Here is a 144,179-nt window from a genome sequence, read left to right as displayed (position 1 = left end):
GATCATTGAATATTAAATGAGGTCTAGAAACAAAAACCAGTAAATAAATACTATGATTTTTAATATTTTATACATTGTGACTTGTCATTGGAACTCATACCACATATTCTTATTTAAAGTGATGAAAATAATTACTGTGGATTCATTAATGTTCGTTGGATATCAATTTTCGTGGATTTCGTGGGTACAGGAGAACCTCGAATTCTAATGTTCAACGAAATACAAATTTTGTAAAGAAATGAGTGTAGACTGTGCCAAAACCACGAAAATAAATATCCACGAATATGTAAGTTTTCCTCAAACCACGAAAATTGGTACCCACGAAAATAAATGAATCCACAGTATGACAAAATCAGAAAACCTGTGTTGATCCATTTTCATAACTAAATATTGCTTGACGCACGTAATTAAAAATGTATCCAAAAAGTGATAAATAACATGGTACAAATACACGGAAAATGTAAGAACAAAATCGACAAAACACCTTTGACACAAGAAAAAAGTAAGCTAGAGACAACAAAGAAAAGACTCAAATATTCAGAACATCAAAATTTAAAACAGTTCTAATACGACTTCAGAAATAATTATTGAAATAACATTGATAAAACTAGTACCTAAATAATCAAATATATATTGTTGAAATACTATAAAACGATTGTCTTTACTTACATTCCAGTCAGTTTCCAATTCAACTAATTTAAACAATTTAATATTGTAAACTCCAGTGAATGCAGCTTGATAAAATGCCATATATGTGTATAATTATATACCGTAACAATACCATTTTATGTGTAACATTTGCGTATAAAGAAGAAGGAAGTTATAGTCAATCTATTTTCATTGGACTGCTGAAAAACATTTTTTTCAAGACAAGGAAGAACATTATGTACAAGTTAACACGTAAAACAAAACCAACAAGATGAAAAAAGACATTTTTAGCAACAGATGGCAAATCCCACAACTGAAGAAAAACATTGTGTTTGTACTTTTCATCTATTGATAATTAATTATTGAAATGGATAAATCATTGCCAAAACGAGGGTTGCTACTCTCAAAGTAAGCCAAGCACATCAGAGATACAGATGTGACATACAGAGTTGGTAAACCATTGACTTTTCTGATGAAAAAATGTTTTAGATGTTCGTAATTAGATCTAGATTTTTCATATTATGATATAATAATCTGAAAATGATTTGTGTACGGACCAGTCTCTCAAATCCTTTTAATGAGGAGACTGAAGTGGAAAAGGATTGATACTGAACATTTCGAGGTGTAAACAGTTAACTCGAAAAATAAATTGGTTAAAACAACTGAAACAGAAGTAAGATTCAATTGAAAATTGGAAAGCTTCAAATGTGGCATATTTTGGGTAACAATTGTTGAAATATTGTTGTGACGTCATTCTATTGTTGTACCCGTTCTTTATTTTAGTGATTGGACTATCTTTTACCGGTAAAAACATTAATTACCTTAAGCTGTCCATTTTTTTAAGAAAATACTTCCCCTTTCTTAAAAATATTGGACGATGAAGGTATCATAACTGATTCTTACAGATAAATAAACTAATCAAAGATACCAGGATTAAAATTCTATATGTACGCCAGACGCGCGTTGCGTCTACAAAAGACTCATCAGTGAAGCTCGGATCAAAAAATGATTCAAATAAAGCACTAAAGGCTAAATAAAGTACGAAGTTGAAGAGCATTCCGGACAAAAATTCCTAAAAGTTTTGCCAAATACAGCCAAGGTAATATATTCCTGATGTAGAAAACAGGGATGGGCATGATTACTGACAAATGTAAAAAAAAACACAATTTAAATCGATTATTACATGAAGGTATTTTGTGCAAACGATTAATAATCGATTACTCAGATTTTTGTATGTAATCGATTGCAATCAATTACATTATCAAAATTAATTACAATACTTTTCGATTACTGTCCATGACATGCATTAAAATTAAACAAAAAGTATATAGTAAGTTAAACACAATTGTATTGCTCAACGTTTGATTAGTGGAAATTTAGAACTTTATAAAAGAAAACAGCAATTAAAACATTATTTCTAAATTATAAGTTTAAAGTTTTTATCTAGATGGAAATTCCTACTAAGGATCAGAATTATTAAAACAAATCTTGAAATTTTACTTTCTACATGAATTAGATGACATGGCATTCCATTAATCACTTGTATATATGTTTAAGTTTTTTTTCAATACTTTGCTTTCGTACTGAATTAAGTTAGCTTTTTTTTCATTACTTAAAGGCAGGTTTATATTAGTTTAGTTATTTATAATGTTGGAAGTTTTCTCTAAAGAAAATATAAAAATATAGACTTATTAATTAGTTCAACTAATTTTACAAATCAAAATTTATAATTATCATGACAGGCATGAATTAATCCCTTTGATGGATAACCACTGTTATTATAGGTTATAAAACTGCCAATGGAGTTCAATTTATAACCTGGGGCAAAATAATATAAATCTCCTTCTCAATTATACTAACAGTAAATATATTTATTAATAGTATCGGAAGCACATTACTTGTTTGTGTTTGTTTATGTTCAACACGTGTTGATGAGCACATGGTTGCATACCTTGTTTGTTATTGTATGATTTGATTGGCTATTGTATGTCGCAATGCAGGTATTCTACCCGTTTGTACGAGGGTAGGATCGTGATTCTCGTGCAGAATCTCATTGTAAATATAAGATATTTTTATATAACCAGCTATTCGACGTTCTGCCTTTACAGAGTAGCATACCTTCCGTTTCGTTATACACATAATGACCGAAAACCACTCAGACGACGAGGACACATTGCTTTTGCACGAGACACCCGTACATTCATGTGCCAAGTCTAGTTCTGTACCACAGATAAGTGATCAAACGTTTGAACTTTTTACATCTTATTTTGATAGTAAGATTTCTTCTCTGAAGAACGAGTTAGTCTCCGGGAACGCCTCCCTACCTTAGAAGCTCAAGAAAGAGGTGTCCGTTAAGCTTAAGGGGGAAGGGAATCAGATTCAATACTCCTTCAACTCAGATATAGTTTCCGAATTGCAGAAACTTCAGAAGCGTACATCCGCACAAAATTCCGTTAGCACCAATTTGATATCGAGCCTTATTCTTAAAATCAACAGGAGGAATAAATTGATTCGAATTGACGACAAGTCGCCAGCAGGCTGGTCCACAGTCAGAGAATACGAAAGTGATGACCTGGCATCAGATTTAGAAGATGAAAAACGTTTACGGTAAGCAGAAAGCAGGGCCCTCAAGACAATCAAATAAAAGAAAACCCGTGGAAAACCTTACTCCAAACCGTCCGCCACCGTTTCTAGACCTGCCAACTCTACTGATACTAGTAACAGTTACTATCAGCCTTACAACGCTACTCAGTTGCCCTTTCTGAGGTTCCGTCGCCGCGAGGCGACCCCATACGACACCTGTTACGAGTGTCACCAAACTGGCCACTTCAAGAGGAACTGCCCAAAAGCAACAAACAAACCAACCTTTGGAAACTTGTCAAAGTGAAAAGATACAAGATGAGTATATTTCTTTTGTTGACAATTTAATGCTATTTGGTCATATTAATGTTCTCTTTAAACATGTTAAATATTTTGATAATATAGATTTTTCAAAAATCGCCAAAGGAGTAAAATCAAGCTTATTTAAACATATAGAGTTTTGGAAACAAATTGGGGCCAACAAATTTGTGTAGGACACCATTGAAAAGGGTTCTATAATTCCATTTATGAAACAACCCCCTCCAATGAAATTTCGGAATAATAAATCTTCTTTAAAAATAGTTTGTTTTTAAATGAAACGATAACTGAGCTAATTAGCAATGGCTGTATTCTAGAAGTACCATTTCAACCATTCGTCGTTAATCCTCTCAGTGTTGCTACACAAAAGACTGGTAAAAAGCGTTTGATTTTAGATTTAAGTGAATTGAATTTCTACGTTTTGAAAAACAAGGTAAAATTTGAAGATTGGAAAATTGCAATGGAATTCTCCCAAAAAGATCATTTTCTAATTAAGTTTGATTTAAAATCTGGATATTTTCATTTGGACATCTGTAAAGAACAACAAACATATTTAGGTTTTTCCTGGAATAACAAAGTTTACTGCTTTTCTGTATTAGCTTTTGGTTTAAGTAGTGCCCCCTATATATTAACTAAATGTTTGAGACCAATGGTAAAGTATTGGCGAGAAAATGGTGTTAATATTGTTCTTTATCTGGACGATGGATTAGGCATGGATGAAGGTTATAAAAATTGTAAAGATACTTCTGAATTTTTAAAGTCATCACTTAAACTGGCTGGATTTATTGTCAATAAAGAAAAATCGATTTTTTGAACCGGTTCAGTGTTTAGAATGGTTAGGATTGATTTGGGATTATAAAGATTTTACTTTAAAGGTGCCAGAGCGCAGAATTAAAGACACTAAAAATTCTCTTGATATTATACTAAAATCATTTTCAAATTTGAACGCACGTATGCTGGCTCAATTTGCCGGAAGAATTATATCAATGTCACCAGTTATGGGTAATGTCACAAATTTAATGACGAGGCATATATATTTCGCGATAGAAAACCGAAAAACGTGGGATTCAAAACTATATTTAGTATATGAAAAATGTGTATTAGCTGAATTGAAATTTTGGCAGGAAAACTTGTTGGAGCTTAATGAGAAGCGTTTATTGAATGATTCTTTACCGAGAATTATGATATATTCAGATGCAAGTAATGTAGCTTTAGGTGCATATACTGTTGAATCAAATGACAAGATTTTCATTGTATGTTGAATGAAAATGAGAAAAAAAAATGAGTTCCACTTGGCGTGAACTCAGGGCTATTCAGTTATCGTTGAATTCGTTTGAACACGATCTGAAATGTAAAATAGTTAAATGGCATACAGACGACCAAAATTGTGTAAATATAATCAATAAAGGCAGTACAAAGTTGCATTTACAACATTTAGCTTATGATATTTTTAGAACATGTACAAGGTCGGGTATCACGTTGTGTCCTACTTGGATACCTCGGTGTGAAAATTTCAAAGCCGACTTCTTCATATCTAAAATGGTTGATATTGATGACAGGCAAACCTCGTTTCAGTTTTTTACTTTCATGAATGAAAGTTGGGGTCCTTACACAATCGATAGATTTGCTAATTTTCATAATACAAAACTGAAAAGGTTCAACTCAAAGTTTTGGAATCCAGGAAGCACTGCTATTGACGCTTTCGCTCAAAATTGGACAAGGGAAAATAATTGGTTGGTTCCTCCGATAAGTTTAGTGGCTAAAAGTATTAAACATCTCATTCTCTGTAGAGCTGAGGGAACATTGATCGTTCCAAAATGGCCTTCATCGGCATTTTGGTCTTTGATTTTTGATAGAAGATTGGAATTTCAACCTTACGTTATAGAAGTTTTTGATTTTTCATCAGGTCAGAATATATTTATTCAAGGACAGAATAAAAACTCCATTTTTGGTACCAAGCATTTTAAGTCTGATATACTGGCAATTAAGATGAAAGCGACTTAATGATGTTCGAGTTTATTTGTACATATTGTTAATTGTTGATATATCTAGAATACATGTAGTAAGATGTATGACACGGCTATGTATGTTGATATAGCAAGGTCTAGTGAATAGTACGATGTATATGAGATATTTAAAAAAAAAAAAAAAAAGTTTTATAATATTATTATTTGTTTATTTTATTTATACGTTTTGCAGATGTTTTTAGTACTGGTCGTTGGTCTAAGGATAGAATACCACAGAATGAAGTTTCTAGCAATCTCGCAAAATGTCTTCCAGATTATTGTTTAAATTCTACAGCTGATAATACTAGAAAGAAATAAAGGTATGCATTTAATAGCGTTTGTAAATGGTGTAATTTATTTAATATAAAGCCTTTACCGGCATCAGATTATAATGTCTCATTATATTTGATTCACTTACGAAAAAATTATAATTTTTCTGCAAAGATAGATGCCATTCAATGGACACACAAATTAGCTGGATATGTAAATCCTTGTGATTCTTTTCTTTGTACTTCCGTAAAAGAAGGTACACAAAGGTCAATCGGTCATCACATTGTAAACAAGAAGGAACCAATAACTCCTCATATTCTTAATCAACTGGTTTTGAAATACGGCAATACAAATAGTACTTTAAACCATAGAAGAATAGCATGTATGTGTCTCGTTAGCTATGCCGGATTTTTAAGATTTTCAGAACTAGTTAATTTAAAAAGGTCAGATGTTTCATTTCATTCATTATATATGTCTTTATTCATCGAAAAAAGCAAAACGGACCAACAAAGAGCAGGAACTCATGTTTTTATTACTAAAACATATTCGGTTACCTGTCCAGTCCAAATGTTAGAGACATACTTGAACCAAGCGAACATTAAACACGATTCTATAGAATTCATATTTAGATAAGTTTTATATCGTAAAAAGACTAACACGTACGTGCTAAGGGTTCATGCGCCTTTGTCTTATACAAGAGCAAGAGAAGTACTGTTAGAGGCTTAAGAATCTTTGGGATTAGACAAATCAAAATTTGGTTTGCTTAGTTTAAGAGCAGGTGGAGCAACAGCTGCGGCTGCTGCTGGTATTCAAGATAGAATATTTAAAAAAAACACGGTAGATGGTCTTCAGATACAGCAAAAGACGGATATGTGCGTGAAAATATTTCTGAAAAACTACTCGTTACTAAGAATTTTGGCTTATAATTTTCATACCAGTTTTTTCTTATCTACTTTGTCATTTCGAAAGTGTGCTACTTACAAGGATAGCTCATTCCTATTGTATACATGTGTTGAGTTTTATTGACTAAATAATTTATGTTCGGTTAAGCTTGGCGAATTAGAACATACATATATTTATTCATAGTATCGGAAGCACATGACTTGTTTGTGTTTGTTTATGTTCAACACGTGTTGATGAGCACATGGTTGCACACCTGGTTTGTTATTGTATGATTTGATTGGCTATTGTATGTCGCAATGCAGGTATTCTACCCGTTTGTACGAGGGTAGGATCGTGATTCTCGTGCAGAATCTCATTATAAATATAAGATATTATTATAACCAGTTATTCGACGTTCTGCCTTTACAGAGTAGCATACCTTCCGTTTCGTTATACACATCCCCCACCCACCCCACCCATTTTGATAGATTTAAGTTAGACAGTAATGATGTGACAAGATATATTCTAATAATAATGTATTTATTGTGTTTTGTAGATTGTTGTTGATTTTGATTTTTAGTGGGATGGAGTCCCGATACGGTGTTTTGTTATATTGAGAAAATTGTGTGATTTGCTAGGAGGAGCAATTTTGATGCAGATGGACGTTTAAATGACTATTGAAATATGAATATATATGAAATGGTTTTGTTGTTTGAAGGAGGAAAAATAAAGAATTAGTGTGCTACTCACAAGGAGAGCTCATTCCTATTGTATACATGTGTTGAGTTTTATTGACTAAATAATTTATGTTCGGTTTAACTTGGCGAATTAGAACATAATTGAAATAAAAATAAAGTATGTGTCTTATTATATAGTGATGAGAAGACTTTGATCATCTGATTAGTAAAGACAAGAAAGTTTGTTAAGTGGTTTTTTTTCATTCTCTAATAAAATTATAAACAGTAATAGTGCCAAAGAGGAATACATGTATCTTTTTCTGAAAAGAGTTTCAATGCATTTAGGCATAGGTTCATTGTTAAAAGGATTTTGTGTACCTTCTTACTTTTATACTATACATGTTTATCATAACATTTTAAAAAAGCAACTGTTTATCTTTTCTAAGCTTAACTCTTAGTGAAAATGCTGCTTTTAGGAAATTTAATACAAATAATCTTACTATTTTAGGAACTACAGAACTTAACTTAAGACACATTTCTTATTTTAAATATATTTTCTTAATTCAAATCTATTTTCTTATTTTAACATAAAAGGGGTTGACTTATTGACAAGTACATTAATCCATTTGTTTCAAAAGCGAGACATAAAAAAAATATGGTAGGGAATCTGGGTGATCATTTTGCAGTTTGGGACAATAGATAGAAATATAGAGGCAGCTGATAAACGCTTAAGTCATATCAGTCCTTCAAATGATGAATACATACATGTTTTCATTCAAAGTAGGTTGAATTTCGTCAAACTAGTTTTCTAAAGTAATCGAAATATAACCGAAAGTAATCGATGATTACATCATGATTTTTGCTGTAATCGATTAAATTACGATTACATGTACTCGAAAATGTCTTCGATTACAGATTACTGCAGAATACTGAAAAAAATGTAACCAATTACAATCGATTACGATTATAGATTACGACTACCTCATTCCTGGTAGAAAAGCCTTATTTTATTTTAAAATTCAGAGTTTTGTTTACAGTTAATTTATAATTATGAACATATCAATGATAACTCAAGTCAACACAGAAGTGCTGACTACTGATAGTCCAATCACTGAAAAACAATTTCGCCAACGGTTTTCATTATCAGAAAAGAAAAAATGCAATCAAACAACAAAGGACAATTGTAAAAAAAACATTTTATTCGTTTTCCAATACAGTAATTTTGTAACTCGTCAAAACAGTTTCTTGAGAAAAAAAATCACTTTTAAATTTATTTTAACACCATAAAACGATGTATTCCCGTCCGTCTTTGATTATAAAAATTTACCTCTGGTGTTGCTCTAATTATTCCTAACATCATTTTCATCTCCAATTAAAGGAAACAATAAAGTAATGCTTTTCTCTCTCTAAATAAAAGAAACTTTTTCAGAAATATTGTGATGAGATTTTTCAAGAGCTTTTAATCACATGTTGATTCTTAAAAAGACTAAATATGTACTCGAAATCTTTTGTTACTGTCCGGAACCTTTAGTTATATTACTCTTTACAAATTCTACCCTTTTTTATCGACAAAGTCTATTCTTGTAGGTTGATACTTCAGCATACTGTTGGTGTTCTACTTGGGAAGAACAACTGAGCGTCACTACGGACCGACTTGAATTACACAATATCGTGCTGAACTTATACACAACCTTTTAAAAAGACAAAAAGGAAAGCACCTTGTTCAGCACTTTGAATTTAATTTAAGATATACTAATAATGTCCTGTGGGTGTAGACATGAATCTCAGTTACATCGTCATGTTTTATAAATTTCCTGTTTCCAAACCTTTTGATTCCTAAAAAAACTAAGGATTTTCTGATCACAGGAATAGATTGCCTTATCTGTATTTGGCACAACCTTTTGGAATTTTGAGACCTCAGTGTTCTTCAAGTTTTCCTTTTTTGGCTTTTTAACTATTTTGATCTGAGCGTCACTGATGAGTCTTATGTACACGAAACGCGCGTCTGGCGTTTAACATTATAATCCTAGTACTTTTGATAACTACTGTCCCTTACATTTCAATGAATGTTTGCAGTTCATATAGATCAGGGCGAGTACATGAACTTAAGAATACTACTGGAATAAGAAGATATTCTTCATATCTTGATCTTTTCTTCGATATTGTCACTGATTGAAAATTTCAAAATCGAATCTATGACATAATTATACCTTATATAAGAATGTCGGATTTTAATTTGTTGTAAGCCAGTGTTTTTTTTTCGTATATTCTTACATTTTCCCCTTATTTTAAACGAATTTGCCTGTTTTTCACCACTGCCGGTGAACTTGCTTCAAATACCAAGATATTTGCCATTTTGGCTTGTCTTTTTATACCAGTGCAGTCGTATAATCTGCAATTGTACCGATTGTATCATATTCCCGATTATGCCATTTTGATAAAATGTGGATTAGCATGGTGAGTTTTGCGAAAAGAATACTTTAACTCAGTAGACTCGGTAAACGTTGAACCTTTCAACCACCCAGTCTCGCTTTTTTTGGTCTAAAATTCCCGTAAATCACTCGTGTTTTGTTTGTTACCTTGGTTTTATTCTTTATCATATTATTTAGATCATTTGAACATCAGTAAACCACAATGTTCTTGACGAAATCTTAAAATACCGGGATAGTCTTATCTTTCATTTTTTCGATTGTGTCCGATCCCGATTGGAACTTTTAAAACGTGCGTACGGCTCAAATATTAAATTTGAATTCTGGTATATATGATGAGTTTAATTGACCGAGTCTGGATTCATTTGCGTGTAGAACAGCAATTTATAAAGGGTCCCAAAATGACTAGTGTAAATCAATTCAAAATATAAACGACAAAAACACAAGTTGTTTGGAATGTCAAAGTACTGAATACTTTTTTGGTAGGTAATATCCCACTTGAATTCCCATTCGATTACAGTAACTGTATAATTTCCTTATGTACTTATTGCATCGGAAAACACGCTGTTTTAAACTACAAGGGAATACCAAATAAGTCAAGGTCATCTGGCTTGCACATAAAGTTTATCTATTCTTCATCAGACATACCTTAACATTGTATTCACCAAAGAATGTAAATAGGATTTAACACAAGGTTCCTGTTTCTTCTTCGTCATTATCCCACAGTAAATGTATAAGAAGTATGAGTTATATAAACAGAAAAGATACATCAATGTGTCTTCAAAACAGCGAGAAAATCCCGCACCCCGAGGCAGGCTGCACTTTCATGAAAATCAAGATTTAAATGTAATCCAATAATCTTGACCAAACAATTTCATAACCGTTGAATTCTTTAAAAAAAATCATTTTAGGATTCCTTTACTACCTGTTGGAATCAAATGTTTGCATTTAATAGCAGAGATTTACGAGATGAATTTATCCCCAACAGTCAGGCTAGCAATCGACTGAAAGATATATGGGCCTGGTATACTGGATAAATATACATTTTAAGAAAAACAAATAAGAAACTTACTTTAATTTATAGATTTCAAAATTGGCCCTATAGACAACTAAATACACGATTTTGGGAAGTCTACATTACTTTTCAATCTTCTTTGTACATCACATGCAGGGGTCGAATTTCAGCTTTTTTGTGTACTGGCCTGCCGGACCAGTGAACTGAAAACTCTACTGGTCCGGCTCCAAATGTACTGGTCCTGCAAAAATGACATTAATTTGACAAACACTAATATAAATGACAAATATTTAATTTTATTTTGATGCTTCCGTTTACATAAGTTAGACAGTAACAAAGGAATAGTCTTTATTCTGATTTTGATAAAGGCTTCGGTAATTTCAATGATTTTCCCTGCCTTGGATTCCTCGGGTGCCTTCTTGTCTTTTATTGCAGTAGATTTTTTGTGCTGTTCTGATTGCTCATGAGCAAGTACAGAATCCAATCTGAAATTTGCCGATCCAGTTACGAAAATACATTTCCTATCTAGGTCTGTCACTGCAAATTTTTCACATATTGTACAGTTCATTAAATTCCGATCTACTATATAATGCAACCATTCACGATCTTTTTCCCATGATTTTTGGTATTTGTGTTTCCTTTTGTCACTTTCGTATACTTTATTTCGATCTTCCTTTTGATTTTCATTTATCTTAAATTTTTTGTCCGGCGGTTTAACTCCTTCCAAAAATTTCCACATTTTATATTGTTGTGAAGGACGCTCGCTCGAGATATTAATTAACTTGATCAATTGTAATACCCCCCAGTACCGTGTAATTAATTTCACAGGTAAATTGTTTGGTAAACAAACGGAGATTGCGATGCAATCAGTGATTGTTATCGACAAATTTCTACTGGTCCGCCGAACCACCAGCTGACAAAATCTACTGGTCCGACGCAAATTTTACAAGTTCCAGACTAGCGCTAATTTCGACCCTTGATCACATGATATGCCAAGCGTTAAACTCCTATTCATCTTATGTAGACGAAGCGCGCGTCTGTCGTACTAAATTATAATCCTGATACATTTGATAATTATCATCATAAATCTTAAGGAATAACGATAACCTTTTTCATTACCACTAGGTCGAATCAGTTGAGGTAATTAACATTCGTTGATGGAAATAATCACTGTTTTTAAATTCAAATTTTATGTTTTTCAAAGAAAGAAATTACCAGATATTTGTTGCAAGATTTTTTAGAAATTTTTCTTTATATTTGAATATTTTTTTTAGATTTAGTTATATTTTTCACGATATAGGAAATAGCTTATGTTTTGAATTCTATAAAATTGCTCATTATGGTTTGCAATCATTGACAAGATGAAGTCGACAGTTATTTACCGATCTCCATATCCCACACATTGATGGACATGATACAAATCAAGGTGGTTAACAAAACCTGAAAGAATCGTATGTACTCCAAAATGAGAAAGACCTGGTGCGTTGACAGGTTAATCGTCTTCTGAATAAGATTCATCAAGCAAACTGCGAATCCATACTCAGTCAAACTTTCAAAATCGGTAAAATAACAGATCACACGACTGTTTTGGGATAAGAAGATCTTAGTCCGATTAAATATGCTGCTACTGATTTGCGATCCAGACACATTATATCGGTCGACTATTCGCGCTAGTGACCATAATATATGTAGTTTCGATTTAATCATATAAACCTTATTGTAGCATTTGCTTAGTAAGAAGTGCAACACAGATATTAAATTCGAGTACTGTTACATACACATACGTAGTGTATCAGTTGAGTTGTGTGAATGCCATGCGATGAGAACAATAACAACATTTATGCATAACATTTCCCACAGAAAAGAACCAAACGTTAGCGTGCAATAAATTACAAATATGCACTAGCGCAAAATATCTTCAAAATCATGACATCATCAACGACAAAATCTTAGTTTCAACCAATTTTCACTTTCAAATATTATATTGTAATACTGTATTGTATACAATAAAAGTGTTATTGTGTCAATATTAGGGAATATTGTCCCTCGTAGACCCTACATTATTATTGCACTCGCAAGATCATGCAATATAAAATTCTACTCGGAACAATATTCCCTAATATTCATGCAATAACACTATAATATGACAAATGAATAATTTTCCTAAAGCAGATTGCTATCTTATAATCAACGTGATATTAAATTACCTTTGCGTAACGAGATTTTCTGAAACCTGTAAAATTATCAAGTGCTGCATTGATTATATTTAACAGGAAGTATCGTATAATAAAAACCCTGAATGCAGTTTCATAAACACTCTTAATAATCTCATGGAAAAAGTAAGTTTTGTAACTATGCTGTTTTTTAAGCTATTGAACAAAATGCTAATATACACATATGGATTTCATTATTTGTTTTAATGTCACACTTTAATGAACGAATTATCCTTGAATAATTATAAAATGAATATTAGTTTGATATGTCCTTATCAAGTTGACATTATCGTAAATAGCTTTAACAGCTACGTATTGAATTATAAATATCATAATGTTATATGAGTGCAATAACTTGTTTCTAATCAATCTATTGCTGATCTTAATTTTTTTAATTGTAAAGTTCTGGGCTGATATGCATAATAATACTTAATTATACATTTGTTTGGAAAGGACGGAATTTTCTATATGTCCTTTGATTGATTAGTACTAAGATTAGATAACTTAACTCACGTGGTTTTATTAATCTTACCCCTAGTCATTGCCTACGAGTTTTGTCATATTGGTTACATAAATGCATTCCTAAATTCTTATGTAGTTCATATATCAATGTATTCAAAAAGAGATTAAAGATACCAAAGGGGGATTTAAAAGTTCTATAGAAACTGAAAATAACATTAAATCGATGTAAATACAAACACCCGCTGCAAATGTATGCACCTGTCTTAAGTCAGGAATCTTATGTACAGTAGTTGTCGTTTGTTTATGTAATTTATACGTGTTTTTTGTTTCTCGTTTTTTATATAGATTATATCGTTTGTTTTCTCGTTTTAATGGTTTTACACTATTAATTTTGGGGCCCTTGATAGCTTTTCGTTCGATGTGAGCCAAGGCTCCGTGTTGAAGGCCGTACATTGACCCATAATGGTTTACTTTTATAAATTGTTATTTGGATGGAGAGTTGTCTCATTGACATTTACACCACATCTTCCTATATATCTAAACACGTCCACAAAACATTTCAATAAAAACACAAAAGACTGATTAATACAAAAACCCACAAAAAGACCATATCTGATCCCATTCTCTCCGGTCTGTTAAGCATATCTTGTTTCACTGGTAACATCTGCTCCTGAATTTATCAATATTTGTATACACTGCAATACAATCGGGAGTCTATGTTAGCCATATAAACAAGATTTACCCCGCCATTTTTTATTTGAATATCCTGTATCAAGTCACGAAAATGTCAGTTGTTATCAAATAGTGCGCCAGAGCATGGGCTAAGCGAGAAGAAGTTGAGCTGGACACTTTATCAGAATGGGTTAAAACTATCAGGTCTCAGATAAAACGTCGCATTCACAAATTGAAAAACTGTGTGAACGATCGACCAAAGTCCGTTTTCAGAGACAAAGAGGTCATGAAATGTCTATCAACTCTTCATGATAAGTATGTTGTTGTTCCTGCGGACAAAGCTTCAAATAATATTGTCTTTGTATGTAAATCGTATTACTACGAATGTCTTGTAAAAGAATTGGGTAAAACGGAGCACTCAGGTAATCCCACATACAAATACATATCATTTGACAAGGATGAGATTTTAGCAAATCATAAGTCCTTCATGGCTTCAATAAACATTACATTGAACACCAAATCGGAGGACTTGCCTTGTTTGTATTGGATACCAAAGCTTCATAAAATTCCGTACAAACAACGGTATATTGCTGGCTCATCTTCATGTTCCACTAAAGAATTGTCTATTAGATTGACTAAAATTCTGTCCGCAGTGAAAGAGGGTCTTCAGAAATACTGTGAAACTGTTTACTCGCGTAGTGGTATTAACCATATGTGGATTCTTAAAAATTCTAAAGAACTTCTAGACAATTTCAAATCTCTGTCACTTTCTGAAATAAGTTCCATCAAAACTTTTGATTTTTCAACCCTGTATACCACCATTCCCCATGTAAAATTGGAAAATCGCCTGAAAGAAATTATCCACAATGCCTATCAACATAAAAATGGTAGCATACGCTATAAATTTATTACTTTGAGATTTCATAAAGCATATTTCGTTAATAGTGACAAACAAAAAGGTAAATCATGCTACACAGAAGAACAAGTAGTCAGTATGCTGGAGTTTCTTATCGACAACATATTTGTTGAGTTTGGAGGTAGACTTTTCCAACAAATTGTCGGCATTCCTATGGAAACAAACTGTGCGCCTCTTCTTGCCGACCTCTTCTTATTTTCATATGAATCGGAGTTCCTCCAGACACTTGTCAAAAACAAGAGGATCAAAGAAGCCAGATATTTTAATTTCACTTTCAGATATATTGATGATGTTCTTTCCTTAAACAGTCCGAACTATTCTGATTGGGTTCCATTAATATATCCCCCAGAACTCGAGATTGAAGAAACAACAGACACGGCTTCCTCCGCCTCACTTTTAGATTTATATCTCGAATTTGACTTACACAGTCATCTCAGTACCAGAATCTATGACAAACGAGACGATTTTAATTTCAATTATAAATTTCCCCCACCTTAGTAGCAATATACCAACTTCACCTGCATATGGGATATATATTTCCCAACTTAGTCGATATTCAAGAGCTTGCAGCTCCTACTCAGACTTTGTAAAACGTAATCAGTGTCTGAGTAGAAAGTTGATGAACCAGGGGTATGTCAAAGAACGTCTCGTCCTTTTTTCTAAAAAAAGTTTATCAGAAGGTACCAAGACCTTGTTGATAAATATTCCGTAACAACTTCTCAAATAATACACGATGGTCTTGATGTATAGATTCGGCGTACTGATGTTGTGTATCATCTTAACAACATGTTTTATTGTTCTTTTATTTGTTTTTGTTCTATTATTAAGATTACTTTTACTGTTGAATGGTTTTATGTGATATCCGTTTGACGTGGCTCGGTACTTATACATCTCGGCAATGTGTTTGTATTGGCTTTCATTTTTTTGGTGATTTGTTTTGTATATGTGACTCTTTGTATTTCTTTTGTGCTTATAACGTGACTCTGTACTTTAAAAGATCCCGTCAGTATGATATGTGTCTATGGAGTTATCAAAAGTACCAGGATTATAATTTTATACGCCAGACGCGCGTTTCGTCTACATAAGACTCATCAGTGACGCTCAGATCAAAATAGTTAAAAAGCCAAAACAAATACTAAGTTGAGGAGCATTGAGGACCCAAAATTCCAAAAAGTTGTGCCAAATACGGCTAAGGTATTCTAATCCTGGGGTAAGAAAATCCTTAGTTTTTCTATAATATGTCATTATGATATATTTTTTTATTATGAATTACTATATACGTTGAACCACAAACGTCAAAATCAATCAATGGCGTAGTGGAATTAACAATTTTTGGATTCTCATAAATTCTATGTATAACTTTTGGACTAGTTTGAATCTCGGTCTATTTCTGTAATTTATTCTTACATACTTTTGATTTTTTAACCCTGTATGCGTACATTGCCTATGTAAATTTTAAAATTGTTTGTATGCACATCGACGACAAATTTATGTGACGTATATAATTTGCTGACGTCAGACACTCAAATCAATCCATGTGTTCGTAGATAGTAGAAGTTTTTGTGTCCTGTTAAATTGTTCCTTTTAAAAGTTTTGGATTCTCATAAATTCTATGTATAACTTTTGGACTAGTTTGAATCTCGGTCTATTTCTGTAATTTATTCTTACATACTTTTGATTTTTTAACCCTATATGCGTACATTGCCTATGTAAATTTTTAAATTGTTTGTATGCACATTGAACGACAAATTTATGTGACGTATATAATTTTTCTAACGTCAGACACTCAAATCAATCCATGTGTTCGTAGATAGTAGATGTTTTTGTGTCCTGTTAAATTGTTCCCTTTAATTGTTATACGGTGATGACTGATGTACCCATATTTTGACTATTTTATTAATTGTGACTGTTTATTTAACGCATCATGTAAATGTAGCGGAATTTGATGAGACTGTGATTAAAGTGAGAGGGTTAGCGCTATAGAACCAGGTTTAATCCACCATTTTCTACATTTGAAAATGCCTGTACCAAGTCAGGAATATGACAGTTCTTGTTCATTCGTTTTTGATGCGTTTTGTTTTTTGATTTTGCCATGTGATTATGGACTTTCAAAATTGATTTTCCTCTGAGTTCAGTATTTTTGTGATTTTACTTTTTATATGTACGATGGCGAATGTCTTTGTTGCACTTCGGTGTTTCTGTTGTTCTGTTGTTTTCCTCTTATTGCTGATGTGTTTTTCTATGATTTAGTATGTACCCCGGATTGTTTTTCTCTCAATCGATTTTTGACTTTTGAACAGCGGTAATTTACTGTTGTCATTCCTTAAACTCACATATAATACGTTGATACATTAAATTAGGTGATAAGGGACCACACTATAGTGGATTGGTAATGGTATTTTATTTTGCCGGAAGACATCGAATTCGTTAATCATCTCATGTTCATAATCGAAACAATAAACTTGAGAAAATGGGACAATATTTTGAAACTGGGACACGGTTAAATAACGTGTTTAAAAAGGTCGTCTTGTAAAAATTATGATCTGAAGATATTTATACATTTTATGAGTCCAATTATTACTCGATTGACCTCTACTCGATGTTTACAAGATGTGCAAAGCTATAAATAAAATGAATAACAAAACACTCCCGGGACCGATACTATTAGAATCCGAGTATAAACATTTAAATAGGTTTAGTGTGTGAACTTTGATATGACAATGAAAGATATAATAGTATATTCTATTCGATGTTTTTAAAAGACGTCGGCTGGCATTTAAAACATTTAACTGTCAAGGAAATTATGAGATATCTTGTTTACCATTAAGACCATATAATCATTGTTAATACTATAAATAAAGCTGGGTATTTTTCCAAAATGGCGTCATTAAAGGAAGATACAAGTAAAATTGTAAGTATTACAGATACAAGCTTAATAATAAATGTATGCTATTTTTGTACACAAGTGAGTGCATTGTAAAATAAGAAAATGTTGATAAAAGAGAAACGTGTCGTCTTTGAGATTCCTGAATACCAGTAAGCAGTATTTATTCAAGCATGATTGAAAGTAACAACTACAATATACAAAAAGCAATAGGTGTGGGAGAAAGTTATATGGAGGGCAGGTTTTTAAACAACGAATGCACACGCGATAGTATATACTAGACGAGAAACTGAGTGATATAGATATAGGAAGATGTGGTGTGAGTGCCAATGAGACAACTCTCCATCCAAATAACAATTTAAAAATTATATTTAAAAGATATAGGTTTGTATATAACGATAACTTATATATAAGAAATGTATGTTTCCATTCTTAAGTTCTACTTGGTGTCTATAGTGAAGGATCATTGTGTATACGGACCTGGGTGCCAATAACTAGTCAATGTTCAAGAAAGTATATGTGGATTCTTGAAACTAGCGTATCTCAGACTGCAGAACTGCTTGTGTTATTAAAGCGATAAGCAAATACCAATAAAGTCAACAATTATTACGTTAAAAGAGAGGCGAAAAATGCCAAAATGGCACTAGGGTTATGATAAAAATGAAAGTATCATGTACATGTCTGTAAAAAAGATTTTACACTGGCAACTAGGAATTTGTATGAAGCCTTCAGGTGTTAAGAACATATGATCTTAAACGGGTCTGACAGTCAGCACAGTGATGTCGTTTTGTTATGAAATGTTTTTGCAACATAAAATCAATTTCATACTGGACAGCTGAAGTTCTTGAGTTTGGCAAGCACCTACGAAGACCTAACCACTTTCGTAAAAACTGTATACCTTACTATTGATTTGTGTCTATCGTGTTACTTGTATATGCAAATTCGTGCTCTCTTCGAGCTTTCTTCATGTCAATTCTTAACTTTCACATTATTACAACCACGTACATAGGCGACATAAGAATTATTCTGAATTAAACATTGTTTTTTTTATTTATTTATTTTTTTGTTGTTTTTTTGTTGTTGTTTTTTATCGAAACAATTTTACTTAAGCATTTAAAAAACCACACATCATGATAATATGTTTCGCTATGATAAATTTATCACTCTAAGATATATCTCTTATATTCGTTAGCTGCTGGAGACTAACACCAAAGTTGTTGGTGCTATATATTGAATTAAATATGCATGTATATGTCTTAAGTTAATTCATGTCTTTTAATTTTGCTTATGCGCTTTGTCTCTGAAATGTCAATATGCCATTTTGTTTGTCTTTGTAGAAATAGTTATTTGCTAGTAAAGTGATAAGATTATAATACAATGTTGACCCCACTTTTTTGACATTTTACTTATAATGTTCGTTTGTCTTTCACATACAAGATAATAGATGATGGATTTTTGAGTGACTGTCATGACAGTGAGATGTTTAGTTAGCTATCTACATGAGGAAAGGCATGTACCAAGTCTGGAATGCGACACTTGTTTTCCATTCGCTTCAAGTGTGAACTTTTGATTTTTGTTGTATGATAAAGGACTTCCCGTTTCAAATTTTCCTCTGATATTTTTCTTAATAATATGTTTACATTCATTGGAGAATTAATGCAAAATTATCATATTGCACGAAAGCACGTCGAATGCATCAAATCTTAGCCGTATTGGGCTAAATTTTTTGGAACTTTTGGTCCTCAGTGCTCTTCAACTCTGAACTTGTTTTGGCTTTCGAACTTTTTTTTTATCTGAACGTCACTGGTTAGTCTTGTGTGGACGAAATGCACGTCCGGTATATTGATATCAAAACCTATTACCCTTTGTTAGCTATTGTTAATGTGTCTTGCTGTCCTATATGCTCTCTCATATTTTGAATTGTAGTCCTGTCATGTAATGTTGTCATTTTAATGTTATATCTAACATTTCCATGAAAGTTGGACGTTTGCCATGTCACAAAACCAAGTTCAACCACCATTTTATTTTCTTAAAATGTCCTGTACCAAGTCGGGTATATTGTCATTTTTATATTATAGTTCGTTTCTGTGTGTGTTCCATTTTAATTTTGTGTTTCTGTTGTGTTGCTGTTTTCCTCTTATATTTGGTGCTTTTCTCTCAGTTTTAGTTTGTAACCCGATTTGCTTTTCTTTTCTAAATCGATTTATGAGTTTCGAACAGCGTTAAACTACTGTTGCCTTTATTTATGAATTGTTGCTTTCATTTTGTATCTCTATGAGGTTTATCATAGGAAATAACTCTAAGAACCAGAAAGTGTCCACAACAAACTTTTTACGGAAAAGTATTTCGCAAACAAAACGTGTGGTTTGTAAAAAATCGAAATTAACGAACTGCAACATCAAATTAGTATGTGTTGTTACAAAAATTTGCCCCGTTACCTATCTTAGAATTTCCGCCTTTGTTTAGACACTTAAAAACGTTTGGCGGTTAATGAAACTTAGAAATATACATTTGAGGTATATTCGTGAAAATGATAACTCAACAAGTCAATATTTGTTATTTCTATATCGTTTTATATCAGTAGGTAAACTTGTGAACTATTAGATATACATATCACGGCTGTTTTTTTCGTCAAATATGTTGACCTTGATAACTTTACCCCTGACATATAGTTTTTACTCGATGTTATAATGAACGAACCTACGTTTATAAGTTTGATCAAAGCATCATCCGGTGTGCTATTGAAACAAGGAAAACATTTGTTCATGTTGTTTCTATCGTGAAAAATACACAAATACAACCTGATAATCAGTGCATATTAGATTATACATTTTAAAAAGACGTGACATAAATTTAAAATTTGTATACATTCAAGAAACTTTAAATCAATTGTAATCACATATGCTGTTTGTATTTGTGCAACAAGACATTTTATCAACAAATGTTTGTTTACATAAATGGCTGCTTTAAAAGAAGTAAGTATTATTGTAATATGTCACATGAATAATGCAAATACTAGTTTTGTGTGTGTTTATTTATATAAGCGTGTTCAATTCAAAATGTTCATATAAGGAGATAATCTTTACAGAAACAAACTTGTTTTCTTGTAAATAACTGTATAATATTTATTGCTGCAATAAATATTCTCTTGATTTTGTGTTTGTCTGTCTTTGGTACCTATTGGTTACCGATAGATGGTGTGTAAAAAGTAAAATGATATGCACAGCAGGTAAACAAAAATCAAATAGTTTAATCAGGATATAAAAGGGTTTTAGGTTTTTACCCACTTTATTAAAAAATCCTTATAGATGAAAAAGCAGAAGCTACCCTTATAAACTACCTCACGACGAATTCATAACTTTCCAATACAAGATAAAATGCATCAGCACATTATAGCTAGATTAATAACATTCGCATATTTACCAACGAGGTATTCATACTTTCCAATTGCCTAAGTCATCATTGTACTCTCATATGGAAATTTCCAAAATCTGAAATTTCATTTGCATGTTGTTCAATCAATGCTTGTGTCTCATTACTCACTCTGCTAATGCCAATTTAGTATCTACCAATACTAAAAGGACCAATGCTCATAACCGGACACTCCATTAAGGAGTTTATTCTAAAACACCTGTTTATAGATGAACTGGTCTATAACAAGCAAAGCCGGTAAAGCCCCTCCAGACAATTGAAATAAATCAAGTAGTAACTTATTTGTGTACCATTTCGTTGTCGAAACTACAACGAAAGGTGTTGTGGTTAAGGTAATTCCATAGGAAAATCTATATATCGGCGAATTCGAGAATGGAATGTAAAAAGTTCATAAACAGTACATTAATGCATATTTTTGTAAAGGTATAAAGGTTTTAAAAGGAACCCATGTACACGTGTTTTATAGTGAAACTTAGCCAATCAACAATGCAACACATATTCATACGACTTTAATATAATTCAGCATATTTATTTTCTAGGTTGCATCTTGGAGTTGGTTGGTTAAACTCAAAGACAAGACTCAGCATTTAATTGATTTGAAAATAAGCTGTCCTATCTGTTTTCTTTTTGATGTATTATTCATCGTTTTGGTGGATAAATCTGATTTTTCATCAACGAACATTTTTATCAATTCTCATTGCGGCGACATTACTATTTCATTGAACAACAGTTTTAACCCGAAGACAAACTTCATTTTGTATGTGTACGGACTCAAGACAATCATTTCAAGTACAGGTCAATATGACTGGGTGGTATGTTATGGAAATGAAGAAATAGAGTGTAAGTCTGATTTCAACCTGGTATATTACTTTTCGTGTAAAGAACAAGTTACTAATACATCTTTTCAAAATTCTAATTACAGCTGATTGCATTGAGTGTGTTGCTAAAGGAACTTGCTTGCTAGGTGAACCATGAAGTCATTATTAGGGAATAAACAGTATTCACCTTTCGAAGTAGCCTAGTGCTACAGACAGATAGATTGGTTATCTGTTGGATTAGTCTACTCTTAAAGGATGGTAGTTTACATATCCAAATAATGACTTCACGGTTCAGCTAGCAAGTAAGCTAACCAAATATATTACCTTTGGCTACACACTCAACATCTAAACGTATGTATTGGTTATACTTAAATATATTCTTCTATTTATTTATATGTATTTTCAGTTAGCGCAAAAAAGAGATATTGCAATTTGGTATACAAAATTTAGTAAATGATATTTAATAATTGTGTCGTGCTTTACACAATTAAAATAAAGTCATCATAGATACCAGGACTAACTTTAGTATATACGCCAGACGCGCGTTCCGTCTACAAAAGACTCATCAGTGACGCTCGAATCCAAAAAAGTTTAAAAGGCCAAATAAAGTACGAAGTTGAAGAGCATTGAGGACCAAAATTCCTAAATATTTTGCAAAATATACCTAATGTAATCTATGCCTGAGGTAGAAAAGCCTTAGTATTTCAAAAAATTCAAAAATTTGTAAACAATAAACTACTTCCTCTTCGTAAAGTGCTTCCTTCTGAGTAAGACCAAGATGCTTACCTTTTTCAATACTTGATAATCTTATATACTTATTTATATGTAAAATCTGTTTGTCGATTTAACAGCAGTATACTTCTATTGCCTTTATTTAGACAAACACGTAAACAAACAAAATGATCTGCTTATTCTTCCGGAGAACCTGAGATCACTCCTAGTTTTTGGTGGGGTTCGTGTTTTTCATTCTTTTGTTTTCTATGTTGTGTAATTTGTACTATTGTTTGTCTGTTTGTCTTTTTTCATTTTTAGCCATGGCGTTGTCAGTTTGTTTTAGATTTATGAGTTTGACTTCCCTTTAGTATCTTTCGTCCCTCTTTTACAAACCTTATTCATTGATGTCTTTTATAGGTTCAGAAGAGACTCAAACAAATATGCCTTTGAAAGAAATCGAAGAAGACATGCACTTACCGTTGTCATCAGCAGTTACTCAGGTGATTTTATCAGTAGACATTTAAATCGTATTCTATTCTAAAAATGTCTATTAGAAATAGTAAGGACAAATACAGGGGTTTGAAATATATGTCATTTAAGAAGTGTTTACTTGATATCTTGTTGAAAGTTAAGGGTTTTTTGCTATAATGAGATTTAGTGTCTGTTCTTTTGGGGTTTTATCGTTTGAACTTTTATCGTAGGAGTTTCTTTGCACATTGCATGTTTAATATAGAAAACAAAAAGGGGAAGTATGAATGATTGGTTATTGTTACATTGTTTGCTTGATCAAATCCTAGCATTTTCTAGACGTAAACAATTAAACGATAACAAGAGGCGTTCATTTTCGATGGAAAAGATCTTACAAGTTCTTAAGAAGAATGTTATTATTTGTACGAATGAAACAAAAATAAATTTCATCATTAAGTGAACAACTTCCACATGATTGAAAATTGACAAATATCAGAATATAAAAACAGTAAAACAGAAGTAAACAGAAATGTAGGGAGTCAATGGAAAATGAGAATATAATTGTTCATACAATACCACAAGTAAATTACTAACGTCTGTGTATATTTGATTATTAGACAAGCATCATATGTTTTGTTTGATTGCAGGGTTCATTGCCATTAACTGTTCATCGCCTACCCCCATCGCTTTACAGATTCGATGTCAATGTTATGTTCACAGATGAAAAGTATTTTATCATCTTTGTCAAAGTAAAGAATCAGCTCCGCTGTTACAATGTCAGTGGTCGGTGTTTAAACAAGATGTTTCCCTTTGAGCTGCCATCTGCATCTTCTGTTCAATGTAAGGTTTTGTGTGCATGCCTACAGCAGCGGAAGAATGGAAGAATTTTTGTTACGACTACTGTATCGCATAGCCATGTGATAAGTTTTAAAACGTGTAAGTATTTCAATCTATATTATATTGAAAATACTGGCAAGCAAAGACAATCGCCAAAAAACGTAGACAAGACTAAATTCGAACAGGAAAAAAATAGAAATAGTATTATCACTGAATTTCAATTATTCTTTTTATTATAAAAACACAAAATACAAAAGTTCGGGCTTTTTGTCGGTAATGAAATCGTGAGTATTTGTTTAAAAAAAAAATCAAAAATAAGAAAAAAATAAATTAAGAATTAAAAAAGGTTTTAGGACAATTTTGTATTAAATATGGTCCCTTATTTTTTCAAATGAAATGGTTTGAAGAAAAAAGTTTCTGGTACAATTTGTTACAATGTAGTTGGACGTTTTGCAAACTATTATTTTTTTGCATACATACTACTAAATTTCAGCAAAACATTTTTTATTTTCAGTTTTGTCTCATGAGGATACATATCGATTATATAATCTAGCTATAACATTCGGAACAAGAAAAGTCTACCCGAACATGCGACCTATTCAGTATTTCTATAGGAATAAATCAGTGGAATATTTTCAAATTATACTAAATTCAAACTATCTAAATGGAGAAATGCGACCATATTTGAAAAGTAATGGTGGAGAACAGGGTTCCGTGGTGAATGGGCGGTTATCTGGTTTATTTTTTAGCACATACATTGATATAACGACAAACATGCCTAATCCCTGTTCTCACTATGGACCAATCAGATTGTATCTCAAATCTTTGATAATGTTCAATCCTCAGTGTAATTTGTATTTTGCCGATTTTTATTGTCATTATAAACGACATCATGTTACAATCATACTGGTACCCAAATTATCAACGCATAACAATTTTTGTCGACAGTATTTGACAGAATTAAACATTTTTCATAATCCTTATTTGTGTTTGAGAGTAGAATTGAACGGTACTTTCACTATAATGGCTAATATGGACGTCACCGTTGAAGTGTTTTATACTGAAACCATTAATGTAAGAAGAGCTTTAGAACTGCAGTATGGATTTATAGTAGAAACACCAACTATTGGGAAAGGGTTTGCTAAGCCTTCTGGTACTCCTAAAAACCCTGATTGTAACATCTGTAACTTAAAATAGTCAAAAAAAAATTGTTTTATTATCTTCTGGATGTCAATCGGTTTGCTTAAGGTTTTGGCATGTTACAAATTAAAATGGTGCACTCTTTTCATATTGGTAGCAAGACAAATGTTTGGTTGGCTTGCTTGCTTTGTTTTTATTAACGTTTGTGTTTGCTCAAGCATTTTAATTCAGATTGACATCTGCAAACAATGTAAGTAGGCGGAGTTAAACCTGTGCATAGGTAAATTTCATTCTTTGATAATGTCTAACCAAATTTAAATGTTATGTAGTATACAAGTTTAAATTCGCCTATTTATGGTTTTTTTTTCAGATGTGAATCTTTATTACAATGATTGAGAAAACATTGATACAAAAAAATCAAGCAAGCCAAACAACCTTTGTCAAGCTAGCAGTATGCAAATGAATTTCCTAATCTGATTATTTAAAAGTTTTTTTTACAAATCATCCATGCATACATAAAAATTCAGAATTAGCATTTAATAATAATCTTCGGCGATGCCTCGCTCAAAAATATGACTTATAGTTTGTTTAGCTAATTAAGTATGACATACATCATTGATGCTCTATTCTCAATAAATTGTTTTCTTATGAATAAACTTGTTGCATATTAAGTCTAAAATATGTACGGACGATAACGCATTCGTTTTATGAAATATATACTGCGTATTGGTTGAAATTACATATTATGTTACGTTTTATAAAGAAAATAAATAAATTCCTTAATGTACTCATGTGTTTGTACATTTCAGTACATTGATTTCTTTTTTATTATAAAGATTATAAAACAAAAAGAAAAAATAACAAAAATACTGAACGGAAAATCCTTTATTAACATAGTAAAATTAAATGATAAAACACACCAAACAGAAGGACAGCAACTGTCATAATCCTGACTTGGTACAGGCATTCTCTTCTGTAGAAAATGGTGGTTTGAACCTGGTTTATAGCGCTTAAAATCCTACATGGGGAGGTTCGCATCAACTAAGGTGAGAGTCTCTTTTTTGATAAAAATTCATCATAATATACTCATTTTGGTCTTTCCCCTACGTGAAGAAAGACCTTATTCCTAAGGTCTTTCCTCTGCACGAAGAAAGACCTTATTGTTTTTCTAATGCGCTTTTTTTCTCTTCTTTCTTCTAACATTTTTTTTACATGCCCGTCTCTTCTTTCTGTTTAAGTTATCCAGACCACATATAATATATGGACCATCGATAAACCTCATCATGCAGTATTTAAAGATGACCCTGTTAAGGATCTAATCAGCCTCTTAAGAAGTAATCTCTCTTTTTATGTTTTTTTTTTCAACACGTCACCCCCTTGTTGTTTTTAAAATTATCATGACATTATTTGGAAAATAGGTAGATTTCATCATGATGTACAGTATTACCATACGAAGCTGAAAAGGATTTCATCGTCCCCTATGAGAGTTATATCCTCTTGAAGCAATTTATTTCCTTTGCATTTTTCTCAAAAAGTATTAGATATTATAATCGATTTGAAAACGGCAACATATGCATGAACAGATGGCAATGTTAATGAGCATATACAATCATTTTTATTTACCTTTTTAAGAAGTTATTCTAGAAAAAATATACACAATTTTTGAAAACATGTATTTCGAAAACCGGAAATCGTAGAGACTTGGGACCTACACCAGTAAAATTAAGTTCACGTGATCTTCAATTTGCATCTAAGTTCAAAGGTCACCGAACGCAAAAAGTTACGCTGAAATTTCAAGCTTTCATATTAAGAAAACGATGAGTTTTTTGCATACATACTGCGTATGAAATGTTCCTCTCGACGAGCTCTACATTTAATACATGAAGCTAAAAAATGTCCGACCGACTGTTCAAAAGTTACATCAACATATTTCTTAAAACTATAGTAAAATGTGTATATCTTTTAAAAGGTAACAAATATCAACCCACTATAAACTGTTAAAATGATCAGTAACTCAAGACCCTCAATTTGAGGTCAATGTTGGGTCATTATGAAATTTAACCTTGACCTTGACCAAGTGATATTTGAAAGGTCAAGTGATCCTTAGTTGAGTGGTGGTAGTCCCATGTCTCTATCACTTACGGTTCTCAAGTTTTGTATTGCATCATATATTTGATGATTCATTGTGACCTCGATGAACTTTGGAATTGTCCCAAACATTTTCTACAATGTTATCCTTCAACTGCAGATCATTTATCATTTAACAGATTTGAGATATATATTATCGTTTAAAGATAATGCAGTTAAAAATGTTGTGGGCGGAGGCATGTATTTCAACAACAGCTTACCACCTGAAATTTTCAGAAATTGAAAAGTTTAACATGGTTGTTTCACAAAGAAAAAAAGGCCAACGTAAAACACTCATCTTGTCTTAAGGATTGGTAAATAAAACTTAGTTAATCAACTCTAATTCAAACAAAAATACAGGTAGCATGACGGATAACATTAGTACCGTAGGATTTGCTTGCCCTTTTCGAGCACCCAAGATCACCCCCATCCTTGTTTTGGTGGGATTCGTATTGCTCGGTTTTCAGTTTTCTATAATGTGTTTTGTGTACTGTTATTGTCTTTTCGTCTCTTTCCATTTTTGAATATCTCTTTTATATTTCGCCTATTCTTTGTGTACAAAACAACGAACTGTTTTACTGATTTCTTTTGTTTGTTTTGTAATTAAATTGCATACTTGATAATGCTTAAAAAAACATAATGTTCAGACCCGTGCACGATCATTTACATCATAATTAAGGAAACAGGAGTATACCACTGTTCAATAGTATTGAATTGATTATGCAAAAACAAATCGGGGTCACAAAATAAAGCCCAGGGAAACTTATAATCTATAGGAGAAAAACAACGGAACAACAGAAACACTGAACTGCAACAAACACAAACGCCGGAATACAGAGAGAGAAATTGATTATTTGATAACAACTTCAACGTTTCCGACTTGGTACAAGAAATTTTAAGAAAAATATGGTGGGTTGAACCTGGTTCTATAGGTAATCAATCCTTCCGCTTATATTGCAATTCAAATTTCCGTAATATAATAATTATGAACAATTGCTGAATGTTTACACATGGAAAAAATGTATTGCAACACCTAATTAAAATTCAAATTAAAAATACACTTTTTATTTTTTTGTGATATAATTTGGTAAAATCGAATAAGTTAAACATTATTTAAGTATCACCTGAGTTTAATCAATAAATATCGACTCGATAAGTTCTTATCTGCACATGCACCTACTGTACCCGTAAACATCAAAACAGATGTTTTTTTATCCTCATTGTTCGCAACAATTTAAATAACAAAGTTTTTAAAGTTATGTGATTGACACCTTGTAATGGGTCCTCAACAACTCTTAACTATAGCAAGATGGTAGATTATCAGCATGAGGAAGCAGGGATGTCGCTGTTACAACTACACGTATTGTTGGTCATCACTATTTCACTATGAGTCGTTTTGAGAATAAAAGTCAGGCAATAAACGATGTTAAAGACCTTCCGAGATAAAGAAGACCCCCAGTATACCCTTTGCTAGGGAAAATTAGGCATAATGAAGATTGGTCAGAAGGAAACCCATTGAATACAATGCAATCATAAAAAGAGTGGTGGGTATACAGGCGCCTTTTAACAAGAGCTGTTCAAGATCGACTCATCGCTACTGGTTATCGTGTGATAAGACCATATCGGAGACCTTTGTTAACGAACAGACACACCAGTTCAAACACATCATGAAATAAGCAATGCCCTTCATCAGAAATGGTTGCTGCTACCGTAGCAACAAATAAGTCGATTTATGGCAGGATTCAGAAGACGTTATGATGCAGTTATCCGTTTGAATGGAGGATGCGCACAAAGTACTAATTCTTTGTGGTATAACGATCACCCATGTTGTGAATAGTCATCTGAAGATTAATTTTGAAATGTCTGACATTGAAAATTTCGACTACAGTAATAGTTGTAAAATGCATTTTTTTGTACAAAAAACACTTCATTTTGTTATTAAAATTGTGGTTATATAAATTTATTTTTTTAAACATTTTTTGTCCGTTTCAAAGGCCAGTGTTATCATATATTATGTTTCAATAATATTATACAAATATTTTATTATATTTCATCCAAAAAAAGAGGTTGATTTTTCAAGTTTTAAAAAATCAAGGTGTTGCAATACTTTTTTCCATGTGTATATATTATTACAGTGATTTGAACATTTTCAAAAATTTAAGATTGCTATGGATATTGTAATTAACAGGGGTGTAACTATTTAGTTTGGCCAACACAACTGTGTTATCTGTTATCTGGTTTATAGCTAAACCTCACAAATGAAGGGCAGTCGTATATAGCTCCGTTAGATAGACAAAATGGATTGAGCAACCCAAGCAGGCATAATAAGTAACAACAAACATACAAACTTGGATGGAGAGTGTTCTCGTTGGCATTCTTATCACATATACTTATATATATAATTTTCACACTCAATATTTATCACTATGCACACAAATCAATAGGTGTATTTTTTGTGTAAGGAGCAAACCCTGTTAATTGATTTGTATAAGGTGAACAGGCACGAACCTATAACATTAATGGTACAAATTTTACTGCAATACATATAATTGAGATATGCACAAACCATGAACAGAGGATATGCTACTGTTGAGATATTGGCAGTTGACAAGAGGAAAGTTGATATCATCACGTTTGTTACAGATAATTGTTTCAAGTTGTCTAAAAAAAATGCAAGATACGAAGACGACCTCATCACAATATTTCTGTAACCAATTTCATCATATGTTGACATGAATTACCATATGATATGGTTACAATTATAAATCAACTGTTTACAAAACTTTGAATTTTTTAAATACTAAGGTTTTTCTTCCTCAGGAATAGTTTAGCTGTATTTGGCCAAACTTAACGGAATTTTTGGTCTCCAATGCTCTCAACTCCATACTTAATTCGATCTTTTTGATGTCACTGATGAGTCTTTTGAAGACGAAATTTGCGTCTGGTGCAAATACAAAATTGCAATCCTGGTATCTATGGAGAGTTTATTTACAGTTGAAGAAATGTACAAAGAGGTTGAGATTAAGTGTAGGCCAGCAACTTTACTTCCGAACTACCCAGCTATATATCGTTTTTGTTTAGAATTTGATAAAAAAAAAAAGGGGGGGATGGATTTGTAAATGCAAGTGATCATTCTCCCTTTATTATAAAGAAACTTGAAGTTGAAAAGCATCCAGTGATATACATTCCTTATGCAGGTTGTTACAGAAAGCTACTGAAATAAAAATATAAATGTAGAATGGGAAAAAGAAATCATCTATTTGTCATCTTTGACTTAGTATGTTTACACATTGAATCTGTCTCACATTTAACATCAGGTCAGTAAGAAATGAGAAAGCAACTTAAAAACTAGACAATTGGAATCCAATGTAAAAACTCTTTTCCTGCAACTTTACATACACATATCCTGGCAAACAAATTAAAGATGTCCAATTATAGATTTACAGTAATCTGATAGTCAATGTTTGAAAAATAATAAAGTTTTCACCATGGTCCATGCCTTCAACTTTGTGTTTGATACTTCAAAATTTCACATTTCCACTTCATACTCTCAACATAAAACACATTTGATGTGATCTAAAACTATGTATTTCATTGTATTTTCCATCTTCTTTTTTTTGGATTTGTAAACATAAAATATTGATGTCGGGTACAATATACACTTGAAGTTTAGAAAGATAAGTTAAGAGCCATTGAACCAGAATGGACAAGAATGAACCCGGAGAAACGGTCTTATTACATATTTGCTTGGGAAATCTTAATCTTAAATGCATTTAAGAATCTTCAACTGAAATATTAGAAAAGCATATTCTCTCTCTCTCCTACTAATATACTAATGAAGGAACTCACTAAAAAAACTCTACGGCCTATTAAAGACAATGTGAAATAACTTAGGACAAATAATACCAACATGTAAAGTTTATTAATGATTTTGGTCATTTTTGCACCTTGTATATCATGTCTTTCTGTATACAGTTTCTCTTTATCTTTATGTCTTGCAAATTCAGATTGGTAAAATGTGAATGTCCTATGACTAGGATTGACAGATTGTTGGTGGTTAAACATCCAGTGTCTATGACAAAGAACCCTGTTTCGTACTTGTCTTACACATTGTAACTAATAAAACAGGTGAGATCTCAAGTTTACCATACCCAGACACATTATTCACACTCAAGAGCTGACCAGTTTGTTCCCCGAAATATCTTTTGCTAAGAAGAGAAGCAGCAAAAAACATTTTTTCAAGTTTTACCACAGATTAGCAAGCAACCATGTGACCACAAAGGCAGTTATCACACTTCCATTGGACCACCACTGCTGATATGTCTAACAAGTGTCTACTTAAATATAAATCAATGTTTCTGCAGTAGAAAATCATCAACTAACAATTTTTTCTTTATATATAACTTTATTGCTTCCTATACAAGCATACAAAAAATAATCCATACAGATTTTTTTTTACCATTTCAAAAATACAATTCAAATGGAAATATGTTTTTAAAGTACGTTTTGCTTTTAACCATTATTATTGCTCTTAAATCTGCTTTTCATTATCACTTTACACATTTTATGATCCTTCTTTATCTAAATATGCTAATCTTTAATTTTGGAAATCAAGAGAAAATGTAGCAAGCACCATTCAATGATAACTATGTTAATGATAATGCCTGACTAGATGGATCTGATGAAAACATGTATGTTCATTCTCTAGCAAGAATGAATAGGTCCAACAAAAAATCACAACCAATTAAATTGTTTGTTTGTGGAATGAATGGATGGAAAATAATATGATTGTTAAATACTGCAATTTTTATAAGAAACAAAATAAGTTTGGGATAAAGATAGCAAATTATTTTTGTAAGAAAACATGTTCAACTTTTTACATATAACAAAGAAAGTGACATTTGACTATGTTCACATTACTTATACACATACTACAACTATGACAATGTAAATGATTCTGGATTAGGTACATGTGTCCTAAATGTCTTTTTCTGACAATTCAATGCTTTCACCAAGATCTTCCTCCTCGGATTCTACGATAGAACCATCTTCTTTATCCATGTCATCCTCTTTAGAGGTTTTAATATCATCACCACCTGAAAATATAACAACCTCACTTATTTCTGTATTTCTATAGGCATATTCTTATAAAGCAAATCAAAAGCTCCAAATTGATTTTTAACAAAGTAAAATTTGAAACAATTCTGTAAATGTTCATAAAATTACACAACAACAGCTCATCCATTTTTTTTGACAATTATAGTTAGAAAGAATTTTTTTTTATTCATTTGGTTAATTTCACAATATATTTTATGCCAGAATGGTGAGCAATTGTATGTTTTTTATAATGTTCGGCAACTAGTGAAATTGTGTTTACATATCTAGAGATACTATCATCCAATACAAGAAGCTTTAAAAGGAGGACTTAGTTTCAATCGATTATAAAAAGAACAACATCTTTTCTTCCAGATTTTCTTTACATTTATATTTTTCATGAAAAAATCTGTATGATCCTAGATGAAGGTCTTTACAAAAACTAAAGATGGTTGTAAATTCATTATATCTGTACAGTTAATCTGATATCTGAACTTCTTTGGATAAAAACGTCTCTGTATTTTTGATGTAAACATAAATAGTTGTATTGAATAAAATTACAATGAAACCTGTTCAACTTTTAGGCCATCTAAGGTAAAATTGCTTTTGAAAAATATTGCCAATGGCTGGTAAGAACAATAGGACTGTGTCTTTTGTCTCCAATGGAAAAGGCTATGTAAACATTTTATACCGTGAAGATTAAAATAAATTGTATTCTAGTGCTTATATTTCAAATAAGTTTGCATGTATGTGAAGAGACATTTTTTGTTTACATATAGTTGGAATACTTTAATCACTAGTCATTCTGAAGAAACAGGTTCCACTGTAAATAAATGATACCCAGTATAAATAGATAAAACTACAGGATTTATAGCATAACAGTTGATCACATTTACTTTTCAGACAAATTTTAGATTCTGACCATTGCTTGATTTACACAAGGTGCATCACAGAAAATACATTAGTGTTGTGAGACATAAAGCTAGTGTTAGTAGCATCAAATTTAAAATGGTGAATAGGTACACAAGTCATATATTGTAAACCAATATTACAGATGGATGGCTTTCAAAAAAGGTTATTTGCAAGAACAATTGAGAACAATTTTTATTTTTTTTATCCAACTAGAAGAGTCATTCAGCTTACTTATTATTTATTTTACTGATAACTCCTGCACTTACAAATATAATGACTTTCAAAATCAGTTATACAGCCTACTTCAATCAACTTGGAAATTCAAAGAAATTTATTAACATTTTAATATTTATTCCTTTCAGACAAATTTTTGTCATATTATGATTTAAACACAGGATGTCTCATTGGTTTTGTTAACTTTGAAGTCTACCTACCTACCCTTCAACATTCATTAATTCATTGTTGGTGTAGGGCGTTAATGTTGTCTTATTCTATTAAATAGATAAGTATGTTTCTATTTCGCCTTAAATGTGTTAATTCAAGGTATTTCAAAAGACCTTGAGCTAAACTGATTGACACAAAAACTGAAATTGTCTTTCTTTTTTTTAATCATTCATCTGAATTAGTTTCAACTCAATCAAAAAGAACTCAAGTTACAATCTGTAAGCTACTCCATTCCCAAAAGTTTCTACCTATAGTAAATGACTGAAAATTTTCTTCCTATAGTAACAATCATCTTAAACTTTGACCGATTAAATACAAAGTCATAATGCTTCTTTCCCTATTAGTTTAGTTCCAATCAAGGAAGGTCAATTTTCCACCCAGAAACCACTTATAAGAACCTGATTTGTAGGTGGCTTACCAGTCACTATATCGTCCATCTGCATGAGTAAGTTTTATTTTAATCAGGAAATGGAAATGAAAGTAACATTCAGGATACTAATTTTCTAACATACAGTGACCTTCAACTTTGACCCCTATATCAGTAGGATTCTTCCCTCTAATGGCTCTATTGTTCATAGTTACAAGATTCTTTCTAATCAGGCAAAGGAAACTCAAGTTTACAAAGTGACCCAGAAATCATTTTGAATCAACAGCGTTGCATTTATGAGGTACCATTGTTAAACTTAAAGTAGAGGCTTCAATGAGCCTGTGTCTCTCACCTGATTTTTTTTTAATAATTGATGCATGAAATAATGCAACTGTTATACTTTTGCTTTAGTTTCAGAGATATAAGTAAAAAAAACCTGCATTTTTCCCTATGTTCTTTTTTTAGCCAGGTCTGCCACGTTGGTTGGCAGGCAAGGTCATTGGACACATTTTTGAAACTTAATACCCTTATGCTTAATGTGGCCAAGTTTGGTTAAATTTGTCTTTAAAGGGCAATAACTCCTTATGGGGTGAATTGACCGCTTTTGTCATGTTGAATTATTTGTAGATCTTACTTTGCTGAACATTATTCCTGTGTACAGTTTATCTTTATCTATAATAACATTAACGATAACAACCAAAAAACTGCAAAATTTTCATAAAATTACTAATTCAGGGGCAGCAACCCATCCAATTGTCCGATTTGTCTGAAAATTTACGGGCAGATAGTTGTTGACCTGACAAATAATTTAACCATATTGAAGATTTGCCCCAAAAGCTTTGGTTTCAGAGATATAAGCGAAAAACAACCTTTTTAAATACATCAACTTTTAGCCATGGCAGCCATCTTGGTTGGTTGGCTGGGTCAATGGCCACATCTTTAAAACAAGATACCATAATGATGATTGTGGCCAAGTTTGGTTAATTTTGGCCAAATAGTTTCAGAGAAGTTTTTTGTAAAAGTTAACGATGACGACGAATGACGGAAGCCAAGTCATGAGAAAAGTTCACTTGGCCAGGTGAGCTTAAAAGTGTTCAATTACCCATAACTGATGTATAAAATTTCACATTATAGTTCAAACTGAAGATAAAGCAAGGTAAAGGGAATATGACAACTAATCTTCCAAGTTTGAAAAGTTTATGGCAATTGGTTTCTGGGTATTGATGAAGCCATATATATTTATTAACAAAACCAATTTGAGGCATAAATCATGAGGGGCACAGATGAATTATGTGAAATTAAAATTCAAACTTTGTTTAAAATAAATAGTCCTAATCTACATTTCAAATAAAAATGTTACAGTGCTTATCCAGTGACCTTTGTGGTATCACAATAGCAATGACTAAAACAGTTTACCAAATTGCAGTTACATTTCTACTCCAACTAACTGATCAACTGGTAAAATATTTTAGCAGATTGCTCAAGTGAAATGTTGTTAGTATGAAGTGAGTGCTGTCAAGTAAAAAGTAATACTTACCATCCAGATCCAGTTAGTTGATATCTTAGTCAATCATATCTAACACAAATAATATCTTACCTAAGTATGAGTAACTGAATAAAAAGGTCTAATTTTGACATGGACACTTTTATCATAAATAAATATCATCAATGAATAGTTCAAAACATTTTTTTGTAGGTGTATATTTTATAGCTTTGTTTTCTAAGAGAAAGTTATTGTGCAATTGTGATTCGAATAATATTTTCTATACAAATTACTGATCTGCTGGCATTAAAGGGAAATAATTTATATGATTGATAATCAGCAAAAGTTTTGTTCTGTCTGACAAATATCAAATTTCCCCATTTAATTTGTTTGTAACATTATTTCTGTGATTATTCAACTTTTATCCTCTGTTCTGAAAAGAACAATGAAATTTGTTTAATTATGAAAGATGATTTAAAATATTGAAAAAAGCTGTTAACACTATGATTTAATTTTTAGTGTACATTTGAACTCAATAAAATTATTTCCCTTTAATGCCAGCAGATAGAAAATGTTATTTGAATCACAATTGCACAATAACTTTCTCTTAGAAGGCAAAGCTATAAAATATACACCTACAAAACAATGTTTGGAACTATTCATTTATAATATTTATTTATGATAGAAGTTTCTATGTCAAAATTAGACCTTTTTATTCAGTTACTCATTCTATAGTAAGATATTATTTTTGTTAAAAATGATTGACAAAAGTATCAACTATAAACTGGATCTGGATGGTATTTTTTTAAAGTATTACTTTTTATTTTACAGCACTCACTTGTACTAACAACATTTCACTTGAGAAGTCTGCTAAAATATTTCACAAGTTGATGAGTTGGTCGGAGTAGAAATCTAACTGCAATTTGGTAAACTGTTTTAGTCATTGCTAATGTGATACCCCAAAGGTCACTGGATAAGCACTGTAATGCAACTTTAATATTTCAAATCACTGCAGGAGTTGCTAAAGGAAGAACAGTTAATTGGTGTACTTATTGCCTAATTTGAGTGGTATTAAATTGCAACAACAGGACTTTTAATACTCTAATAGGCTCAAATGTAAGGTGAGGACACAATTTTTCTGTAAATAAATAGTTCATGACATTTAAAAATGTTCCCAGATATGATGTGATCACTTTGTTCTTTGATTACATGAGGGTGGCACTTTAAGAGCAGTTGGTTTGAATTTTTATAGCAAAATGCCTTGAGTGTGTATGTATAGGTATCAGTAATGTGTTTGGTTTGCTTGCTTATTAGCTGAACTGTGGAGTTGGGTATACTACTCTTCTAGTAAACTAGTTCAATAGATACTCAATGTATCTGTCTATAGGACTTCATGGTTCAGCTTGAAAACAAGCTAACCAAATATTTTACCTTTGCCTACACACTCAAGGCATGTTGCTGTAACCTGTTATACAGCTTGATTTGATAAAACAAATTAAAATTTGGTCAGAACTTTGAATAAACTGCAATAGGTTGTATTAAATACTAGAAGAGAAAAATAAATTAATAAGATGTAAATAACCCATTCAGCTCTTCCAACCCTTTATAGCAAAATTCCATATTCAATTTCCAGTTGTTGTTGTCTCACTTTTTATATGTTTTAATTAATTTTATTTTATTTCATATTCTTCAATCAAAAAGAAAATATCATAAATATTTTAAAACAATCATAATTTTTTATTGCTGGTCTTAAAATAAACAAAAAAAAAACATTTTGAAATAATACAGTTTGAAAGATGAATCAGTACACTATAAACTATGATATACACCATAGTCAAAATTTGTTATATTATCAAGCTTGATTCATTTAAAACTTTGAAAAATTATGTTCGAAATTACTTCTTGAAAAGTTTCTAATTTGCTTAAATGACCGTCAAAAGTACCATTTTAAAAAATTGAACATTCTGATAGTTTCTACTTTTTGCGTAAAACATCATTACATAAAATGCTGTGTACTTGGTTTAAGAATGTTGGTGGATTACTGCATATATTTATCATACCAACCTACATATTGATTCTAACAACGTCCCAGGCAAAGGAGAGTTTTACGAAGTCAACAACACTAACACACAATATTCTCAAAGACAGTAGATAGTAAATGAAATAAATATGTTTTTATACATAACATTTTAAGACAAAGTATCAAAATTTAAGTGTAGAGGTGAATTAGTGTTTGTAGGTCTATCGTTAGATGTTTAGTAGGATTAGTCACAACACACGACACAACACATTGGTTGGATAAAGGCGAAGAACAAAGATGTGTCCTAAAAAAAAACTTTAATAATATCTTCCCTCATTTTGTGCAATAACATGTCTATAATGATATAAAGGCACCATATTGACATATTGTAATGAAATTGAAACAAATTTAAATTTATTTTTTTTACCTCGGAACATTTCATATCATTTTATATCTCATGACATTTTGTTTTTTCAGTTTAGATGAATTTAAATTTAGCTAATAAATAGCTTCAAGAATCATGAATATTCAAAGTTCTTCATAAAAATAAGGAGATGAGGTATGATTGCCAATATCATAACTATCCACCAAAGACCACAGTGACCTGTATTTGTTTAAATCTTTTTACTTTGGTCTTTGGCAAATAGTTTCACACCACATTTTCTTATTTTCATATAATCATTAATAATACAAAATGTTTTTATTTATTTAAATATAAATTTATAACAACTGAATTTTTTTAAAGTATTTTGAAATTATTTTTTTTTTTAAATTTCAATTCTTATGCCATTATCTTAGAAAGTGAAATGTGCACAGATTCTGTTTTTATAAGTTTGTAAAATATCCCTGAAATGTCTACCACAAAGATACACTTTAAAATAGAAGTTATATCCTGGAAAGAAAAAATCTACATAAACAAAATATTTACAATGATTGCAATATGCAACGGACTTTACAACATATGCAAATTCTGTGATGCACCAGTTTCAAGACAATGCAATGTTACCATGCTGACAGACAACAAATAAACAAGCAATAAACACAAACAAACAAAAGAAAAAACAACAATTGTTATGCTAAAAATGTTAATGCAAAAAGTAAAGAAAAAATCATTCCAAAAGAGATTTGGTTTTTAAAATGTGGCATAGTCTTCTACTGTGTAGAGAGGAGTACACCACTTTTTGTAAGTTTCCCTAATACTTTTTTGGTTTCAATCAAAATGTAGTTCTGGTGATAAGTGAAATGCAATGAGTGAATTTAACGTGGAGGGTTCCAATCATTTCCACCACCTAATAAACATAAACAAAAACATTTATAAATTTTAGCAGATTTAACAGCAATTTATGAATTTGGAGAGGCCTAATAAAACTCTGTTTTGAACGAATTTCGAAAAAATGAAAAAAATTGATTACAGTCTAATATCCAGATTTATTTTCAGCAAATTAAATAATTGCCAACAGGATCAATATGATAATCTGGGCCATATGGAAATGCATTAGAACCCTTCATTGGGCCAATGTGATGAATGATTTTCTCACCGTTACCGCCAGAGGTTTTACATAAGCGGTGGTTCATGTGTTGGCTGTAAGATCCGGAGTGAGAGAAGCGTTTGAGGCACCGTTTACACTGGAAGGGTTTCTCTCCAGTATGGAGGCGCTTGTGTTCCGTCATATGGTGCTTGTGTTTGAACGCCTTACCACAGATATCACAAGGGTACCGACGGGGACCTAAAAATTAAAATAACATATCACTGGGGTACAAATGGGAGCTTGGCAAAAGATTTGATATCACGAAGGGTTAAAATTTGAATTTTTAAACTTTCTTCAATTCTTTCTAATATCACAGGGCTACTAGCAATGACAGACATAAATGACATAAGAAGATACTAGGGATGTGGCACAAATATCAGGGGACAAAAGCCAAAGTTAAACAAACATTTCATGGTTTATTTCATTTTCTTCTTTATTTTCAATTTGCAAAGCTGAAATGGCATTAAATGGATGTTGGAATAATTTCTACAACTTGGAAGATGCAAAAGCTTGATACTTAGTAATGATATCTAATGTTGGCATAAATAATTTGATCTTTAAATCATGATGTAAATGTCAATCTTTACCTTTAAAAATGAAAGAACTGACTTTGAAGATTCATATTACATCCCCTATTCATGGCGAACTTGCATCATCTATGTGCATTTTAGTTTGTTAATTTTGGTGCAATAAATTTTAGTACTAAAATGTGTAACACCCAAAATAATGGTCATTAGTACTGTTAATCAGCAAATAGTTTCTTTTCATTTTTTTTCTCTTAAATCCTTGGAGTATTTGATCCATTATTTTCATAAATATTGCTTTGAGCGTAAAAACGTTAATGAAAGCATTGTCAGGTTTTAGCAAAATTTAAGCCAATATCAAATGGCAGGTGTTAGAACATAGATGTAAAAAATTTAAGACAGTTATCAGCAATAAATTACTAATCCAAATCTCATCTTTTTATTTCTTTGGCCCCCAAAATAAAATTAATGATGAGCGGGACTGGGATTTTTTATTTTTCTAAAAAAAAAATGGGATATACATAACTTATTATGCAGTTTAATAATTCACTCATAGGCACTAGTTCCCTTAATTTGACTTGGGGGTAGGAAAATTACCTAATGAATACTTCAAACAATTTGCTTCTTAACAAATGTGCAATTGTGCAAAAATACTTTAAAAAATAACAGAAAAAAATATAAAAACCAAATGAAAATTAAATCAGATAATTGAAGAAAATGCAATATAACAAAATAAACTCAAAAGATAAAGTGCAAAGTAAAAAAGAAGATTAGTCAAATATAACCAAAATGGAAAAAAATAAAATAAACTGAAATGTACAGAATAATATAGTGTTGTTGTCTGTTGCATTCAAAATATACAAACTGTAAAATTCACATTTCTTTATCAGCAAATCTGTTAGTAGTGTTAAAATGTTAATATCATGCATAAAATAACATAAAACCACCATAAAACACATCTAAGTCTTCAATTAAAGTATTATGATAAAATAGTATAAAGTATTCATTTGTTAAGCCAAATGCCTGTAATAATCTCATCTAAATTACTTAAATTTTCAAATTTTTATTCTTATGCAATACAATGTCACAAGGATTTCTTGCATTCCAAGACTTTTGTTTAATAAAACTATAGAACTCAATTATCAACTCAATTTTGGGAGTATTTATTTGAAAGATCTTCTTCATTTTCTCTCTTTATATTTTCATATTGATATTTGCCAAAATCAGTGACATAGGAACACAAAGTTTTTCCATCTTGACTCTCCAAAAATAAAAAGAATGTTTTTTGGAGTGAGATTTGTACAAGCTTTAAACAGGTTGTGTTTTTGCATCCTCCTATTAAATTATTTGGCTATGAAAAAAGTTTCAAAACAAAAATCCTCCATGCTTCTTTAAAATTATTATGACATATCAAATGATGACCTTAGATGTGTTTCCATAGCAAAAACAAAGCTGTTCCCTTGCAAATTATAAGAACTAAAACTAAACAAAATTAAAATAAAATGTGTGTATCCAACTGGATCAGTCTGGAAATTCTGGAAGTATTGTCATTACAAAAATATGATCTCAAACATGCTGTCATTCAAACTCCATTCTATAATCAATGTTCATGTCAATTCATTCATGAATTCCCCCTTCTAAGTAAACTACTGCTGTCAAAAATCCTTAGCATTTGTTCAACCATAAATAGGGAATGTGGCTTACTAGGAAATATTTATGAATTATTAAATAAAAGGAAAATTCACTGTGCTGTTAGATTTATATTTTCTTTATTGCTGATGCAAAATAACAAAATCATCATACCCCAAAAAAACATAAATTCTAAATATCTAGATAAAAATTCTAAATTTTTTTTTTATTATTTCTTTTTAACTTGCAAGGTACAGTTTGTCAAATTCAATGGCATGCAATATAAATATTCATCCACAAAATGACATTACTTTTCATGCCAAAAAATGTTAGTCACAGAATTCATTGTCATGCCTTTAATTATCCAACATGCGTTAAAACTATCTACTTCATTTAGCAATGGCCAAGTCCTAAATTAAGCTATTGACTAGCAAATGATGCCTTATACAACTAACTCTATCTTGGGGACAACAGTGTCTATAAACACTAAAATTTAATGTGGCTATCTATTGCAATTCAGAAAAACAATACAATATTACAATGGTTAATAGAAATTGTGCTTACTACCATCCTATTTGGAAGTCCGATAGTAATGAATTACAAACACACCTTAACATATTAATGTTATTGCAGTAGCAAATCTGTGTTTATAGATTACTTAATCACTGCTAGTATGTGTGTGGGTTTTTTTTCTTAATTCTAAAAGATTTTGTTTATATGTTTGTGCATTTCATTCAATAATGGAATTATATATAATTAAATTGATGTAAAATAATATTTGCAGTACCATTTATGATTTATCTACATCTATCTAGAACTCATATATAGTTAACCAATTATATAATAATCAAGTGGACCCTGAAATAAGAGCTCTGTTTTGATAGTGACATTTTTACTTGAATCAAGAACTAAGAAGTTTGTGTATGAAGAAAAAGAATATGATAAGTGACTGTTTTGATTATTTTGCTTTTCTAATGACTACAAGTGTTCAAATTTTATTTGTATCCATGTTCTATGCCTTCACCTAACCAGTTATACTTGTCCATTTTCCTTGCTCAGCAACATTTTCAATTTATATTTGAGTTGATGAATATTTTCATATTGAGCTTAATGAACATTTCTGTAAACCAGATTATTACCTTGAATCTGAAGCAATGTACAACAAACAATATGGAGACCAGATTATGAGAATTCTTTTGATATGGAGATAAGTTGAGTAAAAAGAATTAACAAAAGCATGAAAATGTGGACAAGTATAACTATAACCTACACAACCTATCCTGATAATGATCTCTACTTATAAAAAAGAAAATCCACATGCGCAAGCAAGCACAAACACAACATACTTTCTTTTCTGTCTTCCCTCTTTTTCTTTCTATGAGCTGGTTTTTTGCTCTTCTTTTGAGGAGAATTGTCCTCCTGTGATTCTTGGCTGTCTGACATCATACTCTTATCTGGAGACATGCCATCTGGTGATGACTTGGCCGAGTCATCAGGTGACATAGAATTAAAGGATTCATCACCACCACCTTCCATACCTGCAGCCATGCCATCTTGAGATAAATCCTGAAAACAATGGCATGCAATGTTTATATATCAATAGTCCACCAAAAAGTCCACTAGAAATCAAAAAGGTGACTATAGTTACACCTTTTTATACATTATTTGCTAGCAGTGAATTCTATGAATCACTAAAAAGATGGCCATCAATAATTTCTGTTAGGTCTTAATTTTACATTAATTATCCTAAAATATTTATTTTTTAACACTTAAAATATCACTAAATGGTTGTATTAAACTAGGAAAAATGTATGAGCTAGTACAATGTTTTACCTCTGTTTTTTGAGAATCTGGAGAATCAATACTACCCATTTCCATCATTTGTTGTTGGTTTGCCTGGGATTCCATTGAAGGATCCTGAAATAAGAAATTATCACAATATAACATCTGATAATTTCTTTTCCATGACAGTTACAAATACATGGATAATATATATCATATCTTTTTACCCTTACAACAGATTTGAAAACACAAAAAAATACAAGTCAGAAAAATGTTTACACCTGATCTTGATAGAGTTGAATTATAACTACTCATTCTTTAATTTATATTAGTCATATACACACATGGTATTGAGAATTATATTTCTACTATTTAAGTATAACAACCTGTGGCATCATAGGCTGTGGCTGTATAACAGTTTGTGGCTGTATCATGTTCTGTTGTGGCATTACATTCTGTGGCATCATATTCTGATTCGGCATCATTTGTTGTGGCTGTAACATGTTCTGTTGAGGCACCACATTCGGCATGGGCATTATTTGTGACTGTTGTGGTGGCACTGCATTTGGTGAATTCATCATTGGCTGATTTGGGACCATGTTCTGGTTGGAAACGGGTGGCTGTGGGGGCATTGCACCCTGGTTCATAACTTGTGGCAAAATTGGCATAACTTGTCCCTATTGCAATAATTAAAGAGTTGTTATTTTGTATGTATCATCTTCATACACATTGCTAAGTATGATAGTTGTCCTTTATGTAGCAAAGTTTAATTAATATTTGCAGGACTATTCTACATTTACAGTAGCCTTTTCTCTATATCAAGAAAAATATTATATATTAAACTTTCTTCACAATTTAGTAACACTATATGTTATTCTCATGTTATCTAATATATGTAAAACAAAATGTCACAGTGATTTCTTTTTTAATTTACCTTTATATTCATTAATAAAGAAATTTTTTATGTTCTCCTTAATGACACAAGGTCAGAATAAACAAAGATCATACATATATGTCTGACTACAATCTTTATGATAATATACAACCACATAGGTATTTCTATTACCTCTGAAACAATAGGTGGTGGTGGTACAGGATTATCTAACTGATGCTGTCTTTCTTCTTCCTCTCTTTTTAATCTCTCTTCTTCTTCTCGTTTTATTCTCTCCTCCTCTTCTTTCTTTCTTTTTTCTGCTAGCTCTGCTTGTTTTTTCTTCTCCTCTTCTTGCTGTTGTAAATACTGTATGTGTCTTTGTTTCAGTTCCTCTTTGGCTTTGACCATCATAGTGTTGAACATGTCATCACTTATCTGGGGTTTATTTTCACACAACTGTAAATAAAACATATTCCTCACTGTAAGTTTATATTTTTATCATAAATAACTGTGTATTATCATTATTACTTTAACTAATAGTGGAGTACCTCATTTTTTTGTATTAAGTCATTTCTAAATAAGCATAAAGCGGTATAACATGTGCTTTATTGCACTTTTTGGAGCTTAAATGGCAAAAGTAATTAATTTCTTCATTCAATTAATATTTATATTAATTCTTTCCTTACTGAAGAAGATATATCTTTTAGTGCAGATATGTCTTAAATGTCAAAATTCACATAGTTGAACAAAAATAAAAAAATTTCATATATATTCTTTACTCCCATTAACACCTTAGTTAAATACACATCTTTCTATGAGGGGAAGGCTGTTCCCTAACATTTAAAATGACTTGATCTTAAATCAAGGCTTTTTTACCAGCAATGCCATCAAATATGTTGCAAAGAAATGCAGTTCTAATGCATTGCCAAGCAAACCTATTGGTGAAATATTTGTACCAATTGTATAATCCAGATTATAACAAACCAAAGATAAACAAAGTGAAACTGCAAGCTACTGCTCACTGATGATACCCCCGCCGCAAGTGGATAATATTAATAGTGTAAAAATATGCAAGTGTTCAGTAAACAGGAAGTTGTTGAGTGATGAATCTGAAAACGCATCACACAGTATAGCTGACTTTTATAAATCCTGAAACCGAATTTCAGAAATCCTTGTATTGTAGTTCCTGAGAAAAATGTGACGAAAATTTTCAACTTGGTTATCATGTGTAAAATCATACAAGTGTTCCGTAAACAGGAAGTTGTCAAGTGATCAATCTGAAAACGCATCACAAGGTATAGCTGACTTAGATAAACCCTGAAATCAAATTTCAGAAATCCTTGTATTGTAGTTCCTGTGAAAAATGCGACGAAAAATATTCATTTGATGGACGGACTGACTGACGGAAGGACAGACAGAAGTAAAACAGTATACCCCCCTTTTTTAAAGCGGGGGTATAATTAACTGTGATTGTATAGCTTTCTTACTTCTAATCTTTCATTATCACATCATAAGCTTAGAAATATAAAAGTCTATAACCTCAAAACTTACTTTTTTCAATTCTTCTTGAAATTGTTCACTAGCCTCAGAAAATCTCTTTTTCTTTGCTTCATGCTTTTCTTCAATTGTTTGTAACTCGTTTTCTAATTTTTTCTGTAAAAAAAAGACAAAATAATATTAGGCTAAAGAACAAAGACCTTGTGCATTTGTGCAAGGGTCCCTTTAAATCATGATAAATTTGTAAGTCTTATTCATAATTTTTTCATGATAAAAAAAGCAGTCATAATATTGTGTAGGACAGATTTGATATAATATAGTAACTCCTTCCAGACCATTGTAGACTATGATTACTTGGATAACCTTTACATAAAGTATAACTCCAGTTTGTTAATAATTTTCAGTACTCCTAATAATTTCTTTCAGAATTATATGTGACAGAATGCCAATACAAAAGACACAGATTACATAAAAAATAGATCTATTGTTAACATAACAGCATACAAATTATGGTTACTGCTCAATAGTGATAACGACTAAGAATTCCAATAAAATGTTTATACCTGATGCATGGTTAATGATTGCACTTGACGTTTTAGTACTCCCATTCTGCCTGTTGTAACTACTGTCCGTATATCTGGAACCACTGTTTCACTAAATATGTCATTTATAAGTCTATGATTACGTAGATATCTTGCATGGGCTATATGTTTCACTGAAAATCCATCATCTGGATCTAAAAAAAGATTAATGATATTTATCATAATGTTCAAAAGATATTTCTATGGTGATAAACATATAAAAAGTAAAACACAACGTTTTCATGTCTGTGCCATGTCAATAGCTTCATTGGAGTTATACAAAATGGTTTATTTTGGTAATTGTGTTATTCAAAACTTGGTTCAGCTTGAGATCTATCTAGAGTGAATGTGTGACTATTGTGGTTTTCCTTCTTGCTTTGATGAGTTTCTATCAGATTGAAGTACCACCAAAACAGCTTATTCAGGAGCCTGTAATTTAGTCGTTGTCGTTTGTTTAAGTGTTACATATTTGTTTTTTGTTCATTTTTTTACAAATATAAGGCTGTTAGTTTTCTCGTTTGAATTGTTTTACATTGTCATTGTGGGGCAATTCATAGCTGACAATGCGGTATGGGTTTTGCTCATTGTTGAACGCTTGTACAGTCCCCTATAGCAGGGTTCGACACTTATGCTAGCCAGGGACTAGTCACTTTTGTGAACGGCAAGTAAATGTTCAAAGGCACGGTAGCCCTAGGGGCTAGTTAATTTTTTGGTCATTGAACATCAATATTTTGTACTTTCGGAAAAGTACAGTCCAAACGCCGGTCATATCTGACAACTTGGTCAAATATTGTCTATACTGGTTTCACGATCTCTTTATTTACATACAGATACAGATACTAAAGGGTAAAATTTCTACCGTAAACCAGTCGCTATATACAGTTAACTCGGCATAAGATTACTCGTTCCATAAAGTAAGAATGCATAATGTTGCAAGATAACCCATTTTGAAATAAATATTAATTAGACTGCATATACATTTTGGTTTTATTGTATTTTATTATTAATCACATCAGAGCTCCAGATAAATCATGTGCGTAGTTCACCCTTATCTATTGCATAGTCATTGTGTAAATAGTTAAAATTGAAAATGTCCTTTCGTTTTTAAAATAGAGCGTTGAAAGGTTCTCTGTTGAAATTTTCCATTATAATTGCAGTGCTATAAAAGATTTGAACAATTGACTGACAAGTTGTACAATGTTTGTAATTAATACCGCCTTATAGAAGTTTTCACCTTAATACCTTAACCTTAATCTTATTTGTTTCCCTGTCAGAAGTTGCATAAGGCCTCAAGTGAAAAGTTTCACATTTGATATTAATATACTCTCCTATCTACATTAGTCAATGACTAGATTTAAAATTTAAAGATCATTTGTTTTCAGCTCTATAAAATTAAACCAACCTTCATCCTCATCAGCTTGTTGTATACTTATTCTCCCTTGGGCCTCCATTTTAGCTGCCTGTGAAATAAAGAATATGATGCATGTGTAGAAAGTATTTAAGATTTTATATTTGATCATTTCCCTGAAAGATTATATCCAGGAAATTGAAACACCATAGAAATTTAATCTTACATAGAATATTACTTCATCATACTGAAAACCTTGATATTTAATCCCAATAAATTAAACACTGAGATATAACAACAAAATCTTAACCCTAGGATAACTGATGTTTATACAGTATCAATTATAGCAGCCATTCTACAAAACAAGTGTCTTAAATGAACAATTTGTTCTCTCTTCCATAAATAATTTACATTCAAATTCAATTTTAAAGCATGGAAAACTGATTATTTGATTAGATTGTGATTAAAGAGAGAGAGATCATGGGTATGTGTCAATGTGAGAGTAACCCAGCAACAATTCTCAATGCTTATAATTCCTTAAGTGAAGAAATATTAGCACATTTTCACTATACAGATTCTGATTAAAACATTATCAATATATCAGATAGAGAAAAATTTGAACTCACAGTTGTTTTATATTTGTCATTTCAGGGTCTTTTACCGCTATTTATGCAGTATGGGCTTTGCTCATTGTTGAAGGCCGTACTGTGGTCTATAGTTGTTAATTTATGAGTTATTTGGTGTTTGAGAAGAGTTGTGTCATTGGCAATGTTACCACATCTTCTTATGTATATTTACCTAATAAAATACAGTTAACTATACTTGTACACTTTCAGGGAAATGTAATTTACTTGTTGGCCCCTTGGTGTTCTTTGTTCTCTTTTTATATATTATCTAATAAAATACAGTTAACTATACTTGTACACTTTCAGGGAAATGTAATTTACTTGTTGGCCCCTTGGTGTTCTTTGTTCTCTTTTTATATATTATCTAATAAAATGCAGTTTAATATACTAGTACACTTTCAGGGAAATGTCTTAAACTTACTTGTTGGCCCCTAGGTGTTCTTTGTTCTCTTTGCTTCTGTTGTTCTTCTTCCATAGCAGCCTCAGCAGCAGCTGGAAATAGTAATATGTCATGATACATTGTATAAATTACAGCCACATTTTTCAAAACTATAATGGTAAACTCAACTTTTATTAAACATTAACTTTTAATACTTTATCTGGTAGTTATAAATTTAAAACCTTTGTACAATAGTTTTAATTTTTATTTATTCTAAATATTAATTGATTTTATATTTGTAAATGTTAAATTCCTATGGTTAATTATTTACTTTTAAATTCAGAAAACCTTGACAAGAAGAACACACAAAAAAGTTATTTTCAAAAAAGAAAGTGTTGAGTTATAATCAAAAGTATGTAGTTACCTTTTCCTTTAGCTGCAACCCATGCTTGGTATGCTGAGGAGTTATGATAAAGTTTCATAGCTTCATTGTACTGAGCCTGTAAATAAACTAACAAGTTTGAATTCCAATTTCAAAGCCAGATGTTAATATTAATGAAACAATAAAAATAAGTCAATTATATCTATATTTGAATATCCTCATTACAAAACATATGCTGAATTCAAATTTGATTGATAGTTGATAGTTGACTGTTGTTTTCTATAAGTGGCAAATATTTCATGCACATTTATGGTGATTTTAACCATATAAACTATTTCAACTCTTGATATCATGAAAATTGTATAGTTTTAACAATACAACATTGATGAAAAGTGAACAAATAGCTTATTTCTGCACAGTAGTAAAATATGATTTGTGTTTGTACAAAAAATGTTGTAGATTCAGAAGGAGAATGGCTCATATTTTGAGAGAACATATATGGTTCACTGCATCCTACATACACCAGAGAACTATTTAGTTCTTTATGGTATAAAGGGTTGCCCAGGGAAGGCATTTTTATTAATATTATGTTGGTGGTTGTATTCGAAATACCAAAATGCAAAGGGAGTGTTCTGCTTTATTTTTTGTTTGTGGGTAGTGGTGGTTAAAAGAAGTGGTGGACATAGTATTTTCTGGAATAGCAAAGAAAAGTACTTATATATCACTTTTTTTTACTCTGATCAGTAAATTAACATTTTGACAATACATAAAGAGAAATGTTAACTGGATTCTTACCTTTTCTGATTCATATTCATCCATAAATTCCTGTTTTTGAGATTCGTCTAAATCTCTCCACATCTGTCCAATGATTTTGCCTATCTCCCATAGCTTCAAATCTGGATTAGAATTCTTTACACTATCCCATATCTACAAAGAAAATTCAACATTTTATATGTGTGCTTCCTTCACTGAAAGTTAATTATTACTCCATACTAAAACCATGGGTATTTTACATGCAGCCAGGAACCAACAATGAATGCCTCAAATATATGCAATTGCTTCGTGCAGATATTTAAAATAGAAATAGCCCTTTAAAAATTTGATGCAGCAGTATTGACACAATGAAAATATCAATTTGTAAATGTAAATGATAACAAAATGATCCCTTTTTCAGACTTTTACTCACTGTAAGACATAATCTAAAATGCATACAATAAAAGTTCTTACAATAAATGCTTCATTTTTTTTTAAATGTTTCTACAGATCAAGACTTAATTCAATTTTTGCTAGTAAAAACTGTATATTTCCTTAACATAATTGTTTTTTTCAAACAGTTTATAAATAGATGTTTGCTACATACCTTCCTGCTATATCTCATGTAAGGCATTAGTGGCTTGTCTGGTGCCTTTGGTGCTTTTGGTGCTCGACTGTCTGACTGAAAAATAAAATGTGTGTTAAAAGTAATCTGAAAATTGAAATCAAATGATAACAAGTGAAACTGCGAGCTGCCGCAAGTGGATAATATTAATAGTGTAAAAATATGCAAGTGTTCGGTAAACAGGAAGTTGTTGAGTGATGAATCTGAAAACGCATCACACGGTATAGCTGACTTATATAAATCCTGAAACCGAATTTCAGAAATCCTTGTATTGTAGTTCCTGAGAAAAATGTGACGAAAATTTCAACTTGGCTATCATCTGTAAAATCATACAAGTGTTCGGTAAACAGGATGTTGTCGAGAAAATCTGAAAACGCATCACACAGTATAGCTGACTTATATAAATCCTGAATCCAAATTTCAGAAATCCTTGTATTGTAGTTCCTGAGAAAAATGTGACGAAAATTTTCAACTTGGCTATCATGTGTAAAATCATACAAGTGTTCGGTAAACAGGAAGTTGTCGAGAAAATCTGAAAACGCATCACACAGTATAGCTGACTTATATAAATCCTGAAACCAAATTTCAGAAATCCTTGTATTGTAGTTCCTGAGAAAAATGTGACGAAAATATTCAACTTGGCTATCATGTGTAAAATCATACAACACTGGGAAAGCCATTTGGTTAACTCGCCTGCTGCAAGTGTTCGGTAAACAGGAAGTTGTCAAGTGATGAATCTGAAAACGCATCACACAGTATGGCTGACATATATAAATGTTGATACCAAATTACAGAAAGGGTGGATGTGTAGTTCCTGAGAAAAATGTGACGAAAGTTTCATGGGAAGGACGGACTGACAGAGGTAAAACAGTATACCCCCCCTTTTTTAAAGCCGGGGTATAATAATTAGCTAATATCTATAACAATCCAGTAAATTTTTAGGGCAATAGGTCAATTACATTTGCAATCAAGTTAAATGTGAATAGTGAATGTATTTCAAATCAGAAATGACATTAGATAACATCTTCACAAAAACGACACATCTGCCTGAACATTGGAAAACAAAAACAAAACAAACAAGAATGTGTCCATAGTACATGGATGCCCCACTCACACTATCATTTTTTTCTGTTCAGTGGACTGTGAAATTGGGATAAAACTATAATTTGGCATTAAAATTAGAAAGATTATAAAATAGGGAACATGTGTACTAGGTTTAAGTTAATTGGACTTCAGCTACATCAAAATCTATCTTTACCAAAAACTTTAACCTGATGTGGGACAGATGAATGAATGGAGGAACAGACAAACAGACCAGAAAACATAATGTCCCTCTTCTATTGTAGGTGGGGCATAAAACCCTCATTAATATGTATACTTACTCCTCCACCTCTGACTTTGGTAGGATTAAAGTTTGGATTGCCATGAGGAGTTGTTATGAATGGACTTCCTGTATTCTGTAAATGAAAATAAACAAAATGTTAAATGATATACAAACAAAACATGTACGCGTGCAGTGAAAAACAACCTTTACTACAAAATCAATATTTATTTTCGACTATTGAAAATCTTAATTATCATTTTTATTAGATAAGAGAATGATTGTTTGCATAGCAAGTAACTCCAATGGCAATATCACATGTATATTCAAGACTAGCAAGATGAACCATGAGCTATATAAATCAATCATTTTAACCCCTATATCAAAGTTGTTGTGAAACTGCATCGAAGAGAAAAGCTTTGTCTCATCAAGTTTGATTCTCAACTTAAGATAGCTTGATAAGTCAGGAATATGACAGTTGTTATCCATTCGTTTGATGTGTTTGAGCTTTTGATTTTGCGATAAGATTAGGGACTTTCCTTTTTGAATTTTCCAAGGACTTCAGGATTTTTGTGATTTTACTTCTTGGAACATAAATATATTCCATAAACAGGGAGTTGAAATGAATCTGAAAATGTGTTACACAAGAACTTTGAATAATAGAAAATTTCATTTGTGTCAAACTAAAAGTACAAACTTACTGATCCAAATGATCTGCCTCTCTGAGCTGGAATATAAAATAAAACTTTTTGATATAAAATACAAATTCATCAAATAGTCAGCACAAATACAAGGACATTGCAAATTTACCCAAAAATTTAAATACTAATGTAGTTATACTACATGCATTAATTAGCTTTTACATTTTAAAACATTATCATGCTCAACGATATTACTGTAAATAACATCTCCTTTTCAATAAAACAAATCAATAGAAGTTTTGCAAAGCTTTTTTTTTCTGACTTCTAATTTACACTTCTAAACTATGGCAACATCAGTTTGATTCAAAATGTTGCAAACAATAAAATGATATAGAATTTTGACTTACGTGTAACTGGCCGCTCTTGTGTGTGTGTTCGTATAAGAGGTAATGCCATCTCTATTTATACAAGTTCTGTAAGAGATAATGTTTGAAAATTATCAAAATAGCATTGCATAAGGTCAAAATACATGTATATAAAAGATAGATGGAGGATGTAAACCGCTACCACGTGGAACCTCCAGATAAACCATTAATACTGAGCATATTGGTCAAGAATGACAATCAAAATATTCAACAGCAATACAATACAATAAACATTATAAAACAGAAATTGTCATGATTCATGATAGGCATCAGGCATATGGGTAATTGATTAAATTACTCTTTGTTATTTACACAAGTAGTTTCTGACTAAAAATCTTAATAACAGAGAAAAAAGCAGGGCTCTCCATAATTTGTCCATGCCCTGTACATGCATTTAGAAGGTGGTGAATCACTTTTGTTGGTATATATAATGGGGCCATAATTAGCTCACAGAAAACATTTGGCCACTGGGTTCATTCGAATTTGCACTAAAAAAAAATTCAAACTAGAGGCTCTAAAGAGCCTGTGTCGCTCACCTTGGTCTATGTGCATATTAGACAAAGGACACAAATGGATTCATGACAAAATTGTATTTAGGTGATGGTGATGTGTTCGAAGTTCTTTCTTTACTGAACGATTTTGCTTCTTACAATTATATCTATAATGAACTTTGCCAATTAGTAACTATATTTGGTAAAAATTTACATTTAGGTCATGTTGACGTATTTGTAGATCTTACTTTGCTGAACATTATTGTTGTTTACAGTTTATCGCTACCTACAGTACAGGTAGGGACTTATTTTTATGGAAGCCTTAATCCGTCTAGATGTCAGACTGGTCGGACAGTTGTCCCAGAGTAATAAACACCTGCTGTGCAATATCCAAGTGGAAGGTCGTAAATCAATCTGTACCAGCTTGATTAGAATTAAATTTTACCTGTACAGATATATTTGTATTTATGGAGAATAGATAAATGTAAAATATTGTTTTGTATTCAAAGAGAAAGAATTGAAATTAAAATTAAATATAAGAATTTAAATTAAAAATTGAATATTTAGAATTAAAATTAAAATTGAATATCATGAATGTGGGATTTTTTTTTTATAATTTGAAAATGAAATAAAGACGATTTTTAACAATATATTGTGTTGCCAATTATTATAATAGTTTTGTGCCAATAAACTATTTTGAATTTGCATTTGTATTTGTAAACCGAAAATATTTCATCTAATTCAAAATAATAAGCCTAATATCAACCAAGACTGTTTTCAATCGAAGTTGAAATCAAATTGTTGAGACATCAATCCCGTAAATTATACGAGTTTTCGTTGATGGTTATAGTATTTCCACCTTTTAAGGTCCTGTTCCTTTATATGTTATTATTAGAAACACAATTTTAAGTATAAGGCCAACATATCGTATTTATAAAATATGTATAGGCATTGTGAATAAAGTTATTTTCCTTTTGGAACAACTTTCCCCGTCGGAGCCTCTACATCAATTCACACCTGTCAATCATTTCTCGCAAGTAAAACATTTTGGTCAGACGGATCACTCGTGCTTTCTATTTTGACATATTTCCCGTTAATCTCTTTGAAAGTCAAACAATTGGTTTCTTTAATTTAAATACAATATTTATAACGCCGTGATCATATTTCGATTCCTATTTTTTATTTAACAAAAAATTGTTGACAATCAAAATATTGCCTTTCTATTTTCATGTCTCAGTCGACTGTTTTATGAAAATCGCCGGTGTTTTTATTATAAATATATTTTACGAATCGATACACGAAAATCAAAATTTAACCTTATATAGTTTATTGAATAAATGCACTTTTATACCCCAATGGGGTTGAAGGTTAATCGTACTATTCATGATCAGCTGTCTTTACTTTTTCGTCGTACTTCTAGTCATTCTATAGCTCGCGCAGTCCGTAAGAATTTTTAAATCGATGTTGTCCGAAGTTTAAAGGAGTTCTCCAAAGAAGAATATTTAAATGGGAATCCGGGAAATGACTGATAAAAATAAAATAAAAAATAGTTAAAGAAGACTAAATCTTGTTTTGATTTTACATGTATGTAAATCGATTAAATTTCTATTCTGGTCAATCGATCAAGAGCCTCAAAGCTAACGCACAATACTGTCAATCATTCCACATCAAATTTACTCATGAATGGATTTTCCCACGGTCGTTCAGTAAGGTCACCTGAGTTTACTGTTACGACATTTCCCGCCATATAAGAATCTCGTGCAGTGGTCAAAATCGATCTTTAACATCTTTTATTAGCATTCAATAATATTGTGAGTGGAGTCAAGTTAAAGTTCAACCAAGTGCACACGCTGTTGATCACTAATATGTGTATCATGCAATTATCTTTTCACGGCAAATTTTTCTTAACAAATTGCTTAAAAATATATAACATACAAGTTTCCTTTTTACATGGATTGTGCGTAAATTAATATTACGCAAATAATTTAAGTTCGAGATTTCGGGATTAACACTTCGGGATCTGGGAATTCTTTTTTTCGCGATGTCGGGATTTTGATTTATTTAAATTCGGGACCTTGGGACTTCGTGTTTTTAAGCCCAGGATTTCGAGATCCGGACCCTATTTACCCCCTACCCCCAAATGCAGATCAATTATATAAATTTAACATAATGAACAAACACGGAAATCTTAAAATAAACTTATGTCCGGGAAGAATCAATGTCTTCTTCTAGTGTTATTATTTGCGTTATATTTTATTGATACATCTCCAACTTTGAAGTTTCGGACAATAAATTGTTTACAGTAAAAAGTAAAAACTACAAAGAATCAGCAATCTACTAAATAATATACAAGTATTGCTCACTGTAATTATTTTTTATATCTCGGAACTGACCCAACACAGACTGAATTGAATATTAAATAGATATAGAAATATTTTGCATGTGGCTGCGTCAAACTAACCCCGGAGACAGCATTCTGCTAATGGAATTACGAGTAAAACAAAAATAACCGTAAACTTCCAGAAATAGAATACATGTAAAAATATTAATGTTTGAAATTTTATGCAAACAAATAAGAAACAAATACACAAAAAAAAACAAAAATAAACAACAAAGAACATAGAACAAATATAATTTTGAGGAACAAATTAGAAAATAAATAGCAGTTGAAATATAAAAACCATAATTAAAAAAATAGGCTATTTTTATTAAAACAAAGTTTTCTCCAGTACTTCACCTGTAAAAATATTTTATGTCAAAAACGATGTAATCAATAAAGTGACTGAGAGGTTAAATTACAGGTAACCTGATTCTGAAATCAGTGAACCGTAATTCTAGCAGCACGGATTAAGATGAAAGGACAAATATATTGCCAATCACACCTGGATTTGTTGATTGATGGCCATACTACCTACCATAAAAATGTCTGATTATTGATATCCGACTAGTCGGATTAAGACATCCATAAAAATAAGTCCCTACCCGTACTGTATAATAGTATTCAAGATAACCAAAAACGGCAAAATTTCTTTAAAAATTAAATTGGAGGGCAGCAACCCAACAACCAGTTGTCCAATTCATCTTAAAAATTCAGGGCAGATAGATATTGACTTGATTAACAATTTAACTTCATGTCAGATTTGCTCTAAATGCTTAGGTTTCATAGTTATAAGCCAAAAACTGCATTTTACCCCTATGTTCTATTTTTAGCCGTGGTGGCCATCTTGGTTGAATGGCCAGGTCATCGGACACATTTTTCAAAATAAATATCCCAAAGATGATTGTGGCCTAGTAGTTTCAGTGGAGATTTTGTAAAAGATTACTTAAGATTTATGAAAAATGGTTAAAAATTGACTATAAAGGGCAATAACTCCTAAAGGGGTCAACTGACCATTTAGGTCATGTTGACTTATTTGTAAATCTTACTTTGCTGAACATTTTTGCTGTTTACAGTTTATCTCTATCCATAATAATATTCAAGATAAAATCCAAAAACAGCAAAATTTCCTTAAAATTACCAATTCAGGGGCAGCAACCCAACAACGGGTTGTCCCATTCATCTTAAAATTTCAGGACAGAAAGATCTTGACCAGATAAACAATTTTACCACTTGTCAGATTTGCTCTAAATGCTTTGGTTTTTGAGTAATAACCAAAAAACTGCATTTAACCTCCATGTTCTATTTTTAGCCATAGCGGCCATCTTGGTTGGTTGGCCAGGTCAAAAATACACATTTTAAACTAGATACATCAATGAAGATTGTGGCCAAGTTTGAATTAATTTGGCACGGTTTTTTCAGAGGAGAAGATTTTTGTAAAAGATCATGGAGATTTACAAAAAATGGTTAAAAATTGACTATAAAGGGCAATAACTCCTAAAGGGGTCAACTGACCATTTTGGTCATGTTGACTTATTTGTAAATCTTACTTTGCTGAACATTATTGCTGTTTACAGTTTATATCTATCTGTAATAATATACAAGATAATAACCAAAAACAGTAAAATTTCCTTAAAATTACCAATTCAGGGGCAGCAACCCACCCATGGGTTGTCTGATTCATCTGAAAATTTCAGGGCAGATAGATCTTGACCTGATAAACAATTTTACCACAGTCAGATTTACTCTAAATGCTTTGGTTTTTGAGTTATAAGCCAAAAACTGCATTTTACCCCTATGTTCTATTTTTAGCCGTGGTGGCCATCTTGGTTGAATGGCCAGGTCATCGGACACATTTTTCAAAATAAATATCCCAAAGATGATTGTGGCCTAGTAGTTTCAGTGGAGATTTTGTAAAAGATTACTTAAGATTTATGAAAAATGGTTAAAAATTGACTATAAAGGGCAATAACTCCTAAAGGGGTCAACTGACCATTTAGGTCATGTTGACTTATTTGTAAATCTTACTTTGCTGAACATTTTTGCTGTTTACAGTTTATCTCTATCCATAATAATATTCAAGATAAAATCCAAAAACAGCAAAATTTCCTTAAAATTACCAATTCAGGGGCAGCAACCCAACAACAGGTTGTCCCATTCATCTTAAAATTTCAGGACAGAAAGATCTTGACCAGATAAACAATTTTACCACTTGTCAGATTTGCTCTAAATGCTTTGGTTTTTGAGTAATAACCAAAAAACTGCATTTAACCTCCATGTTCTATTTTTAGCCATAGCGGCCATCTTGGTTGGTTGGCCAGGTCAAAAATACACATTTTAAACTAGATACATCAATGAAGATTGTGGCCAAGTTTGAATTAATTTGGCTCGGTTTTTTCAGAGGAGAAGATTTTTGTAAAAGATCATGGAGATTTACAAAAAATGGTTAAAAATTGACTATAAAGGGCAATAACTCCTAAAGGGGTCAACTGACCATTTTGGTCATGTTGACTTATTTGTAAATCTTACTTTGCTGAACATTATTGCTGTTTACAGTTTATATCTATCTGTAATAATATACAAGATAATAACCAAAAACAGTAAAATTTCCTTAAAATTACCAATTCAGGGGCAGCAACCCACCCATGGGTTGTCTGATTCATCTGAAAATTTCAGGGCAGATAGATCTTGACCTGATAAACAATTTTACCACAGTCAGATTTACTCTAAATGCTTTGATTTTTGAGTTATAAGCCAAAAACTGCATTTTACCCCTATGTTCTATTTTTAGCCATGGCGGCCATGTTTTTTGATGAAATGGGAATTAAAGCACATACTTTATTCTAGATACCCTAGAAATCAATCAGATGAAGTTTGGTTTGAATTGGTTCAGTAGTTTCAAAGGAGAAGAAATTTTGTGAAAATTAACGCTGGACGACGGAAAACTGACGACGGATGCCAAGTGATGAGATTTTAGGCCAGGTGAGCTAAAAAGTGAGATTCTGACAACGTTTTTTTTTTGTGTGTTGAATAAATTTTATCATGTTTTGGTTATAAGAGTGTATTGCTATATTTTATTGTTTCATTGTTTCAGATCAAAGGGACCAAGCTGTTAAAGACAGTTATCTTTTGTGTTTTTCATTTAAAATCTTCAATGTTTTACTCATACCAAGCTAAATACATTCAGTTTTAAACCTAAGCAATTTAAAACAACAATCATGATTTTCCAATTATTCAAATGGAATTTGAACTAAAATTGGGCGCAAACGTGTAGAGTGCGAACAGACCTTGGGTGCGAACGTGTAGGGTGCGAAGGTGTATTAGGGGCGAACGGAACCTGATACCAGGTCTAAGCATGATTTTTCGTAAGCGTGAAACGTGAAAGTAAATTATTGTGTTGTGAAAACGGGAAATGACAAAAAAATGAGAATTGCTTACGTACATAGTGTAAGCGGGAAAAAGGAATGTGACAAAACAGTAAGTGGGATCTGCAACCCCCCCCCACCCGAATCTGGGTCCGTTTGCGCCCATTCACGTTCGCACCCACTCATGTTCGCCCCCTTTCACTTTCGCACCCCACATGTTCGCACCCAAAGTCCGTTCGCACCCTACATGTTCGCGCCCAATTTTAATTGGTTTTGTCAGGGACGTATATATATTTTAAGTCTTTGCAGGTTTTGTGTTTAATAACTTTGTAATCAAGTTTTGGCAAGTAGTATTCTTAAAAGTATAATTGATTTTATTGTCTCAAAATAAAGCGAGACAGCATTTTTTATGTGTTTAATGAATCTTAATCATGTTTTTTAGAGTGTATTGTTAAAAAAAATAATATTCCTTTCTAATTAAAAGGGATTCTGTCAACGTTTTATTTTGTGTTGAATAACACTTAATCATGTTTTGTTTAGTGTATTGCCTATAAGTTTGTTTCATTGACTTGTTTCAAAATGAAGTGAAATTCTGACTACGTTTTTTTTTGCGTTCAATAAATTTTATCACCTTTTGGTTTATATAATAGTGTATTGCTATATTTCCTTATTTCATTGCTTCAGATCAAAGGGACCAAGCTGTTAAAAACAATTATCCTTTGTGTTTTTCATTTAAAATATTTATCTTTTACTCATACCAAGCTATAAATACATTCAGTATTTTATACATCAAAGCAATTAAAAACAACAATCATGATTTTCTTATTATTCAACTGGAATTTGAATTAAAATTGGGCGCGAACGTGTAGAGTGCGAACGGACCTTGGGTGCGAACGTGCGAGGTGCGAACGTGTAGGGTGCGAAAGTATATTGGGCGCGAACGGACCTGATACCCCCCCCATGAGTCCCCCTCATGTATAGGGGACACATTGTAGAGTCACGAAAATTGGGCCGTCCTGTCTAGAAATCCTCATTACAACTTAAGAGTGCAAAATTCATCACTAAGTTTGCACTAGAATAATAAGTTTTAAAAATTTTATATCTTCAATCATTTTTTGCAAAGAACGCATTATTTTTGAGCTGTAGACTGTTCATTTACTTCCTGTCTTTTGTTTAACAACCATCTGATCTAACCCAGTCATCATATATGTTTCTTGGGTCCCCTGTCTGTGTGAGAATTGATACCTTTATCAATTATTTCAGTAATTTCTTCCTGACAAAAGAAAATGAAATCTCGTGAATTCTCGTGACGCGATGTATACAAATTTTATATTTTTTGTTTTTTTTCAATTCAAATAATTACAATCTATGTGAAATTTATTCAATCGTGAGCAATTAAATATTAATTAAATTAAAATTAGCTTTAGATATATATTATATGTCACGTTATTCGCGGGATTTGCACGGCAGGCGGTTTTTCGGAATTCCCCGAAATTCCGAATTGCATTTATTTGTTTTGAAAGTTTTAGTTTACAAATGATTGAATGAAAACAAAGGTAAAAAACGAAGCAGATGTCAAGAAATTTGAATGAAGAAACAAACATAACGCTTTAACTGTGTGTGTGTTTCCCAAAGCCACTTAAAATAACATTTTCCCTAACTTTTGACAGCATGCTGTCAGTGCAACTCATCTGTGAAAATCTCAAAACATTAAGTTTGACATTAAAATAATTTAAATGCCAGCTTAAAACCAAGACAATGTCTTATACATATTGATTGGTTGTTGGTTGCTTAACATCCATTGGCAAATATTTTATGCATGTTTAGAACGAATGTCCAACATGTCCTAGTCCTAGAATAGAGAGATTAAAGTGTCAAGTTGATACTTCTAAAGACTAAAGACTCCTAGGCTACATTAACATATAGTTTTGTCTTTAATAAAACAATAAGTTCAGATGAAAAGTGTTAAGGGAACGATCATTGAACTTCAAAAGGTAGGAGGGTGTATGCCCGTATGGTATTTTTCTTTTTAACAAAAAAAATATCAATTTCCAAATTGAAGGGAAAAAATTGTTCAAGCACAGGGGCTTGTTACAATTGCCAGGTTTACTATCCATACGAACCCCTAAAAAAACACAAGGGAGGAAGCTAATTTGCGACAATGGCAATGCTTCAAATTATTGTTGTAATTTTTTTCTAAGACTTTCACTTACTTTGTGACCTGAATAAATATGTTTCCACTTGAATTTTCTCTTCAATGACATATATTTGTTACCTTAAATAACCTCTATAAATATTGTAATCCTTAAAACAAACTTGACATTTTTGAAATAGAACGAATCAAGGCCCTACATTTGAAAAAGTGTACAAAAGCTCGGGAGTTTAATCGAAATATGAGGACGAAAGACAGTATGTTTCTAATAATTCCCGCCAATTTTTACATTATTGAAATCAAAAATACTGTGGTCTTCCTTAAAGCATAACATTTATGGTAAACACCAGAGAGTGCCGAAAATATATTTTCCAATAGGTGTAGCTTTAGTACTTTCATTTTCAAATGTAGGGCCTCGATTCGTTCTATTTAAATAATGTTGAGTTTGTTTTAAGGATTACAATAGTTTAAGAGGTTACTTAAGGTAACAAATATATGTCATTGGAGAGATATTTCAAGTGGGAACATTTTTATTCAGGTCACAAAAAAAATAAATTACAACAATAATTTGAAGCATTGTCGCAAATTAGCTTCCTCCCTTGTGTTTTTTTAGGGGTTCGTATGGATAGTAAACCTGGCAATTGTAACAAGCCCCTGTGGTTCAAGCAGCGAACGAAAAAATATTTTGAATTCAGATCTTTACCAAAAACGATTTTATTTTTCAGACATGCATTGCAAAATAAATTTAACTTTTATATATCTAAAAACATTTAAAACTTGCCAAACCGCACAGGCTGTTTAGATAAATAATTATTTTAGTTCCTTTATAAAATTGTGGCACCTGTCCCACAAGCAAAGTCAAGGTTGAATCTTAGGCCTGTTATATTTAACAAACATGGAAAATAGGTTTGGAATTTGCATTATTCCCAAATCATTGAAATATTCAACTTTTTAAAATAAAGCTTATTTATTTCAGTTTTAGATTGCTGTATATATAAAATACAGAATGTCTGAAGGGGACTTTAAAATGTTCTGCATCAGAACAGATGGCAGCTCTGGTAAAAATGGTGCCACTAAAGCTATGTTTGATGCATATGCAGTAAGTACATTTATTTTGCATATTCAGAAAATAGCTTCCAATATTTTTTTTATTGTGCATGCAGAAAAAAGTAAAATCACAAAAATACTGAACTCAGAGGAAAATCAATTTGGAAAGTCCATTATCACATGGCAAAATCAAAAAACGCATCAAAAACGAATGGACAAGAACTGTCATATTCCTGACTTGGTACAGGCATTTTCAAATGTAGAAAATGGTGGATTAAACCTGGTTCTATAGCGCAATACCTCTCACTTTAATAACAGTCTCATCAAATTCCACTACATTTAAAATGATGCTTTAAATAAACAGTCACAATTAATAAAATAGTCAAAATATGGGTACATCAGTCATCATCATATAACAATTTTAAAAGGAACAATTTAACAGGACACAAAAACATCTACTATCTACAAACACATGGATTGATTTGAGTGTCTGACTTCAGAAAAATTATATACGTCACATAAATTTGTCGTTCAATGTGCATACAAACAATTTTAAATTTTACATAGGCAATGTACGCATATAGGGTTAAAAAATCAAAAGTATGTAAGAATAAATTACAGAAATAGTCCGATATTCAAACTAGTCCAAAAGTTATACATTGAATATGAATTGTCAACATACCCCAGGTCAAATCTTTTTTTTTCCGTCAGAATGTTAAAAAAAAAATTAGTTACCTAATATTTAGTCAATTTGGATTGAACTAAAAAGCTGCTTTCCTGCAGTCTTGATGCTTATTTTTTTATTTCATATTTCCTTGCATTAATGTTGTCTCAATTCACAGATTAGGCTGTTCTTCAAAGTGATGAATTTTCAAGAAATGGTAAAATTTCACATCATTTAATTTGTGTGAAAGGGAAAATCTACACAAAAAGTCATAGCACTATTAAATAGTGCATTTTGTTTGAAGTTTTGTATTCATTATATTTTACAGAATCTTGAAAAAGAAGGATTTAAACCACAGTGGATGTTTGAAAGTGATTGTTTAAAAGTTGAAAAGAAAGAAAAGAATTGTGCTTACTTATTTGACCACTTTTTAGGAGAAGGTTTTAACCATGTCCAGAGTCTCAAGTGCAGGTAATAATTGTAATCTGATCAAATTCACTTCAAACAATTATCAGGACGTCACGGTCAGTGTTCATCAAACAAGATAACAGACATTGATAATCTGACATTAGCTAGGGCATCTGAAAAAACATTTACAAATTATTAAGATGTTTCCTTTGGTAAACTAACATATATAAGGATGTTTATTTAACTGGATCTGATCTTTCACAATACAAAAGGATCAAAGCTCTTGTTCATGCTAAGAGTTGAGTTTGTTTCTTCAAACTGATCAACTGATGAAAAATTTCAACTAGTTGTTGCATCTTAAGCAGGACCAGTATGATAAAAGATATTAACTTTATTTTTTTAAGAAGTTTAGATAAATAAAACTCTTTAAGTTATGATGCAGTTTAGTATATATATAAAAAGGTTTCCTTATATTCATATGGTTATGAAATTTATATTGTCTAAAATTTTCAGAGAGTTGAGTGGAAAAGTTATAAATATATGGTTTGAATGGGAGATAACTCAGGCTTTACATCACTGCTATTCTTTGGTTATGTTGAATTATTATCTCCCTTATAATATTATGATATAGTTACAATTCCTGTTGAGAAATGTTCAGGTACACTACACAATAATGTTCTATTAGAAAAGAAAGACATCACAATGATATAAGCATGTGTTTGTTTTGTATTTAATAACACTTGACACGACTTGTTTTTCCTGTGCTTCTTGTGAAACAGAAGTCATAAATATCACAAATATTTCTAACTTTGTATGGTTTCAGAGGAGTTGTGACTCGATAAAATCGATCTCTTCCTTTAGTACTATATAAGGGTTTTAATTAGTACTCATAATATGATTGATAATATTAGGAATAAGTGCTTTAAAGATAACTAATGTAATTTATGTGTTATTTGTAGAATATTTGGTCCCCAGTGCATATTATCATCCTTAGAACACAAGCTGGTATGTATGAAATATTGAATATGAGATATGGTAGATTTTATAGGGATTATAGATATGCATGTCTGTAATATTTATGATGACATGGAACGTCCATCCATGTTTTATTCTCATTTAGCCATTGTTAAATTGTGTAGATTTTAAATCTTCTCTGCATTTTCAAAATTTCAACCTAGCTAATTGTTTGAACTACATAATATGCAAATGTATAAGCCCCTAGTAGTATGTATATTATTGGAAAACCTTTCAGTCTTCATGCTGAATATTTGAATCCACAAGTCTGAAGCTCAGTTTTACAAAATATTTAGTTGGATTCTGTTGGCTTGTAAAGAAGAATTTCACAAGCTGTACAGCAATTTTTCAATAAACTCATCAAAGATACCAGGATTAAATTTTGTATTGACACCAGGCATGGGTTTCATCTACAAAAGACTCATCAGTGATGCTTCAATCTAATAAAGTTAGTAAGCCATGTTATTAAAGCACTGACCTTTGCTTAATTTTATGATTTGATTTGCATATAACTTTATATAGGAAAATAAGTTCTCTGCAAACATGGTAAATTTATTGAAGTATTCTTTAAAGAATATGTGAAATGGTACTGTGTTTCAGCTGAATAAGTTTTTTAGTTTTCCTTGATAAAAGTTTACCTTGAATGGCATGTACAGTATGCTTAAAAGGACAATGTATAGAAAATATGCGTTTTTTTTTCATTTTACAGGATATTCCACGAAGATCTACTCCAATTTTCAACTTAGCCATGAAAGACCTGGTTGTTTGCTGCTCAAACCTAGATAAGGAGATTAGGGTAAATACTTCCAAATGTAATACAGCGCTTTTTATTTGACAATGGGATATACAATTTCTGTAGGATTGACTGAAAGGGAATTTGTTTATTTATGGAACAGAAGCAACACACATGAATAAGGCCAATGATAAGAAAATGACTTCCAAAAACCTTTTTAAACATTTCAGTTACACTTATGTTCTATGGTCAGCTTCATAATGAGCGTTTTAAAAGTAGATACTAGTTAATGCATGACCTTGAAGTTGTAAAAATATTTAAAAAAAGAGGAAGATGTGGTATGATTGCCAACGAGCAACTCTCCACCAGAGACCAAATGACATCTATTTGTATTGGTTTGATCATATTTTAGATAGACAACCAGAAGATTTGGAATACTAAATTAATGTTTAAATTTGTTTAGATTGAAACTCAATGTATTCCTTTATCATGATGAATTTTTATATATATTGGGATTTGTTAAGTGATTTTTTTTACCAGAGTAAAGAGACCCATTTATCCTATTGGCAGGAATATGATTTTTTGACATATTACGTTAACTGGATACAGACAAAAGGGAGAAATTTGAAAATTATTTTTTGACATTTTAGGAAGAACTACATAAGAAAGTTGAAATGATGGGTGGCGAGGCCAGTAAAACCCTAACTGACCAAGTTACTCACCTTGTCACAGGAGAAGTTGGCAGCAAAAAGTACCAGGTGATTTTCCCCTCTTGTAACAAAGAATTGGCAAGGATAGCTTCTTTTGTTAATTTATTTATTCATTTGTTCTTCAGTCCTTATTAAGTTTTGTATCTAAATCTAAATATAAAATGTAATAAATCAAAGAGAATCTACCATTTATTTGTTGAATATCCTCACAAAATATGTGGAGACCTAGACTGCTGTGGGAGATATCGGCTAACATTGTTGGAGAGATTTCCTACTAATTTAGGACGGCCATGTTTTTGCATGGTTCATAAAGGCTCAAATTAATTATCAGGAATAGATAAACATCTTATTGTATGAAAATGATAAAATTTGATACATGGACCAAGAACACATCTAAAAGTGATATAACATTGAAAATTATTTCAGGTTTCTGGTGACCTTGGAAAACAGATTATGTTACCATTATGGGTGGAAAAGGTTTGGGAGAAATCAGCAGATGGGTATGTATAATTACATGTTCTGTATATGTAATTTAATATTACTAAGTCAATTATTGTATTTTTTAAACTTTAGTAAGACACAAGATGATAAAAATTTTATTGAAAGTATTACATACTTTAAAGCTACCTCTAAAAGTTAATAAACTCATGTTTGTTATTTCGGTGATACCTTAAGTAGAATTTCTTTCTGATTTGTTCAGAATAAAATTCCAAAAGTGTTGAAAATTTGATAGGAGCCTTAAACATTAAATTTAAAGGTGTGAATAAGTATTTATTGTTTAGAACAATATGTGATTTATATTTACAGACACATCCATGGTGCTGATGTCCTGTTTAATGAATATTCATGTCCTGTATTCTATGGATTGGTTATAACAGTTTCTGGGTTTGATTCAACAGAACGAGGAGAAATGAAGACCATGATAGAAGCTGAGGGTAACATATATAACTTTTGTGGAATAAGTGTTTCTGTCATGTTTCAATATCAAAGTCTCAGAGGTTAAAACTTAAACAAAGTCCAACTTTCATCCTATAGCTCTGATATCATACACTGGATAAAGATATTCACATCGCTATATCTTATTTAGTAAATATTTATCATGTTTAATTTCCAGAAGAGCAGTTATAGTAGTCAAGGAGAGCTTTCTTTTCTCTTACAACAATTAATCAATACTATTGTTTGAATTATATATGATAAAATTTCATACGCTTGTTTTCTAAGAAGGATTAAAAGATTGTCCATGGGAGAAATTTTATAAAAAAAGTGGATTGAGACATTGATTTTATTATCGAACACAAACTTCAATATCACTGTAAACCAACTTATTTTAGCGAATACTTTATTTCGCTTTAGCCCTTTTGAGTCCATTTCGCAGCAATTTAATTTCGCAATTTTCTAATTACCTGGAGGTAGTTATATAACGAAAGATCCAAGATTTACATATTCGCAACGATTTAAATTCGCTTTATTTTTCTACTCATGAAAATTAGTTGGTTTACAGTAATAAATTTCTAATACTTTTTGCCTAATTTTCTTTCTGTCTTCAAATTCCTTGTATGCCTTTTAAAAATCAAAAAAACTACAGGTCGGTTGAATAATATAAACCTTATAACTATAGAAAATTAGATTACCTAGTTAGTCAAACACAATTTAACATTACAATATTTGTAAATAGAATTGAGAATGGAAATGGGGAATGTGTCAAAGAGGCAACCTGACCAAATGACAGAAAACAGCGCTAGCTGAAGGCCACAAATGCATCTTCAACGCAGCAAGAAAATCTTGCACCCCAAGGCATGCTTCAGCAGGCCCCTTAACAAAAATGTGTACTTGTTCAGTGTTAATGGACGTCTACTTGTACTTTTTCAGGTGGCAAATATACAGGTGAAATGAAGGTCAAGGAGTGTACTCATCTCATCATCAATAAACCTAAAGGTAAAATTATTTCATTACTTATTGTTTGAATAAATATTTGGGGTAATTATATATATACTTTGATTAATATTTCTCGCTTTTAATTTGTTATACGATTTGACTGTTAATGGTTCTATCCCTGGAATAACTTTCAATTGGCACTTGACTTTGAAAAAATCAATGAGCTCATTTTATGAATTTTTTGAAGGTGATTAAAGCTTTTCTCAATGAGATATTTTCTGATATGATCATATTTTTATAATTTGGCCTCAGGTCAGAAGTATGAGTTTGCTAGGAAATGGAAGATGCACATTATCAAGTCTGAATGGTTGTATGATTCTGTAGAGAAAGGTTACTGTCTTGATGAGAGTAAATATGGATTAGAAGGCAGAGATTCAGGAGTGAAGACATCTACACCAGAGAAGGGGAAAGCAAAAAGTGAGTTATTCAGTACTGAAAAAGTGAAACTTATCTGTAGTAGGAGTTATTATCAGTTGGAGGATGATATTGTAATGCATATGTTTGCTTACCAATAAAAATCTTTAATTTGCCAATGAGATTTATGGAAAAGGAAACTAGTAGATTTTCACTGACAAGTGTTTAAACCCAAGAGGCATTTGTGTTTTGATGTCATATCTGCTGTTAATTAACATATTCCTGTGAAGAATCTGTAATTGTACAAACCAGTAATAAATAACAGACAATTAGGAATGTTCTTCAATACTTTTATGATAAAATAGACATAGACATTTAGCTAAGCTTAAGTTACATTAGTTATCTCCCTTGGGCAACATACATGGTAGGTCCTTTTGGATTGGATATCCATATACATTTGTATTTAGGCCGTGAGCATCATTGAAGAGAAATTTAAAATAATCAAAATGTGCATCTGATGCATTAAATTGGTACTGTTTTTGTTATTGTACAAAATGAATAGTATTGTAATTCAGATTCTTTTAGAGAAGATTGGTTAAATAAATTTGAAGTTTGAGATTTTAAACTACATTATTCATAATGTGGCTACATGAATAAGACCTGAAAAATATGTGAGTTGGAGAATTAAAAATGCTGCTTTTTCAAAATATTGCAGATAGAGTTTCCAGTATTGCTGACATCAGCAGTATCTCTAACATCTCCATGATAGGTAACTGTCAGGTAAATGAGACTGCTGCCATGACAAGAATGAACGATACAGCTGCTACAACCAGATCTGACATGACTACATTCAGTGAGACACAGGTTCAAAAGAATGATCATATTGAATCATCACTACAAACCATAGATCTATCTCGTCCACCTTCAGATCTTTTCCTTGATGGTTGTAAGGTAATTGATATATAAATAAAACTTCTTGACAACTTTCTGAATAAAAAGCTTTACAAAACATCACCATAGTTCTTCATGTTTTTTTTTTGACAAGTTCTACATTAAAAAATATTGGAAACTTGTATTTTACCAAGCAGAGCATCGAATCTTAATACCATCTGATAAGGCCAAAAAAAATATATGTCTGTTTCCTGCTTCCAAAGCAAATAAATCAGGGTCGGTAGGTCGGGATTTTTTTGCACTCCCTGTCAGATTTGCAGTCAGTTAAATGTCATGTTTGGTTAGGGTCCTGTACCCCAAAATGATTAAATCCCTTTAAAGAAGCTTTAATTGAATAATCCTCCCATTGCCGACAAATTTTTAAACCTTAATTGTAGCACATTTTTTGCTGGGAGCAGCCATTTCATTGTTTGGACATAGTTAAATATAGATCTGGATCGGACCGGAAACGTTTTTTCCCGGATTTGAATAAAAAGATCTAGGGTCGGGAGCTTTGAGTCAGGGTTGGTCGGGAAACAGGAAACAGACATATATTTTTTTTTGGCCTAAGAGTGAATCTACAGTACGTATTATTATCAATACTTGACATGCTTGACATACCCTTTGCTATGACTTTACCAATGATAAAATTTAATGGTTATTTTTGTGAACACAAATTCAATAGTAATCAAAGAATTGTCTTTATATATGATAGTAAACCTATAAATAAAATGTCATAACATGATTTTCTATTAACTATTTTTAGATTTACTTGAGTGGTTTTTGTGGACAAGACCTTGAAAAAATGAAGAAAGTGATAAATGCTGGTGGTGCTACAAGGTTGGTATAGAATACAGTTAGAGTAATAATACTGTTGATAAGCACTATATTTCTATGCCAAGTGGGTCTCATTTGGGGATTAAGATAAATAAATAAATTTGTTTATTAAAGTGTCACATATTGTAAAAACGGGAAATGAGGTCTAGCGGGACACGGGAAATTACAAAAAAATGAGAATTGCTTACTTACATAGTGTAAGTGGGATCCGGGAATCTGTCAAAACACTAAACGGGATGTGGGATTAGAACCCCCAATGAGACCCCTGCCAAGTATGTAAATATAAATAAAATTGTGTTCTATTCATTTCATGGAAACCAAGGATGAGTTAGTAATGATATTTCAACAATCAACACCTCTTATACAGTACAGCTTAAATTAATAACTCAAGATGAGACACTCTACATTTTTTATGCAGAAAAAAAACCAACATGCTTTAATTGCAGAAAATGCATACAACTAGCTTTAAGCACAGAAAATACACAAACATAAGCTTGTTTTGACGAATTTAACAATTTAACAAAGAAATGGATAGTAATGTTTAAAAGAAACTATATCAATAATCAGTAACAAACTAGGAAATGGTTGTGTGCTTTAGTATAATGTTAATCATATCTTCATTTTTATCTATTTTTTTTAATCATTTTATATATCTGTTTCTATTACATGTTGTTTTCAGACTTAACCAGTTAAATGAAGCTGTCACTCACGTCATACTGGGAGTAAGAATTGACAGAGATATCGAATTACTAACTTCAAACACTGTCAGGTAAATGTCTAAAAAAATACATGAATATAAAATCTGTATTTGTTTGTTTCTAGGACAATACACTTCTGATTTTAGTTTGTTCGATAAGACATTGTCCAGTTAACCAGTTCAATTTTTTATCTGTAATGAAATACTGGTATGAAAATAAGGAGATGTGGTATGATTGCCAATACGACAATTATGCAACAAAGTTAATATAAAGTGGTAGTAATGTTCTTTTCTCCATTGCTCATCGATATTTGAAGAATTCTTTGTATAGGTAAAACTAAAACAAGAAGTTATATCAATTCTAAGACTGCCTTGTTATACAAACTATTTGCACAAAAAATATACTCCGCTATATCAAAAAAATATCTATCATCTTATATTTATTTGTAACATTAACACAAATTTTCATGAGTAAAAGTGAGTGTCTAATAACATTATTTAGGATTCATCAGGTTCAACACTGATTCTTGCATTTACAGTTACTTTCAACTTCAAAAATGAGGCTTAGGAATGATTTATTACTAGAAAGAAAAAATATCAGACATAGATCACTCAATTTCAATAAAAAATATTTGCGAAACTGAGTTCAAGTTTAAAATTATTGATATAATTTACTTGGTATATTTATAGACCACAGGTTGTTTCCCCAGCCTGGCTAGCAGAATGTTACCGTAATGGTAGAACAGTGGATGAAGCACCATTCTCATGTCTAGATATACCTCAACCTGAATCAGAATCTCCAAAGTTAACAGTGTAAGGATTAAAGTTACTTCTTAGTCATCAAAATTGTGTTCTTAGTTTCCAAATATATGAAGATTATTAACTTTAATAACGTAAACTTTTCTACAGAATGCTCAGGTATCTGTCTACTTTTTGGCAGAAGGTTTCATCACAAACAGCCTTTGCATGTGATGTGAACCTTTATATATATATATAGTAGAAGTCATAAACTTTTTAAATGAAATCTAGAAGTTTTACATCTTAGATTGAGACTATACATATTTGACTAAATCATGCATAAAGCAGTGCCACATCTTCTAAGATGATGCTGTTGAACTTACACAGTTAATATTAGAATCAGGGGCTCTTTTTCCCCAAAAAACTTAAAGTAAAAATACTATTAAGTCATTCACATTTCAGTATAACTATCAATTTTAGTCGTAAGATATTTTTTTTACAGAGTTGCAAAAATTTTGTTAACACTGAAACTGGTGATGGTATTTGTTTGTAGATATGTAATATTAAACACAATAAGCTTTTTTACCTCCTATGAAAAGATTAAGTTTTTGAGTCTGCTATTATGCATAAGTATTTTTTATCATTTTTATTACATTTTTTTAAACAGCAAACAGAAGAAACTTGAAAGAAAAGAGAGTATCCAAAACAAAACTTTAGAACCAGAAAACATAAAACCTGATGAGGATGATCACAAGGAAGAAGAAGAAATGGATATCATGTCACAGTATCTTATACAACCAAAAGAAGGTACAGTGTAGATAATTATATGCTGTCCTATTGTACAGCCAAAAGATGGTACAGTGTAGATAATTATATGTTGTCCTATTGTACAGCCAAAAGATGGTACAGTGTAGATAATTATATGTTGTCCTATTGTACAGCCAAAAGATGGTACAGTGTAGATAATTATATGCTGTCCTATTGTACAGCCAAAAGATGGTAAGGTATAAATAATTATATGTTGTCCTATTGTACCGCCAAAAGATGGTACGGTATAAATAATTATATGTTGTCCTATTGTACAGCCAAAAGATGGTACGGTATAAATAATTATATGTTGTCCTATTGTACAGCCAAAAGATGGTAAGGTATAAATAATTATATGTTGTCCTATTGTACCGCCAAAAGAAGGTACGGTATAAATAATTATATGTTGTCCTATTGTACCGCCAAAAGAAGGTACGGTATAAATAATTATATGTTGTCCTATTGTACCGCCAAAAGAAGGTACGGAATAAATAATTATATGTTGTCCTATTGTACAGCCAAAAGATGTTACGGTATAAATAATTATATGTTGTCCTATTGTACAGCCAAAAGAAGGTACGGTATAAATAATTATATGTTGTCCTATTGTACAGCCAAAAGATGGTACGGTATAAATAATTATATGTTGTCCTATTGTACAGCCAAAAGATGGTACGGTATAAATAATTATATGTTATCCTATTGTACCGCCAAAAGATGGTACGGTATAAATAATTATATGTTGTCCTATTGTACAGCCAAAAGATGGTAAGGTATAAATAATTATATGTTGTCCTATTGTACCGCCAAAAGAAGGTACGGTATAAATAATTATATGTTGTCCTATTGTACAGCCAAAAGATGGTAAGGTATAAATAATTATATGTTGTCCTATTGTACAGCCAAAAGATGGTAAGGTATAAATAATTATATGTTGTCCTATTGTACAGCCAAAAGATGGTAAGGTATAAATAATTATATGTTGTCCTATTGTACAGCCAAAAGATGGTAAGGTATAAATAATTATATGTTGTCCTATTGTACCGCCAAAAGAAGGTACGGTATAAATAATTATATGTTATCCTATTGTACAGCCAAAAGATGGTACGGTATAAATAATTATATGTTGTCCTATTGTACAGCCAAAAGATGGTACGGTATAAATAATTATATGTTGTCCTATTGTACAGCCAAAAGATGGTAAGGTATAAATAATTATATGTTGTCCTATTGTACCGCCAAAAGAAGGTACGGTATAAATAATTATATGTTGTCCTATTGTACAGCCAAAAGATGGTATGGTATAAATAATTATATGTTGTCCTATTGTACAGCCAAAAGATGGTAAGGTATAAATAATTATATGTTGTCCTATTGTACCGCCAAAAGAAGGTACGGTATAAATAATTATATGTTATCCTATTGTACAGCCAAAAGATGGTACGGTATAAATAATTATATGTTGTCCTATTGTACAGCCAAAAGATGGTACGGTATAAATAATTATATGTTGTCCTATTGTACCGCCAAAAGAAGGTACGGTATAAATAATTATATGTTGTCCTATTGTACCGCCAAAAGAAGGTACGGAATAAATAATTATATGTTGTCCTATTGTACAGCCAAAAGATGGTACGGTATAAATAATTATATGTTGTCCTATTGTACAGCCAAAAGATGTTACGGTATAAATAATTATATGTTGTCCTATTGTACAGCCAAAAGATGGTACGGTATAAATAATTATATGTTGTCCTATTGTACCGCCAAAAGATGGTACGGTATAAATAATTATATGTTGTCCTATTGTACCGCCAAAAGAAGGTACGGTGTAGATAATTATATGTTGTCCTATTGTACAGCCAAAAGATGGTACGGTGTAGATAATTATATGTTGTCCTATTGTACAGCCAAAAGATGGTACGGTATAAATAATTATATGTTGTCCTATTGTACAGCCAAAAGATGGTACGGTATAAATAATTATATGTTGTCCTATTGTACCGCCAAAAGATGGTACGGTATAAATAATTATATGTTGTCCTATTGTACCGCCAAAAGAAGGTACAGTATAAATAATTATATGTTGTCCTATTGTACAGCCAAAAGATGGTACGGTATAAATAATTATATGTTGTCCTATTGTACCGCCAAAAGATGGTACGGTATAAATAATTATATGTTGTCCTATTGTACCGCCAAAAGAAGGTACGGTATAAATAATTATATGTTGTCCTATTGTACAGCCAAAAGATGGTACGGTATAAATAATTATATGTTGTCCTATTGTACAGCCAAAAGATGGTACGGTATAAATAATTATATGTTGTCCTATTGTACAGCCAAAAGATGGTACGGTATAAATAATTATATGTTGTCCTATTGTACAGCCAAAAGATGGTACGGTATAAATAATTATATGTTGTCCTATTGTACAGCCAAAAGATGGTAAGGTATAAATAATTATATGCTGTCCTATTGTACAGCCAAAAGATGGTACGGTATAAATAATTATATGTTGTCCTATTGTACAGCCAAAAGATGTTACGGTATAAATAATTATATGTTGTCCTATTGTCTGTATCAATCTACTCAGCGCTTGACAAAATTACATATCATGCCTTTGTGACGTCAAATAGTTTGACCCAGCCTTTATAACTTTGACCCAGACATATCACTGACATCATAATAAATAAACTGATGTTGATAATTTTGACCCTTATTTATTTGAATTTAGCAGATGTCGAATCAGTATGATATTTATGAATACTCAAGAATTTTCAGGTTAGATTAGAATAAAGGCTGTAAGCATTGCTTCCCATTGTATATCATGCTTTTGTGATGATTTTTAAAATGTTAAATACTGATTAATTTTTAAATCATACATTTTAGATAATACACAGGATAAAACCATGAAAGATGAAGATAAACCTACAGCTATAGAACAAAGACCTGTAGAAACAGAGGCAGATGAAATGACTCAAAATCCTGATGGTAAGTTTGTATAATTTGTTAGTTGTGTTATATTACTTTTAAAAGTCAGTCATTGTGAAGTAGAATTTTTTGCAGTAAATTGTATCCTAGTTGACTCCTTATTACACAAAAGGCTGCAAAATTTATATCTTAACAAAATGATTGTTCTGATAATCTTTTTTCTAAATTATGTATGCACAGTTTTATATTAACTAGAAGATGCCTGTGCAGTTGGGCAAGTGTTGAAACAGTTTTCACATCGACTGAGCATGCATGAAAACATGTAAAACACAGATTGATATAGGTCTCCAAACTTTCAGAGTTTTTCAAAAAATGGCATATAAGTGTATGAAAGTTCAAAAGAAATATATTTTTTCAATGATTTACCAAAATTTTGTATAAAATTCTAATATTTATAGCTAAATATAATTTACCCAAGAAATAATATTTTTTGATACGTAATTTTAGGTGACAGTCAGATACAGAAAAAGGTGTTTACAGGAAAATCATTTATGTTTTTTGGATTTGAGGAAGAGCAGCATACACCATTAACAGAATTTGTAAATGAGGAAGGAGGTTTGTTTTAATTTAGAATTCTTAAACACTTTCTTATTTCTGCAGCAAATGTATGAGTGGTAAAAATTTTCCTTTATTTTTGTTTTGGTCCTGATTTTTTGTTGTTTTACCGAAATTGTACATTTTGTTAATGATAAAGATAATTTCTTGTGGTTACTATTTAACAATTTAAAATTGCTGCTACAATGATCTTTAAATTTTCAGGAAAAGTTTATCAGGGTAACACTAGACTGGTACCAGATTATGGTGTTGTTCCTGTAGATGGATTTCCTGTGGACAAAACAGTTGGAGAAATAGCAACCAGTACTTGGCTGGTTTGTATTCAATGTTATAACATACTTTTTGAAAAATTACAGGATTTAATCCAGTCATAAAACAGTTGTTGAAGGACAAAAGAAGTGAAATTTCTGAGTACTGTTCAGATGCCAAAGATATTAATATTTTCCATTACTAAAGAAAGTGTGTAAAGGGTTTTTAAATGAACAAACTTCTTATTAAAAGATTCTGTGAATATACAGTAGAAGCTATTATTGCTGGAAATATTTATACATATTAGTTTTAGAAAAGTTTTTTTTCCTCCATTCTTTTCAAATTAAGGGGAGATAACAAACATGACTGAGAAAGGTTATTATGCTTGTGATATTAAAAACTGAATTTTGAAATAAGATCACATTTAGAAATAAATATTAATTTTAAAAAATACAAAGAAGAAAGAAAATTCTTGATACTCAATTAAGCTGAGCAAGCTTTAAACTGAAATTGAAGATTATCTGAATCTGATTATAGTCTCTGTTTAAAAAGTCAAATTAATGAGAATCTATCAAACCAATTTTAGTTTTAAACCATAAAAAAATGGCTTGTTTATTAAAATATTTCTGTGTCATTGAAATTAATGCTATTTGGCTATTATTTATGGTTTTTGTATTTTCAAATTTGGTAAACAGATCTGCAGTTAAGAGATTCTAAACAGAGAAATTTTGATTTAAAAAAATATATATTTCTAAAGCTTTGAACTGAAAACATATATTTGAAATATATTTATTGATTACAGCAAATGTGTGCAGAATCTGACACACTTTTACCAGTGAGTAGTAATCCACTATTTTCTCCCGTGGATATCAATATTGAAGACAATCCACTGGTGGACTGTATTTTATCATTCAGGTGAGTCAGTAGGGATTGGAACGTGTTAATGAAACTGATTGATCATTAGTTCATACAGGACATATAAAGACAATTATTATTTAACAAGAAGTATGAAAAATAACTTAAAGCTTCTAACTGAATTCTAAAAAACACTTTTTATGATGCTGTAAGATAAAAATCATAGGTATTTTATAAATCAATTAAAAGTAAGTAGTTGAGTATTATTCTATTACACACACTGTACATTGTCAACTTTGTGTCATCAGTTTGTGTGTACTATGACTAGTATCACATATCTATATTCCTGTCTATTGTCAACAAGGATACAGAATTTAGATAAGTATCAACAAAACTTTCCAAAGGTGTAAATACTGTAAATTCAGAAATTATTGCGTACATTTGATATTGCGATTTTGATATTTTAGACTTAAATGCGATTTTACTGCGGTGAAAAAAATATGTATGACAATCATATATATTTTGACATACAAATTCAGAAATATATACTTCTGCAACAAATAGATATTTATATTTTGTTACAGTGGTTGGTTTGGAACAGAAAAAGAATGTCTGATGCATATTGCCCAGTGTATAGGTGCTCAGTAAGTTCATTATTATAGAGGAAAAAGATTTTTGGTTTAAGATGATACATTTCACTACAGGGAGATAACTCTGTTAAAACCAGCTAAATTATGTAATCATGTTTTATTGTTAATGACTTCTCAAAGCTTCTCGTTGATTAAAATTAGTGTTTGTCAAACTTCTTGATATTCAAAAACGTTTTTCCAGATAAAGTATGGTTCAAGTTCATGGTGCATTTTAATCATGCTGTTTGGTACCACCTTAAACTAACAACCCATCTGTCAAAAGATTATTCTTTACTAACTAGGATAGGCAGACATCAATGTTTATATTTATTGGATACAAATAACAACTTTCATCTCAACTGCTACCAAAGTTGGGTATTGGAGATTAAGATATATATTTTCCTATTCAAGCAGCTCTATCAAATGCAATTGTGTGGTTTTAAGATGTACTTTACAAATAACAAAATTTTACCAACACAAAATTCTATTATAATCTTTAAAGCAGACAAGACCTTTCTGTGTGAATACAAAATATCTAGATAACACTTAAGTTCGTTTTAAATAAATTAAATTTTTCTTTTAAAAAACAGTCTTTTTCAAAAGAAGGTTCAAATTAACATCACATAAACATTTTCTTGTCCTTATATGCATATCATATTTCCAAGAGTATGTTAATCATCCCATATCAGTCATCATCAATTTATATAAAATATATATGTGTTTATATTTTTATTTTTTTTATTTGATCTGTTAAGTGTAGTATTATTTTTCTTACAGAACACAGGAATATTTTGTGAGAAATGCCAAAAAAGGGCTTTTGCCTACAACTCATTTGATAACCAAGGAGGCTTCTGGTCAAAAGTACACTGCTGCTAAAAACTGGGGGATACCAGCATTATCTAAAACGTATGTTCAACTTGTAAAACAACATGAAACTAATACAGTAATACATATTGAAAAGAAGGGTTTTGTAAGAGATTTTAAAATAATATTTTTAAGCGATCATTTAGATGTACTTTTATCAAAATGTGATGTATTTGTTTGACTTTATAAATATTTTGATTTGAGCGTCACTGATGAGTCTTATGTAGACGACACGGGAGTCTGGTTTACTAAATTATAATCCTGGTACCTTTGATATTTATTTACAGCTAGTGACTTTTGTCATTTTGAACATTTGACAGAAGGATTATATTAGCTGTAAGAAACATTAAAATTTTAACTAATTCATTTACATTTGAGATATATTTCAATTATTTAATAATCAACCTTTTGTTAGTCTAGAAGCTTGTTCTTATCTTCAATTGAATATTTTAGGTGGATTTTAGCATGTGCCAAATCTGGAAAACCAGAGCCTTTAGAAAAGTATCTTATTGATAACCAACAAAATGTTATGGAGGAGAATGAATCAGAACTGAGTAAAACTGCTACAACTGCAGTTTTGAATGATAGAAATGAATCTCTTAAACAAGATATCTCAATGAAGGGAGATAACAAAGCCATAAAAATTGACAATTATGAACAAGGGGTCCAAGCAAATAACTCAAAGCGTGATTCTATGACAAATTCTAACCAAAAAGACATTTCTAAACGTGGAAGTGGTAATCTTTCTGTTGGCATGGAAACAATGGAGGCCATGGAAGGTTTTAATTCTGAGATGACAATAGACGGTGCATTACCTGCTGACAAGAGTAAAGAGAATATTAGAGATGAAGAAAATTTAGATACAACCTCAACAAATAATCCTAAACCTTTTCAAGAAAGTCAGAAAGAAAATGTACATCAGAAAAAAGAACCTATTCCTGTTCAACCAAAAGTTGTAAATCAGAGAGTAAAGGTATGCATTGTATGATTGAATAAGATTTACAGCTGGATGTTTGGGCCTAGTTACACTAACTATTTGTCTTGTGATTTTATACAGAGCTTCACCTAAGTGAGCATAACCATTTGATACTAAATTTAATCTGCTCGCATATTAAGGTATTATTTTCTGATATATATGTAATCTTTAATATAGTTGTGAAATGTGTATTTATTTATTTCAAGTTTGCCAAATGCATATAGTATTCCATTTTGCTCATCTAGATCCTTTTGATCTGATAGATAAAATAGTGTCATTGGTGGATGTTATATATAGTAATTATATTCTATGTGACATTGATACATAAAAAGGGTGTTTACTTTATATTTCAGGCCTTACAAAATGATGATTTTGAGACCACACCAAAGAATTCTTCTAAAAGAGCCAGCATCAGTTCTCCTTCACCTGGGAGATTCCTGGATCCCACAAAAGAATTCAGACCAAAATGGGATCTCACGGTAAATGGTTATATTTTTCATCATTCCCCATATAGCCCTGAGACATGAAATATATTTTCTTGTTCTTTTGTTTTCAGAAACTGCTTATGTTTGTTTGAATGTATCATTCAAAAACAAAATATTATAACAAAAAAATTTAATCCTTCATAAACTGGGAGGTATATTTAGATAGAAAAGTTCATTGCATAACTATGTACAAACTTTTTTGATTAAACTTGGTTATTATTTATTAAGGAAACAAGATGTGTCCCTGATACAGCTTCTATGAAAGCTACTACATACAGTAAATATTAAACTATGACTATGCCAAATTAGATGTAAATGTATTTATAGCTTAAACATTAGGGAGATTACTTGATAATTTAGGCAAATCTTTATATCATTGTTATCTTATGTCTCCCCTTTGATGAGTTTTTAGAGATATAGGATAGAGGAGTTAATAAATATTCTTTGGAATTTAAACTTAGAGTCTGTGCCACAAATCATTATCACATATTTTGCAATGAAATTCTGTGATTGCCCTCTCAAATATAAACATTTGTTAACATAAAATCATGATTTTTCACCACTGATTTTATGCAATAGTTATTCTATAATTTAGTTAAACATTATAGAAAAAAGTAATTAATGGAATTATTTCAGGATGTTTGGAAGTGTTTAGAGACTCCACCAGCAGAAAAAGCCAGAAATGCCAAAAGAAGACAAAGCCAGGTAATGTAGAATGATGCAAACTGAAAATAATCAATTTACAATAAATTAACAAAACTAATTTGCACAATCAATGATATAGTGTGTTTCAACGTCTGAGATAAATCAGTATGATATTTTATGTTCTCCTAATTTTTTTGACATTTTAATAAAAAAAATCTGTAGCTTCAATTACTACTTATTATGTTATTTTTTTAAATGAGCAGATGATGCTCAAACATAAATTGCTTTTTTCTTAACCATATAAACAATTTTCAGCCCTTAGAGGAACTTTTCACCATCAAGTTACAGAGAGCAGTAGAAATATCTGAGGGAGCTACAACTGCTACAAGGGGTTCAGATGAAGTAGATGGCTCTGGTATGGATGGACTCTCTGTAAGTTTATATATATTTTTACTAAGTTAGTCAGTTCTGTTTCTGTTAATGTTAATCTGAACAGTGGTAGAGTACTCAATTGTTATAAACACATTTAAGTACTGAAAATTTTTAACTTTATAAAAGACAATATTGCACATTTGAAGAGATGAAATGTCCTGTATACATTATCAAAGGGAAGTAGCAACATAATTGAAACTTATATATATATACATCAACATATGATATATGGATACATATCTATCATTGCACACCACATTTGGAAATCTATGTTTCATTTGGTTGTATAGTGTTTTGTGGGTTGCTTTTACAACTCAAGAATACCTAATATTCATAACATTGTGTTAAAAGTGTATTTATTGAGGCAGTATTTGATTATAAGCAGTGTAATTTAATGAAACTGACAGAATTGTTAATAATTAATTTATCAGTTTAAATCAAGCTCATTTGGACAGCATTCATTTATTTGTTATGGTTTTTGTCGAGCCTTCGACTTTAGTCGAAAAAGCGAGACTAAGCGATCCTACATTCCGTCGGCGGCGGCGTCAACAAATATTCACTCTGTGGTTAAAGTTTTTGAAATTTTAATAACTTTCTTAAACTATACTGGATTTCTTCCAAACTTGGATAGAAGCTTGTTCATGATCATAAGATAGTATCCAGAAGTAAATTTTGTAAAAATAAAATTCCATTTTTTCCGTATTTTACTTATAAATAGACTTAGTTTTTTCTGCGGGGAAACATAACATTCACTCTAAGGTTAAAGTTTTTAGAATTTTTATAACTTTCTTTAACTATCCTGGGTTTGTACCAAACTTGGACAGAAGCTTGTTTATGATCATAAGATAGTATCCAGAAGTAAATTTTGTAAAAATATAAATCTGTTTTTTCCGTATTTTACTTTTAAATGGACTTAGTTTTTCTGCAGGGAAACATTACATTCAATCTGTGGTTAAAGTTTTAAAAATTTTAATAACTTTCTTAAACTATCCTGGGTGTGTACCAAATTTGGACAGAAGCTTATTTATGATCATAAAATAGTATCCAGAAGTAAATTTTGTAAAAAGATAACTCCATTTTTTCTGTATTTTACTTTTAAATAGACTTAGTTTTTCTGCGGGGAAACATTACATTCAATCTGTGGTTAAAGTTTTAAAAATTTTAATAACTTTCTTAAACTATCCTGGGTGTGTACCAAACTTGGACAGAAGCTTATTTATGATCATAAAATAGTATCCAGAAGTAAATTTTGTAAAAAGATAACTCCATTTTTTCTGTATTTTATTTTTAAATGGACTTAGATTTTCTTTAAGTTAACATTACATACAGTTTGCAGTTAAAGTTTTCAAAACATTCATTAGATTTATTAACTTTCCTAGATTTTTACCAAACTTAGACATAAGCTTCTTACAATCATAAGATGGTATCAAGAGAATTTTTATTGATTTTTTTCCTCATTGTTGTTGAGCCCACAATTTACAGCAAAAGTAGGCGAGACACTGGGTTCCGCGGAACCCTTACAAATTTTTAATGTATACAATTAGTTTTTTTTAAAAGAAGGATATATGTATTCAATTGATCAGATTTAATGTCAAAGTTGACTGAATTGAGATCTCGTATTTAAAAACTTCAATTCATATTCTTATCTTTTTACCCCACCTATGATAGTAGAGGGGCATTATGTTTTCTGGTCTGTGAGTCCTTTCACCCATTCATTCAATCCGTCTGTTACACTTCAGGTTAAAGTTTTTGGTCAAGGTAGTTTTTGATGAAGTTGAAGTCCAATCAACTTGAAACTTAGTTTACATGTTCCCTTTGATAAGATCATTCTAATTTTAATGCCAAATTAGAGAATTTATTCCAATTTCACGGTCCACTAAACATAGAAAAGGATAGTGCAAGTGGGGCATCCGTGTACTGTGGACACATTCTTGTTTTTTCTACAGCAACAAGAGGCCGGACCATTGAAGGGAGTAGTGATAGCAGTGAGTAAGAAGCTGAGTTCCCACCAGGCAGAGTACAACAATATGGTATCATTACTGGGAGGAGATTATAGATGGGCCTATGATGAATCATGTACACATTTTATATTCCAGGTAAGGAAGACTGTCAGTGGTTTAGATATTTTGTCTTAAGGTTGACTCAGACTTTTACCCTACATTTGCAAAGCATTTATTTTGGTCTCAGATTGAAAGAAAAGAAATCAAGAGTCTGCTTAAATTTTAGAAAATGACCTTTTATGAGCTTTTGAAGTCTTTTATGAAAAGAAATGTGGGTGTTATGGGGCAAAATGTTTTTCCCTGTATTGTTGGTAAAAACCAAGCAGTCCGAAAAGTTCTGACACAAATTTCCAAAACCTCACCTGAGTATATCCTGAATGAAATATAAATTACTAAGATATTGAGAGCAACACTAGAAATAGAAAATGCTTAATTGATTAAAGGTTTGCTATTATGATGGCTGTTGCCAAAGTGCAGATTTCCAAAGAGATAATAGATATCTTTGGAGGGTAACTATCATCTAGCCCTTATATTGACTGTGAAAAGGTAAACTAGTAGTCTTAAGCTTTAAAGGTTAAAAATGTATAAATGTGGTGATAACACAAAGAAGACTTCCCAAAAACAACCGGAAGCCAACATTGCTGAAGTAGTTTATTAAAAGTTGGATATACTTTTGTGATTCATTGGCAAAGTTAGACATCACATAAAGAAATCCCTTAATATAGAAGAGTAAATTGAAAATTCTCTGTCTTTAATGCCATGTAAGGGCTCAGCATCAAAAATAATGTATTTTTATATTTGCTTTCAGAGCACTAGAGCAAATGATACCACTAAAGAGTTCAGAGTTGCAAGGGACCAAAAGAAAATTATTGTTTCATCTCATTGGCTGTTAATGGTAAGTGTATTAATAAAGTTCTGTGAGTCTACATACTTTATATTTTAAGGTATCTGAGCCTAAAAAAATAGTATATATCTGCATTGAAAATATTTTATTGAAGAAACTGTTGTGTAAAAATGGATATAAGGTGTTTGCATATAAGAAAATCCCTAAGAATAACAAGAATATGAAAGGGACAGTACTTACATGGCTGTTCTTCATCTTGCCGTTTACTTGAAAGTTGGTATGATGAACAAATGAGTTCACACAATTTAGCAAGAACAGAAATCCCTATAGTCTTGATTTTATAAGAAATTGATGCTATTCATAGATAGCTGATACTTATGTTAATGAACGAATAGACTTTTTTTTTTAAATTAGAACAACCCCAAAAAAACGTAATCTCAACATCTGCAGAATTTTTGCACTATTACAAAGAAAACTGAAATTATAGTAAGGAAAAATGATGGATGTAATTTAAACCAAAAATTTTGAATTAAGTATAATGAAGGAATATACGGTTAAAAAAATCATTAAATACTTCATGATTTGGAAAATACATGTATTATAAAGCATACATCTCAACTGTGAGAATTTCTACTGCATCCTCGGTAAAGAAAATAACATACAAGTTTATAATTCAAACTTGTAATATCTAAAAGAAAACTGTAAATTTTACTGCTCGAAGTTTAAATAATTGATATTATATCTATCTAGATGTTCATAGAAGATCATATTGTAAGTATATTCTTATTACGTTTTTATTTTCAGTGTAAAGAACAGAACGCCTGGGTAGATGAGTCATTGTTTCCACATAACTACAATCCAAATCTTACACTGGTAAGTTTATTATTTGACTATCATCTTAAATAAAATGATATTAGATGAAACGTAGGAAGTTACTGTCAGTTGAAATTTGAAAATTATTCTGAAAAAAATAGAGAAATCTGATAGTTGTTTAAAAACTGTTATTATTTTTTTTCAAGTTTGTGTAGGCCATCTAAAAATATTAAAATTGTTATTCAAATAAAGCATTATGTGTCTAGAGATGTGCAAGAATGAAATAATCACTGATATTTCATCATATTTAATTATAATTTTGTCTTTTTAGATGTATAATTACTGCAAAAAGTTTTGATAAAGAAGCAGGAAACGAAAAAGCTTTTTTTTATAAGTAGTATAAATAATATGTTTTGTTAATTTAAAGGTATGTTAAAAGCCTTCAATAACTAAAAGATTTCTATTTTAGTCTGTGTCAAGAAAAAAGACTGGAACCCCAGCAAGAACACCTGCTAGAAGTAGCAGAAAAGCAACCAGGGCAACACGGTTAGAATCAGCAAGTGACCTGAAACCAGAAATATTGACCTTTGACCAGGAAGTAGAAAAAACATTAAAAAAGCCAGTACAAAAAGTAATGGAATCGGACAAGGAAACAGTTAGTGAAAGTGACACAGATAATGAAATAAGGTCAAGGTTAGGTCAAGGACAAACAGACACTGATACTGAAATAAGGTCAAGGCTAGGGAATGTAGTGGAGGTTCCGGAAGAAATAACAAAGGGTGGAAGAAGGAATAGGAAAAGTAGTATAAATTCCATTGATGAAGATCGAGGGAAAGAGGTTAGTTACACATTTGTAAACCAGGCAAATATTTTACTAGAAAAGTTCAATGTGTTCATTTTACTCAAGTATAACTTTTATTAAAAATTTTGATGAAAATTATTAGAAAGAACTAGCAAACAATTTTCATATAATAGTAGTCTCAGTATTTTGACCTTTTGGTCTTTTTTCTTTCAAATCATTGCCTTCATTTGTAGATCTTGATATAAAAAGAAAAAAAAAAAACATGTATGAATAGTTTTAATTTAAGTTGAATAAAATTGACAGTCACCCTCTTTTATCATGTTCATTACCTACTTTTAACTTAAATTTTCACTATTTTTATGTTGATATTAGGATGCTGTGCCAGCAGCAGGGTCCATGGAAATGAGGGAAGTTCTATCAAAGGAGATGGAAAGTATTATGGCAGCATCAAAGTAAGAATTGAAAATAATAAAAAACTAATTTAATTCCTGGTCCAGTTGGTTTTGTGTTATAATCCTGATTACATAGGAAAATAACTTATGTTCATCAGAAATCATTGTTACAGTATCTTACCAACAAAAAGAAGATTATCTGACATATCTGACACAGCAGGGCTATGTTATTTGTCATACTAAAATATGTTGGGAAAACAAAATTTACAGGCCAAATAGTACAGAACATTAAAAATTTACTGTATTAGGACACTGGATTTGAGAATCAAATCTTTTTTTTGTGATAAGTTAAAAGGACCAGATTTCATCATTTTGTTTGTAAATAGGTGGAAATTAAAATATTTCGAGTCAAAAGGAACTATAGTTATACCCAATATGTTTTAAAAATACTAGCATTTAACTTGCTTCTGATAAGATACCTTTTTGATATTCCATTTTATTATGGTGACACTTTTAAGTAGCACAAGACAAGGGTGTCTCTGTGCCCAACAGTCTTTAGAATGCATCTAAATAATATGTGCACATGTAATGAAAGGAAAAAGTTAAAACTTGATAGAACTTTCATAGTTCTCAAATGAAATTCCTGTTATTATGCTTTTTATTCGATTGAATTTTTTGTTATCTTTAGTTCTTCCTTTTATTGTTGTTTATTACTTCCAGAACTAAAAAAGCAATGAGGAGAAGGAGTAAAAGATTAAATTGTAAGTTTTTAGTATTACTGTGTTATCTTTTAACATCAGGAAATGATGAATTTTTTACTTGTATACTATATTTGGTTTTAATTATTTTCAAAAATTTTGACATGATACTAATTGTCATATATAAAAACTCACATTTCAGATTTTATAGAAATATTTGCATGTAGCATTTCCTAAAATTGTAATAACAATCTCACATTTTTTTCTGTTACTGAACAATTTTGCAACAAATTATGCATACAGAAATATCAGATTTTACAATATTTTATTTAGAAAACATGCAGACTTCCAAGGCACCTTATGTTTCTGCTTATGTAATATGTTTCTATACTATAAACAGCCTAACTCATATATTGAAAATCAAAGAAATGGAAAATGATTGAAGACAGATAAATGTTAATATGTAAATGAAGATAATTGATTTCGATGAGTTTGTTTATTTCGACAGGTAGTGGTAATTTGTCCGGTGATCTGTCAGGTAGTGCTGATAAAAATAGTTCTAGACAAAACAGATGGAGTTTAACTGGTAAGTTAAAGTAACTACAGGCTTGAATGTTAACAGAGGTCATAATTATCTTTATTCTCTGAATTTTAACATGTATTGTGACATTAGGTGAAAATGATGAAAATAAGACTACAAAATGTGCAAATATATCACAAAGCCTTGGGGACAATCAATTAGACTGCTGCAAATTATTTTTTATGTACATTGTATTAATTTTCATATTATTATCATAATATTCCTTGACATCTTGATTTGGATGAAACTAGCTTACCTGAATGTATTGATTAGCAATTCATGCTCCTTACAAGACCACTTTAAATTAAACATGCAGAAATAAAAAGATGAATATCAACATTTGACATATCTATGAATTTTTACAAAATGATGTCAACTTGTTCAATGAGGTTACACATTTCAGTTGATATAAAGGTGTCATAATGAAAAGTCTGTTAAAATTTATTCTGATGTTTGATATTGAAATGTGATTTAAAATTTAAATCATTTGATCTTATTGTAGACGATAAAGTTGAAAAGAAGACTCCAACAAGCTCAGGTTTGAATCAATTATATATATATATAAAAAAAGAAAAAGATTTTAAGTCTGCTGTAAGATTTTTATTGTTATAGTTAAATTCCCTCATTTCCATAGGAAGACATATTTTCTGCCCATCTGTCTTTTAATACTAAAGTTTTGTTTTTTGCAAAATCTACTATAATGCATCACATTTTCAGTTGGATTTTAAATTATCCTTTCTTAAAATTATTATCCAGTAATGAAAATTTGTATATATATTTAACAGGGAAAGCGTTAGAAAATCACTCAGGACCGGAGCCTTCACAGAGTGTGCAGGTCACATGGGATGATCATACTGGAAGGTAAGATGTATTTTATATCATCTGATTAAAACCTTTTTGTCGAGCCTTCGACTTTAGTCGAAAAAGCGAGACTAAGCGATCCTACATTCCGTCGGCGGCGGCGGCGTCCACAAATATTCACTCTGTGGTTAAAGTTTTTGAAATTTTAATAACTTTCTTAAACTATACTGGATTTCTACCAAACTTGAACAGAAGCTTGTTTATGATCATAAGATAGTATCCAGAAGTAAACTTTGTAAAAATAAAATTCCATTTTTTCCGTATTTTACTTTTAAATGGACTTATTTTTTTCTGTGGGGAAATATTACATTCACTCTGTGGTTAAAGTTTTTAGAATTTGAATAACTTTCTTAAACTATCCTTGGTTTGTACCAAACTTGGACAGACACTTGTTTATGATCATAAGATAGTATCCAGAGGCAAAATTTATAAAATAATAAATCCATTTATTCCGTATTTTACCTTTAAATGAACTTAGTTTTTCTGCAGGGAAACATTACATTCACTCTGTGGTAAAAGTTTTTAAAATTTGAATAACTTTCTTAAACTATCCTGGGTTTGTACCAAACTTGGACAGAAGCTTATTTATGATCATAAGTTAGTAAATTTTGTATAACTCCATTTTTTCTGTATTTTACTTTTAAATTGACTTAGATTTTCTTCTAGTTAACATTACATACAGTCTGTAGTTAAAGTTTTCAACACATTTATTAGATTCATTAACTGTCCTAGATTTTTACCAAACTTGGACAGAACCTTCTTACAATCATAGGATAGTATCAAGAGGAATATTTTTATTGATTTTTTGCCTCATTTTTGTTGAACCTGCGATTTACAGCAAAAGTAGGCGAGACACTGGGTTCCGCGGAACCCTTACAAATTTTTTAGAATTATAACTAATAAGCTTCCATGTTTACTTTTTATATTCCCCATCAACAAATGGGAGACTTTGTTCTTATAGTATTTCTTTACTGGTTCTTCTCGTGGGGGAGTTACATACTTCTTAGTTTCTGAGGTTTTGCATAATAAAACTTTTTTTTAAAAACCAACACTTTATTGTTACGAATCAGAAGTGAATATATTTTGATGAATATACTCTCTAATAATATTTAAATCTGTCAAAGATAATTTAGTGTTCAGATATAGTTAGAATTATCTTAATTGATGATATTTTTTTCTGCAATACAGATTTAGACTTTTCTGAAGGTATAGCAATAAGGAGTAAGAAGGCATTTCAAATTTAAAAAATCATTTTTTTTATACATACATAATAAGAAATAGACAATAATCCACTACAAGTTAATGTATTATAACGTAAAAAAATCTCCCTTTCCTCCCGTTTATATCAATGCCTCTGGTAAATGCTTTACAGACTAGAACAAGAAAAGTTAGCTCACAAACTTGAACGAGCGTGTAGCCCTACCCAGGATGTAGCTGAGTTCCTGGACGGGGAGTTCTCTGAGGAGGAAGAAGACATAGATTATGAGGAAGGGTTACACGAACCTGAAGCTGAAGTTCCTCAAGTAAGTATAGGATTTTATTTTTCCATTTCAGAGTGATTCAGAGTTGCTGTGTATGTTGCTATCCTTAAATATGGAGCAAGCAAAATGTTTCAATAACTTTGATACATGACCCAAGGATAGGAAGTACACAATTTCTCATACACCATACAACTATGTGATAACAAAAAGGAAAATTTGTCTCATGTACAAAATGTACAAATAATTTTAAACTTTATTTTGGCTGAATTAAATATTATACTCCCACTTTAAAAGTTGGCTAAATTGCAATCACCTCCACCTGTTTATTTAACAAATATTTTTGACCCACTTTACTCAAAATCTACACGACAGATTGACTTCATATTTGTTCAGAAGCTCAACAGTGATGCTTTGTAAAGTGTATCAGCTTTTCAAATTTATAGTAGTTACTTTACGATAACAGACACTTACAAAATTAGACGGATATGCTTAGCATAATTACACATGCATCCTGTTTGTCATTCTGATGATTTTTGGGAATTTATACGCATTAATTAAGGAAGATGTAAGATCCAATTTAAAAGATAAAATGTAAAAAGTAAAACATGAAAACAGAAAAACAAAAAAATCATCCATATCTCAACAGTACAGAGTAACAACTGAAACATTTATTTTGTTATAATATGATAAATTGCTAGCATTACACGAGTACAGTGTGATTATATTTTCTTTTTTTATTTGACAATATTAAAGGAAAAACCAAAAGAGGAAAGAGTTCCAACTCCGGAGGGTCCATCTCTAGGTAGGTATTTATATTTACATGTATATAAAAGTACAATATTAAAAATATAAAACATCATGGAAAAATTTAAACAGAAAGCACTAAGCAAATTGCAAAATCAAAAGCTCAACCCATCAAAGTAATAGATAACAATGTCATATTCCTGACTTAATAAAGGCACTTTCCCATACACCCATTATAAAAAGTTAAAAGAAATGAATATCTGTTAACTTTATAAATAAATTGTTACAAAAAATATCAAAATTTATCTAATATAGAAAAAAAAGCAATAGTATTACCATAGAACATTAAAAAGAAACACACTTTTTCATGCATTAAAAGAACAAACAGAATTTAACTTAGAAATCAAATATTGGACAAAGCAAGTGTTATTGGTGTACAAGAAAGATTATTAAAAATCTATTCAGAAGAGACTTTAAACTTGAAATAATGAGTGAATACATAAATCATCAAATGCATATTGAGCCAAAGGAAGAACACAGTAAAAATTCACATTTGACTATTAACATACTTAGTTTTAATGTTATTTCTTACCTTTCATATAAAATTTAGCGTTGACTAATTAGAGACATTGAAAATGTTGTTTGTTATAGCATTCCACAAGTCAAGAAAAGAAGAGAATAGAATTCCCTCTCCAGAACCTGAAGAGGAACCAGTCCAGAAACCACCCCCTGTGTTCATTATGTCTGGCATGGAACCAGCTGTAAGACATTACTTTATAAATCCTGTCAATATTTTGTGTTTTGTGGATTTTATATATTTTCATGAAATTATCTTGATGGAGGCATATCACAAATTAAGTTCACAAACATTTTTGTAATGTGACCACAAGAAGTAAAACTATTAATGTCTATGTTTCTTTTCCTAACACTCAAAGAATTAAAAACTTTCTATAGACATTGTATGCAGAGATTGACAAACAAGCAAGTTTTCAAAATCTCTGAAAATAGGTGCCTACAAAAATATAGGAATCAATTATTATTTATATCATTACATACCTTGATATAACCATAACAGACCTTACATTTATTATTTATATTCTAGGAAAAAGATAATTATGGTGCTTTAGTAGAACAGCTTGGAGGGAAGATATTAGAATCTCTACACTTTGATTGTTCCTGTACACATCTAGTCATAGGTTTGTGTGCAGTGTTTACATGTAGATAGTGTAATAAAACAGGATTACTCTTATCTGTGTGTCCCAATAACATTATACAAATCTATTATAAAAGATAGAAGCTGAGAAAATTGACACATGAAACTCCTGCTTCCAAAATGACTGAGGCTAACAATAAAAAAAAATCACCATCAAGGATTTTGTACGATCTTAAATCTATCTGAAACATCAAACATTCTGGAGATAATCATTGTTGTAGTTTTAAAGACAAGTAAGCAGAAAGTAAACAAACAAGAAACAAAAGAAATATGTCAAACAGTTTAGGATAGACTCAGTAAATTTCAAATGTCTGTATCTGGCATTTACTGAAGGTTGTGAATTATAAAATAAAAAGCATTGATGTACTAATTTTATAACTTTTTAGAGGCAGTACATATTTTTACACAAGTTCAATGACTTTCAGGTAAACCTACAAGAAATGAGAAGTTTTTAGCAAGTGTAGCATCAGGGAAATGGGTTCTACACAAATCATACTTTGAAGCTTGTCGTCAGGAGAGACAATTTGTTCAGGTAATGACAGTTTAATGAACAGCCTCAATAAGGTCATTTTATGTTACATAAATAGTTATAATTAGAAATTTAGATAATGGCTTCTCTAAAAGACTTACAAAGGAGAATATATCTTTAACTACTGATAAAGAAAAATAATGTTTGGTACACCTAAATTACTTCAAAGAATAAAAAAAAACAATCCTTCTAATATTTTTATGTCTATTACAATTTCTATACATTAAGTATGATGTACAAACTTGAACTTGTGTTTATATATGTGACTTTCAAGTAAAGTTGTTTTCTTTTGTATTGTCATGCTTTATATAGGACTTGAAATAAAAAACATAACTTTTATTAACCTTTTTTTTTTTATATCTTTGCATGTAATTAGTTATTTATTACTGTTTTATTCATCCTTTATGTAAGTTTAACTGGATGATTGGTAAAATGTGAGAGAGTAAAATGAACGATATTTTGTAGTTAAATAATAACAACAGTTTCTATAAGTGCTATATGTACAGTAATAACACTATTTGTAGGAAGATTTTTATGAATGGGGAGGTGATGGAACACAAAGTTTGCTCAATCAACAAACAGCTAAACTGGCAGCTGCTGCATACAGGTGGAGGATCAAAGTCCAAAATACGCTACAGGTGGGAGTGGTATTTTATATTCAATTGAATTCTTTAAAATATAATGAAATTGTTCTTGGTAAGATTTATTTTACATTCTGGTTTTTTTTTAATTGGGATGAGTGATGACTTGAACATTTTAGTAAGTTTGAAGATGTTTCACAGAAAAGATGTAAATTGTATGAAATATAAAATAGTGACATTTTGGTTTTATCTTAATAACTTGTGAATAACTTTTACAAAATAGTTATGTGTATATTGTGGTAGATATGCAGTCTTAGAAGAGCAGCAATTAATTATTCTTTCACTGAAGACTGACTCTGTTGATACTGTTTGGTTTATACTTGACAACATGTTATCATAATTTGCACTGTGTATGTGTTGTGATGCAGATATGAGATGAGTTAAAGCTTTTGTTCATCTCAACAATCTACCAAGGTAAAAAACAACACCACCATATATACAATTGTCCCTCAATCCACAAGATTAGAAACCACAAAAATAAATGACAACATGTTATTATAATATACACTGTGTATTTGTTGTGAAGCAGAGTTGAGATAAGTTTTTTTTTAAATCTAAGATATACAATTTTTCCTCAATCTACAAGATTAGTTACCACAGAAATAAATTAATATGCATTATGATAGTGAGCTTTGTTTTATTTTTTACAGTCAACTAACCAATGTATAGGTGCATTTGATGGTTGGACAGTGCTACTGAATTGTGATAAGGTTAAAGATGACAATTTTAAAAGATTGCTAGAGGCTGGAGGTGCTACTGTACTACAAAATAAGTAAGTGTTTCAAAGTTTTGTGATTAAGAATATGTTTCCTCATGCCTCACATGTATATTATAAGAACATATTACAAAAGTTAAAAACCTTTTTCAATGATTAGAAAATACAGATCCAAACTAAAGAGTCTATTTTGATTTATCTGATCATAATTGTGATAATGTATTTCAAATCTGAATCAATAAATAGTGTTATGGTGACTTGAATAAGACCGGTATCACTCAGATTACAATTCTACATTGACAGGTAAGTTTGTATTTAGCCTATGAAATACTTATTTAGCCTTGAGAATTGAAAGGTCAGTTTCCCTTTCATACAATAGAAGTTGATAAATTTGGCTTCATGCCATTTACCTTGTCCAAAATTAAGGTCACTTTATTGTTATTGTGATATTGTTAAAGTACAATTATCTCTATCTATAATGAATTGGCCTAGTAGTATCAGTGGAAATGTTAATAAAAATTTACAAATTTTATGAAAATTGTTAAAAATTGACTATAAAGGAAAATAACTCCTTAGGGGGTCAATTTACCATTTCGGTCATGTTGACTTAATTGTAAATCTTACTTTGCTGAACATTATTGCTGTTTACAGTTTATCTTTATCTATTATAATATTCAAGATAATAACCAAAAACAGCAAAATTTCCTTAAAATTACCTATTCACGGGCAGCAACCCAACAACGGGTTGTCAGATTCATCTGAAAATTGTAGGGCAGATAGATATTGATCTGCTAAACAATTTAACCCCATGTCAGATTTGCTCTAAATGCTTTGGTTTCTGAGTTATAAGCCAAAAACTGCATTTTACCCCTATGTTCTATTTTTAGCCCATGGCCATCTTGGTTGGTTGAACGGGTCACGCCACACATTTTTAAAACTAGATACCCCAAAGATGATTGTGGCCAAGTTTGGATTAATTTGTCCCAGTAGTTTCAGAGGAGAAGATTTTTGTAAAAGATAACTAAGATTTACGAAAAATTGTTAAAAATTGACTATAAAGGGCAATAACTCCTAAAAGGGTCAACTGACGATTTCGGTCATGTTGACTTATTTGTAAATCTTACTTTGCTGAACATTATTGCTGTTTACAGTTTATCTCTATCTATAATAATGTTCAAAATAATAACCAAAAACAGCAAAATTTCCTTAAAATTACCAATTCAGGGGCAGCAACCCAACAAAGGGTTGTCCGATTCATCTGAAAATTTCAGGGCAGATAGATCTTGACCTGATTAACAATTATACTCTTTGTCAGATTTGCTCTAAATGCTTTGGTTTTTGAGTTATAAGCCAAAAACTGCATTTTACCCCTATGTTCCATTTTTAGCCGTGGCGGCCATCTTGGTTGGTTGACCGGGTCACGCCACATATTTTTTAAACTAGATACCCCAATGATGATTGTGGCCAAGTTTGGTTTAATTTGGCCCAGTAGTTTCAGAGGAGAAGATTTTTGTAAAAGCTAACGACGACGACGGACGCCAAGTGAAGGGAAAAGCTCCCTTGGCCCTTTGGGCCTGGTGAGCTAATAACTCTCATTCTGTAAAATGTTTTTATATACAAAATATATATAGTGTTTCTTTTACAAGATTATTTATCAATTATGTACATTGATCATTATATTATCAGTATTGCATTACAGTTACTAAAGTTACCTTTTCAAGTTATTTTGCACATTTATTATTTATACTTTTGTACCGCAGTATTCTCTATATTTTATTTTATTGTTCATTTTCTCTTTTCTCTATTTTTTTGTTGCTATTACATGTATTCTCTATTCTGTAAACCCCATTCTGACCCTCATAGGTAAACTTCTATGAATGGGATAAACTGACCTTTCAATTCTCAAGGCTAAATAAGTATTTTATAGGTTAAATACAAACTTACCTGTCAAGGTAGAAATGTAATCTGAGTGGTACCGGTCTTATTCAAGTCACCATAAAGACTCTGGAAAACCTTGAATGGTTGATTTAATAGTTTCCATATTCCTACTGGTATTTGTCTTTCCCCATTTTCTATTTTAAACAATGGTGTTCTTCAAATAATACAATTTTTTAGAATTTAAAGTAATAGGATTTTTTATCCACAGAATTCGTACAAATGGTATGCGTTTCATTTGTAACGATTAAACAATTTTATGTTACTTTTGTAGACCCCCATATGAAGAAAATATATCTGCTTCACATGCATTCCTTGACCTCAGCAAAAAGCCTTTACAACCTGTAAGTATATCATGGAGTTGAAGCTATATTTTTTGAATTGCAGTTTGGATTCATCATTATTCAATGGGTACCAAATTTTTATTAAATACATGGTAAAACTATAAATTTAAATGTTGAACAAAGTATACATTTTCTGTAGATGTAAGCACATTTTGGCGAAAGCACAAAAGAAATATCAAACAAAATCCACAGTATATTTGTGTAGTTTGTCATTCATTGTCGTTTCTGGCCATATATTTTATTTTCATTAGAATCCACTGATTTCAGTGACTAAAATAGTGTTTCTTTTAGGCAAGTATTACCTAAATTACTATGATCTTCATGTATGAAGTCATGACATTCAAAGTAACAAAGAACCCATAATTATCTGATATAAGTTATTTATGTGCTGAACTGATGATCATGCTTGATCTTGGTTATAAATCGATGTATAGACGTTAGTCATATGATTTGTATTTTGTTTTTTTAGTCTGACATACAGGTTCTTTTGGGTAACAATATACTTTGTCTGAAGCCAGAATTTATAGCAGCTCATCTATTTTATATTTTCAGTCTGACATACAGGTTCTATTGGGTAACAATATACTTTGTCTGAAGCCAGAATTTATAGCAGCTCATCTATTTTATATTTTCAGTCTGACATACAGGTTCTATTGGGTAACAATATACTTTGCCTGAAGCCAGAATTTATAGCAGCTCATCTATTTTATATTTTCAGTCTGACATACAGGTTCTATTGGGTAACAATATACTTTGTCTGAAGCCAGAATTTATAGCAGCTCATCTATTTTATATTTTCAGTCTGACATACAGGTTCTATTGGGTAACAATATACTTTGTCTGAAGCCAGAATTTATAGCAGCTCATCTATTTTATATTTTCAGTCTGACATACAGGTTCTATTGGGTAACAATATACTTTGTCTGAAGCCAGAATTTATAGCAGCTCATCTATTTTATATTTTCAGTCTGACATACAGGTTCTATTGGGTAACAATATACTTTGTCTGAAGCCAGAATTTATAGCAGCTCATCTATTTTATATTTTCAGTCTGACATACAGGTTCTATTGGGTAACAATATACTTTGTCTGAAGCCAGAATTTATAGCAGCTCATCTATTTTATATTTTCAGTCTGACATACAGGTTCTATTGGGTAACAATATACTATGTCTGAAGCCAGAATTTATAGCAGCTCATCTACTTTATATTTTCAGTCTGACATACAGGTTCTATTGGGTAACAATATACTTTGTCTGAAGCCAGAATTTATAGCAGCTCATCTATTTTATATTTTCAGTCTGACATACAGGTTCTATTGGGTAACAATATACTATGTCTGAAGCCAGAATTTATAGCAGCTCATCTATTTTATATTTTCAGTCTGACATACAGGTTCTATTGGGTAACAATATACTTTGTCTGAAGCCAGATTTTATAGCAGCTCATCTATTTTATATTTTCAGTCTGACATACAGGTTCTATTGGGTAACAATATACTATGTCTGAAGCCAGAATTTATAGCAAGTCATCTATTTTATATTTTCAGTCAGACATACAGGTTCTATTGGGTAACAATATACTATGTCTGAAGCCAGAATTTATAGCAGCTCATCTATTTTATATTTTCAGTCTGACATACAGGTTCTATTGGGTAACAATATACCATGTCTGAAGCCAGAATTTATAGCAGCTCATCTATTTTATATTTTCAGTCTGACATGCAGGTTCTATTGGGTAACAATATACTTTGTCTGAAGCCAGATTTTATAGCAGCTCATCTATTTTATATTTTCAGTCTGACATACAGGTTCTATTGGGTAACAATATACTATGTCTGAAGCCAGAATTTATAGCAGCTCATCTACTTTATATTTTCAGTCTGACATACAGGTTCTATTGGGTAACAATATACTTTGTCTGAAGCCAGAATTTATAGCAGCTCATCTACTTTATATTTTCAGTCTGACATACAGGTTCTATTGGGTAACAATATACTTTGTCTGAAGCCAGAATTTATAGCAGCTTATCTATTTTATATTTTCAGTCTGACATACAGATTCTATTGGGTAACAATATACTTTGTCTGAAGCCAGAATTTATAGGAGCTCATCTATTTTATATTTTCAGTCTGACATACAGGTTCTATTGGGTAACAATATACTATGTCTGAAGCCAGAATTTATAGCAGCTCATCTATTTTATATTTTCAGTCTGACATACAGGTTCTATTGGGTAACAATATACTTTGTCTGAAGCCAGATTTTATAGCAGCTCATCTATTTTATATTTTCAGTCTGACATACAGGTTCTATTGGGTAACAATATACTATGTCTGAAGCCAGAATTTATAGCAAGTCATCTATTTTATATTTTCAGTCTGACATACAGGTTCTATTGGGTAACAATATACTATGTCTGAAGCCAGAATTTATAGCAGCTCATCTAACTGACAATCCTCCACCGAACCCACTAGATTACTGTCCACCAGATATATCAGGGTTTGTTTCTGTGTAAGTACTCAACTATAGTTACATATTAGTAGAAATTACATTATAAATTATTAGGGCCCCACCTTTAGGCGGGTTGCCCTATAGTGATCAGTCTGCCGTCCGTCCGTAACACTTTAACTTTGTGTCCGCTCCATATCTAGAGAACCATTATGATTTCGTACTTTATACTTTACATGTTAATTAACCACCACCAGAGGGCGTGTCATGATGTATGTACAACTTCCTAGGTCAAAGGTCAAGGTATAAAAACTTTGGTTTCAGTTGACAACCCTGTGTCTTGTGGTGAAGATCGTGTCCACTCTATATCTTGAAAACAGTTAGATTTCAAAGTTTATACTTGACATCCATTTTAACAAACACCAGAGGGTGTGTCATGATGTATGTACAACTTCCTAGGTCAAAGGTCAAGGTCAAAAACTTTGGTTTCAGTTGACAACCCCGTGTCCTGTGGTGAAGATCGTGTCCGCTCCATATCTAGATAACTGTTATAATTTTATACTTAATACTTAACAAGTTTGTTAACCAACACCAGAGGGTGTGTCATGATGTATGTACAACTTCCTAGGTCAAAGGTCAAGGTCAAAAACTTTGGTTTCAGTTGACAACCTTGTGTCCGCTCCATATCTAGATAACCGTTATGATTTCAAAGTTTATACTTGACATCCATTTTAACCACCACCAGAGGGCATGTCATGATGTATGTACAACTTCCTAGGTCAAAGGTCAAGGTAAAAAAAACTTTGGTTTCAGTTGACAACCCCGTGTCCTGTGGTGAAGATTGTTTCCGCTCTATATCTTGAGAACCGTTATGATTTCAAATATTATACTTGACATCCATTTTTACCAACACCAGAGGGTGTGTCATGATGTATGTACAACTTCCTAGGTCAAAGATCTGTTTGTCTGTTGGTCTGGCCATCACTAACAAATTTGATCCACACTATATTTTGAGAGGACAGCTGTTATTATTTCATCCTTTATACCTGACAAACATTTTCAAATTAACATATATATTAACCAACACCAGAGAATGTGTCATAATGTATGCATCCTAGGTCAAAGGTCAGTCCGTCTGTCTGTCCATCTGTTCGTTGTTCTTAACAAATTGTGTCCACTCTACCTCTTGAGAACCATTAATATTTCATACTTTATACTTGGTGGGTCATAATATATTGAAGGCATAATTCTAAAAATATGTGACAAATATCAATTGGGCAGCACCTTTAAACATATTGTTCAAACATCAATCCATATATCCAGAAGTCACCTTAGAGTAGTCAACAATGAGTTCACATCATGCAGTCATATCACTATTATACTATGAAAGTAAGTTGAGAATATTTATCAGTTATAAATTAAAATCTTAGAATAAAATCAAACATGAGACTATGTAATAACTTCAAATAATGCTTCATATCAGATTATCCATACAACTTATTTACCCCACGTTATTGACAGTGGGGCCCACAGAGATGGCTCCCATCTCAATGGTATCTAGTTATATTTGTTTTTATGCCCCATTTATGGGCATTATGTTGACTGTTCGTTCATTCATTCGTCCATCTGTCTGCCCACTTCAGGTTAAAGTTTTTGGTTGAAGTAATTTTTTATGAACTTGAAGTCCAATCAACTTGAAACTTAGTACACATGTTCCCTATGATATGATCTTTTAAATTGTAATGCCAAATTTACCTCATTTTCACGGTCCACTGAACATCAAAAAAGATAGTGCGGATAGGGCTTCCATGTACTAGGGACACATTCTTGATTGGTTATTGGCTACAGGATACAGCCCTCATCAAAAAGGAAATTTATGAGAAAAGCAACACACTTTTTATTTCCTGATCAATAATACTAAAATAACGAGGTCCAATTTGTTAGCTGTCATGGGGTAAAAACGACAAATGAAAGAATTTAACTTTATATATAGCTAATATAGGACAACGGTGTAGATTAAACATACTCTCCTGCCGACCCTTTTGTTTTCCAAATAATTTATATTGCCAATAATTAACAAGTTCCGGATCGAAACTGATACCGATACCAATAGTTTATTCACCAACTACAGTACATTCCAGTTATTTGCATAGCCTATTTGTCAGACGAAATTATGCAATAAAGCGGAGTATGCTTATATCCGAAATGACAAATTACGGAGTCAAATAGCATCGATAGTGCAGATCAGCAAAGAAGAAAGATGTACGTCCATAGTCCACTTACAACATAATGAATGCTTATTTATTCTAATAAAAGTTATTTGTCTACTGTCATACATTTTATTTCATTGTGTATTCTTTCAACAAAGTTTATAAACACATTTTGTTTTAGTTTATTTATGTACCGACTTTTCCTTTACCTGAGATACGAAAATGTAATTGTTCTAAAAATAGATTTGTTTCTATGACCCGGATGTACAAATTAAATTGTTACGCTTTGTATAAATTAAACTGTTTAACAATACTACACAGTTTGTAATCATTGTAAACAATAATTGTGCAATGAACTGCCTTTGATATGCAGTATTTACCAATTACACAGTGATGTTACACTGTTACTTTCACACCGCTAGTTTCGTTTATGCAAAGCAGTTAACAGGTGATGGGGCCATGCATGGGTTATTTGCTGGATACAAGTGTTGAAAGTGAGAAAATATAATAATCAGAAGTTAATTTTCTTTTAGAAAAATATTAAAAAGGAAAGATTGATGTATAAAATTCTTCAACCATATATAAATGCCCTGTAATATTTAACATAAATGTAGATCACCAAGCTGAATGACGAAATTACACATTGGATAATGATCGATAATTAGCAGGCGTTCAATGTTTTAAAAATTCACCCAAAATATAAACAATGTTTGAAATCCAATCAATAATTAACACCTTTTGAGATAGAAGATCATAGAATGGTTGTGTTTTTACAACAATCAGCTGATTGACATTTTTATGACCTCGAGGCTTAAAATAGAATATGGGAAACTTTACCTGTGTACACCGAGGCCTTTTCTATAATCATATAAACACGAAAGATACTGTTTTAAAACTTTATTTGAATAACGCACAAGTAAATGTGAAATAATAATGAAAATTATGATGCATTCAAGAAAAATATACTTACGAAATTGCCGTTTCCGGTCAAAAATCTCGTCAGTTTTAACTGAGCATATCTAGCTGGCGATTATTTTCTATGCAATAAACCGAAATGCCACTTGTAAGGCTATGCATATAACCGGACAATTTAACATTAGGTGAATGGGAAATGGTTTTGTGCAGGAGAAAAGTATGCAATTAACCGAATTATGCTAATAAGCGGTATGCAATTAAGTGGAATCGACTGTATTACCTTATCTGTACGTTCCACATCTGACAGGCGCACCACCAAACCGTGCATTTAGGATTTGCTTTATACACGGGACATTATCACAGGGTTGACACTACTAAATTCAATCATTGTAACATTGTTTCCTATTGAAGTATTTTAATTAGCATGACTTTATAAGATGACAATACGAATACTAAAAATCTAGACTTAAAATAAGGCATTAGGAACAGTATCCAATTTTTTAACTGGCATGACGTTAAACAGCGAAGCTAAGAATTCAACTTTATTTATAACTAATATAGGACAATGATGTTGATTAAACATACTCCATTCCTTTTGTTTTCCAATAATTAATATTACCAATAATTTACAAGTTCCAGGTCGACGGGTTCAAACAAAAAGTTTTTGAATGCAGAGAAAACTGCATCTTATAATCAGAATGACTTTATCAGATGACAATATCTATACTAAAAATCCAGGGTAAAATGAGGCTTACACATAGTTATGTATTTTGTCTCAGTCACGGACCCACAACATCACGGGTGTGTTCTAGTATTTATATATTTATTCATGTTTGTAGTTTTTAAACACTGCCTCTTTTTTTTACTTTCAGACCATCAGGTTCAGATAGGAACAAAAGAAAAGCATTATCTCTTTCTTCAACATCAGACAGTGAAAATAAAAGCAAACGCACAAGGAAAAGATAGCATTTAGTTTCATTGTTCTCTGTAAATTAAAAACCTGTATTTAATGAATGATCTGTACTATTAAATTTTTATTGAATTCTTTATCTAAGTGCTATCAAAGAAGAAGCATTTTATAATGGAAATAAAAAGTTGTTAAACTTCAAATGCTTTCATTGTAAATTTTCATTTGGTAGTTATATTATTTTTATAGTTCTATATTATTTCAAACTTTTGAATATTTTATTAAAATTGATGATAAACAAATTCAAGGGAAATATATTTAGGAATCTGTCTGTTTTTTGTAAAATATAAAGATACAAAGCCGTGTCCTACTCAGAACATAATTTTATTTTGTTTTATAAAATAAATGATCTATATATAAATAAGGAGATTGCCAATGAGTCAGCTATTCACCAAAGTTTAAATGAAGTGGGTGTAAGAAATAATAGGCAACCATGCAGTCTTCAACTAGGACAAAAACTCATACTGTATAGTCGGCTATAAAAGGCCCCAAATGAAAAATATGACATAATTCAACTGAGAAACCATTTGCCTAAGGAGTAGGTTGGTAAAGGCTGTTTTTTGACCTCAAATTTCAGATTCATCTAACGAAAGATTTTAGACACTTTTTAAACACTTGAGTGTCTATTTCAATTGATTCAATTAATTTATTTGAAAGATTTGAACTGATTTAGTCATTAAAAACGCTTTGATTCAAGCTTAAAAATGAAAAATCTATCAAATATGCAAAAAAAAGTGTAACTTTTCAGATGGTTTTTGTCAAAAATGAAAGTGGCCACACCCCTGTTCATCCTCAATCTTTATATATGTTATGCTTTATCACATTTGAATACTATGAATGAACACAAATGCGGCCACTTTCATTTAAGACAGAAACCCGTCTAAAATTTAACTGAAATGCTAAAATAATGAAGATTTCAGTAATTTAGCATCACTTGATGCTTATAACCGATATATGTGCATTGTATTGTATAAACATGATAAATAGCCCATATTTTTGTAGCAGAAGCATTCTACTGTCAGGTATATAGCTTAAGGATTACATTTTCAAACTTTTGTGAAACTGCTATATTTTGGGGCCAAAAAGCGGTCTTACTGAACCTACTCCTTTATAGCTGTTGTTTTAAATTATGAACAATTAATGGAAAACAAATATGACAGATATGAAACAACAAAAAACACTTAACTACAGGCCTTGACCTAGGACAGGCACATAAGAAATGTGGAAGCATCAAAACTGTTCTTGATGTATGTTAATTTGATGATAGTATCAATAGGTTAACTATAGCTGGTTTATGCAATGATTGTTAGATGAACATGTCTTTCTGACAAGGTTTATTTGACCTTGACCTTGTTTTCATGTTATTTCTGTTTCTAGGATAACGTAAACAATAGGTCAGCTGTATAAGTTGTATCGAATGATTGTTTGATGTTCATTGACAGGGTTCTTCTGACCTTGACCTAATTTTAATGGTTTATTGGTCCACTTAAATTTTTGTAATTAAGTCTGCTATTAAATACTGTAAGAATGTTTACCTATATTCAGTGTATCATATAAAATTCAATTATGATAAGTAATGCAGGTGCGAAATTTAAGCAGCTGCACTTGAAAAAACAAATCATTTTTTAATTTAGATATAGTAATATAAGTGAAAAAATGAAAATTGTTAGAGATTTATAAAAAAAAGTAATGCTTGCTACATCAGCTAATCAATTTGATGCATTATATCTGAAATTTAAAGTAAAACATATAGTCATGTGTATTTTGTTTGAGTGGGGTCAATTTTTATGTGACTGCAAAAATTTAACAAATTTTGGTCAGAAATTGGTATCACGTTCTCATCGTCTGGGTCGTCATTGTCCAAAGACATGATTTCTGGATAATAACTTTAGTATAAGTAAAAGGAAATCAATAAAATTTTAACACAAGGTTTATAATTACTAAAGGAAAGTTGGGATTGATTTTGGAGGTTTTTGTTTAATAGTTTAGGAAATAGGGGCAAAAATGGGCCCTTATAGCATTTTTCTTGGTTTTTGCACAATAACTTTAGTATAAGTAAGTAGAAATCTATGAAATTTAAACACAAGGTTTATGACCACATAAGGAATGTTGGGATTGATTTGGGAGTTTCGGTCCCAATCAGTTTAGGAAATTGGGACCAAAAGGGGCCAAAATTAAACTTTGTTTGATTTCATCAAAATGTAAATAGTTGGGGTTCTTTCATATGCGGAATCTAACCATGAATTTAGATTCTTAATTTTTGGTCCAAATTTCAAATTGATTTTCCTTAAGATCCAAAGGGTCCAAAATTAAACTTAGGTTGATTTTAACAATAATTGAAATCTTGTAGTTCTTTGAGATGCTGAATCTGAACATGTACTTGTAGACCAATAAATCATATTCCTTCTCTTCCGTTACAATAACATATATCTCTGTTTTGGGGGAAATCTGCAGAGCAATGTTCTGTACTTGTGGTGTTTGCTGTCAATTTTTACCTTTCTAGCGGATTTGTTCATGTCTGATCTTTTATGTGATCTACTTCATATTTTTTCCCTGTATGTATACCAAAATATTTACATGTTGGCAGTCTATCAAAAGGTAATTGATTTGCTATATACATACATAATTTTCTGGTAAGTTCAGTAAACTGGTTATAAGGATGCTTGAAATGTTTATGTAACATTGACACATTTGTGCAAATTTATATGACAAAATATTGAGATTTATAAAGGTAACAGTAGTATACCGCTGTTCAAAATTCATCAATCGATAGAGAAAAAAAAGTCTGACTTCCAAACAAAACTGAGGAAAACGTATCAAAAATAAGAGAACTACGACACAACACCGAAAAGTAACACACACAGAAACGAACTATAATGTAACAATGGCTATTTTTCATGAGTTGGTACTGGACATTTTATGAAAAAATGATGGGTTGAGATTTCTTTTCCCATTACAAAGTATTTATTTTGTTGAAATTGAGTGTTTTAATACAGATGTAGTTTTTTTAACATCTTAAAAAATATTCACTAATCCCCGGGTAGGTGCTACAGCGCCTGATTGATCATTAGACGAGAGAAAAAACGGTGAAAGTACTGTTCCTTCATTACATGCTTTGATAAATATGTGCAGAAATTTTGTGCAATGTATTACTAATAATACATACTATCCCTGGCAAGATGAAAAATTTCCCTTACCACCATCATTGTCACCTTCGTCTTTAGATTTAAGAAAAAATCTCTGATTTATCTGAAATATAATTTTTCACCAATTTAACCAAACTAAGGCTAAATTTTAAGAGTGTATCTAGTTTCTTGCTAATCAACAAACAAGGCAGCCGTGACTATTTGAAAAAATTGTTGGTTTGAGTTCTCTGATGGGTACATCATTTCTAATCCTGGTATTATCTCGATGCATTAAAGACCCGATGGTGGCCTCCTACTCTTTTGTCGTATTGTTGTCTCCAGTGGCGGATCCAGACATTTTCATAAGTGGGGGCCCACTGACTCACCTAAGAGGGGACCCGCTCCAGCCACGCTTCAGTGATTCCCTATACAAGCAACCAAATGTTTTCCCAAAGAGGTGGGGCCCGTCCCCCTCCCCCCCCCTTCCCCTCTAAATCCGCCTCTGGTCTCTTTGACATATTCCCCATTTCCATTCTCAATTTTATCTATGATGAGTCATAGTTTATGTAGTCTTATGTAGACGAAACGCTCGTCTGGCGTATACAATTATAATCCTGGTACTTTTGATAACTATTATGATACTTAAAGCATGATAATGCTTATCATTTTTATGATATCGAAGAACAAAATTACGCCAAACACAACGAATTCACATAAATTATTTTGTAGTTGTTAAATTTATAATTTTGACAATGTAAAATATATTTTCCGCATTTACATAGGTCATAAAGAAACAATTAACTCTGTGTACAGATTAGATATACAATTATACATTTTTTTGTTAGTCTAAGTTATTTTTAAGTTTCAAGTTTGTTGTGTTATCATTAATTTCGCTCTGCTATCATGACTATGAACGCATTTTGAAAGTAAAAACTTTAAAGCAATTACTTAGTTCCAGAATTTGTTCTTCCATGACACTAATTTGAACATCATTTAGAAATTGAAGCAACCACCATGCTCTTGGCTGAGATGTACATAACATTCAACGTCAGTGGGATAGTGGTCCAGACAAACCCAACAAATGTTAGTTCTACACGCTTGACATGTAACATGATTACATCCGTCGATTTTCTCTATCAAAGTTGAACATTTTGGACATTTCTTAATGTTCAATTCACACTCCTGAAGAAATAAATGGAGATTATCATCAGCCTCCTTGGTTGATGCTACTTTTTTTACTTGTTCACATGTTAATCCATCATGGTATTGTTTGTTGCATCCTGTGCAAATTCGACTCTCACACTGCGGACATGTGAATAGATTTTCCTTTTCTGATACCCTATAAATCATAGGACAATCGGGAGTTGTGCAGTATTTATATGCTATCGAATTTTTGGCAACGAAAGAGCTTGTAGCTTTCTCTACTAAAAGGTCAACTGGATTATTTGTTTTATCTGCGATTATTGTTATATCTTTCAACGCCCACTTTTCATCGCAAGCTTCACTGCTGCAACATACCGGAAGAGAGTTGAGGTCAGCCTGGAACTGAAACTGAACGCATTGTTTACAATAGGAATGGCCACAAACTTCTAATCTGTACATGTTACCGTCTTCTATTTCACAAAAGCAGACAACACATTCACGTGTTTTACTAGATTTCAGAACTCTTCCCTTCATTTTTAGTCCGGTTTCTTCAATAACCATTTGCATTTTCTCAATGACTATTTGAACTGCTTTTTGCTCACCAGTAACTGTCAAAATATGTCTCCGACGATCAAGTTCAACATTTTTCAAACCATATTCATCAACAAGCAAATTTAAATCATAACCATATCGCATCATGAGTTCTCTCATCACTCCAACTGGTTTGTCTGGTCCCTTTAAAGCCATTTGTTGTGATACGCCAATTCTAAGATCTCTTAAACACATTGTTATCATTTCTGCAGCTTTTTCTTGCGATTCTGTTGTCCCATGGATGATAATAGAGAAATCCCGAGCGTCAAAATGGATAATCGTGTTGGTCTCATTTTTCACTCTTTCAAAAAATCTCTTACCGCCCGGATTAAACAATTTTCCCAATTCACCCGGTTGATCTGTGACATACTTTTTTCCGTCGATAACTTTTTCCACAACCGTTTTTGCTTTCATAATGTTCTCGCTGTTCTCACATAGCAATTCCACTAGCACATTCCCATTTTTTAGTGTCTTTGTGAGATGTTTTACATTGAAATTTTTGTCGAGCGTTTTCGAAAGTTTGCTTAATGTTTCTTCGTACATCGGGAAGAGATGTTTTCGAACAGCAACTGAGGTTTTGAATTCTACTGACATCGATACTGTTTGATAGTTTATCTTGAATCTTTTATGTATGCCAGCATAGGCTGCCATTCCCTCTTCTGGTGAGGAAAACGACACGAAGGCCAAAAAGGTAACGTGGTTGTCTCTTGGAATTTTTAAATCAAGATAATACGTTCCTTCTATGACATACTCATTCAATTTAGACTCAATCTTTTCTTTCAAAGTCTGAAGTTCACATTCATTCGTTTTTACATTCTTCTTTCTGATGGTTATATTCTCTATTGCACCTGATTCAAGTGATAATGCATTGATAAAAGCTGTGCGCAACTCATCTTCTGTGGTACAATTGCAGAGATTTGCAACATGGACCTCAGAGGCATTTACTTTGCCTTTTGTAATTCTTACTGACATTTCCCCGATGGAAATCGGTGTCTTGCATGCTCTTTGCACAAGTGAAGAATCGTTGAATTTAATAAATGCAAACGTTGGACGTCTACACCATTCTATCTTTGCTCTGATGGTGTAAAGGCTAACAATGGCGTTTACAGGTTGATAACCTATGTCTGGAATTGCATTTATACTTTTATCCTTTGTCGATTGGACCGACGACTCGGCGTCTTCTCTTCGTTTAAATGTTATTTTCCCCCATTTGGTCCTATCTTTGCTATTTGTGAATTTATATGCATTGACAACGTTACCAAATTTTTCAAAGTATTCACAAATGTCCTTCTCCGAGATAGAATTATCTGTAGCGTTCACAACAACGGTCTTGTATTCATTTGGCATCAGTACATCAACAATGTCCATCCCTGCTCCAACCACTACTTTAACGCCTTTTTTTAAAGGTGATAGGTAGAATTCCTTAATCTCGCCTTTTATTGTACCTTTAAATAAGCTTAAGCGATCATTTATCATAGCTTTAACTGTTTCCTTGTTCTTCTCTGTCGCAAATGCAGTTATTTCACCATATTCCTTAGATGCCTCTATTGTAACAAAAGTTCCATCAAGTACTTGCCGCATTGTTTTTTCCAAATTTCGAAGTTCAGAATATCTTACACCCACAAAATTCGATAACAATTTTTCTCCAACTGCACAGAATGCTGCTTGCTCAACCCTTTGACTTTGAACGGCATTTAAGTCAAAATTTAGTAAATCATCTGCTAATGCCTTTTGTAACCACGAATCTTTTACTGGAGTAATATTAATTGCGAAATCACGAGATGTTTTCAAAACACGCTCTATTACAATCCAGTCCGGTTGAAGTCCAAGTGTTTTTAAAGACGATGCTGGAAAGATTTGCACGATTTGATCTTTCTGTACAACTAAATATCCGGCCTTGTCGTGTCCTAGATAATGGCAAAGGTTTTGTCTAAATATCTTGAACAACATCTCTTGAAGTTTTTCGTCAACATCTTTTGGTGTTTTGAGTTGAAACGGCATTAGTATTCCCTGTTCTTTTTTCAGGACATTCAAAATCTCATTGACTGTCTCTCTTATTCCACGTAATACTTTATTATTAATTGAATTCTGGCTACACCAATTACTCTTAGATTTTTCAGGCTTGCTGTGCCATTCACGGAATACTTCTAGCATTGTCATGAAATCTCCTCCTTCATGACAAAAACGGACTTTTCGTTTGTCAGCTTCGTTTTTTTGACTTTCTGACCCTGATCTGTAAAACATACTACTCGTTCCACAGCAAGCTGACAAAACAATTCCCTCAATCCCAATCCCTTCTTTTATAGCTTCATACACAAACGCACCGAATTTAGGATCGATCGGAAGCTTTGCTATCCATTTCCCTCGTTCGGTTATCTTGTTTTGAGAAACAGCTCCAACAAGCTCCAACGTTTCCATCGCTGTGTCTATCAAATGTTGTGATGGCTTTTGTACAAAATCAAATTGTAGTGGATTAACCCCAAGCTCATATAGCTTAAGGAGAGCTTGTCCTAAGTGAACTCTTGATATTTCGGGCTTTGAGTTTGTTTCCATATTATTATAAGTGTTTTCTGTATAAAGCCGATAACATTTGCCTGGTTCAGTTCTTCCAGCCCGACCTTTCCTTTGTTCTGCTGAACTTCTGGTAATATTGGTTACGTTTAACGCGTTTATGTTCTTTTGTGGATCATATAACATTTCTTTTGCAACTCCAGTATCGATGACATATTTAATTCCAGGTATGGTTATCGAAGTTTCAGCACTATTAGTAGCAAAAACTATTTTTCGTTTTCCTACAGGGCTTGGTTCAAATACTTTTTGTTGTTCTTGTGGTTGTAAACGGCCATGGAGAGGCAGACATATAAAGTTATTCGTATCCTTGAAAGTCTTTTCAAAATTATTGCAACATTTCTCGATTTCTAACGGCGATGTTAAGAATGTCAGGATATCTCCACTCTGTTCTTTTTCGTGGACATATACTGTTTTCTTCAATGCTGCGCTTTTATAATCCTCCTCAGCCTCATTTTCAGTCGGCCAAATGACATCTACCGGAAACATTCTTCCAGCTATCTTTAAAACAGGGCATGTACCAAAGAAATTTACAAATATTTCCGGTTCGATTGTTGCAGATGTGATTACAACTTTTAGTTCAGGTCTTTTAGTTAAACTTGTTTTGATCATTCCTAAAAGCAAATCTGTGTATATGCTTCTTTCATGGGCTTCATCGATTATAATGCACGAGTATTTTGAAAACGTTTCATCCTTTAAGCAAAGATTTAAAAGCATTTGATCAGTCATGTAAATAATTTTTGTTGTTTTTGACGTTTTCATCTGCATACCAACGTGATATCCAACTAGATTGCCAACAGATGTGTTTAGCTCATGGGCAACTCGTGTAGCCAAGCTGGTTGCAGCAATTTTTCGTGGTTGTGTGCAAACTATTAATCCCGAATCTGCCAGACCTGCTTGATATAAATATTGGGTAACTTGAGTGCTCTTTCCAGAACCTGTTTCTCCTATGATAATTGAAACTTGATTTGTTGTAACAGTTGAAACAATTTCATTTCTTCTAGCATACATAGGCAATGCAGATTTCAGATGTTTGCATTCTATCTGAAACTTGGAATAAACTTTCATTGCAGAGTTTTTAGATGATTTATGTTTCTGAAACATTTCATCCATACATGTTATAAAATCTTTGAATTCTTTCTGTTGCAATCGAAGTTCTGAAAGTTTATCTTGTAGAGCATCGATTTCCTGTTTTGTACCGTGGGATAAAGTTGATTCTACAGTAAAATTGGTGTGTAAGTTTTCAATTTTTGGAACGATATCCAATTCCCCTTCTTCGTTGTACTCATGTGAGTCCATTACCAAATTTTTAGCGACATTTTTAATTCTTTGTTGTACCTCGTTTATCATTTTGTTATGATTGGACACAACGTCACATGCTTCTTTGTCCATTAATTCTTTTAATTTGTTTTGTTTGTCTTGGAAAAAGTTAGGTTGTTCTTTGAGATCTTCTTGTTGTTTATCTATTATAAAAATTTCATTTTCGGTGTTTTCGTTTTCTTTGTTTTCTTTGTAAATAAAAAAAATAATCTTTTTTGTCAGTTTGGAACTTCTGAGATGTACTGTGAAAAATGTGTCTTTGCCATCATGTCTGATATCTTCAACGATTAAGTCCTCGTTTGTAATGCGTTTTAATCGTGCTTTTAAGTTGGTATCTGTATGATTACATCCAAACACTTTTAAAAACAAGTTTTTATGTTTTATCTTTGAATTGATGTTTTCTTCTTTTGATTTCTTTCTTTGTTGTTGCTCAGTGTGAGCGTTCTGGTCGGTTTCATTGTGAGCGTTCTTGTCGGTTTCTTTGTGAATGATCTCTGAACCGCTTCCTGTAGTGGCGTTGATTTTTACAGCTGAACATATAATCGCCCCCTGCAAAATTTCAAAATAGTTGATATCAGTAAATTTGATATTTGACAATACTGGAATTACGATAGTACAAGTTGTTTTATATAACCATTGATATTTTTCACCTGAGCGGGTTTATAACTTGACTGAACACTAATCTTTATAATATAATACACATTGCATTTAATGTAACCTATGCGATGGTGGTTTTCATTTTGATTATAACACAACTCACATTATTTAAATCAAATATGTATATGTTAATTCTAGATATAGAGGTAAAAGTAGGATATTTCACATTTGATCACTTACTTAATTATTTTATTATATCCTGTATTTTATACTATGATTATAGCATTTAGCGAATAGCCTTTTATTAATGCTGACGTTAGGGACCGGTCAATATCTATTGGAGGGGGAGGGGGCAAAACGCAGTAGGACACACACATGTTCTTACTGAATTACTGATAGGACATCAGCATTTAATGGCATATGTATGAATGTGGAGAATAGCCTATACAAATTTCATTACAACAGAATAAACAAGATTAAGGTTTATGTACCCTTCTGTAGCCATTTTTTGACGAACTTTTCAAACTTCAATTGTATCAAAACAACAGATATAATGAATAATAGAGATAGGCTATTTTGTACATATTTCAAGGGGAAACTTGATGCAAAGCATTATTTTTTACTGTTCCATTGCATTTAATAGAAAAAGAGGACTTTGTGGCAAATAAATCAAGATTTTTATAGAAAATCCACAGCCCTTATCCTTGTACTCTCATATTTGGCAACTTGATGACTGATAGATATAGGATTATTGCATGCAGTGCTAGCATTGATTTCCTTAAAACAAGTTTATAAATGTAGTTATTGGTTAAAACAAATATAAATATATATGGCCAAAATCAAGTACACCTTTTAGGGTACGCTCGACTTTAGTGACTCAGCACGAGGTGTTTTGGAATTTACAGGTTTCTTAGAACTTTTTGTAAAAAATAAACACTAGCACATCATAGAAAATCAAGTGAGTAATTTATGTTTCAAATTTTATAAAAAAAATCTCTGTATTAAAGGCTGTGGATTTTCTATAAAATCTTGATTTATTTGCCACAAAGTCCTCTTTTTCTATCAAATGCAATGAAACAGTAAAAAATAATGCTTTGCATCAAGTTTCCCATTGGAATATGTATTAAATGGCCTATCTCTTTTATTCATTATATCTGTAGTTTTGATACAATTGAGGTTTGAAAAATTCGTACAAAAATGGCTACAGAAGGGTACATAAACCTTAATTGAGGAACAAACAAGTAAAAACAATGGAAATACAATTTCCAGTCTATACATTAATATTATGTTTATAGAACAATCATGCAATAATTTTAAAAAGGTTGAAAAAAATATACGAACAGAAAAAATAAATAATAACAAAAAACATAAAATTAATAAACAACAAAATAAACAACAATAAAAAAATGTAAAAAGAGAACATTGATAGAGCTTTAAATAAGTGATATGATAGGCACCATATGATATACTGCCATTAGTGTAGTACAAATTAATCAAATGCAAATCATTAAAAAAAGGAAGGATTAGATAGAGTATGCATCTTTAAAAATAAGGAAAACTGTTTGTCAATAAAAATATTCTGGCTAGAAAATTAAGGCAAAAAAGAACAAAGTTCAAACAGAAAAATATATATATATTTAAAAAAAAAGATAACACTGTAAAAATTGTTCATAAACTATTGTAGAGTATTACTCTTCATGTAAACATCTTCCATTATAATTGCAGTTCTATTGTTTTGACATATTTTTATAATTAATAAATAGATTCTAATAATAGCCGTCGTAATATCAAATGGGTTATATCCACATTCAGGGGGTTATATCGATTTTAGTATAACATGGACGGTTTAAATATAAAATCACAATGAATGTATGTATGTGTAGACTGATAAATGGCATATTAACTCAAGATCATCTATGCGCGTGAAAATTCAAAGTAATAATAACAGTAATATTATGTGTTCCATGTGATATGCAAAAATAGTTTTTGGTTCGAAGGCATAATAATGCATTCCCATCGATTTTTTTTTTTTTGGCATATCACAAGGAAAACATAAAAAAATATTATTGCATAAATGAATTCATAAATATGCACCATAAAAGTGGTTATTTTTGTGGAGAGCTAATATTTCAACTCTGCAATATTTGAACACCATTGAATATATCTTATTTGCCTTCTTCAAGGATGAGATCAGTTAAAATTTCAGACAAATCCAAAGACTACTATATTTTATCTATGTTAATCTGATAAAAATGAAGTTAAAGTCTGTTTGATTTATTCATAGATTACATAGGACGTATACTTATTTAGCAGATATTTCATACAGTTTTTTTGTATATGCAGAGGGTAGATCATAGATGTTTTAAGGGAGAAATGTGAATTGCACCGGTGCCAATCCCCCAAAAATTTGACTTGTCCCTTAATCTTTGTGGGTTTTTTTTTTTTTTTTTTTTTTTTTTTTTGTCGAAACTTAACTTTTATATAGGAATGAAAAGGCGTAGTCATTAGCTAGTGTTTAAGAAAACAAACTTGGGTCATATTATTCAGCTATTGTGTTATTGTGCTTTTAGAAATAATTTGAAATTAAAACATAATATAATGTCGGCAGAACATTCTTTGATGATAAACCGTAACATTTACTCCTCCTTATATTTTTCGAGCAAGATTGATGTAACAGACAAAATGAATACGACATAGAAATTTGATCTCGGTGAACTCAAAATGAAATTTACCGTTAAAACTCTATCATATTTCTTTTTTTTAACCTTTATACAGAGGAAGCTCGACATAGCTAGATAATACAATTGGTTGTCGAATTGCTACTACAATTTGATATTAATTAGTATTGTAATTTTCAATGTTAATAATAAGCGTTAGATAAGCCATACAGATTAAATCTTGAAGTTCATCTAAATTCTTTCTTAATTTTTGGAAACCCGTTTTTTAATTCAAATGTGATGTCACTTTGAGCGTAACAATGGTTATGTATTTTATCCGTTTTTGTTCTGTAGCTATCCACCACTTCATTTTTACCATGTATATCTATTGAAAGTAATTTCATAAAATTTACAAGGATATGTTTTATTCAAAATTCTAAATAATATTAAAGGATGTTGTTGTCCCAGGTGAATAATCCTGGCCGTTTTGGTCGAGACTTTTTAAAATTTTAGTCATCGATGCTTTTCAACTTTGCACTTCTTCTGGCTTTCAAACTTTTTAGTTCATCTAGGCGTCACTGGTTAGTCTTGTGTGGACGTGGCGCACGTCTGGCGTATTGTCTTTTTTAACAAAGTACCTTTTGTTGGATATCAATCGTTTGTTTCTCTGTTCTATGTTTTCCCCATTTATTTGTATTGCTGTTCTGTCCTGTAATATTGTTATTTTAATGTTATAATTAACATTGCCATGAAAGCGGGAGGTTTGACATGCCACAAAACCAGTTTCAACCCACCAGTTTTATCTTAAAATAACCTGTGCCATGTATGTGTTACATTTTAATGTTGTGTTACTGTTGTGTCGTAGTTTTCTTATATTTGACGCGTTTACCTCAGTTTTAAGCCTCGGTCATACCTTACCGGAAAGCTCGAACGGACGCCTAACGGATAACTTTTTTTTCAATCCGCTCATGTCCGTTAGGCGTCCGTTCTTATCCGTTAGACGTCCGTCCACATCCGTTTCATGTCCGTTTAGAGTACGTTTTATCCGTCGACCTCCGTTCTGTCCGTTGGAAAATTTTGAGCATGTTTAAATTTTCGAACGGACATCCAACGGATAACATGCCCGTTGAACGCCCGTTAGTCGTCCGTTTTGTACGGTACTCGTCCGTTCCGTTTCCGTTACGTATCCGTTACTTGTCCGTTATACATCCGTTGGAGGTCTAGTAGTCAAATTCACCAACGGACGTCTACCGGACGTTAAACGGATACAACGGATGTCGAACGAATGTGAAACGGACTTCTACCGGACGTTTAACGGATAAAACGGACGATGAACGGATCTGAAACGGATAAATGCTTATTGAAAATTTCGCGTCAGAAATAACAATTATTGGTTTGTCAGATTTCTTGAGTGTCATAAATTCTTATTTTTCATAATTGATTTTAAAGTAAGTGCAGGTCTTCACTATCAAGCAGCTCTTATTCAGGCCAGACATTACCCTTTGATGGATTTTTGAAGACCAAACCAAAACCAGTTACATAGAAACTTTTTGAATATTTATGCGATTAACATGTATTATTATTGTCGCCTTTAAATTTTCTGTATATCTTATTCATTCGTTTTATCCGGTACGCTTCCGTTATGTGTCCGTTTTAAGCGGGACTCGTCCGTTGGATGTACGTTCGACATCCGTTCTGTCCGATTAGTTTCCGTTTCTCGTACGTTGCATATCCGGTGTGTGTCCGTTTTGCCTTCGTTACGCGTCCGTTTTATTCGGTCAGCACATCAAGTGACTCCCAACGGATAACAATTTTGTGAACGGACAACTTTTATTTTCATCCGTTAGACGTCCGTTTGTGCTATCCGGTAAGGTGTAACCGAGGCTTTAGTTTGTATCTCGGATTTGTTTTTTCTTTATCGATTTATGAATTTCGAACAGTGGTATACTAATGTTGCCTTTATTTATGTCTATTTTGGTTGCATACACAGTTTTGTGAATATAACGAAACTGTAAATATTTGCCATATAAGTGGGAGGTTGATTTAACTATGTAACCAGGTTCTATCCACCATTTCTTTGGAAAATACATGCACCAAGCCAGAAATATGGCAGGGTTTTTTTTACTCGTTCTGTTAATTGTTATTTTTCAGTTTTTCAGACTTTCCCATCATTAATTTTGCCCGGTTTGGTTTTTTGTTATATTCTTTTATTTACACTAAAATATATATTCACAATGTGTGTTTCGTTTGAAAAATTAAACTTAATGAACAAAGGATTATATTTTTCCCATTGTGAAATTTCTCTTTTCCTGAATTTGAAAAAAATACCGAGTGCGATCCTTCATTAATTTGTACCTGTAGTTTGTAACGTTCAATGGTAGTGCCGACATTTTCCCCAAAAATGTCAAATTAATTAGGCACTACGAACTGCCTGAACATATTCGTAAAGATTAAATCAGACTCTTATTTAAGAGATTGCGTTCAACAAATACGTATCAACGTGTGTTCATATGTGTACGTGCATAATTATAACTGCATACGGACATCGGTTTAATTGGAAAGGCAAAAACAAATAATGATGTTACCGATTGACAGTCAGTCGTACAATATCTGTATTCGTATGTAGTAGAATCGTTTGGAGAGCGTCCTTCAATAATGTAAAGTGGTCGAACTACTGCATCACTAGCATGTCATCACTATAGGTTGTGAGTTCGAATCCTGCACGGGGCTGTGCCCTCGACTTCAATCTTAATTGGCTAGGATTGTCAGTTTTCCTACCAAATATTTGTGGTTTTTCAACATTGTTCAACGGGCACTATGACTTCCTCAATCCATATAAAACTTCTGCGAAATAGCACAATGGTGTTGAAAGTGGTCTTTATAACCAATCAATCAATCTTCCATTCTAAGGATTTGAAACTTTTTTTTTACTTTGAGGGACATTCCAACAGACAATAGCAATTTATTGGTTACTATATTGCAAGATGACTTGTTCTTTTGATAAACAATAGCAGAAACTCAATTATTACAGGATAATTTAGTCTGAACTTTGTTTTAAAAAAAAACACGTTATAAATGTTACGATTCCGAAACGTTTCTGTGGGTTTACTTTCACTGGGAACGCACAAAGCTGAATATTTGAAAGCTAAGGATATACAAGGACTGAAACAGTTGAAGATCTATATTACAAAATAGGACATAAAATATTCACCAGATCCAACTGAGATCAAATTTGCCTGATGGAGTTTAAACCCTTTACTTTTTATAGGTTCCAAATTAATTAACGGACAATCTGAAGACAATTTGTTATACATCATGTCTGTACCGAATTAATGGTTAAAATTCGTTCCAGACAATATTTCTTATAAGTGTTCATTAATTGATCACACCACGGACGAACGCAAAGTGATCGTCATAGTTAAAAGTGTCAGTGCAGTTAAATTGAGATGCAATCATTGGTTTTTTTTCTTTAATCATTTGAAGTTAAAAACAGTTTAAATGAATAAAATATTTTTTAATGATATTTGTACAAGTCATATTATAAGAACTATTGTCACAGTAAATAGACACATCTCTATAAATGAAATAGGCGTTACGCTTAAACTTACGGTTTAAGATTTTAATAGATCTAGCAGATATGCCTGACTGGTTAACAATGGGGTGTTGTAGCGTGTGGGGTTAAATGTTTATCACGATTAAGTTTTTCAAATAGGTTTAAATGTCATGTTTTGTTAAGGTTTTTCAAAAGTTTAATTTTCGGTAAGAAAATGATTTTCTGTAAACTCTTAATAGAACTTATATTTTCATGTTGAAACTCATAGAAAACCATGTAACGGGTTATAGTATCACATATTTCATGATGGTATAATACTAAACCCCTAACAGATTGTGTCTGATATATTTATTTTATGAAGACACAATCTTTCAATCAGTTGAATTGAGTTCTAGCCTGGCATGTCTGTAACTGCTGGTAGTCTGCTGTTATTTATGTTTTTATTGTCATTTTGTTTATTTTCAAGGCTTTTATTTCATATTCTGACATCGGACTCGGACTTCTCTTAAACTAAATTTAACTGTGCGTATTCTTGTGTATTTGTTTTTTCTACATTGCCCAGAGGTATAGCATGTATAGGAAGAGGGTTGATATCTCAAAAAAACATGTTTAACCCAGCCACATTTTTTCGCCTGTCCCAAGTCAGTAGCCTCTAGCCTTTGTTAGTCTTGTATGATTTTAATTTTAGTTTCTTATGTATAAATCAGAGGTTAGTATGATGTTCATGATCACTGAACTAGTATACGTATTTATTTAGGGGCCAGCTGAAGAACGCCTACATTGAAGACCAATTGGGAGAGGACGTCTCTAATGTTGTTATAACTTGTGTCCAATCCCTTTTGCTACTTTTGCAAATAAAATATGTTTAAACTAAACTACCAATTGGTGGCCTTCGGCTGTTGTATGCTCTGTGGTCGGGTTGTTATCGCTTTGACACATTCCTCATTTCCATTCTCAATTTTAACATATAACATGAGCAGATGCCAAATGGCTAATTGCAACCCTTATATCTTTGTAAGACAACTCCAACACCGTGTATCATCGGAATTTCAGATGTTGAGAAATGTACACTGAAAGTAGATTAAAAGTAAAATAAGATTTTTCTTACCATATCAGGTCAAAATCGATCACACCCGCTTGTTTAGTGCCTATATTAGTATCGATCACCCAGACGCATAATAAGATTAATAAAATTCAAGCGTCTGGGTGACCGAGACGATAATACACGGTGACCAAGGTTACAAATTGCTTTCTTAAAAAAAAAGAAAAGTAACACGTGAACCTAAGATCGCTGGTCACCAAAAGATTGTTGCTGAATTTTTGTTTACTTTTAAATTGAAATAATTGACCGTGAGGAAGATAATGAAAATGTTAAACTATGTTTATTAAAACTTGGTTAGTGTGTGTACATTCTTGCACATTATTGTTGAAAACGATGCTGGATAGTTGTGAATACAAAACTGTATATACACAACTTCTGTTTGAATCAACATTTTAAAGCGCGGATATTTTATTTACTTTCTCTGAATATACATATTTTTTTCATAACCCTTTTGAAAATCCCAGTTTCCTCAAACCAGATGTCTAATGCTGATTTCATAAACCAATTGCAATATAAATTTAACCACTCAGTTTGCCTTTTAATCTTGATATTTTGTTTCTTGCATGGATGCCTACAAATTCTCAACTCATTATTGCAGCTGCATGAACTCATTTTAGATGTTGTATAGATTTAAAAGTCAAATTTCCTTTGACATGTATATATAAGATTTTTCGTATAATTTTATTAAGAGTAACATACTAGCTGCGTTGGGCCCTCTAATATTGAGACTCGTTTTAGTCTTATGTAAAACATTTCAAATTTTTAAAACAATACAATTATTCTACAGTGAAACTTGGTTTCGCAGTATATCTTATTTATTAAGTTTCATGAATACCTGAACATACTCTGAAAGAAAATAATTTATATAAAATATATGTAGATATATATGAAACGATATCAGGATTAAAATGTTATACGCCAGACGCGAGTTTAGTCTACAAAGAATCATCAGTGACTCTCGAATAAAAAAAATAAAAAAACAAAGTTAAGTTATCTATTCATTGGATATGAAATCCTTGGCATTTCAAGTTGCCACAGTTATTAATAGGACAGTGACTTAAAAAAAGAAAACCAAAGAGAAACAGCTAGATGTCACAATACCGTAAGTTATACGATTACCGTGCTTGAAAACCAGTCACATGCCAGTCGCTTACTGTGCCCTTTTTTGTTAGATATTTGTTATTTTGAGATTGTTCCACAGTGATGACTTCTGTACCCACATTTTGAGCATTTTACCTAATATGTCTTTTTTGATTACGCATCGTTGTAAATATAATGGAATTTGACGCAACTGTTATACAAGTGAGAGGTTTAGCGCTATAAAACCAGATTCGATCCACCATTTTCAACATTTGAAAATCCCTGTACCAAGTCAGGAATATGATATTTGTTGTCCATTCGTTAGATGTGTTTAAAAGCTTTTTAAGGTTGACCCTGACCTTTGACCTTTCAACTTTTTATTAGATATCTCGAAAACGATTATACTTACAGAAATAGTAAATAGTGAACAATGTTGAGTTGACTAAGGCGCAACTTTTTTACATTGTAACCAAGAGCTTTGACATACCCTTAAGGGGCATAACCCCTGTTAACGGTTTCTGAAAAGACAAAATTAGCTTTAACTCTTGAACCAAAGGTCCTCGACCCATGGGTCTTTTATAATGACATCGTGGACCGATTACCTTCTCAAAGGTCACAAGGATAAAAGTCAAGGTCATGTCCTAAAAAGCAAATTTGTTATTTTTGTCATATCTTAACGGTTTTATGTGTGTTTGAGAGCTTTTCAATGCATTCTACGACTATTGGAACATGTAGTTTACAATACGAAAAGGAAAGACCTCTCAATTGTTCAAGAACAATTGAAATTTTAATTATATTTTCTGTTTTTATTTGACAATATTGAAGGAAAAACCAAAAAATGAAAGAGTTCCAACTCCGGAGGGTCCATCTCTAGGTAGGTATTCATATTGACATGCATATGAAAGTCCAATAACAAAGATACAAAACATCAAAGAAAATTTTAAATGGAAAGCCCTAATCACATGGCAAAATCAACAGCTCAAACAAATCAAACTAATGAATAACAATGTCAGATTCCTCACTAGGTACAGGCATTTTACCATACACCCTTTAAATATTTTATAAAAAGTTAAAAGAAATAAATATCTGTTAACTTTAAACAAATTGTTACCAAACATATTAAAATTCATCTAATATAGAAAAAAAAGCAATAGTATTATCGTAGAACATTAAAAAAAACACACTTTTTATGCACTAATAGAACAAACAATACTTTACTTAGATATCAAATATTAGACAGAGCAAGTGTTATTAGTGTACAAGAAAGATTATTAAAAATCTATTCAGAAGAAATTTTAAACTTGAAATAGTGAGTGAATACATAAATCATCAAATGCATATTGAGCCAAAGGAAGTACACAGTAAAAATTCACATTTGACTGTTAAAATACTTAGTATTAATGTTATTTCTTACCTTTCATATAAAAGTTAGTGTTGACTAATTAGAGACACTGAATATGTTGTTTGTTTTAGCATTCCACAAGGTAAGAAAGGAAGAGAATAGAATTCCCTCTCCAGAACCTATCGATGAAAGTTTTGACAGTCCAGAAATCACCCCCTGTGTTCATTATGCCTGGCATGGAACAAGCTGTAAGAGATTACTTTACAAGTCCTGTCAATATTTTGTTTTTTGTGGATTTTATATATTTTCATGAAATTTTCTTGATGGAGGCATATCACAAATTAAGTTCACAAACAATTTTGTAATATGAGCACTAGAATTAAAACTATTAATATCTATGTTTCCTTCCTAACATTCAAGTATTGCTCATTTAATACCTTAGTATTTAAAACAAATTTAAATGATTTATTAGAGATCCTGCATTTCAGTGCCTACCATTAATCTTGGTATTATGATATATTTTACTAATGTGGATTGTTATTATTTGTTGGATACCAATTTGCATGCACTTTGTGGTTACAGGTGAATCACAAATTCAAATGTTCAAAGAATTAAAACTTTCTATAGACATTGTATGCAGAGATTGACACACAAGTTTTCCCAATCTCTGAAAATAGATGCCTACGAAATATATGAATCGATTATTATTTATATCATTACATACCTTGATATAACCATAACATACCTTACATTTATTATTTATATTCTAGGAAAAAGAAAATTATGGTGCTTTAGTAGAACAGCTTGGAGGAAATATATTAGAATCTCTACACTTTGATTGTTCATGTACACATCTAGTCATAGGTTTGTGTGCAGTACTTACATGTAGATTGTATAATAAAACAGGACTACTTTTATATGTGTGTTCACAATTTCATCATTCAATTCTAGTGTAAAAAATGGAATCTGAAAAAATGATACATGTGTATGAAAGTCCTGCTTTCAATCTAGAAAATGATGGGAGCTAACAATTTCCATGGAAGAATTCTATACAATCTTATATCTATCTGTATCATGTAACACATCAAACATTTCAGAGATACATATTGTTGTGTAGTAGACAAGAACAATATACAAACAAAAAAACAAAAATAATATGTCAACCAATTTAGGATAGACACAGTGAATTTGAAATTTCTGTATCTTGGCATTTTCTGAAAGTTGATGTAATTTTAAAATAAAGAGCGTTAATGAACTAATTTTATAGAGACAATGAACATTTTTAGACAAGCATTATTTTTGTTAGGTAAGTCTACAAGAAATGAGAAGTTTCTAGCAAGTGTAGCATCAGGGAAATGGGTTCTACACAAATCTTACTTTGAAGCTTGTCGTCAGGAGAGACAATTTGTTCAGGTAATGAAAGACTTATGAAAAGCCTCAATAAGGTCATTTCATGTTACATAAATAGATATAATAAGAAATTTAAATATTGGCTTCTCAAAAAGATATTCAAAGAATGATATTTTTTATATATTTATAAAAGGAATTATGTTTGGGACACCTAAATTGCTCCAAAGGATAAACACCAGCAATCCTTCAAATATGTTTATATTGATTACTATGAATGAACAAACTTATATTTGTGATTACATTTTACTTTCGGTAAAAAAAAAATGTATTACCATGCTTTAAAACTTTTTATTTTATATTTTTGCATTTAATAAGTAATTTATTTCTGGTTTATTCATCCTTGATGCAAGTTTAACTGGAGGATTGATGTGTGAGGGTAAAATGTACTGTTTATTTGTAGTTGATATGTCATATTAATCAAGAACAACAAATTCTATAAGTGCTATATGTACAGTAATAATTGTACTTGTAGGAAGATTTTTATGAATGGGGAGGTGATGGAACACAAAGTTTGCTCAATCAACAAACAGCTAAACTGGCAGCTGCTGCATACAGGTGGAGGATCAAAGTCCAAAATACGCTACAGGTGGGAGTGGTATTTTATATTCAATTGAATTCTTTAAAATATAATGAAATTGTTCTTGGTAAGATTTTATTTACATTCTGTTTTTTTTTAATTGGGATGAGTGATGACTTGAACATTTTAGTAAATTTGAAGATGTTTCACAGAAAAGATGTAAATTGTATGAAATATAAAATAGTGACATTTTGGTTTTATCTTAATAACTTGTGAATAACTTTTACAAGATAGTTATGTGTATATTGTGGTAGATATGCAGTCTTAGAAGAGCAGCAATTAATTATTATTGCACTGAAGACTGACTCTGTTGATACTGTTTGGTTTATACTTGACAACATGTTATCATAATTTGCACTGTGTATGTGTTGTGATGCAGATATGAAATGAGTTAAAGCTTTTGTTCATCTCAACAATCTACCAAGGTAAAAAAAAAACACCACCAAATATACAATTGTCCCTCAATCCACAAGATTAGAAACCACAAAAATAAATGACAACATGTTATTATAATCTACACTGTGTATTTGTTGTGAAGCAGAGTTGAGATTAGGTTTTTTTTTAAATCTAAGATATACAATTTTTCCTCAATCTACAAGATTAGTTACCACAGAAATAAATTAATATGCATTATGATAATGAGCTCTGTTTTATTTTCGACAGTCGACTAACCAATGTATAGGTGCATTTGATGGTTGGACAGTGCTACTAAATTGTGATAAGGTTAAAGATGACAATTTTAAAAGATTGCTAGAGGCTGGAGGTGCTACTGTTTTACCAAATAAGTAAGTGTTTTAAATAAAGTGTAAAAATATCATAACTAAGAATATATTTCCTCATGCCTAACACACATGTCATGAGAAACATTACATTACATTACAAATGTTAATAATCCTTTTCAGCGATTAGAAAAAACAGATACCAACTAAAGAGTCCATTATGATTTATTGGATCATAGTTATGATAATATATATATCAAGTCTGAACCAATTTCAAATATTAATGAATTAACTTTGTGGGTTTTTACTTTGGTATTAATTTAAATGAAGTTCAAAACTGGTTTGCAAGTTCAATTTTACCATTGGTATTTGTCTTCCCTTTTCTATTATTTGCAATGTTGTCCTTTAAATGACACAACTCTTTATTATTGAAAGTACATCTTTGTTATCCGCAAAAATGAAAAAATGATTTCCGCAGAAATCAACAATGAACATTTTTAGTTATGTAGAAATAGTTTGCATTTCATTTGTAATGATAAAACAATTGTATTTCACTTTTATAGACCCCCATATGAAGAAAATATATCTGCTTCACATGCATTCCTTGACCTCAGCAAAAAGCCTTTACAACCTGTAAGTATATTAAAGAGTTCATTTGAAACAATATTTTTAGAATTGCAGCTTGTGTTCATCATTATTTAATGGATACCAATTTTCATTGATATCATGGTCGAACAATAAATTCAAATGTTGAACTAAGAATATTTTTTCTGTAGATTTATGCACATTTTGGTAAAAGCAAAAAATCGAATTTCAATCAAAATCCATTTTTTTTCTGTAATCCACATTCCCTAAAATTGGTACCCACAAAAAAAATCTACAGTATGTTTGTGTAGTTGTCATTCAATTGTTGTTTTTTTACGACAGCAAAATAAATTGATGTAAAGACGTTAATCGTATGATTTGTATTTTGTTGCTTCAGTCTGACATACAGGTTCTATTGGGTAATAATATACTATGTCTGAAGCCAGAATTTATAGCAGCTCATCTCACAGACAATCCTCCGCCCAACCCACTAGATTACTGTCCACCAGATATATCAGGTTTTGTTTCTGTGTAAGTATTCCACTGTGGTTACATATTAGTAGAAGTTACATTATAAATTATTATATTTGTTTTTATGCCCCATTTATGGGCATTATGTTAACTGGTCTGTGCTTCTGTTTGTTCATTCATTCGTCCATTTGTCTGTCCCACTTCAGGTTAAAGTTTTTGGTCGAGGTAATTTTTTATGTAGTTGAAGTCCAATCATCTTGAAACTTAGTATACATGTTCCTTATGATATGATCTTTTTAATTGTAATGCCAAATGAGAGGTTTTACCTCATTTTCACAGTCCGCTGAACATAGAAAATGATAGTGCGGATACGGCATCCATGTACTAGGGACATATTCTGGATTAATTAATGACTATAGGATACAGCCCTCATCACAAAGAAAATTTATGAGAAAAGCTACACACACTTTTTATTTCCTGATTGCTTATTTTTCAAAGAGAACAAAATCAGAAATTGTATTACCTTAAAAAAATATATAATTTTCATCTTCCTTTAAATGTTGTTTTAATGCAGCATCAGCACAAGGCTATTAATTTTAATTGCTGCACGTTGATTTATAAATAGTTGGAAATATTACATTCAATGCAGGTTTCATCATCTGCTGGTTCTAGTTGTTGTCAAATTTTTATATCAATAATTCTAAAATAACGAGGTCCAATTTGTCAGCTGTCATGGGGTAAAAACGACAAATCAAAGAATTCAACTTTATATATAGCTAATATAGGACAATGGTGTAGATTAAAAAAACTCCCCTGCGGACCCTTTTGTTTTCAAATCATTTATATTGCCAATAATTAACAAGTTCCGGATCGAAACTGATACCGATACCAATAGTATATTTACCAACTATTACCTTATCTGTACGTTCCACATCTGACAAGTGCACCACCAAAGGGTGTATTTAGGATTTGCTTTATACACGAGACATAATCACAGGGTTGACACTACTAAATTCAATCATTGTCACATTGTTTCCTATTGTAATATTTTAATCAGCATGACTTTATAAGATGACAATATGAATACTAAAATACATGACTTCGAATAAGGCATATAGGTACAGTATTCAACTTTATTTATGACTAATATAGGACAATGCTGTTGATAAAACATACTCCATTCCAGGACCTTTTGTTTTCCAAATAATTAATATTACCAATAATTTACAAGTTCCAGGGTGACGGGTTCAAACAAAAAGATTTTGAATGTAGAACTGCATCTTATAATCAGCATGACTTTATCAGATGACAATATCTATACTTAAAATCCAGGCTAAAATAAGGCTTACACATAGTTATGTACTTGGTCTCATGGCGGGTGTGTTCTAGTATTTATATATTTATTCATGTTTGTAGTTTTTAAAAACTTGTCTTTTTTTTTACTTTCAGACCATCAGGTTCAGATAGGAACAAAAGAAAAGCATTATCTCTTTCATCAACATCAGACAGTGAAAATAAAAGCAAACGCACGAGGAAAAGATAGCATTTATTTTCTTTGTTCTCTGTCAATTAAAAACCTGTATTAAATGAATGATCTGTACTATTAAATTTTTATTGAATTCTTTATCTAAGTGCTATCAAAGAAGAGGCATTTTATAATGGAAATAAAAAGTTGCTAAACTTCAAATGTTTTCTTTGTAATTATTCATTTGGTATTATGATATTTTCATGTTTCCATATTTCAACCTTTTGAATGATTCTATTAAAATTGATGATAAACAAATTCAGGGGGAATATAAAAAGGAATATGTCTGTTTGTTGTAAAATTTAAAGATACAAAGCTGTGTCCTACTCAAAACATTATTTTATTTTGTTTTATCAAAAAATTGATCCATATATAAATAAGGAGATGTGGTGCAATTGCCAATGAGTCAGCTATTCACCAAACACAATTCAACTGACAAAACCAATTGCCTAAGGAGTAGTTCCGGTAAGGGCTGTTTTAGACCTCATCTAAGAAACGATTTTGGACACTTTTTAAACACTTGAGTGTCTATTTCAATTGATTCAATTAGTTTATTTTAAAGATTTTAACTGATTTAGTCATTAAAAATGTTCCAATTCAAGCTTTAATATGAAAAATCTATAAAATTTGCAAAAAAAAACGTCACTTTTCAGATGGTTTTTGTCAAAAATGAAAGTAGCCACATCCCTGTTCATCCTCAATTTTTATATATGTTATGTTTTATCATCAAATACAACTTACATTTCAATACTATGAATGAACACAAATGTGGCCAATTTCATTTAAGACAGAAACCGTCTAAAATTTAATGAAATGCTAAAATAATGAAGATTTCAGTAATTTAGCATGACTTGATGCTTATAACCGATATATGTGTCCTAAGTCAGGAATCTGATGTACAGTAGTTGTCGTTTGTTTATGTAATATATACGTGTTTCTCGTTTCTCGTTTTGTTTATATAGATTAGACCGTTGGTTTTCCCGTTTGAATGGTTTTACACTAGTAATTTTGGGGCCCTTTATAGCTTGTTGTTCGGTGTGAGCCAAGGCTCCGTGTTGAAGGCCGTACTTTAACCTATAATGGTTTAATTTTTAAATTGTTATTTGGATGGAGAGTTGTCTCATTGGCACTCACACCACATCTCAGGGTGGCAAGAGGGTCTTACTGAACCTACTCCTTTATAGCTGTATTGTTATAAATTATGAACAATTTATGGAAAACAAGTATGACAGGCATGAAACAACGAAAACCACTTAACTACAGGCCTTGACTTAGGACAGGCACATAAGAAATGTGGAAGCATCAATCCTGTTCTTGATGTATATTTATTTAATGATAGTATCAATAGGTTAACTATAGTTGGTTTATGCAATGATTGGTAGATGAACATGTCTTTCTGACAAGGTTTATTTGACCTTGACCTTGTTTTCATGTTTCATTAGTCAATTTTAAGTTTTCATGTTATTTCTGTTTCTAGGATAACGTAAACAATAGGTCAGCTGTATAAGTTGTATCGAATGATTGTTTGGTGTTCATGATGTTTGACAGATTTCTTGAAATAGGAATGCATGTTCATCAGCAAACAAATTTGACACTTTATATCTGAAATTTCAGGTAAAACTTATATTCATGTGTATTGTGTTTGAGTGGAGTCAATTTTTAACTTTTCGATTATGCCAAACTTATGGCATGAACAAAAGACCATAAGAAGGATGAAAATCTCACTTCTCATATGAGATAAATAAATGCTGTGGTACACTTTCTTTGCTTTGGCTGAGATTATTCCAGATGACACAACACTCTTTCTCAGTTCAAAAAATGAAATACACCAAGCACTAAACCTAATAGAAATATTTGGAACACTTTCTGGTTTGAAACTGAATAAATCTAAAACAGAAGGTATATGGTTAGGTAGACTTAAACATTGTAAAGAAAAAATTGAAAATATACACTGGAGCAAAGAACCAATTAAAAGTCTAGGTGTTTACTTCGGATTAGATAAAAGTGAATGTGACAAATTAAATATTGAAAAAACAATGAAACAGACAAAAAAATTAAGACTTGATTGGGAAAAAAGAAATTTAACCATGATAGGACGAATAACAGTTGTTAAGTCGCTTATTTTACCTAATCTTACTTTTTTAGCTTCGGTTGTTTCAATACCCCAAATGTACATAAAAGATTTTAAAAAACTTATTTATAATTTTATATGGAATAATAAACAAGAAAAGGTAAAACGCTCAACACTTACCAAAGATTACACAAATGGAGGTCTAAAAATGACCGACATTGATTGCTTCTTAAATGCACGAAATATTTCATGGGTTAAACGATTAACGGCAAAAGAATTTGCTAATTGGAAAGTTATTCCAACATATTATTTCAATAAATTTGGTAAAAACAACCTTATATTTCATATGATGCCTGACAACATAAAATCATTACCTAATTTAAGTAATGTTCTACCTTCATTTTACTTGAACATATTAAAGAGCTGGTATGAAGCATATAATACACCAACAAGTAATATGCCTATCATAAATTTTAGAAATATTAGGCAGCAAATATTGTGGGGTAATAAAAATATAAAATTTAAAGGAAAATGTTTAGTTTATCCAAATTGGATAAAAGATGGTATTATTTTCATTAATGATATAATTGACCAAAAAGGGCACATATCACAAAAACTTATATTGGAGAAACTAACCTCAAAAACCAATTGGATCTCAGAACTTTTAAAATTGAAAAATTGCATTCCAAAAGAATGGGTTAGTACATTAAAATCTGACAAATCTTTGAAAACTTCTGTAAAAACAAAATTAAACTTGTCCTTGACTGTTAAAAAAAAACCAGAACTAATTGAAAATATGTCATCCAAAGATATATATAACTATTTAAATAACAAAAATGAGGAGAGACCACTAGGGTTCTCCAAATGGAAAAATATCTTTCATCTAGAATCAATCACTCCAATAAATAATGTGCTTCAATTTACTTTTACCTATTTAATTAATAACAAATATAAAATGTTAAGATGGAAATTACTCCATTTCATCCTACCATGTAAACAATTATTACTACAATGGCACATACAAGAAACAAGTATGTGTGACTTGTGTAACGTGACTGAAGATTACGAACACTTTTTTCTCAAATGTCAATTCTTTCATGAATTTTGGAAGAAAATATATGTACTTGTAAGCAAAATCAAAATTGGGTCACATATTTTTAATTTTAAAACTTTAGTACTTGGCTATAAAATACATGATCCTATGTATAATGATATAAATCTCTTCCTAACTGTCTTATTATATTCAATTCATAAAAGCACTCATATATCAAATTATAAACAAAAAGACATAGACGCTTATGCAGTTTTCAGAAATGAATTTTTAAAAACATACGAAATTAACATATATATTAATGCTAAAAACAGCAAATTTTTAAATGATGTAAAAAGATACATATGATCATGAATAGCTAGATATAATATTTTTTTTCATGTATAGAATTTGTGTAGCAAAAGTTGACAATATATGAGCTGAGCACGTGGTAATAAACCAAAACAGCATGCTTTGTGAAAATGTACAGAATTTTGTCTCAAAATACTTTTACACACACTTTATCACTTAATCAAATGAATTTCCAACCACAATGTCGACACTTACCACATGTAATTTTTAACTAAAGTTGAGGTTGTTCGTGTGTATCAATAAAACATATAAATTAATCCGGACAATTGATCAACCAGCTTCAACGGTTTTCATCAATAAGGTTAAGGTCAACGATCATAAAGTTTTAATCTTTTGAAACAAAACCGGACAAAACTGTACACTTTCCGTAATCATGAAACAATATAGTTTGTAAAATGTATGTAATAACCATGAACTGTAAAACTAACAAGCTATGATCTTATATATGAATTCACTGAATAAATTCCCTGGTTATCCAGTGACTAATTCACAGGGATACTCGGCCAACTGCTGTAGGTCGAGTAATTTGTTACAACAGCAAAGAAAAGTGCAATAAAGACATTATTTTATTAAAAAAAAAAAAAAAAAAAAGAGATTATTCCAGTGTGTATGTGAATTTTTTTTGGTAGACCAAAATCATATTCCTTATCTTCTGTTACTATAACTATAAATGTATCTTTTTTTTGTGAAAGCCACAGAGAAATGATCTGTGCTTGTGGTGTTTGCTGTCAACTTTGACCTTTCTGGCTGATTTGTTCTTGTCGGATCTTTTATGTGTACTACTTAATATATTTTCCCAGTGTGTATACCAAAATATTTACATGTTGTAATTCCATCCAAACGCTAATGATTTGCAATATATTCTGGCAAGTTAACTAACCAGTTATCAGGATACTTGAAATGTTTATTTCACATTTAATACATTCATGTTAATTTATATGACAAAATATTAAGATTTCTTTACCCCTTATGAAATCTCTAAATTGTCGAAAGGCGTGTTTTAATGCAGTTGTAGTTTTAGTTACATATTAAAAAATATTCACTAATCTGAGGGTAGGAAATTCAGCGCATAACTGATCATTCGACGGGAGAAAAAACAGTGAACGCACTGTTCCTTTATTACACGCTTTGAAGATGGCCCAAGGACACAGTTATCTACCCTCAATTTTCGTTGTCCAGGAATATAGTTCCCTTTAATTTCAGTGTTTTCTTTTCTTAATTTTTTTTCTTTGTCTTTTTTTTGGAATTTTTCACTATTTGTTTGCATTTAGGTGAAAGATAAGACTTCAAATATACTGTCTGAAAAAAAATCTTTTTTAAATTTTGTGTAGAAATGAGTGAATTGGTCAGGTAAATAAAGCTGGAATTCCCCCTTCTCGGAAGCTCTCTGGCTTCATCCATACCGATGTCCTCGTGTTTGTGGTTACCAGGAGAAAATGAGCTGGTAGAGTTTTCTGGATTTTTGGTATGTTTCGGGATAAAAGTCAAACTTTATGCACACCAAATCTCATTGGGAAAGAGCAGGTGGAATTTTTTTTAATTGTCATTATGTTTCAATAGACAAATAGGGTAAAATAACTGTGTTCTCGGGCCAGATATGTGCAGACATTTTGTGTCGTATTACTAATAATACATAATATCCCTGGCCAGATGGAGGTATATAATATGCAAGGTTCCTGATACAGTCACCGTAACTATCACCGTGGTCTGTGCGCATGCGCAAGAAACGCCCACTGAATTTCCTACTTTCATTTTTGACAAATCTTCTATTTGGAGATAGATTTGTACGCATCTATTTACATTTTATCTGCGAAAGAAAATACACTTGCTCAGTTGCTGAAGTAGCTCTCTTTCTCGTCCTTAAGAGCACACATAACTTCTAAAACGTAAAAAAACACCATGTGAAAGGTATGAAAAATAATGCATTGTAACAATGAAAACATACATCATCTTTAAATGCAAAATAACATTTTAAAGGAAAGGAGGCTTCACCCCCCTCCTTTTTTCCTTTTCCAACTACAAAATGTGATCTGGTTCAAAAGAGCCGGACAATTAATACTTTTCATGTGTATGTGTCAGGTCAGTGTTCATAGGAGGTGGCCGAAATGATTTCTTGGGGAGTCCAGAAAGTTTTAAAAAGATTGTTATGGATCGTGCATGTATCATAGTATGAGGGGGATAGGACCTTTATCGGGACACCAGGATTGGGTGTTTTTAGCTTCAGGATTTTGGGATTGACTATTTACAGGTGCGGATGCAGGAATTTTCGAAAGGGGGGGTGCTAACCCAGGGCAAAGGGTGGTGCAAAACATATGTCCCGATACAAATATATTGATCGGCAAAAATAAAGGGGTGGTGCGCACCCCCGGAACCCCCCCCCCCCCTCCTCTGGATCCGCCACTGATTTAGGTATCCAGGAATTCTATTTTTGAATTTCATGATGTAGGGATTTAAATTTATTTAAATAAGGGATCTCGGGATTTCATGTTTTTAAGCCCAGGATTTTGGGATCATGACCCCTCCTACCCCCGGTCATGTACATGTATGAGGGTGATACTTGTAATCCCCTGGGAATCTTGGTACCCCTGTCTTCACTAATAACCGTTAAAAAAAATTGCGAAATGACAATAGACAATATAGACAATAGACAATATTTTTATTATGACATTTATAACAGTAATTTTTGATCCTTGACGATAAAAAAGTACACATTCCTTTAGGCCATATTAAAATCAATTGTTTTTGACACAGTCAAGAGTGGATACATATAGTATTGCACAAGATTTGGAGGTGAAATATATTTCTCTGTCTTTTCATGTCATCAGAATGGGAATTTCAGATGAAAGCATGAAAATTTTACGTCATAATCAAATATTGACCAATGAACAACTACAATGTAAGATCAAACTAACCACACCTAGATTAAATGAAAATAATCAACAGGTCGGGAATGCGATATATCGAGTTAAAAAATATTTATTATAAAAACAATATTTATAATAAAAAAATATTTATTTTTTATCACCAATGTAAACATACATGATATATATTACCATTGTATATATCTATCACCATTGCAAACATCTATCACCACTGTATATATCTATCATCCTACTGTTTTTATATCTCTCCACCAATCTATATATCTATCACCTCACTTTATTTATCACTACACTATATCACCAATATATTAAAATCTCCACACTAAATATATCTATCACCACACTATATATTTATCACCACTCTATAAATCTATCAATCCACTATATATATTTATCACCATTCTGCATTAATCACCACTTTATACAACACTGTATATATCTATCACCATGCTATCTATTTATCACCATTCTGTATCAATCGCCACTTTGTACAACACTCCCGTATATATCTATCACCACACTATATGTTCATCACCACTCTATAAATCTATTAACACACTGTATATATCCAAAACCACTGTATATATTTATCACCATTCTGTATTTATCACCACTTTGTACAATACTGTATATATATCTAACACCAAAGGTGTTTAATTCAGATCTTTCTATATATATTTTCCATTATTTATCACAATATATATATATCACCATCTACAATATCTATCACTTTATCACTTTATCTCTCTATCACCATACTTTATATATATACCACTTCAGATATAGATATCCACTAACTATATATCTATGTCTTTACTATACATCTATCACCTCACTTAATCTATCACTACACTTTTGTATCATCAACATATTTATCCATCACCACTTTATATTAATATCACCACACTGAATATATATACATGTATTACCACTTTTTAAATCTATTACTGCTTTATAATTCAATCAACACACTGTATATAACTAAAAGCATTATATATAACTATCACTGTTCTGTATAAATACCAATTTGTACAATACTGTATATATTATCACCAAAAGATGTTTATATTTGTATCTCTCTGAATATCTTTTACACCATACTATAGTCATTAACTGCCTCCCTTTATATGTCTATGGCCTCATATTTATGTGTTTATATTAATCGCCTCACTAGATTTCTTTTAGGTAGCTTCACATTTCTATCCCCACACTTCATATATCCATCACCTAACATTATACACCAATCAATGAATCACCTCACATTTTTCTCTTTCACCACACTATATATATATACATCACCACTCTTTATAAAGCTGTCACCACACTTTATATCTAACACCTCACCTTATTTATCTATCACATCACAGTTTTACCTGTCATCTCTCTTTATATTTATATTAACATATTGAATATATCTATCACCTCTCTTTATATATATATATATATATCGCCACACTAATAATCTATTACTTCTCTATACTTCTATCAATACATTTTTTTATATTTATCACCATTCTGTATAAAATCATGACTTTATACAATGTTATACATATTTACCATAAAAGATGTTTATATTTTTATTTATTACCACTCTATGTATATATCTATGACCTCACTGTATACATAGACTATCAACTCTCTAATTATATATCACCATATTAATAAATATAAATCACCTCAATAGAAATCTATATCACCACACTTTATGTATCTATCACCACACGTTATATCTACCACCACACTATATACATCTATCACCACATTATCACCACACTATATACATCTATCACAACACTATATACATCTATCACCACACTTTATTTATCTATCACCTAACTTTATACATCTTTCACTTAACTGATCATATATCACCACACTTTATGTATCTATCACTACACTATACATCTATCATCTAACTGATCATGTGTCACCACACTTTATGTATCTATAACCACACTTTATACATCTATCACCCTACTAATCATATGTTACAACACTTTATATATTTACCACCACACTTTATATATCTATCACCTCACTATATACATCTATCACCTAACTGATCATATGTCACCACACTTTATGTATCTATCGCCACACTTTAAATATCTATCACCTAACTCATCATATGTCACAAAACTTTATGTATCTATCACCACACTTTATGTATCTATCACCACACTATATACATCTATTACCTAACTGATCATATGTCACAACACTTTATGTTTCTATCACCACACTTAATGTATCCATCACCACACTTTATGTATCCATCACCACACTTTATGCATCTAACACCTATCTGATCATATGTCACAACACTTGATATATCTATCATCACACTTTATATTTCTATCACCACACTTTTTATATCTTTCACCTCACTATATACATTTATCACCTAACTGGTCTTATGTCACCACACCTCATATATCTACCACCTCACCTTATTTATCTATCACATCACACTTTTACCTATCATCTCTTTTTATATTTATATCAACATATTGAATATATCTATCACCTCTCTTTATATATATATATATATATATATATACAACCTGCTAAACATCAACCCAACAATGTTAGATCTGTAAATTTGCTTTCGCAAATTTTTTGTTCTTCCCTTGTCGGGATTCGAACCCATGCTACTGAGATATCGTGACACCAAATGGCCTGCACTGCAGCCGTCCCGTTAGACCACACGACCACCTGGGCTTCACAAAAATAAAGCTTTCGGTGGCCGTGTGTTACCTTTCCTCGTCAGTTTTAATCTAGCAGCGTACTACAATACATGAATATATATATATAAATCGCCACACTAATAATCTATTACTTCTTTATACTTCTATCAATACATTTTTTTATATTTATCACCATTCTGTATAAAATCACGACTTTATACAATGTTATACATATTTACCATAGAAGATGTTTATATTTTTATTTATTACAACTGTATGTTTATATCTATGACCTCACTGTATATATAGACTATCAACTCTCTAAATATACATCACCATATTGATAAATATAAATCACCTCAATAGAAATCTATATCACCTTACTATATATCATCTCTGTACTAAATTTATCTATCACCACACTATTTATCTATCATTACACTTTTTATTCTATCACCAAACTGAATACATCTACATTGTTCAAATCTATCACCACATGTTACATTTCTATCACCACACTTTCTTTATCCATCACCACACTCCCAATAGCTATCATTACTATATGTATTTCTATCACCACATACTGTATATCTATTTTTACACTATTCACACTATGCAATTATCACCACAATCTAAAAAATAAATTTGTCTTTCCTTGTACTATATAGATCTATTACATATTTTTTTTTATATATTAAAGATTCGTATATCCATATGTTAAAAAGTAAAAAAAAACAGCTTTAATATATGTTAACAAGTAAGAATGGGCTTTATATAACAGTTTGTTGATATGGTAGAATGTCTTTTGATTTACTGAATTTGTAATGTTATTTTTTATATGATTTTTTTCAGATTGCTATTCTACAATGGACCTTGATAAATTCTGATGGAAAGGAAGTAATACAAAGGTACACATCAAGAAGAAAACTGCTTCTCATTTTGATTATTCATTTTAATCATGCACAACTTGCCAGAATATTCATCATATTTGGAAGAAGAAGAAGCTATGTCATGAAAAAACTGCTTCAAATACAGTTGGTGTATCTAGAGGAAAGAAATGGATTGATTCAGGGTTTTTTTTATTAGCTACCAACTATCCTGATTATATTGGATATCCCCACACTATATATATCAACAACCACACTGTATATATATAACAACACTAATAGTACATATAACTACACTTAACATGTATATCATTGACACACAATTGATACTTGTCACCCCTATATATCCATCACCACTTTGTTAATATGTCTACCACTACACTGGTTAAACCAATCACCTTACTGTTTATATTTGTCACCACACAGTATATATGTATACCTCCACTTCGCTTATATATCATAAGTTATATATAATCGCTATTCTGTATATTCTTCACCGCACTATATTAAAAAATTACAATATATATTCGTCTAAACATCAACCCCACAATGTTATATCTGTAAATTTGCTATATAAATATATGTCCTCACTTATCACCACTCTATATCTATGTATCACCACTTTATCATATTTATATTTATAAATTACCACACTATATATCTTTCACCACCTCATCTTGATATATATAATTAAACCCTTAAAAGTAAACAAAACAGAAATGAAGTAATTATTTATAAATATTTTGGTTAACCTTCATCAGTATGATCATAATGTAAAATGAATCACATCAATCTTCTTTGATTAGATTATAACAATTTTGAAATTTATACAATAAAACAGTTAATACCGTATAACTAAGTTGTAAATCTTGTACAATACTAAAATATAACTTAGGTTATATAGCTTCTTAATTTTTTTAAATTTTAAAACGGTAGAGAAATTCCAACAAATTCTGCTTTTCCATTGATATATGTTTGTATAAGCTTGTAAACCTATAATGACTTCATGTAGGAATTATTATTTATATTTTGATTTTTCTTATAGAGATACAAAACACGATTTTAAAAGGACAAAGATGTAATGGGTGAAAATGGAAGAAAAGAAAAAGGTATATTTAATTTCAAATAAAATAACAAGTATAATTTAATGATTTATAACAAAGAAGCACTCAGCAATTCTGTTTATAGTGATGGTGAAGGGTTTGTTAGAAAATAATTATTAGGAAAACTGCTACAGCATATCACACAATATTTATATCAATGACTTTTCTTGTAATCATGCACATGTATTCTGTAAATAAAAATAGGAATATGGTATAATAAATGTTGGTCAAACATCCTTATTGAATACATGTATATATCCTTTAGTAACAAATTTATATAGTGATTATTTTAACACATGAAATTTCATTTTTATCATACCACACACTGCATATCTATTGCTACAGTCTCTATATCTATTACCATACTCTCAATATCTATCACTTCAGTCTGTTACTTTATTCAGCCTTTTAAACTTTTTTGGATTCGAGCGTCACTGATGAGTCTTTTGTAGATGAAACATGTGTCTGGCATATATACAAAATTTAGTCCTGGTATCTATGATGAATGTATTTGTATATTACCACATTATAAACACCTATCACCTTACTATCAGCTCATGGTATATATCAATCAACACACTCTATAATTATCATCATACTGTCTTTATCTACCCCTACAGTCTCTATGTGTATCACTATATTATATCACCTTACATATCAACCACCACTCCCTATATCTATACATATACTCTCTATAGCTATCCCAACAGTCTCTTTGTATGTCACCACATAATATACACCTATCACCTAAGTTTAAATACCTATCACCTCAATTAATGTATCAATCATCACACTCTCTATATATATACTTATCTATACCTATACTCTCTATATCTATCCCAAAAGTCTCTATGTATATCTCCTTATTGCCTCACCTATCAACTTACTTAAGATACCTTTAACCTCAAATTATACATCAATCACCACACTCTATAATAATCACCATACTCTCTATATATATCCCCACAGTATCTATATATACCACCACATTATATACACCTATTACTTACTTTAAATACCCATCATCTTGCCTTATGTATCAATCACCTCACACAATATATTTATAATCTCACTGTTTATATGTAAACCTCTATTGATATATCTTTGACGTGACTATATATGTAACTCAACAAATAATACATCTAACACATTTCTTTATATATCTGTAACCTTACTTGATACATTTATAACCTTACTTGATACATTTATCACCTTGCTTGATACATGTATCACCTCACTTTATATATTTAGCACTTCACTATAGCTAGATATATTAATGTCCTAACTCTCTCTCTATATATATATTGTAACGTGATCGAGGGGAGGTCAACACCGACACAAACGGACGGACATAGCCATCTATGGCAGGACAATATATCCTGTGGTAAATTCCCAGTAACTAAATAATACGGTATTTATATACAAGTTTATTAGCAAATGTACATTACTTCAGACACATTGACAAAGTTAGCTACAAAGTTTAAACATATAAACTTTAAATACAAGTCCTCCAGAATCTAACTGATTCAAGACTTCAAGGAATACACATCCTTACAGTACCACAGCTGATACACAATCTGCCAGTCTCTTGACTAACTGACCTTATCATAGAGTTTAATTACTTCATCTCTAAACAAACAAAATAGGCATAGCTAATTTTATTACCCTACACACCAGGACATCATTTCTGGTCTTCATCACATCTGACAGTTCAACTTTAACTACAGATAATAAACTAGCAACTTGTCAAATTAGCCATGCGTCATTAATTTTCTCTGTACACAAATAAACAGTTATAAAGCCAAACTAACTAGAGGTCAATATTTACAAAACATTAAAATATTACAATATATATATATAAACGAGTCTAAATTGAAAACTACGTTCAAACCTATGACTGCGTTGGATAAAAACCGCAATTTTTATATACGTGTGCATGTCAAACAAATTTCGTTGTAGAAGGGTCTAAAAACAGCACAAACAACATTTTCCAAAAGACCAAAAGAGTGAAAAAGTATATTACAACAAAACGCATTTGACTAACAGGTCGAACAACTGATGTTCTTTAACCCTGCTGACTGCCATTGGCGATTGCCAAATAAAATTGATCACAAGATGTAACAAAATGGATTCTCATATAAATTTAATACGTCACAGAAAGAAAAAAAATTGTTAACTTGTGGACAGGATGTTGTGCCACAAACATTCGGTGTCAATATTTCTTTAGTATATCTATCATTTATCTGATCATATGTCACCACACTTTATGTATCTATCACCACACTTTATATATCTATCACCACACTTTATATATCTATCACCTCAATATATATATATATATATATCTCACCTCATTTTATATATCTATCCAATAACTTTATGTATTTATCACCTAACTTTATGCATTTATCACTTTATACATCTGTCACCACACTGTATATCTGTCAACACACTTTGTATTTCTATCAAAAGACTTTATATATCTATCACCACACTTTACAGATCTATCACCACACCTTATATATCTATCATCACACTTTATATATCTATCACCTCACTATAGCTATATACATCTATCATCTAACTGATCATATGTAACCACAATTTATGTATCTATCACTTCATGTTATGTATCTATCACCATACTATATACATCTATCATCACCTTTTATAAATCTATCACCACACTTTACATATCTATACCACAATTTATATATCTATCACCTATCTTTATATATCTATCACCTAACTTTATCTGATCATATATCACCACACTTTATGTATCTATCACCTCACTATACATCTATCACCTAACTGATCATGTGTCACCACACTTTATGTATCTTTAACCACACTTTATACATCTATCACCCAAATAATCATAATTCACAACACTTTATGTATCTATCACAACACTTTGTATATCTATCACCTCACTATATACTTCTATCACCTTACTAATCATATGTCACCACACTTTATGTATCTATTACCACACTTTATATATCTATCACCACACTTTATTTATCTATCACCACACTTTATATATATATCACCTAACTCATCATATGTATCCAAACTTTATGTATCTATTACCTCACTTTATATATCTATCATTTATCTGATCATATGTCACCACACTTTATGTATCTATCACCACACTTTATATATCTATCACCACACTTTATATATCTATCACCTCAATATATACATTTATCATCTAACTGACCATATGTCACCACACTTTATGTATCTATCACCACACTTTATGTATCTATCACCACACTTAATATATCTATCACCACACTTTACATATCTATCACCACAATTTATATATCTATCACCACACTTTTATATTTCTATAACCTAACTTTATACATCTTTCACAAAACTGATCATATATCACCACACTTTATGTATCTATAACCACACTTTATACATCTCTCACCCTACTATTCATATGTCACAACACTTTATGTATCTATCACCACACTTTGTATATCTGTCACCTCACTATATACTTCGATCACCTAACTAATCATATGTTACCACACTTTATGTATCTATCACCTAACTCATCATATGTCACAACACTTTATGTATCTATTACCACACTTTGTATATCTATCACCTCACTTTATACTTCTATCACCTAACTGATCATATGTCACCACACTTTATGTATCTATTACCACACTTTATACATCTATTACCTAACTAATCATATGTCACCACACTTTATGTTTCTATCACCTCACTTTATATATCTATCACCACACTTTATACATCTTAACCCTACTATTCATATGTCACAACACTTTTTGTATCTACTCCCTTACTTTATATATCTATCACCACACTTTATATATCTATCACCACACTTTATACATCTATCACCTCACTATATACATCTATTACCCTACTATTCATATGTCACAACACTTTATGTATCTATCACCTCACTTTATATATCTATCACCTCACTATATACATCTATAACCTAACTAATCATATGCCACCACACTTTATGTATCTATTACCACACTTTATATATCTATCACCTATCTGATCATATGTGACAACACTTCATATATCTATCACTACACTATACTTTTATCACCTAACTAATCATATGTTACCACACTTTACATATCTATCACCACACTTTATATATCTATCACCACACTTTATACATCTATCACCTCACTATATACATCTATTACCCTACTATTCATATGTCACAACACTTTATGTATCTATCACCACACTTTATATATTTATCAACTCATTATATACATCTATCATCTAACTGATCATATGTCACCACAATTTATGTATCTATCACTTCATGTTATGTATCTATCACCACACTATATACATCTATCATTACCTTTTATAAATCTATCACCACACTTTACATATCTATAACCACAATTTATATATCTATCACCTATCACCTATCTTTATATATCTATAACCACAATTTATATATCTATCACCTATCTTTATATATCTATCACCTAACTTTATACAACTTTCATTTAACTGATCATATATCACCACACTTTATGTATCTATCACCTCACTATACATCTATCACCTAAATGATCATGTGTCACCACACTTTATGTATCTATAACCACACTTTATACATCTATTACCCAAATAATCATAATTCACAACACTTTATGTATCTATCACCACACTTTGTATATCTATCACCTCACTATATACTTCTATCACCGTACTAATCATATGTCACCACACTTTATGTATCTATTACCACACTTTATATATCTATCACCACACTTTATTTATCTATCACCTAACTTATCATATGTATCCAAACTTTATGTATCTATTACCTCATTTTATATATCTATCACCTATCTGATCATATGTCACCACACTTTATGTATCTATCACCACACTTTATATATCTATCACCTAACTAATCATATGTCACCACACTTTATGTATCTATCACCACACTTGATATATCTATCACCACACTTTATATATCTATCACCAAACTTTATATATCTATCACCTCAATATATACATTTATCATCTAACTGATCATATGTCACCACACTTTATTTATCTATCACCACACTTTATGTATCTATCACCACACTTAATATATCTATCAACACACTTTACATATCTATCACCACAATTTATATATCTAATTTATATATCTATCACCACACTTTTATATTTCTATCACCTAACTTCATACATCTTTCACAAAACTGATCATATATCACCACACTTTATGTATCTATTACCACACTTTATACATCTATTACCACACTTTATATATCTATCACCACACTTTATATATCTATCAACTCATTATATACATCTATTACCTAACTGGTCATATGTCACCACACTTTATGTTTCTATCACCACACTTTATGTATCTATCACCACACTTTATATATCTAACACGTATCTGATCATATGTCACAACACTATGTATATCATAACAGTTTCCATGTATATCTCCGCATTATACAGAAGCTACCCCTTTACTTTATATATCTATCATCACACTTTATATATCTATCAACACACTTTATATATCTTTCACCTCACTATACATCTATCACCTAACTGGTCACAACTTTAATTTAAAACCAACCTTTATATATATATATTACCTCACTTTATATATCAATGTCCTCATTTTATTGATGTATCACCTCATTGCTAATATCTTATTGGCCTGACTGTCAATATTTTTCTTCTTTCTCACTTTATATATGTAGTCCCTCCTCATATGAATCTGTCACCTCTCTGAAAATATCTTGATGACATCATTGTAAATGTTCTTTCCACCAGACACTTATCTATGACCAAACTATTTATATCTTTTACCTCACTATTTATCTATAACCAAACTATTTATTTCTCTATTCTTACTATATATCTATTACCTCACTTGTTACATTTATCATCTCACTTTATATATTTATCACTTCACTATAAGCTATGACCTCACTATATACATGTACATACATATCAATCACATCACTTTATTCATCTATCACCTCAATTTAAACATGTATCACCTCACTTTAAACATGTATCACTGCACTTTATGTATCTATCACCTCCCTCTATATATCTATCACCTCAATTTGTATATCTATCTCCTCATTTTATGTAAGTTAGACATCATTTCATATATCTATCACCTTATTTAATATATCTATCACCACACTGTACATATATTACTACATTTTATATCTCTATCACCTAACTTTATACATATATCACCACACTGTGTATCTGTCACCACAATTTTTATACCTCTCACCTTAATTTATATATCTATCTCCTCATTTTATATATGTATGACCTCCCTGAAAATATCTTATTGACCTCACTGTGGATTTTTTTTCATCACATTTTATATATATTTTTTTATATATGTATCCCCTGCACATATGTATCTATTAACTCACTACACTGTTTAAATCAATCACAACACCATTGATATATGTCACCACACAGTATGTATATATATATCATCCTTTTGTTTATATATCATCACACTGTATATATCATACTACTGTTCTGTGTACACATAACCCAACTATAACTAAGTCCACACTTATCACCAATCTATATCTATTTATCACCATCTTATCATATTTATAGTAACACAACGATTACATCTATCATCATTCTTTTTCTGTTTTTCACTAGACGATATACTATTGTTGTATCTTCTATAAGTGAGAGAAATGGACTGGTCATTGTATAATTTACAGTGGAAGATTATATGCAAATATGCAATGTCCACTGAGATATGTTTGTATAAGATTGTACACTTATCATGTAGCAATTATAAAATTGATTATTTATATTTGTGTTCTTCTGACAGAAATACCAAACAAGATTTTCCAGGGATTTACAGGTCATTGGTGAAAATTGAAGAAAAGATAAAT

At 31.3% G+C, this 144,179-nt stretch overlaps 6 protein-coding genes, 1 long non-coding RNA gene and 1 pseudogene across 8 annotated transcripts in view; 5 read left to right on the top strand and 3 right to left on the bottom strand.

Annotated features, from left to right (window-relative positions):
* Positions 1-750, bottom strand: part of LOC134688046 (slit homolog 2 protein-like) — a 10,584-nt gene extending 9,834 nt beyond the window's left edge. Inside the window, exon 1 of the mRNA XM_063548513.1 lies at positions 670-750. Within this exon, the coding sequence (XP_063404583.1) occupies positions 670-750 (81 nt within the window). The remainder of the gene's footprint in view (positions 1-669) is intronic.
* A 2,038-nt stretch (positions 751-2,788) lies between these two features.
* On the top strand, positions 2,789-3,535 carry LOC134688045 (uncharacterized). The gene is given in 1 exon segment (XM_063548511.1): positions 2,789-3,535. A coding segment is annotated over 1 exon segment (747 nt).
* Positions 3,536-20,746: 17,211 nt separating this feature from the next.
* On the top strand, positions 20,747-26,098 carry LOC134686431 (uncharacterized). Its single transcript, XM_063546098.1, has 5 exons — positions 20,747-20,947; positions 21,944-22,244; positions 23,354-23,436; positions 24,052-24,340; positions 24,756-26,098. The coding sequence occupies exons 1-5, from the start codon at positions 20,930-20,932 to the stop codon at positions 25,436-25,438; spliced, it is 1,374 nt and encodes a 457-aa protein (XP_063402168.1). The 5' UTR covers positions 20,747-20,929; the 3' UTR covers positions 25,439-26,098.
* A 5,795-nt stretch (positions 26,099-31,893) lies between these two features.
* Positions 31,894-52,803, bottom strand: LOC134688291 (SWI/SNF-related matrix-associated actin-dependent regulator of chromatin subfamily E member 1-like). Of its 2 annotated transcripts, XM_063548850.1 has the most exons (16): positions 52,727-52,803; positions 52,380-52,405; positions 51,740-51,814; positions 50,340-50,414; positions 49,775-49,906; positions 49,022-49,097; positions 48,640-48,710; positions 47,647-47,704; positions 46,227-46,399; positions 45,718-45,819; positions 44,359-44,622; positions 43,679-43,969; positions 43,344-43,427; positions 42,857-43,076; positions 39,367-39,555; positions 31,894-32,604 (listed from the first exon to the last, which is right to left on the bottom strand). In XM_063548850.1, the coding sequence occupies exons 1-16, from the start codon at positions 52,773-52,775 to the stop codon at positions 32,486-32,488; spliced, it is 2,004 nt and encodes a 667-aa protein (XP_063404920.1). In that variant the 5' UTR covers positions 52,776-52,803; the 3' UTR covers positions 31,894-32,485. The 2 variants fall into 2 exon arrangements, with proteins under 2 accessions (XP_063404920.1, XP_063404921.1); XM_063548851.1 differs by lacking the exon at positions 39,367-39,555.
* A 7,628-nt stretch (positions 52,804-60,431) lies between these two features.
* On the top strand, positions 60,432-101,963 carry LOC134688290 (DNA topoisomerase 2-binding protein 1-like). Its single transcript, XM_063548849.1, has 44 exons — positions 60,432-60,533; positions 62,106-62,228; positions 63,169-63,311; positions 64,208-64,253; positions 64,972-65,058; positions 65,646-65,753; positions 66,132-66,205; positions 66,513-66,640; positions 67,575-67,640; positions 67,893-68,057; positions 68,710-68,945; positions 69,691-69,764; positions 70,441-70,530; positions 71,149-71,271; positions 71,864-72,003; positions 74,896-74,997; positions 75,445-75,552; positions 75,757-75,866; positions 76,604-76,716; positions 77,241-77,300; positions 78,063-78,191; positions 78,603-79,122; positions 79,479-79,604; positions 80,247-80,315; positions 80,571-80,687; positions 82,634-82,783; positions 83,496-83,582; positions 84,336-84,404; positions 84,814-85,182; positions 85,519-85,598; positions 86,259-86,299; positions 86,745-86,822; positions 87,319-87,354; positions 87,602-87,677; positions 89,050-89,200; positions 89,912-89,960; positions 90,554-90,663; positions 91,005-91,098; positions 91,541-91,647; positions 92,169-92,282; positions 92,936-93,057; positions 95,210-95,279; positions 97,658-97,791; positions 101,726-101,963. Exons 2-44 carry the CDS (start codon positions 62,136-62,138, stop codon positions 101,817-101,819), a joined length of 5,058 nt encoding a protein of 1,685 aa, XP_063404919.1. The 5' UTR covers positions 60,432-60,533; positions 62,106-62,135; the 3' UTR covers positions 101,820-101,963.
* Positions 101,964-105,659: 3,696 nt separating this feature from the next.
* On the bottom strand, positions 105,660-118,597 carry LOC134688289 (uncharacterized). The gene is made up of 2 exons (XM_063548848.1): positions 118,483-118,597; positions 105,660-111,116 (listed from the first exon to the last, which is right to left on the bottom strand). The coding sequence occupies exons 1-2, from the start codon at positions 118,483-118,485 to the stop codon at positions 105,939-105,941; spliced, it is 5,181 nt and encodes a 1,726-aa protein (XP_063404918.1). The 5' UTR covers positions 118,486-118,597; the 3' UTR covers positions 105,660-105,938.
* Positions 118,598-120,562: 1,965 nt separating this feature from the next.
* Positions 120,563-126,347, top strand: LOC134688044 (DNA topoisomerase 2-binding protein 1-A-like; annotated as a pseudogene).
* Positions 126,348-131,453: 5,106 nt separating this feature from the next.
* Positions 131,454-144,179, top strand: part of LOC134686430 (uncharacterized) — a 16,041-nt gene continuing 3,315 nt past the window's right edge. Inside the window, exons 1-4 of the long non-coding RNA XR_010101609.1 lie at positions 131,454-131,566; positions 136,080-136,135; positions 137,160-137,223; positions 144,116-144,179. The exon at positions 144,116-144,179 is cut by the window's right edge and continues 60 nt beyond it. This is a non-coding gene — a long non-coding RNA (uncharacterized LOC134686430). The remainder of the gene's footprint in view (positions 131,567-136,079; positions 136,136-137,159; positions 137,224-144,115) is intronic.

This window comes from Mytilus trossulus, chromosome 10 (assembly GCF_036588685.1).
Source record: "Mytilus trossulus isolate FHL-02 chromosome 10, PNRI_Mtr1.1.1.hap1, whole genome shotgun sequence".
Lineage (NCBI taxonomy): Eukaryota > Metazoa > Mollusca > Bivalvia > Mytilida > Mytilidae > Mytilus > Mytilus trossulus.
This window is presented reverse-complemented; position numbering and strand designations above follow the sequence as displayed.

Excerpts from the sequence above, each read along its gene's own strand:
- LOC134686431 (XM_063546098.1), top strand. Across the intron at positions 23,437-24,051 it reads TGTCATCAGCAGTTACTCAG|GGTTCATTGCCATTAACTGT; the intron begins GTGATTTTATCA and ends GTTTGATTGCAG. Across the intron at positions 24,341-24,755 it reads TGTGATAAGTTTTAAAACGT|TTTTGTCTCATGAGGATACA; the intron begins GTAAGTATTTCA and ends TTTTATTTTCAG.
- LOC134688291 (XM_063548850.1), bottom strand. The coding sequence starts at position 52,775 with ATGGCATTACCTCTTATACGAACACACACACAAGAGCGGCCAGTTACA. Across the intron at positions 52,406-52,726 it reads ACAAGAGCGGCCAGTTACAC|CTCAGAGAGGCAGATCATTT; the intron begins GTAAGTCAAAAT and ends TTTATATTCCAG. Across the intron at positions 43,970-44,358 it reads CACCACCTATTGTTTCAGAG|GGACAAGTTATGCCAATTTT; the intron begins GTAATAGAAATA and ends TTATTGCAATAG.
- LOC134688290 (XM_063548849.1), top strand. The coding sequence starts at position 62,136 with ATGTCTGAAGGGGACTTTAAAATGTTCTGCATCAGAACAGATGGCAGC. Across the intron at positions 66,641-67,574 it reads GACCATGATAGAAGCTGAGG|GTGGCAAATATACAGGTGAA; the intron begins GTAACATATATA and ends GTACTTTTTCAG. Across the intron at positions 85,183-85,518 it reads ATGAAGATCGAGGGAAAGAG|GATGCTGTGCCAGCAGCAGG; the intron begins GTTAGTTACACA and ends TGTTGATATTAG.